The following is a 144,179-nucleotide window of genomic DNA, read 5'->3' as shown; positions in this document are numbered from 1 at the left end:
TAGCATCATCCATCATGCCCACTCTGCAATACCCGGCTATCACAGCTAAATATGTGACTTCATCAGGGTTCACTCCCTGCTTCAACATGTCTTTGAAGAAAAGTATAGCCACATCCATCATTCCACACTTAGCATATGCATTAATCAATATGCTGAAACAATGGAGATTGGGTACAATACCGTCTCTTGCCATCAGCTCACAGAGATCAGTCATTTCAACAAGGGATCCTTCTTTAGCATACCCATAAAGCATAATAGAGTGAGACCATATTAGGTTTATGGCCCTTCTCAGCCATGGAATAAAAAAGTTCTGCAGCTTCTTTCGTTCTTCCATGCTTGCAAAGGTAGTCCATGACTGTGTTGCAAGTAAAAACATTTGGTTTGACACCTTGACCTCTCATTTCTTCCAATAACCTAACTACCTCTTCAAACTGGCCTGAAGTGGAATATCCATGGATCAGGCTACTGTATGTCACAACATTCGGTCGAACACCGCTATCAACCATTTGTCGAAGGACCACCTCTGCCTCATCCAATGCTCTTGCTTTGCACAACCCATCGATAATGGAGTTATAAGTCACCACATTAGGCACGACCCCTGCTGCATCATTTCATGGAATAGAGCGCATGCTTTGCTTAGTTCACCCTCCTTAATTAATCCATCAATGATCATTATGTATGAAACCACATTGGGGGAGTGGTCAGTCCCTTTTTGGTCATCATCCGGAGCAGGTCAAGTGCACGTTGGCTCCTCCCGTTGTCACAAAAGCTCTTGATAATTACTGAGTAGGAGATGACATCAGGCATGTCGCCGGGCATCCTGTGGAGCAGCACACCTAGAGCCTCGTCTATCCGCTTCATGTCACAGAGACACTTCAATAAGCCGTTGAAGGTGAAGACACCTGCCGTGATGCCTGTCTTGAGGAGGAGGCCGAAGAAGGCGGGCCCTATGTCAGGGCGGCGCGAGCGGCAGCAGCAGTCAATTAGTATGTTGTAGGTGTGATTGGTGGGTGCCATCACCTGACAACATCTTGCTCGTGCCATGCGTTTGAAGAGAGCGATGGCGAGGGCAGGGCCATCAATGCAGGCGGCGGATGGCGGGGCGCACGCGAGTGCGGCAAATAAGCCATTGAGTGCGCGTGCAGATACTGGGACGCGTTGTTCCAGCAAATTGTCGAACAGTTGATGCGCAAGCTCCGACCGTAGTGTCCCAGAGCCCAGATGATGGTGTAATTTGTTTAACAGCTGGTTGGCGCGTGAGGAGACGAAGCTGGAGGAAGAGCCGGGTCAAACGTGTGGCATTGCCGCGGATGTGGGAGCGTGTCGGTGACGACAAATCACTGGAGGTCAGACACTCAACCCAACTTGGAACTAGACTGAACTTCCTTTCCAGGCTTAAGCAGATCCTGTAAATCTGTAAGACTGTAACCAAATTCAGATGGGCTGGCAAATCATTTTGCTTTCTATGCTCAACAATCGAACATTGAGCACAGAAATCCAAGCTTGGACTCACCGAATCATGCAGTTTCCACTCCCCTGGTCGCAGGCCATATGGGGGTTCTCTTCTCGCAACAACGCCGGAGACCGGGGTGAGGGTGGGGGGAAGGCAGTCGCGGCGCAGCGCAGGGTCCGTCCTACCGGTGCCCTTCGCGGTGGTGGCCGGCGTCCTCGTCGGTGGATGGTGCGGAGCGAAGCTGGCGCTCGGAAGAAGATGGCGATGGAGGAAGTGGGCAGCGACGGCGTGTTGGCAGGCGGCCAGAGTGGGGGCGGTGGTTCAAGCAACAGAGAAAACACATGACGAAACCAACCATCCTCAGGCAGAAGAGATGCCAAGTGGTCAAAGGTCAGTTATGTCCTGCCCCTGCGTGACTGTGTGTCCTAATCTTTCTGTCATGGGAAAAATATGAGATTCCTGTTTTCTTTTTAGCAAAAAATTCCAGACATATAATAAAAAGTTCACCGAAAGTATAAATTAAGTATAAACACCATAAATATAACTAAAATTATATCAAGATTCTTAGACCATCAAACGACCACTAACAAAACAAGCCGCCATAATTCTTTAACCTTTTGATTGACACATACGATATACCACCGTTCAGTCGAAGATGGGTCAATGCAAGAGGTGCACCGTCAATTTACTATCACTGAGGAGTTGGGCAATCTTCTAGCCTCGAGCTTCATTGACAGTTTCGGCTAAGGCGACTCCTATGGCTGCCCTCGAGCCCTGCCACTACCCTGCCGCTCAATCTTGCAACTCGGGGGGCCACCGCCACAACCCACACGACCGCCGCTGAGCTCGGGCTGCCATCGCCTTGTCCTGCCCAATTTTGGCTGTCCCATTCCACCGCGTTCCACACTGTCGGATCTGCCCCCGATGCGCGCCTCAAGCTCCTGTCACCGTCCCCGAGCACCTCATCGCCATTCCCAAGCTCCCGATGTTTCCCCAAGCGCCATGCCACCGTCGCCGGTCACCTCATCGCCATTCCCATGCTCCCATTGCCATCCCCGAGTACCGGGCAACCATCCCCTCTGAGCTCCTCCCCGCCACCGGATCGTCATATTTCATGTGGTTCTCAAGTTATAGGGCATCGGTTATTGGGTTGCTGAAAATGCAGAAAAATTTCTGGTGACCCAAAACTTTCTCTCTCCACACCTAAAACTAGGGTCACCAAATTATATGGATGTTGTTGGAGATGCTCTGATATGGCTCTCCTCCTTAACATTGTCACAAAGCTCATGGGTAACCATATGTTTGTAGTTAAGGACGACCTAGACAACGGGGTGACCCGTGACAGTATAAAGTATCGGTGAATGCACATCAAACATGTCTAAAGTAGGTTTCTTCTCTCCCGATTGCGCACTAAGGAAGATCTAAGCACACACGGAGCAATCTGATCACACATATTGCCTTCTCCAACATAGTCTTGTCCTTCCTCCCCATTGATTGCATCCAAATTAAGTTGCACAAACATAAGCATTCTGAGCAAGCAATCAACCTGATACTTAGGGATAGTTCACATATATTATTAAATATTTTTTTTGCGAGAAAACTTCCAATCTATTCATCTTCAATCATGGCAATACAACGAATACCAGGAATAATAAAAATTACATCCTGGTCCGTAAACCACCTAGCGGCGACTACACGCACTGAAGCGAGCCGAACGCGCACCGCCGTTATCGCCCCTCCCTCGTCGGATCCGGACAAAACTTGTTGTAGTAGACAGTCGGGAAGTCGTTGTGCTATGGCCCCATAGGACCAGCGCAACAGAACAGCAACCGCCGCTGTTGGGGATGTAACTACTGGTGTAACCCGCCCAGGAGGGGCCGGGTTACGCTATAGCAATTCATTATATGAAGCCCAATATCAAGCTTGAAGATGGCGGTTCAATAAAGGGCTTAAAGCCCGTAGGCAACTTAAGGCCCGTAGTGATAAACCGCCGTAATGGCGTGACTTGTGTTGTAAGGCAAGGTTAACTAGTCACCGAGCCGGATACTGTTTATAAGCCGGCCGGGACTCTGTAGGCCGCGGGGCGTCAACCCGTGTATATAAGGGGATGACCCGCCGGCGGCTTAAGGCAAGTAACATCAAATCGGTAGCCAGGCATAGCGGATTCGCTCCCTGGTCATCGAAACCCTAGTAATTCCATCTCAACTGGAGTAGGCTTTTACCTTCACCGTAAGGGGCCGAACCAGTATAACCCTTGTGTCCTTTGTCCCGCTTTAACCCCTTTAAGCTTCCTAGTTGCGATGGCTCCACGACTAAGTCCTTTCACGAGGGCATCTGCCGTGACTATTCCACGACAGTTGGCGCCCACCGTGGGGCCAGCGGACGGTGGATTTGAGTTCTTGAAGGGCAGCTTCGAAGGGCTCAAGGGATACGCTGTGGGCCGGATGACCAAGAGTCGTCGCGGCAAGCTCTACATCGACGACGCAGGCTGGGGCCCCGACGCCGGCTCAATCGAGTACGGGTACCGGGTCCCCTTCGGCGGAATCCACGTTTTCATTGGCAAGATCGGCGAGCCGGGCCCTGAGCCGGACATCTGCACCGACCTCATCGAGACGGCTCAGCGTGCGAGACTCGCCCGGACTCTGCCTGCCTTGAAGCGTGCTTTCGTGGGATGCATCCACGGAGGACTCTCTGAAGGATCTAGATCTAGCGATGAGACGGTCATCTGCTCTGATGGTGAATCATCCACAGGTGAGACGGACTCGTTGTATCAACTTCGAGACGGCAGGCTCGGGGGCTGTTCCGATGGCGATAGTATTCCGGACCCCTTTGAGCCGCCAAGCCGGGTTGGAATCTTCATGGCCGGCACACAACCTGTTCAAAACTCCGCCGCTGGGGCAGGAGGCCCTGTGCACTCGCCGGCTCAGGTGCTGATGGATCTCACGGATAAGATGACTGCCCTGTTAACCGCCACGGTCGTCCCAGCGGATCAAGCTCAACATGATGCAGAGGTGGCACAGTTAAAGCTGGATATAGCACGAGCCAAGGAAGACCTGGCAGCGGAAGGAATCAGGATGGCTGCAGAACGGGCGGCTCTGGACGCCCAGACTCAGCTGATTCAAGCGCAGTCTTTCCGGCTCACGATGGATCAGAACGCATCCAATGAGGTCATGAGAAGGAGGCATCAGAAGGCTCAATCTCGGCTCCCTCTGGTTTATGATCCTCGAAACCTCTTCAACACGCCCGGTGCAGGGCCTAGTAACCCGCCAGAAATCACGGCACCCGGGGCTGGAACGCTGGTTCAGCCGCAAGTGATGGGGCCTCCCCGTGTGAATACTGCCCCACCTCAATACGTGCCAATACCACCAGGTCATTATTCTAATCCATTGGAAAACATGATCGCTGCAGCGGCGCGACTGGCGGCTCTCCTAGTCGAGGGTGATTCTCCAACGGCGGTCGAAACCCACAGGGTCAGAGAACTTCTTCAGACGGCTTTGGCACAATAGGAGGCATATTCATATAGCCGGGACAGGATTCATTCAACCCCTCGTCCAAGCCGGAGCCCAAGTTATAGCAGACACATGGTTTCAGCGGTCGGCTCAAGCAACGTCCGGTGCCGTGACTTGCCAGCTGGCCATGGCCCGGCGCATAATGGAGCCTTTAACGCGGTAGATCAAGACAGAGCATGTCAAGAGGCTGGGCAGGCGGCTCAGCCGACGGCTTACCAGCCTTTTCCGGTTCACCCAACAGCCTCTATCGAGGCAGGCATAGCTACGAGGACCGGAGGTGTCCCTTGTCTGGTGCCGGCTCCCCGTAACGAACGTCTGCCCAAAGATTTCAAAGGGCCTAGGAAGGTACCTAATTACATGGCTGATTTACAGCCCGGAGCATGGATTGAAAGCTACGAGATGGCTATGGAGTTGCTGGAGGTCAGTGAAGCGGCGATGGCCAAATACTTCACCATGATGTTGGATGGGACTGCCCGCACTTGGTTGAAGGGACTGCCACCTAATTCCATCGGGTCATGGGCAGAGCTGAAAGCCCGGTTCATCCAAAACTTCAAAGATACATGTAGGCAATCTATGTCAATTGTGGATTTGACTAACTGCAAGCAGCAAGAAGGCGAGTCTACAACCCATTGGGTACGCCGGGTCAAGGAAATAATACATTCGTCTGATAAGATGGATGCCGGCTCTGCGGTCTTAATGTTGGAGCAAAATTGTCGTTTTGCGCCCCTGAAGATGAAGCTTGGGCGGCTCAAGCGCGATTGCAATGATATGGGTACGCTGATGGCGGCTCTGGTCAAGTACGCCGACTCTGATAGTACCAAGGATCCCGCGTCTGATGAGGAAAAGACAGGGAAGGGAAAGAAGAATGGCAACGGCAAGGGCCCTCAGCATAACCCGGCGAGTCAAGGAGGTAATAAGCGTAAGGCTGATGATGGTATGGAGTTTGTGGCCAACACCAACGCGCAGGGTAACAATCACTGATGTAAGGGGAGACCGCCTCCCCGGTCTGGCGGGTCAGGCCCGACGCTTGAGCAATTGTTAAATGAGCCCTGTCCAAGGCATGGCTCTAGGGAGAAGCCGACCACTCATCTATGGAAAGACTGCACGATCATGAAAGCTTTCAAGAATTCCAACATGTCCAACGGTAACAATGGGCAGGGCGGCGGCTCAAGTGGCGGCGGCTTTCATGGCCCGGGCGGCGGTTCAAATTCCAATTTTTAGAATTCTCAAGGTAATCAAGGTGGTTTTAACCAGCAATCTGGCCAGGGTAATCAGCAGCAGCAGCAGCAGCAGGGGGGATACCAGACCCATCCAAAGCATCTCAACAGTGGACAGTATCATGTGTTTACTACCAGTTTGTGCAAGCGAGACCAGAAGCTTCATAAGAGGGCTGTGAACGCTGTTGAGCCGGCAGTTCCACGTTACTTGCGATGGTCTGAGCAGCCGATTGTATGGAGTAGGGAGGATCACCCTCCCCGGGTTGATAATCCGGGTCACCTGGCCTTGGTGGTGGCTCCTCAGGTTGGTGGGTATAAATTCACTAAGGTACTCATGGACGGAGGTAGTAGCATCAACATCCTCTATTATGAGACCTTCCGTCGTATGGGATTAACTGATAAAAGCCTCAACCAGTCCAATACTGTTTTCCATGGTGTGGTGCCCGGTAAGTCGGCGTATCCAGTTGGTAAGATCGAGCTGGAAGTAGCCTTTGGAGATGAGTACAACTACAGGGCGGAAAAACTAACTTTTGAGGTGGTCAAAATCAGAAGCCCGTACCATGCTTTATTTGGGCGGCCGGCTTACGCCAAGTTCATGGCACGGCCGTGTTACGTATATTTGCAGCTCAAGATGCCGGGTCACAATGGGACCATTATGGTTCATGGCAGCCGAAAGATAGCTTTAGAGTGCGAGGAAGGTGACGCTGCTTACGCTGAATCTGTTTGTGCGACAGAGGAATTAAAGTTTTACAAAGATAATGTTGACCCGGCAGATATGACGTCTTTGAAAAAGCCGACCACGGAGCATGAGCCGGTAATGAAATTTAAGTCGGCCGATGAGACTAAGCTTATTGACTTTGTGCCAGGCGACTCATCTAAGCAGTTCAGCATCAGTGCCAATCTGGATTCTAAATAGGAAAGCGCGCTCATCGAGTTCATCCGTGAGAACCGGGACATCTTTGCATGGAAACCTTCTGACATGCCGGGTGTACCGAGAGAACTCGCTGAGCACACTCTTAATATTGATCCAAAATTTAAGCCAATCAAGCAATTTCTCCGGCGGTTTAACGAGGAGAGGCGGAAAGCCATTGGTGAGGAGGTAGCCCGGCTCTTGGCGGCCGGGTTCATCGTTGAAGTCTTTCATCCAGAATGGCTAGCTAACCCGGTGCTCGTGCTCAAGAAGAACGGCACCTGGCGTATGTGTGTGGATTATACGGATTTAAACAAGGCTTGTCCGGCTGATCCTTTTGCTCTCCCTCGTATTGATCAAATTATTGATGCTACGGCGGGTTGTGAGCGTTTGAGTTTTTTGGATGCTTACTCTGGTTACCATCAGATCAAAATGGCAGTTAAGGACCAAGAGAAGACGGCGTTCATTACCCCTTTTGGAGCCTTCTGTTATGTGTCTATGCCTTTTGGGATCAAGAGCGCCCAGGCGACTTACCAGCGGTGCGTACAGAATTGTCTTCATAATCAGATTGGGCGCAACGTTCATGCCTATGTGGATGATATTGTGGTAAAATCCAGAGAGAAGGAGACCTTGATAGACGATCTGAGGGAGACCTTTGGTAATCTCCGGGTCTACAAGATGATGCTTAACCCGGCCAAGTGTGTTTTTGGTGTTCCTGCAGGCAAGCTCTTGGGTTTTCTGGTTTCTCATAGAGGCATTGAAGCTAACCCGGAGAAGATCAAGGCAATCACCTCTCTGGCTAAGCCGGCGTGTATAAATGACGTCCAGCGTCTGGCGGGTCGGATCGCTGCTTTAAGTCGATTTATAAGCCGGTTGGGTGAAAAGGCCATACCGCTGTATCAGATGATGAAGAAAACAGATGACTTTGTCTGGAGTGATGCTGCCAACGCCGCCTTTGAGGATTTGAAAAGACAGTTAGCTGAACCGCCAGTTCTTGCTGCTCCTGTTGATAAGGAGCCCTTATTATTGTATGTAGCCGCTAACACACGAGCCGTCAGTGTGGCCATCGTGGTGGAGCGCAAGGAGGCGGGTAAGGAACATCCGGTTCAGCGGCCGGTTTACTACGTCAGCGAAGTACTTATTGAGTCCAAGCAACGGTATCCACATTGGCAGAAGCTTGTTTATGGGGTATTCATGGCAAGCCGGAAGCTTAAGCAATATTTCCAGGGCCACCCTATCACTGTGGTTAGTTCTGCTCCTTTAGGAGATATCATCCAAAACAGAGAAGCCACAGGAAGAGTCGCTAAGTGGGCCATTGAACTTGGGCCTCATGGTCTAAAGTATGTGCCACGCACGGCTATCAAATCACAAGCATTGGTAGATTTCATCAACGATTGGACAGAGCTGCAGATGCCTGAAGAGAAACCGGATAACACATACTGGACTATTCACTTCGACGGGTCCAGGCAATTGGAGGGCTCGGGGGCTGGAGTCGTGTTAGCTTCCCCTCGAGGTGACAAATTTTGTTATGTACTACGGTTGATGTTTCCCTGTACTAACAATGCAGCTGAGTACGAGGCCTTGCTCCATGGTCTTCGGATGGCTAAGGAGATGAGCTTAAGCCGGGTAAGGTGCTTTGGCGACTCAGATTTGGTGGCCCAACAAGTATCAGGCAAGTGGGATTCCAAGGACCCCCTCATGGCGGCTTATCGCCGTGAAGTTGATGCCATTGCCGGACATTTTCAGGGTTACCAAGTAGAGCACATTGACCGCAGAAAGAACGAGGCGGCTGATGCCTTAAGCCGGCTGGGCTCTCAGCGAAAGCCGGTGCCGCCTAATACTTTCTTGGATATTCTGCATAACCCTTCTGTCAAGTTACCTACAGAGGAAGACTTGGCTGTTCCAGACCCTGAAGCACAGTTGGTGGCGGCTCTTCATGTTATCCCAGATTGGACAGTGCCATACTTGGCTTACATGACCCGGGGAGAATTGCCTGAGGATGAAATTTTGGCCAGACAAATAACCCGGCGGTCTAAGTCAATGATAATTGCCAATGGCGAGTTGCATCATCGCAGTGTCACTGGGGCTTTTCAGCGTTGTGTTTCCCCTGAGGAAGGTCAAGAAATTTTACGAGAGATTCACGAGGGGGATTGTGGCCATCATGCCGGCTCAAAATCCCTTGTGGCCAAAGCTTTTCGTCACGGTTTTTATTGGCTGACGGCTCATGCTGATGCAGAGGACTTACTCAGTAAATGTGACGGTTGTCAGAAGTTCTCAAGACGTGCTCACGTGCCGGCTCAAGAGTTGAGGATGATCCCAATCACTTGGCCGTTTGCAGTCTGGGGGCTTGATATGGTTGGACCTTTCAAAAGGTCCAAGGATAAGAAGACCCACCTCTTGGTGGCGGTTGACAAGTTCACAAAGTGGGTTGAGGCAGAGCCAGTTAGTAAGTGTGATGCAGCCACGGCGGTTCAGTTCATGAAAAAGGTGATATTTCGCTTTGGTTTTCCACACAGCATTATAACTGACAATGGTACCAATCTGTCTAAAGGCGCCATGGAAGAATTTTGTCAACGAGAGCATATTCGACTTGATGTTTCATCAGTGGCTCACCCCCAATCCAATGGTCAAGCTGAGAGAGCCAATCAGGAAATCTTGAAGGGCATCAAGCCCCGGCTTTTGGTCCCTTTGCAGCGGACGCCGGGTTGTTGGGTGGAGGAGTTACCCTCTGTGATATGGAGCATCAATACTACTCCTAATAGGTCTACGGGTTAAACGCCTTTCTTCATGGTTTACGGAGCTGAGGCGGTTCTCCCTAGCGACATCCGTCATGACTCGCCTCGTGTGGCGGCTTATGTTGAGGCGGACAATGAACAAGCGCGTCAGGATGCTCTTGACTTGTTGGACGAACAGCGTGACGTAGCAGCAGCTCGCTCGGCGATTTACCAACAAGACCTGCGCCGCTATCACAGCCGCCGGGTTAAGTCCAGAACCTTTCAGGAAGGTGACTTGGTGCTCCGGCTCATCCAGGATCAAACAGATGCACACAAGTTATCCCCACCTTGGGAAGGGCCCTTTGTGGTCAGCAAGAACTTGCACAACGGGTCATACTACCTCATCGATGTTCGAGAACACAAAGATTCACGTAAGTCGGAGGAGGAGACCCGCCGGCCGTGGAATATAGCTCAGCTTCGGCCTTATTACACTTGAGCCACCGGCTCTCATAATGTACATACTTCCGTGACAATGTATATATTATGATAAATAATAAAGCAGGACCTCTGTCCTTTTTCCCCTCAAAGGTAAATGTGTCATTGTTATTTTCATTATGATATCACATGATCACTTGGGGGCTGATCCGGCTTACGATCGTATTCGAATCTAGCCGTTAAAAATTATGATCACTAGGGGGCTTCCTGTTCAAACATAGGTCGTATTCGAACCAAAGAGAACATAGCTGTCGATACCCTTTTGATCGGCACACTGCCGAGCTCATTGGGGAGTTTCTTGGTCATATTTGAACCATAGCTCAACCCCCTTTTGGGAACCGACGTGGATCATATTCGAATCAGCGTCGTTAAACAACTCTCAAGGTCATTTGGGGGCTTCCTGTTCAAACATAGGTCGTATTCGAACCAAAGAGAACATAGCTGTCGGTACCCTCTTGATCGGCAACGCCAAAGCCACTGGGGGCTATATGATCGTATTCGAATCTTAGCTTAACCCCTTTGGGACGGTTTTCTGGTCGTATTCGAATCAGAAGCCTCCAAAATTTTGAAGTCGTTTTTTGCAAACAATTTTTTGGATTTTATTTGAAGTTCTTTTTGATCATGTCTAAAGTGTTCAAGGGTGGTTCCTATTCCACCGGCTTAACCTTGATCAATAAAGATGATCGCATATAATAAACATCGTATTACAGAGTTGGGTTCTCACCCTCATTGTTCGGGTCACATAAACCGGAAGTATAATCGAAGGGTCACAGGTATGCTGTTATGGTTGTCTCAAAGATATAATTGAGAACCGGCTTTTTATGATTTTGATTCATACTCCGGGTTATATGTAAAATATATGACCCTCTATGCGGTAAGCCGCCAAGGGACTTGTAATTTGTTCTCTATGCAGGACAGTTAAAGGCAGCCCTTTAAACATAAGGAAAGAAGAGGATCAGCATAAAACAGGGGAATATAAGATGGCGGCTTAAACAGTGTTGAGCGCCACACAAGTGCGCGATGGCACGACAAAAATAAGTGTTCTCCTACTCTATTACATGACTCCCCGAGTCCAAATAGTGAAGCATTGTTTTTTATCAAGACATAAATATGAGCCGCCTGAGGGATCAAAGGTGTTGTTGGGCCGACGCTTCCGGTTCATCCCTTTCCACTCCGCCGGCTGTTTCCCTGTCCTGGAAAGTTGATGATTTCCAGTCAATGCCACTCAAGGCTTCAAATTCAGCTTCATCATCAATTAACCCGGCCGGATCAACTTCAGGGGCGAAGGTATGCTTACGAGTCGGAGGGATCAGGCTGATTGCTTCATAATGTGGTGTTGGAATTCTCTGATTCTCGGCGTCATAACCCGGTTGGTATTTGGTAAGATCCGTGTCATTACCGATCAGAGTGGCCACAGGGCGTATGTCCTTCACGCAAGTGGCGAAATCCTTCTGGTCAAAGGGAGTGCCGTCCTCCTTCAAACTGGGATACCCAAGGGCGATGTCGGCCGGGTCTAGCTCCGGTAGCCACGCCTTGGCCCGGCTTAAAGCAGCTATGGCTCCGGCTCTTGCAGAAGCTCGTCTCAATTCCTGGAATCTTTGAGGTAGCACGGCAAGCCGCCTTAGCACATCCGCCAGATGAGTGGGAACTTCATTTGACAGAGCCACGACGGCTAAGGCACGTTGTGACCCGGTGTAGAGTTGTTCCACCAGGGTATAAACGGCCTTCAGTTTTGTCAGCATGTTCTGGTTGAGATTGGCACTCCTGGAGCCTGCATTGCAAGGTCAGGTGAGCTGAGGACAATTGAGATGTTTGTTGAAAAAGATTCAAGCTAGCTAACGCTTACAGAATAACTTACCAAAGATTGCTGAGACCATCTGAGATATATGGCGTTTTAAGCCGGATAGCTCGGTGGTTGTTTCTGCAAAAGTGGCCTCCGCTTGTTCAGCTCGGTTGAGTAAAGCGGTCTTTTCATCCGCCCAGGCCTTTCTCTCTGCCTCAAACTTCTTTTTCAATTTCTCTTGTGCGGATACACTGACTTCAAACTTGGAATTCGCCTTTTGGGTTTCACTTTCTTGAGTTTTCAGGCGATTCTTCAAGTCGGAGATCTCCGATTCAAATTGCTTAATGGCGGCCTCTATAAATTCTGGGTTACAATTAGGATTATCATAATGCGACATTAAGTCCCAAGCACTTTGCAAGCAAAGATACTTGGCACTTGGGGGCTAATGTATGCTAAAGAGCTCTAATTACAGTGGCGGTTCATGGAAATAAAGTCCCAAGCATTTTGCAAGCAAAGATACTTGGCACTTGGGGGCTAATGCATATTGCTGTTCAAGTACTTGGTTAAAATACGGTGAAGACCGGTTCAAATATGTTGTCTAAACCGGCCCTTGGGTGCTACCGGATAAGCCGGTTTTCTTGCAGTGATTATTAAGCTGGTGATAAGTCTATAACATATTTCATCATAAGTAATAGACTTGGGGGCTGGCATAGTAAGGATAACTAAGGAACAAGCAACAAGAGTTATACCTCAGATTTTTGGTGTATTTGTTTCACCATATCAACTTCCAGATCCCGGCTGTTGTGCACTTGGTTTACATAACCAGAGACGATTTCTCCAATACTCAGATGAGCATAATCAGTGACATCCAGCCGGGTTTTGCGATGTTCCAGAAGTTCTTCTTTGGCGAAGCACTTGGCCAGTGCGGTGGGTCTCCCCGGTTCAACGAAGTCAGTCCAGATGATTTCGACGTCCGGGTCATTCGCCTTGGCTGGGCTAGGGTTCTCCGGGTTCTCAGAACCTTCCATCGCTTGTTCAACGGACGGATCAGTGGTGAAAGTTGGAGTATCATGGGCTGGTTCAGGCGGCGGCTCATGAGCGGAAGTATCAGGAGCAGCCGTTCTGAGCTCCGGTTCAGCAAGGATTGGCTCTTCGGCCGGCTTACTTCTCTTCGTCCTCTTGCTGGGCTTTACTTGTACACTGAAAATTAAAGGGTTAGCACAAAAACATGAGTAAGATAAGCACAAGATAAACAGATTATCATTACCCTGGAACGGTTTTGAAAGCCGGCATGCTGGACTGCATTGATTCGCCGGAGGAAGGTGAAGTTCCCTGATAGTTTGAGTCAGAGGAATTGAGTGGTTGACGAGTGAAACCCGCCAAAGGATACAAAGAATATAAATCAGAGATAACCTCAGTCCGGCGTTTTCTTGTTGCATCGGGTAAGCCGGAGGAGAGGTCCGCATCTTTACTGGTCCGGGTCTGCCTCCGACTCTCGTGAATCTGTTGCTTCAAAAGAAATTGAGGATCTTGATAAGCTAAAGGATGTGAAAATCTTACTTTCCGGGTTACCCTTCGGACTTTCTGTCTCGGCAAAGGCTCGGAGTCGGAGGAAATTATAGTTACCTCTTCAGTTACTGCATGACTTGCTCCCGTATCCTCCTGCTGATAATCAGTGTCAATAAGATGGTTAAAGAAGGAGCCTAAAGAGTCAAGAGTTACCTCTGACTCGGAGGTATCGTCCAGATGAAACATATCCGAGGCGCTAGGTTTGTTTCCCTTCTTACGGGCAGCGGCTTTCCTGGCGGCTTTCTTGGCCTTTCTGGCTTTCTTTGCAGCCTCATGGTCATACTTGACCTTCCAGAATTTATCACCAGCCTGTAAAATATAGCAAGAGTTTTTGAGTAAAGATGAAATTATCGAAGTGGAAAGTAAGATGCTCAAGTTAATGGTTTACCGCTGGAGCCGGGTTAGCCTTGCAGAAAGGACTTAAGCCCGCTTTCCCGCAATCTGCCAGGCTCTCGTTCAGAAGAGACTTGGTCATGTCATCAACGACATCTTCAGGTAAGTCGTCAGGACTGTGCCGTAGAGGATCATTTTTCTGGCCTGTATAATCGCACATCAAGCCGGGGCGGCGGCTCAAAGGAATCACCCGCCAGGCAATCCAAACCCGGACCAAGTCAATGCCGTTTAGGCCATTCCCCAGAAGAGCTTTGATCTTGTTTATGGTGGGGGCAAGTGTCTGACGTTCAGCCGGAGATAATTTATCTGGTAAGGGATGAGTTGACTCCAAGCGCAGGGCGCGAAAGCCGGGCAAAGGGTTCTCATTAGCCGGAGAAGTGTCTTGACAGTAGAACCACGTCTGGTTCCAATCTTTAGGGTGACTCGGCGGCTCGGCATAAGGGAAGAGACAATCTCTACGTCGCTGGATTGAGATTCCGCCAAGCTCCAAGCTGGGCCCGTGGGCACATTCGTTTTGACGGTTCAGATAAAATAACTCTCTAAAGAGTAGTATGCTGGGTTCTTCTCCAAGCTACACCTCACAGAATACTTGAAAATTGCAGATGTTTGACACGGAATTGGGTCCGATGTCTTGAGGCCGCAGGTCAGAAAAGTGCAAGACGTCTCTGAATTTTTTTGAGCCGGGTGGAGCAAAGCCCCGGCTCATGTGATCAGTAAAAATGACAACTTCCCCATCCTTGGGTTGAGGTTTTTCTTTTGACGGGTCAGGAGCACGATAAGACAATATCTCTTTCTTCGGCAGATGACCAGTCTTCACAAAACCGTCTAAGATGCTATCAGTGACGGTGGATTTAACCCAGTTGCATGTGATGGGTGCTTTGGGAGCCTTGGGCGGCATTATGAAGGATGGAAGCCTATGACAAAATAAAAATTTCCGGTTCAAATTTAAGACGGAGAAAATATTTCAATTCATATTCAAGATGGCGGCTTACGAAGGGGCCTAATGATATATGGCTAATTGTGTCAGATTGTTTAAGCCGCCATGGGAAACAGTAGCAATTAAATTATTTAAATCTACCCTGGGCGTCAGGATTATTCATTGAGCATTGCCTCTTTAAGCCGGCGATAAGAGTCGCCATGGCTAACGGATACAGTTTTTTGCCTAAGTATCGCACAAACAGGTTTCACAGGTTGCAGCTGCTATTTTGGATCAAACGGTGGTTCAGAAAAGAAAATATTCTAGACCTAAAAACTAGTACAGATGAGTTCGTGAGCTCTAATGAGGTCTTTTTACAAGCAAAAGGGATCTGCTAGTATTGAAAATGGATGCGAAGCAACTACCGCATGAGTTCCATACTACTTTTGGATCAAATAAAGCCGCGGTGGAGGAGCTACGAAGAAACTGTGTTGAACCATGAAGAACACGGAAGAACTTGAAAACCCTAAATGCAGATCTGAAGTGCGGGAAGGTGAAGACTTACGGCTGTAGATCTACTGCGGAGGATCGCCGCCGTTCTCTGGTCGATTCAGGTTGATGCAGCGGCCAAGATCGACGAAGATGAGGTGCTCTGCTGCGGCGGCGGCGGCGGAGCTCGAGCAGCAGCGGAGTCGCGAGAGGAAGAAGATGACAGAAAGGGGGAGAATGAAGAAAGACCTAAAGGCCGTGCGTATTTATAAGAGAAGACTGATAAGTGGGCGCGAAAAACGAGAAGGCCGAAAACATGATTATCCAACTACAGCGACGCCTCAATTTTCGGGATGGTCATTAAGATAAAGATCCGTTGTGATATGACAGAATAAAAATGAACTTAATGGAAGATGACGTCATGGCGGGTTATCATGAATCCAGAAAATGACGTCATGGCGGGTTATAACTTTTGCACAGACAGAAGCCAGAAGGTTTTTTTTCTTAAGGTATTGAAGATTGACATGAACCGGTTCAAATCAATCTGGGGCCTAATGTTGGGGATGTAACTACTGGTGTAACCCGCCCAGGAGGGGCCGGGTTACGCTATAGCAATTCATTATATGAAGCCCAATATCAAGCTTGAAGATGGCGGTTCAATAAAGGGCTTAAAGCTCCTAGGCGACTTAAGGCCCGTAGTGATAAACCGCCGTAATGGCGTGACTTGTGTTGTAAGGCAAGGTTAACTAGTCACCGAGCCGGATACTGTTTATAAGCCGGTCGGGACTCTGTAGGCCGCGGGGCGTCAACCCGTGTATATAAGGGGATGACCCGCCGGTGGCTTAAGGCAAGTAACATCAAATCGGTAGCCAGGCATAGCGGATTCGCTCCCTGGTCATCGAAACCCTAGTAATTTCATCTCAACTGGAGTAGGCTTTTACCTTCACCGTAAGGGGCCGAACCAGTATAACCCTTGTGTCCTTTGTCCTGTTTTAACCCCTTTAAGCTTCCTAGTTGCGATGGCTCCACGACTAAGTCCTTTCACGAGGGCATTTGCCGTGACTATTCCACGACAGCCACCGATGAAGAGTAGCGTAGATCGAAAGGATCCAACCTGAAGAAACACAAACGTAGGCGAACTACGACCAGATCCGAGCAAATCCACCATGGATAGATCTGCCGGAGACACACCTCCACACGCCCACCGATGATGCTAGACACACCACCGGAATAGGGTCTAGGCGGGGAAGACCTTATTCCATCTTCAGGGAGCCGCCGGCGTCTCGTCTTCCTGAGTAGGACACAAACCCTAACAAAACTTGAAGAAACATCTAAAAACGGAGCCCTCCCGCCGGCAAGGGCCGGGATCCACCACGCCGCCATGGCCCTAAGAAACCCTAAGCTTTTCTTGAGGAGGAGGTTAGGCTATTATGTCCCGGCATGATTGTTCCGGGTTTTTGGCCCCCGCGGCTACCCGAAGTAACGCTTCATTCTTGATGTTAGCGAGAAGATCCGTCGGCGGGGCGCTCTTGCATTGGAAGGGCCGGGCATTTCTTTCATTCCAAATTGTCCATCTTTTCTATTGGGGATGGTTGTGTCAGATAAGGCAACCCACCACTCTTTAATAGAGCGCATCAAGTGCCAAGTAGAGGTGGCAATAATGCTTGGAAGTTGAAGTCAATTTTTGATCATGTCCCATAGACTAATGAAACCCGACACTTGCAAAGAAGGTGTATTTGGGCTCTCCACAAAGAGCAAAACTTCTGTCAAAAGGCCCATGCCTAAATGCCTTCACTGAATATGGTCACTTGACAGGGATGGACTCATCTGTTGGGGAAAACAAGACTCAATCAAAACATTTCGTGACGGTGAACAGGAGTTCTTGCCTCGCAAACACATGTGCATGGATAGCCGGACATGACACTCACACTGTGATTCACGCGCATACATGTGCGCCGATACGGTAGGCCGGCAGGGTATGGGCCAAAGGAGACGAGCTCAATGAGCCGAGCCTGAAGGCATGTGATTCTTGCATCTTTTCTTGACCATCTTGCTCTCCTCGTCAGCGTGCCATGGACCAAGCTGCGTATCTCGCCACTGTCCAGTCTGCTGAGACGAATGCGCGTGCACATGCTGGCTCCTCATTCGAGACGACTTGTCGTTGGCAAGGAGAGACCTTGGGTGAAGGCCAAGGCCGCTCGACCCCAGATCTTGATGCGTCGGCAACTCCAGAAAGGACGGCAGCCGGCATGGTCATGATCTTGATGCGCTTCATCAAAGCTTCGCGGTTTTTCTGGCGCATCAGTAGGTGGTACACCTCTGAGGGAGGCGGGCTCCTGATCTGCCTCTCCTCGCTACTTCGCTAGCATGATCAATCAAGCTCGTGAAAAACAACATGCTACAGCCATTCAGGTTAAGGACAGCACAACCGATGGGGTCATTCAGAAAGTCTTCACTGACGCCATATCGATCAGACACGTCGAGAGACGAGAGTGGGCTGCTTCTCTCCTGATGCCTTCTATTCCTACACCTTGATATCAATCACTTCGGTTTTGATTCTTTTGAATACTGTCCCACCTCACGTGCTTACGTTATACTACAATGTTATTAGAATGAAAAAAATGCAAAGTTTGAACGAGTACACTAGTATGTGGATGTGATCATGCATATATTATGCACTCGGGCGAAGATGTAAGTGGTTGTATATGTAGAAGAAGAGAAATCATTTTTTACGCATTTAAAGATGGTTGGTGGATTATTCAATAGCAGTATAGCACCAATTTCATGTCCTAACATCTTCTCTATTCTGACACACATCAGACTTACTAAAACTATATATATTTTTCCTGATTCAGTAAAAATTCATGATATCTTCTTTACACAAATGGCATCTACTCCGCTTTATGTAAAGCCAGTCGGGATCACGTGGAATGCCATATGTCATCTTTAAACAAAAAAGTTAAACCCCGGCCTCTGCGCCATTACAACTAAGTCAGCTACTTCCACAGCAACGTCTTAAAAAAAACACCCTTACGCCACGTCCGGCCGACCAAGATAAGGATTTTCATCCTCATTATTGAGACCAACCACTGAAGACTAGCACGTCAACCACGAGTCAGACTTCACAACATGAGCGAGCAGTGAGTCTATGTGGCCTCGACCGGTACAATTGATAAGGGGATCATGTGGACGATTAACGCGATGAATGGTCTTGCATCTGTTCTTGGTTAGCAGATAGTTCATCATCTATTTTTTGAACCAAGGTAGGCGCACCACGCGCCAATATTTCATTCAACTTGTTTCGAAAAAGAAAATTCATTCAACCCACGAGCAGATTACAACGAGTATTAGATAGCCTTGCAAGTCTGAGTTTCCCATAGATTGTAAGATTCTACGTGGGCTATTTCTAGACGAATGCTATCCCTACGTATGCATCTTATGAAATGTTTAGGTACTATTTTTCAATCTGGAGATTGTTAGAGCATCTGTAGTAGACCCCACAAACCAGGCCATCTGGTAAAATAACCGTCAATTTGCGGGGCGGAGCCCGTATACCCGGTCCGAATAGATCCCCAAATCCAGTCGTCCTAAATTTTTCTGTGGGATCCTTCAAACCGCGGCCCATTTCCTTCATATCTACGAGAGGAGCTTCTCTTTTTACAACACCCTCTATCCTTGGCATGAGGGAAATTTCAGCTCCAACCACTTGCCTCGCAGCCGGCGCCACGGCCACCCGAGATCGATTCCGGCCAAATTTCGCCGCCGCCGCCCGTCACTGCTTGCGAGCTGCCGCCCGCCGCTCGCTGTCGTACGCGCTCGCCGCCGGCCACCGACGCAGCAGCAACGGGCTAGCTAGCTAGCCGCGTACGTGTTTTGCTAGCTAGCTAGCGCGAGCGAGGTGGTGCGCGCCAACAACGACGGCAGAAGGAGCCTCCGGCGAGGGCGCCGCAGCAAGAGCTTGGCCAGGGCGATCACGGCCTGTGAATTGAAAGACCCAATTGTAACTTAGATTATGTTTTAATATTCAAAAAAAAAACCTTAGATTATGTTTTTAGGAGGGTGTTGACACCAGATTTTGGCACAGTCAAGAACTTAATTAATATGACTTTAAATGGAGAAGTGATCTACATAAAAAAGTTTCGTATTGTCGATATGAACATCTTTGAAGTTCGGGCCATCACCATCCGATCTCATCTCGAAAGCCGAAGTTGTGTTCGAAATACTGAGATTTTGTATTCAGAACACTATTCGGCTCATTACGCCCCCAAGACTGCCCCGTATGGAAAAATGATCTATATGGATTATCTTCGTCTCGTCGAAACGATTGATTTTGATATAAAGATCGTCCCAATCTGAGGTCGTATGCAAAAGTTAGAGCGCGCACAGTGCGACCCTTCAATGGGCAAAATATGACGCCCGGAACCAGACACATGCGTGGGTATGTCTGATGAGCTGCGTGAGTATTTAGCTGTTTTGCGCGAGCAAGTTGGCCCTGAAGATGACCTCTGATAAAAAAACGTTGAACATGAAAGTTGTTCACCTCGTCGAAACGGTCAAGATTGCTTTTGGGCTCGTTTTCATCCGAGGTCGTTTACCACCACAAAAAAGACCCGCAAGATGCAGCCAGTTTAAACCGAACAGTTTTGAAAAGTTCGGACAAAACCAATCCGAATTTGACTAGGGTTTTGGACGTGAAACCAAGCCTTTTCCTTGCACGGGAAGTCCAGACGCCTCTTATATACCTAAGGGGTGACGGCCGATTAAACAACAACACACAATCACAAAAACCCATCTACAAACTTTCATCTCCTACCCTAGTTTTCTGCTTCTCGTTCATCGGTGTTCTCCGCTTCGGAGAGCTTCGATCTACGAAGCCCTAGGGGCGGGCGAACCGACCTAGGGCAGCCCATCACTGCTGTGCGTCCAGACGGGGTCTCTCCCGGCCGCGTGGGGTTTCGGGTCTTCAAAAGAGCTCGCCGGATTGTCTTGCGTATCGTGCTTCCGGTGAGCCTCCTTCGGCGACGTGTCCTGCGTATCACGCTTGACGCTGAGGGTACATGGCGACGTGTTCATGTGCGAACACACTTTTTGGCGACTCCGCTGGGGATCAAAGATCAATCGTCATCATCATCCATCATGTCTGGCAACGACAAGATTCCCAAGCCCTCGGAAATCAACGCCGATAACATAATCAAGCCCAATTTTGAGGAGTTATCGGAGGAACACCGCCAAGCTTATGAGGAGTATAAGAAGGCGCGTGAAGAGAAGGATATGCAGGAGTTCCTTGCTAAGTTCAAGAAGGATCGCCAAGGCAATATCACTCCGGTTGGAGAAATCAAGTTTCCTCCTCTTCATGATGAACAGGTTAAACCCTCTGTAAGTAATACCTTCTCTCCTGAGGTATGGGCTGAAATTGATAGTCGCATTACTGATAGCAATAATCTTTTATACCAAATTTTCTTGGAAAATAGTAATACTAAAAATAGTATGCCTCAATCATCTAGTGGTAATGTTGGTGTGCCTGTTATCGCAGAAATCCCTAGTCCAACTTTACCTATTTCATCGGTGCCTCCCGTGCCGATGAATTTTTATCCTAACCCCACAAATCAAATTGTTGCTGCACCCATTAATCCTATCATGAGTATGCCAAGTTCGGTGGTGACGCCGAACCAAACCCTACCTACAAGAGCAAACACTGTTAGATCACTGCCGAATTACAATTCGGCATAAATGCCACAATTCACACCTGCAACTACTAACCCTACTCCTCCTATGCTACTGCCACAAGCTTCATCGTCCACTGTGGATGATGGTCTAGCTAATCTTAGAGAGGAGATGGCTAAGATGCTCCGTGAGAATTATGGAGTTGAGTTACCAAGGAACCGTATTTACCAAAAGCCATATCCGGAATACTTTGATGCAATTCAATACCCTCCGGGATATAAAATTCCAGATTTTGTTAAGTTTAATGGAGAGGGCACAAAAACCACATGGGAGCATGTTAGTCAGTACTTGGCACAATTAGGTGAGGCAAGTTCACGAGATGAGTGGAGAGTACGTTATTTTCCTTTATCTTTAACCGGTACTGCTTTCTCGTGGTTTTCTGCGTTACCACCCGGTTCTGTTACTACATGGTTCCACTTGGAACAAAAGTTTCATGATCATTTTTATAGTGGTGATAATGAGCTTAAGTTGTCACATCTTACATCGGTTAGACAAAAGCATGATGAATCGGTCTCCGATTACGTCAAGAGATTTAGAGAGACAAAAAACCGGTGCTATAGTTTGGTGATAACCGAGAGGGATTTGGCTGATCTTGTGCTTAGTGGTTTGAGAACTCACATTAGAGAAAGGCTAGAAGGACGTGAGTTTTTAAATATCAACCAAGTCTTTCAAAGGGCTTTGGCTCAAGAAAGCCGAAGCAAAGATCTTAAAGAGGTGCATAGATATAAAACTGATCATCCTAAGATGAATATGGTTGAGTATGATAGTGACCACTCGGACGGTGAGGGTGATGTTTATGCTGCTGAATTTGTTTGGCCATCTAAGGCCAAACCATTTACTTGCAATGATTTAAAGCCGATTCATAAGAATCGTGATGAAGAGATGAAATTTACTTTCAACATTGCTAAGTGTGATAGAATATTTGATGCTTTATTGCAAGCGAAGATTATTAGAATATCTCATACTTTACCGCCGTTTGAAGAGCTGAAACGGCGTGCTTATTGCAAGTATCATAATTCTTTTTCTCATGCTACTAATGATTGTAATGTTTTTCGACGACAGATACAATCGGCCATTAATGACGGATGATTAAATTTTTCTAAGATGCAAGTTGATAAGAAGCCTTTCCCAATGAACTGTAGCGACTAGACCTCAAATGGCCTGTGCTGCTGTGCACCAGTGTCATCCCTGGATCAGTAATGCTGACATGCACAGTACAAAAGGAGGATTTATAACAGAGTAGCAATCACACACTTATTACATCGAATATCTCCGAAGAGAATAAGTATAATAAACATGGCTTAAGGCCATCTAATAACGATAACAGCGGAAGACTTGGAAGAATAGTGAGTCCATCAACTCCAGCGGCATCACTGAGTATAAGACCACGACCTAAGGCACCTTACTCGTCGTCTGAAAAGTCTGCAACATGATACGTTGCAGCCCGAAAACGGGTCAGCACATAGAATATGCTGGCAAAGCAACACATAGAGAGCAATGAACAATGATAATGCTATACTATATGCATATATGGCTGGTGGAAAGGCTCTATGGTTACATTTTTGCGAAAAGCCAATTTTATCCTACTACAAAGGAATAAATTTTATTTAACTGTCATGGTGGTTGAAACATTGAGAAGGTACCTCCAACTCAATCCCAATTAAGTAACATCATTAACCCAACAAAATTAATTATAAGTATCACGGTGATGAGATTCAAATGATAATCCAGGTACTAGATACTCAAGTTGTCCATAACCGGGGACACGGCTAATCATGATCAGTTTGTACACTCTGCAGAGGTTTGTGCACTTTTCCCACAAGACTCGATCGCCTCCGCTTGATTCTCGCACTGCATGATGTTTGAGAAACGGATGACCGAGACACAGTCTTTCGGAAACAGTCACTCTCTACTCTGGATGGACCGGTACACCTACTTTCCCCTACATCTGCTAGTCCACCTCTTCAAGAGATCCTGTAACCTACTCAGCTATGCTAGAGCCCATAATAGCTTGCGGCTGCACACGGAAGTTTCTAGCATGAATAATCTTATGATCCCTTTGAGCCTGGGTGGCGGACCTTATACATACAGACAACACTGGGTTCTCCAGGTGTCTCAATCCACCCAGATGTGAGTTTTAGTTGCCACCTTAAGTTGAACCATTATTAAACTCTCACATCTGTCATGAATATCTCTCAAACCCAATCCACGTCTACGCATAGCATGGCAATAATAAAAGCAACGTAGAAGTAACTCCCGAGGGTTTGATATATGAAACAGGTAATAGGTACTACCTCAACTACTTCCCAATACCCACAGTTTAATTAGATCCTAATCATGCAATGTGTTTGAGGAAATAGATCTAATGCAATAAAACTGGGTATGAACGGGGTATGATCAAAGTGTTACTTGCCTTGCTGATGATCCGCAAAACCTAGCGAGTCGAAGTAACAAGCGGCACACTCCGGATACTCTATCGCAAACAAACAAGCATACAATCAGTACTCATCTAATGCACAGGTAAAACTCGAGTGAAAGATCCAACCAGAAAGTTCAACTTAAGAACTCCGGTTTGCAAAAAGAATCAACTCGAAAGAAGCAACGAAAGTCAAACGGCGAAAGAAAGAAACTTCATTTGCTAATCTGGATCTAGGTCAAATTTTACTGTAGCAAAAACTTGTTTGAGTAGGTTAAACGGAAAGAGAATTTTGAGACGAAACTCTAGGCGCTTGAATCACCTGATTCCGATAAACGAGCGAAAAGTTAAACAGATTCGAAGTTTCGATCAGAAATCAAATCTGGGAAAAATAACGAGAAAATCCGTCGAAAAAGAAAAACGGACGGACGGTTAAATAACGGACGTTCGTTAACAGAGAAAAACAGATGAACGCGTTCGTTAAAACGAACGGTTCGGTGAACGCTCGTGAAATAAGAAAACCGAAAAAAACCGATCTAGGGTTTTTTTTAAAACAAAAGGTTTTTTTTTAAAAACCGATCAACACGAACGGGCAGTACCTCGTCGGGCTTCTCCGGCGAGGGGCTCCGGCGGGGCTCCGGCTCGGCGCGAGGGGCGGCGGGGGTGCGGGCTCGGGGGCGGGGCGGCTCCGGCGGCGAGGGGCGGGGCTCCGGCGGGCGGGCGGCGAGGCAAAGGCGGCGGCGGCGGCGGCGGGCGATGCGGGCGACGGAGTGGCGAAAAACGGAGGGGGGGGTATATATATATAGAGGGGGGGGCTAGAGGCTTGGGGAAGGGGCAAAGCCCGAGGTGGCAGCGGCTTCGTGCTCCCGGCGGACTCCGGCGACGTCGTGGGGAGGAAGGAGAGCGCGGGCGGCGTGGGCCGTCGGCTGGGCTCGGCCCAGTCGGCGCGGCGCGTTTTTTTTTTAAATATGTTCCGCGGAAAATATTGCATAAAAAAATAAATGAAAATCAGAAAAATATGAAATAAATTTTCCCCGTCTAGTTAGAAAATCTAGAATAGGGTGAACATTTTTAAAATCAAAAATAAATATTTTGAAAACATGCATATTTTTAAATGCAATAAAAATTGCAAATAAAATCCAATAAATTCCAAATAATGATTTAAACATTTTTCCTCCAGTATTTCAATTGTTTTGGAGAAGTCATATTTTCTCCTCTCGCTTATTTATAATTGAAATATTTTTCCGGAGAGAAAAATAATTAAAAATCCCAATCCTCGTTTTAAAAATCAAATAAGAAAATTCGAGAAAATCCCCAACTCTCTCCGAGGGTCCTTGAGTTGCTTAGGATTTATCGAGGATTTGTCAAAATGCAACAAAACATGATATGCAAATGATGATCTATGTATAACATTCCAAATTGAAAATTTGAGATGTTACAAACCTACCCCCCTTAAGATGAATCTCGCCCTCGAGATTCGGGTTGGCTAGAAAACAGGTGGGAGTGGTTTTTCCGTAGATCTTCCTCTCGCTCCCAGGTGGCCTCATCTTCTGTGTGGTGACTCCACTGAACTTTGCAAAACTTGATAACCTTGCTGCGGGTAACTCGGCTGGCATACTCGAGAATCTTCACTGGTTTCTCCTCATAGGTCAAATCACTTTCCAACTGAATCGCTTCCAGTGGCACAGTATCTCTCAGCGGTATCTCAGCCATCTCTGCGTGGCACTTCTTCAACTGCGAAACGTGAAATACATCATGAACTTCAGACAATCCTTCGGGCAATTCCAGCTTGTAGGCAACTTCTCCCATACGTTCCAACACTCTGTATGGTCCGATAAAACGAGGCGCTAACTTTCCCTTAACTCCAAAGCGCTTCACTCCTCGAAGTGGTGATACTCGAAGATACACTCTGTCTCCGATTTCGTGAACTGTCTCCTTGCGTTTAGAATCAGCATAACTCTTCTGCCTGGACTGGGCTACCTTGAGCCTATCGCGAATCAACTTCACTTTCTGTTCAGACTCCTTAATCAAATCTGGTCCAAACAACTGACGGTCTCCAACTTCGTCCCATAACAACGGTGTTCTACACCTCCTTCCGTACAAAGCTTCGAAAGGGGCCATCTTCAAACTGGTTTGATAACTGTTGTTATAAGAAAACTCCGCATATGGCAAATTGTCGTCCCAACTTGATCCATAATCTAGCGCACATGCTCTCAACATGTCCTCCAAAATCTGGTTGACTCTCTCGGTCTGTCCATCTGTCTGCGGGTGAAATGCTGTACTAAATTCCAGCCTGGTTCCCAATGTTTCATGTAACTGCTTCCAAAACTTCGAGGTAAATTGGGTTCCTCTGTCTGATACAATGGTCCTCGGAACTCCATGCAAACATACTATCCTGGTCATGTATATCTTTGCCAACTTAGCACTGGTGTAAGTGGTCTTCACTGGAATGAAATGAGCCACTTTCGTCAAACGGTCGACTACAACCCATATCGAGTCATAGCCTGAACGGGTCCTGGGTAATCCTGTGATAAAATCCATGCCTATTTTATCCCACTTCCATTCGGGTATCGGCAATGGCTGTAGCAATCCTGCTGGCTTCTGATGCTCTGCCTTCACTCTCTGACATACATCACAAACTGCTACAAACTCCGCAATATCCTTCTTCATTCCGGTCCACCAGAAAGTATTCTTCAAATCCAAATACATCTTGGTATTCCCTGGGTGAATCGAGTACGGTGAATCATGGGCTTCTTGCAAAATCAACTTCCTGATCTCCGGATCATTTGGCACATATACGCGGTCCTCGAACCATAAGGTATCGTGCTCATCCTCACGAAATCCCTTGGCTTTTCCTTTGCTCATCTTCTCCTTTATCTCTTCAATCTCCTTGTCTGTCTTCTGAGCTTCTCTGATCCTTTCCATCAAGGTAGACTGAATCTCCAATGTCGCTAAATAGCCTCTAGGGACTATCTCCAAACATAGCTCACGTATGTCCTCGGCTAACTCCTGAGGTAACTCTCCTGTCATGATGGTGTTGACATGACTCTTGCGGCTCAACGCGTCTGCTACTACGTTAGCCTTTCCGGGGTGATAATGCAATCTCATATCATAGTCTTTGATGAGCTCCAACCATCTCCTCTGTCTGAGGTTTAACTCCTTCTGCGTGAAAATGTACTTCAAACTCTTGTGATCCGTGTACACCTCACAATGGTTTCCGATGAGAAAATGTCTCCATGTCTTCAATGCATGCACCACGGCTGCTAATTCCAAATCATGCGTAGCATAATTCTTCTCATGGGGTTTAAGTTGTCGTGAAGCATACGAAACAACTCTTCCTTCCTGCATAAGCACTGCTCCAAGTCCTCGACGAGAAGCGTCGCAATAAACTTCATAGTCCTTGCGTTGATCTGGCAGAATCAACACGGGTGATGTAACCAATCGTTTCTTCAACTCCTGGAAACTAGCTTCACATTCCTCAGTCCAATTGAATTTGGTGTCCTTCTTCAATAGCTCAGTCATGGGCTTAGCAATCCTTGAGAAATTCTCGATAAATCTCCGGTAGTATCCTGCAAGTCCAAGAAAACTCCGGATTTCTCCAACTGTAGTGGGTGATTCCCAACTTGTCACTGTGTCAACCTTGGCAGGGTCTACTGCTATTCCTTCTCCAGAAATAACATGTCCAAGGAATCCAACTTCCTTCAACCAAAACTCACATTTGCTGAACTTGGCATATAACTGATGTTCTCTGAGCTTCTCAAGTACCAATCGTAAATGCTCCTCATGCTCTTCTTCATCCTTGGAAAAGATTAAAATATCATCAATGAACACCACGACGAACTTATCCAAAAACTCCATAAACACTTTGTTCATCAGGTTCATGAAATAGGCCGGTGCGTTAGTCAGTCCAAATGACATAACGGTATACTCATACAATCCATATCTGGTGGTAAATGCCGTCTTGGGTATATCCTGCTCTCGAATCTTTAACTGATGGTATCCCGATCGTAGATCGATCTTGGAAAATACTTTAGCTCCTTGCAGGCGGTCAAACAAATCATTGATCATCGGCAGTGGGTACTTGTTTTTGATGGTCACTTCATTCAATCCTCGGTAATCAACAACCATCCTTAGTGATCCATCTTTCTTCTCTACTAGAAGTACTGGTGATCCCCAAGGTGACGAACTTGGGCGAATATAGCCTTTATCCAGTAACTCCTTGATCTGCTTCTTAATTTCCTCCAAATCCTTTGCGGGCATCCTGTACGGTCTCTTAGATATTGGCCCTGTGCCTGGCAAAAGTTCAATCAAAACTCAATGTCTCTATCTGGTGGCATGCCTGGCAACTCTTCTGGAAATACATCCGGATAATCCTTCACCACTGGTACTTCCTCCTGTACAACTCCTGATAAGGAATTCACTTGAGTCCTCTTCGGCATATGCCTGGATACATACTTGATCCTCTTTCCTTCCGGGGTGGTAAGCAAAATAGTCTTGCTGGCACAATCGATGTTTCCTCCATACAACGATAGCCAATCCATTCCCAAAATCACATCCAAACCTTGCGATTCCAAAACAATGAGGTCTGAGGGGAAAACATGCCTTCCAATGGCCAACGGTATCTTAAAACATCCTTGGGTGGCCATATACTCTGCTCCTGGCGAGGTTACTAACATGGGGCTTTTGAGAACTTGGGTGGACATCTTAAACTTGTTTACGAATCCCCTTGATATGTATGAATGCGATGCACCAGTATCGAAAAGAACAGTTGCAGTAAATGACTTAACCAAAAACTTACCTATTACTGCATCAGGCTGAGCTTCAATCTCCTCCACGCTCACGTGGTTCACATGTCCTTTGTTGAACGGGTTCGGCTTCTTCCCAGAGCTTCCATTGCCATTTCCATTTTGGGCTTCGGGACAATCAGTTGCATAATGTCCCGTCTTCTGGCACTTGAAACAAGTAATGTGACTTAGATCTCTCTTGGTTGGGGTAGATGGGTTGGTGCGGTTCTGTCCGTTTCCTCCTCCATTCCCATTACCATTCTTGGAGCCATTATGGTTGTGCGAACTACCTCCTCCATGGGTATGCTGAAACTGTCCTCCCGGCTTCGGGGTAAATCGTGGCTTCTGCTGGGCTCCAGAATTATACTTCCCTTGTCCATACTTCCTCTTGCGGTTTTCAATCTGCTGTTGCTTCCCTTCTATCATGAGAGCTCTATCTACCAGCTCCTGGTAGTTGTTGAAAGTTGCTACCATCAACTGCATACTCAGCTCATCATTCAATCCTTCCAGAAACTTCTCCTGCTTGGCTGCATCCGTAGCAACGTCATCTGGTGCATAACGTGCTAACTTACTGAAATCTTCCACATACTGGCCTACGGTGCGTCCTCCTTGGCGTAGGTTGCGAAACTCACGCTTCTTCATAGCCATAGCTCCTGCTGAAACATGAGCTGTACGGAAAGCTTGCTGAAACTGGTCCCATGTGACAGTGTCAATAGGGTGCGTGGCTGTATAATTCTCCCACCATGATGCTGCGGGTCCATCAAGCTGATGTGCGGCAAAACGCACTCTTTCCGCATCTGTGCATCCTGCAGTGGTCAACTCCCTTCCAACTTTGCGGAGCCAATCATCTGCTACAATCGGCTCGGTGCTACTGGAAAACACCGGCGGGTTTAGCCTTAAGAAACGGGCTAAGTGGTCAACAGGTGGTGGTGGCGGTGGGTTGTTGTTGTTGTTGTTGCCTTGGTTCTGAACTAACACTTGCATCAGGGCATTCTGTTGCTGAATCAACTGGGTGATCTCTGGCGGGAAAACAAATCCGGTGTCGCGTCTCGGAGGCATCTGATAGGTTTAGAAAAGATGAGAATTAAGAATAGAATGAGGTCTAGAGAGAAAACACTACCCATATGCTCATGAGACAAATTCAATCAATATCACTCAATCAATCCAAACAAGGCAAAACAATCGATCTAACTAGCGTTACAAAGTGCTTGAGCTATACTACTAAATGGGGGAAAACTACTACTGATATGGTAGTCTACTAAAAATTCTGATCCGTTGAAGACTCCATGATGTCTGCTCCAGCTTCATCAATCCATTCGTCTTCACTTGGTTCCGAGTCGGTGTCGTCGATGATGATGTAGTTATCCGGACAAGTGCATTCGTCGACTTCTGCTTTTGGCACTGGATTTCCCACGAATGTTCCAATCTTATTCTCCAGGTCGTCAATCTTCCCGACTAGTGCGTTGATTTCCTCCAAATAATCTTCGCGTGTAGTCTTGAGTTCTTCTTGGAGTTCCTTGATCTTCGTGAATGCCTTCTTCAGTTCTTCCTTGTCCGTGCATATCTGGTTCTCCTGGCGTCGAATATGTTGGTTCTGCTCCTGGATGAAAGCTGCAATTGATCCATCCTTCTTGGTCTTGATCATCTCCCATTGCGCGTCTCGACGTCCACAAATTTGATAAATTGTATCCTTAAGCTCCTGGTGATAGACTTCTCCAATGCGTCCCATGGCGATATGTGCGGCCATGCTCTTCCCTAAACTCCAAGTTGGTGCTTCGAAAACCAATCTCATGGGTTCCGTAATTGGCGCAAACGTCCTTCCTGGAATGATAACTTGAATCTTCCAGCTCTCCTCTTCAGGTAATGTAGCGTTGTAGGTTCCGGTGACGCTTGGTATTCCTATGTTCAAGTACTTGGTGACTTCCTTCAAATGTCGTCCAAATGGCGTGTCTTCATCTGGTTGCATGAACTTGCTCCTTGCATTCGCCATTCCTAAAAGAGTAGAAAGTGGAGAGGGGTCAGAAATGAGAAGAGAGAAGTTTTCTAGGGCTTAAGCTTAGTGGTCGTGTCCTATAGTCAGCGTGTGCTCTGATACCAACTTTGTAGCGACCAGACCTCAAATGGCCTGTGCTGCTGTGCACCAGTGTCATCCCTGGATCAGTAATGCTGACACGCACAGTACAAATGGAGGATTTATAACAGAGTAGAAATCACACACTTATTACATCGAATATCTCCGAAGAGAATAAGTATAATAAACATGGCTTAAGGCCATCTAATAACGATAACAGCGGAAGACTTGGAAGATAAGTGAGTCCATCAACTCCAGCGGCATCACTGAGTATAAGACCACGACCTAAGGCACCTTACTCGTCGTCTGAAAAGTCTGCAACATGAAACGTTGCAGCCCGAAAACGGGTCAGCACATAGAATATGCTGGCAAAGCAACACATAGAGAGCAATGAACAATGATAATGCTATACTATATGCATATATGGCTGGTGGAAAGGCTCTATGGTTACAGTTTTGCGAAAAGCCAATTTTATCCTACTGCAAAGGAATAAATTTTATTTAACTATCATGGTGGTTGAAACATTGAGAAGGTACCTCCAACTCAATCCCAATTAAGTAACATCATTAACCCAACAAAATTAATTATAAGTATCACGGTGATGAGATTCAAATGATAATCCAGGTACTAGATACTCAAGTTGTCCATAACCGGGGACACGGCTAATCATGATCAGTTTGTACACTCTGCAGAGGTTTGTGCACTTTTCCCCACAAGACTCGATCGCCTCCGCTTGATTCTCGCACTGCATGATGTTTGAGAAACGGATGACCGAGACACAGTCTTTCAGAAACAGTCACTCTCTACTCTGGATGGACCGGTACACCTACTTTCCCCTACATCTGCTAGTCCACCTCTTCAAGAGATCCTGTAACCTACTCAGCTATGCTAGAGCCCATAATAGCTTGCGGCTGCACACGGAAGTTTCTAGCATGAATAATCTTATGATCCCTTTGAGCCTGGGTGGCGGACCTTATACATACAGACAACACTGGGTTCTCCAGGTGCCTCAATCCACCCAGATGTGAGTTTTAGTTGCCACCTTAAGTTGAACCATTATTAAACATCTCACATCTGTCATGAATATCTCTCAAACCCAATCCACGTCTACGGCATAGCATGGCAATAATAAAAGCAACGTAGAAGTAACTCCCAAGGGTTTGATAAGAAACAGGTAATAGGTACTACCTCAACTACTTCCCAATACCCACAGTTTAATTAGATCCTAATCATGCAATGTGTTTGAGGAAATAGATCTAATGCAATAAAACTGGGTATGAACGGGGTATGATCAAAGTGTTACTTGCCTTGCTGATGATCCGCAAAACCTAGCGAGTCGAAGTAACAAGCGGCACACTCCGGGTACTCTATCGCAAACAAACAAGCATACAATCAGTACTCATCTAATGCACAGGTAAAACTCGAATGAAAGATCCAACCAGAAAGTTCAACTTAAGAACTCCGGTTTGCAAAAAGAATCAACTCGAAAGAAGCAACGAAAGTCAAACGGCGAAAGAAAGAAACTTCGTTTGCTAATCTGGATCTAGGTCAAATTTTACTGTAGCAAAAACTTGTTTGAGTAGGTTAAACGGAAAGAGAATTTCGAGACGAAACTCTAGGCGCTTGAATCACCTGATTCCGATAAACGAGCGAAAAGTTAAACAGATTCGAAGTTTCGATCAGAAATCGAATCTGAGAAAAATAACGAGAAAATCCGTCGAAAAAGAAAAACGGACGAACGGTTAAATAACGGACGTTCGTTAACAGAGAAAAACCGACGAACGCGTTCGTTAAAACGAACGGTTCGGTGAACGCTCGTGAAATAAGAAAACCGAAAAAAAACCGATCTAGGGTTTTTTTTAAACAAAAGGTTTTTTTTCAGAAAACCGGTCAACACGAACGGGCAGTACCTCGTCGGGCTTCTCCGGCGAGGGGCTCCGGGCTCGGCGGCGAGGGCGGCGGGGTGCGGGCTCGGGGGCGGGGCGGCGAGGGGCGGGGCTCCGGCGGGCGGGCGGCGAGGCAAAGGCGGCGGCGGCAGCGGGATGCGGCGGCGGCGGCGGGCGATGCGGGCGGCGGTGTGGCGAAACACGGAGGGGGGGGGGGTATATATATAGAGGGGGGGGGCTAGAGGCTTGGGGAAGGGGCAAAGCCCGAGGCGGCGGCGGCTTCGTGCTCCCGGCGGACTCCGGCGGCGTCGTGGGGAGGAAGGAGAGCGCGGGCGGCGTGGGCCGTCGGCTGGGCTCGGCCCAGTCGGCGCGGCGCATTTTTTTTAAATATGTTCCGCGGAAAATATTGCGTAGAAAAATAAATAAAAATCAGAAAAATATGAAATAAATTTTCCCCGTCTTGTTAGAAAATCTAGAATAGGGTGAACATTTTTAAAATCAAAAATAAATATTTTGAAAACATGCATATTTTTAAATGCAATAAAAATTGCAAATAAAATCCAATAAATTCCAAATAATGATTTAAACATTTTTCCTCCAGTATTTCAATTGTTTTGGAGAAGTCATATTTTCTCCTCTCGCTTATTTATAATTGAAATATTTTTCCGGAGAGAAAAATAATTAAAAATCCCAATCCTCGTTTGAAAAATCAAATAAGAAAATTCGAGAAAATCCCCAACTCTCTCCGAGGGTCCTTGAGATGCTTAGGATTTATCGAGGATTTGTCAAAATGCAACAAAACATGATATGCAAATGATGATCTATGTATAACATTCCAAATTGAAAATTTGGGATGTTACATGAACACCATGGATTTGGAGGGGAAAAAGATGTTAATTCGGCCCAGCATAGGCGAATCAGCTAATAAGAATAATATTGTCATTGGTTAGCCCAGAAAAAATAACGAGAGCGACAAGGTCTTGGGGAGACAAGTTGTGCTTGACAAGCAACCCGATGGCAAGGAGATAATCAAGATCACCATTAAGAATCCTACACTCGGGGGCAACCACAAGTGCAAGAGAACACTCATGTCAAATTTGTTAAGCCCAAGAGTCCAGAGGTTGGCAAGTGGAAGACAAATGAAGCTAAAGTGCAGCACAAGAAAATCAAGCCAACTTTTGATATGTTGTTGTCCAAGTATGCCAATCAAGCAGCCGGTTCTAGCTCTAACCGGTCAAATTTGAAGCGCTCAAGGTCACCTCCTCGGGAAGAATTTCAGCATCATGCAAGGCCATATGGGTCATGGGCACCGGGTCCATGGATGGCGCCACCCCCCTATGCGCCATACTACATGGGAGACTTCAATGGAGGATGGGGGCAGCCCCCAATGGCACCTTATGCTTTTCATCCGGGTTGGGCAGAACCAAGGAGGCCCGTCCATGAGAGGCTTTCTTATCCTAACGAGGCCGTTTGAACAATGGTGCCAATGGACCAATGCAAGATAATCAAAAAAGGGTCAGCAGGCAAGTGTGGCGTGCCAAATCACGAAGTGTTGAAATTTCAGAGCCTAGCAAGCAAAAGGAGAAGAGTACTAGTGATGAAACTATTATGATAGGAACTAAAGAGTTAATAATCAAAGAGCCGATTACTGTTGATAATTCGGCTGATTCTAATAAGGATGTGGCTGCGGTCCAGCAAGGCCCCATGGCTAATGATCATGAAGCTAGCACAAGCAAGGCCAAGTCGAGGGATCCAAAATATACTCAGCCTAAGTGGTGTCCTTCTGGTCTGACCAAGGCGCCAAAAAGGAGATTTCAGCGCATGAGGAGTCATGAGAAGGAGGAACAAGAAGCAGAAAAGCTAAGGGATAAATTATTCAATGAAAGCCGTCCCATGGTAACCCCAAAACAAGTGTGGAGGCCAAAGCAAAAGGAAAACATAGCAGCTTCTGCATTGAACATAGCAACACCTACACCACCAACGAAGGACGATGCGGCTACTATTACATCGTCCACTTTGCCTACTGCTTCCTCTTCCCTTGAAGATATTTCGGAGTCAGTGGACATGCTTGCGGAAGGAGATGAAATGCTTGATTATGAGTCTACACCGGTTCATGAAGGTATGGATATTAATATGGTGTATTACTTACCCGCTGAATTTCGTGCTATAGATGAAGAAGGGGAAGTAGCTCAGCTAGATTTTGGTCCAAAAATGCTATATTCGAGAAGCCAAAAGAACCGGTGACGCACTTGAAGCCATTGTTTCTTAAAGGTCATATTAATGGATCGCTGGTTTCTAGAATGCTTGTCGATGGTGGTGCTGTGGTGAATCTTATGCCATATTCGGTCTTCAAAAAATTGGGACTACGTGATGAAGAGTTAACAAAGACCAACATGGTGCTTAATGGATTTGAAGGCAAAGAGAAAACTGAAGCCAAAGGTGTAATGTATGTGGAGCTTACGGTGGGAAGCAAAACTTTGGCTACCGCATTCTTTGTCGCCGAGGTGCAAGGTAACTACAATGTGATATTAGGCCGTGATTGGGTTCATGCAAACCAATGTGTGCCATCTACTATGCACCAGTTTTTAATTCAATGGGTTGATGATGAAGTAGAAGTCATTCATGCGGATAATTCGGCTTGTGTTGCTTTGACCGATGCATCAGTGGATTGGCAACATCCCAATGCTACTTGCTTGACGGGGTGCGACTTATCAGAATATGATTTTCTTAGCGCCACAAAAAGTGGTTTCGTGCCCGTTTCTTTAAAGCCAGTTGGCGATAATCGGCTCCAAGGTATGATGTATTTAAATGGATCCTAACTCAGAATGGTTAGAAAAGCGTCTTGTAGAATATCGGTCCAATGAGAACGATATGTATGAGTCCATAGAAGAGTTAGATGATATGGATAAATTAGGACAAGGTTTTACATCGGCCGATCCATTAGAAGAGATAGATATAGGAGATGGTTCAATTCCTAGGCCGACATTTGTAAACAAAAATTTAAGAGCCGATCATAAGGCTAAATTGATCGAGCTATTGAAAGAATATGTTTGTTGCTTTGCATGGGAATATCATGAGATGCCAGGTTTAAGCCGAGAGCTAGTGGAGCATCGGTTACCTATAAAGGCCGGTTTCAGACCATACAAGCAATCGGCCAGAAAGTTTAATCCAAAAACGTATGACCGGATCAAGGAAGAGATCGGCCGTTTTCTTAAAGCTAACTTTATTAGACCTTGTAGGTATGCCGAGTGGATTTCTAACATTGTGCCAGTAGAGAAGAAAGGCTCTGTCAAGTTGAGGGTCTGCATTGATGTCGGTGTGGAACGACACCTATGGGATCACAAGAATCCCTACTACGGTTGCCGGGGCGCAGGGTTGCGAGAATAGCAGGATTAGTAATCAACACAAGGATCGTTTACCCAGGTTCGGGCCGTGAGGATGCGTAAAACCCTAGTCCTGCTTTGGTGGATGTATTTCAGAGAGTTCTTGAGCTCTCGAACTAGCTATGGTGGGTGCGTGGTTCCAAAGAGCCGAATCCTTCTCCAGTACGCCCTGGGCCTCCTTTTATAGTCGAAAGGGGCTGCCACAGTGGCATACAGGAGGTGGAAAGGCGTACAGTGCTGCGAGCTTATCACTCGTATTACAGGACAAGACGCCTTTAATGCGCCGCTGAGGTGTCTCGTAGCTTTATTGGGGATAGGAGCGAGGCCTGTCCCGTCCGTCGCCGCTCCTCCTTGCTTCGACACGCGCCCTGGCCAGCGGTGCATGCGGTGCCATGTAGGCAGGCAGGCAGCTGAGGTGGCGCGGTGGTAGGGTCTTCGCGAAGATCTGCATGCCGCCACACAGGCGTCTGCTGAGTTGGCCTGGAAGCTGCATGTTGCCACGCAGGTCCTGCCCAGCTGGTTGGGCTTGGCAGCTACATGCGAACGGCGGTGGAGACTTGGCTGGTGCGGGCCTGGCAGTGGCCCTGCTGGCGCCCTCGGCGTGGGCCTTGCTGGGTGGCCCGGCAAGGGTCTTGCCGTGGCACGTTGTTGTCCCCGGCAAGGATCTTCCTGGGGATCTTGTGGCTCTCCTCGTCAAGGACCTTGCCGAGGATCGTTGTCTCTTGATCCTCATCTGATCTTGAGTGTTCCTTGTCTTCATAAAGATCTTCCTGCCACCATGGAGGTGCCTCCCGAGCCCTAGTTCCAACGTGGTTGGTTGAGTTGGAACCCGTGGGCTCGAGGGTGGCTCACTCCGCTGGTGTGGGCGAGCTGTCCCGGCAAGGGTCTTGCCGGGGCCGCTGAGGCTTCCCCCGGCAAGGGTCTTGCCGGGGGAACCTGGTTCGCCTCTTTGCTTCTTTGTGTTCTTGGTCTTGGCGTCGTCTTGCTCGTCTTGGGCTTCGGTTTTTACCTCGGTTCACCTCCCCTGTTCTGCTTGGTGCGGCCGTGGGCGCGGCTCCGACTGTCCGTGCACAAGTAAGGGGTACAAAGATGCGCCCCTTCTTTTGTATAGCGACAGAAGCTCCCGGGCCTAGGCGACACATAAGCGCGACACGTTGTTGGGCCAGGCCCAAAATGGTGCGCGGGCAGGCGGGGAGGTTTTTACCGCAGTAAATCTTTTCGCGCGCTACGCTTCCCACGACCCGCGTTGAATGCGCGACGTGGAGGGGTGCACGTAACACGGGCGGCATGCGTGGGGCGATTCCCGCACGCCTTCGTCACATCGCAGTAAATGGGCAGCGCGACCCGCACCTTCCCCATAAAAAGGGATAACCGCGAGCGCACTGTTCCTTTACCCTCTGCGCAACCCCAATCTCGGAAGCCTCCGTTCGCCTTCCTCTTCTTCCCTAAGCTTCGCTCTTGTTCGCCGCCGCCGCGTTCCTGCCGCCCTCTGTTCCTCGCCTCCCTCCCCCACCCGCCATGGCGCCAAAATCCACCAAGGGCAAGGGAGTGGCCAAGGATGCCGGAGCGACGGAGCCGCCGGAGAGTGCGCTGGCGGTGCAGCGGATGCAGTCCGCCTTCTTCCCCTCGACAGTTGATGTATTCGAGCTCCGGGAGGCCTTCAAGCCCCTGTGGGGGGTGAAGACGGGGGGAGAGAAGTCAGGGCACCCAGCCACGCGCGTCATCCCCGCAAACTGCACCGAGGCTGCCCCGAATCAGTACCCTTTCTTTGTCGACTATTTCTCCTGCGGGCTTTGTCCTCCCTTCTCCGTTTTCTTCAGTGACATCATGCACACCTTTGGCTTTCGCCTCTTGGATTTCACCCCGAATGCCGTGGCGTGCATGGCCCTTTTCGCGCACCTCTGCGAAGGTTTCGCTGGGGTGCACCCCAACACGGTGCTCTTCCGCCATTACTTCTTCCCTCGGATCCAAACACGAGGCGCCATTTCTGGTTGCATCACCTGGATCCAAGGTCCAAGGGAGCATACCCGGATAGCACCATGAAGGAGAGGTGGGAAGAATGGCGGGGCCGGTGGTGCTGGATCGAAGAGAAGGACCCGTCGGCATTCTGCGAAGTTCATCGGACGCCGCCGGTCCGCAGAGGCGATTGGAGCGACGTCGATGCCGACGACGAGAAGCTCTCGGCCGCTACCACCAGGATCCTTCGGCTCACCGAGGCCGGACTCACCCTTGAGATGATCGGGGCGGACTTCATCCGCCACCGGATCGCTCCACTGCACAACAAGGGGAGGCCGGCCTGGCTCTTCACGAACCCCGCTGACATCATGCGGCTTCTCCCCGGCCTCGACCACAATTTCATAGTGATGGGGCATGCCCACTTCTGCCAGCGACTCTTCCAGCTCGATGTGGGCTGCGACGGTGAGGTCGAGCGAACCGGCAAGGTCCCGAGGGCCGCCGCAAAGGCTGGCAAGGTCTTCAAGGGGCCCTTGTTGAAGTTGCCGGCGGGAGTGGTCCCGCTGTGCAATAGTTCGCGCCGGAACGAAATCATCACCATGATGCCAGACTGCAACGCGCACGGCCCTGACCCGAGTTGGGTCGAGCCGGAGGACGTCCAGGTGCAGGAGTTCTTCGACACCCTGCACAAGGGATACATCAACGCCGACGCCGAGCGGCTGCTCGTCCAGGACACCACCTAGGCGGAACTGGACTACATCGCCACCAGGGCGAGGGAGGCAGCTTGCCGAGGAGGCCGGCAGCGCTGGTGGTGTGGAGGACAAGGCCGCGACGGGCACGGAGGAGGAGGAGCTCACCCGGTGGGCGGCGGCCGTCGGGGAAGCCAGCAGTGCCGACACCGAGGCTCCTCTGGTTGAGGATGCGGCCGACGAGACATCGGAGGAGGAGGCCGGGGCTGTCGACCCTCCGGCCACAGGGAGAGGGCGAGTCCTGCGTCGGGCCACTTCTGGCCAGCAGCTACGGCCTGTCAGGGCCGCACGGCGGCCAAAGTCTCCGGAGGAGTCCGCGCGTCGGACGAGGGCCGCGGCGGCGAAGAAAGTGATGAAGGCCGCGGCGGCGAAGAAGAGAGCATCTGCCTCCTCCTCGCCCAAGCGCGCCCGGACTCTGCCCTCCTCCCCTCCTCCGGCGGATGCCGACACGGGGGTCACCTTCGACTTCGGATCCCTCAGCCCGAGGAGGAAGAGGAAAACAACAGAGGAGGAGGTGGACGACGAGTAAGTATCTGGCTCTTTCCCGTCATCTATGTCTCCTCAATCTGTGTCGCTCGTCTTGACTTGTTTTCATCTTTGCAGGGACGCGGAGACGCTGGCCCAGTGGGTGAAGAGGGCCAAGACCTCGGCGGGCGGCCAGCCCCCGGCTGGTACTTCGAGGGTGCCACTGGTGGTGTTGAGCAGCCCGGATAGCAGCCCCCGGCACAACCCCTAGCGTAAGTTCATCGCTCACTCCTCGTCGACATGTGTCATGGGTATGATTCCTTGGCGCTGACCTTGCCACGTATGCAGGAGGAGAGTAGCAGTGGGAGGAGCCACAGAGGGCTACTCCCACCACGTCGCCCCCATCGACCACACCGCCTCGAGGGGCGCCCCAGGCAAGGGCGCCAAGCACCGAGCCCACGCACATGGAGGAGGAGAACTTGGGCACCGGTGGCTTGGCCTCGGCGCCAAATATTGGCGGGGAGGGGATTTCTGCTTCCCAGCCCGAGACTGGTAAGTCCCTGGCCTTTTGTCCCTGCTTTTTCTCTTCTTTTTGAATCTTTGACCTTGGCTCTACCCCACCCTCTTCTTGACATCCAGATCCTCTCTCGGCGGACCGGGAGGACCTGGACACCGTCATCGAGGACGTGGCCAAGGATGCCGCGGTGGAGGCCGAGAAGGTCGCCGCCAAGGAAAACGCCAGTGGTGCTGCGGAGGACGCCGCCGAAGGGCCTGCCGGGAGCCCGGCAAGGCTACCGCCGAGGAAGCCGGCAAGGGGCCTGCCGGAGGGAGCGGCGAGGCCACCGCCGAGGAGGAGGAGGTGGTCGATGACCAGTTGTCCTCCTCCGCGGCCTCTGGCTCCGGCAAGTACCTAAAGGTGAGCGACGATCTCTTCGTCCAGCTCCCAGGCGCTTCGAGCACCAGGGCTCCCGTCGAGGGGGAGGTGTTTGACGACGAGGTGCTTGCTGCTGCCGGGCTTGAGATCGTTGACGAGCCGAGCGCTGATGGCGACGGCTCCCAGGAAGAGCGGCTCCTCCACGCCATGGGTGCCAGCTTCCGGAAACTCCAGGTGCTCCACCGCGCCCGCCTGGACAAGGCTAAGTCCAGGATGGCGGTGGCGGAGAAAGCGGAGGCGGACCTCCAGAAGCGCGTCGCCGAGACGCAGGACTGGTTCCGCCAGGCTCACGAGGAGCTGAGGACCGCCCAGGGCGAGCTGGCCAAGCGCGGCGTGGAGCTCACCATGAAGTTGGCCGACGTCGAGAAGGCCCAAGAGACGGCGAAGAACTTGGCCGCCGCCGCCGAAGCCGCTCGGACCCAGCACGAGGCCGCACTGAACTACCAGGAGGAGGACCTTGCCGCGCGCGAGGGGAAGCTTGCCGCCATGCTTCGCGGCAAGGATGAAGAGGTGGGGAAGCTTGTCTTGCAGCAGACCCGTGAGCTGGAGCAGAGGCACAAAGAGGCGCTCGATGCCCAGGCCCTGGATTACGCCGGCAAGGTGAAGGAGCTGGAGGCGGAGCGGGACGAGCTGAAGGAGCAGGCCTTGAAGCTGTCCCAGGAGAAGGACACGCTCAACGGCGCCTTGACGGAGGCGCAGGGCGTGGCCATCAGCAAGGTCGTGGAGCTCTCCGAGGCCAACAAGTCCATCAAGGACCTCACGCTGAAGCTGGAGGGCCTCGAGGTGATGCTCACGGAGGCCAAAGCCCGGGAGGGGACCCTGGACAAGGAGCTGGAGACCGAGAAACAACTACAGAAGAACGAGGCCGCCGAGCATAAGGATTTCAAGGAGGGCGTGAACCACTAGATCGGCCGCCTCGAGGACGTTGTCGGCAGGATCACCGCGCAGCTGGCTACCATGGGGATGCCAAACGTGAGGTACGCCCCAGAGCGCAGCGGGACCACCGACGCCAAGCTGACCTTGTTCTTCGAGTGTGTTCTCGGGGCCCCGGAGCAGCTTCACGCCAACCGGGCGGCCTCGCTGGCCGACGAGGCCCGGAGGCTTTGCCAGGGAGCCATGACCAAGGTTCTCACCAAGGTGGCATACTGGTACCCCGACCTCGACTTCGACGCCGCGCTGGAGAGCTTGCCGGAGGATACTGACCTAGTGCCGGTCAGGGAGCGCATCAAGCCCATCATCAGCCGCGTCGGCGGAATTCTGAGGGTGGAGGGCCAGCGCCGGGATTAGGCACCCAGTTTCTTATCGCCGCTGCAGGTTCACAACCAAGACAATTGCTATCTTTAGTTAGAACCGCAGCAACAATTTGATGTGATATGACTCTGCAGCACTTTTAATATTATGCATGTTATCTTCCTGCTCGATTTTCCCTTGTATGTCCACCCTACGTTAACTGGGTAGGTTTGCCAGCGCGTAAACCCAGGGCAGCGTCTTGGGGACGGATCCCCATTGGCCTGCCGGGTGTGCTTGCTGCCGGGCGAACCACCTTACAGCCCTTAGCGTGGCCGCCCGAACTGTTGAGCTTGACTCGAGTCAGAATCGAGAGCGTTGCCAAGTGTGGAAGGCTACCCCGCCACTCTCGACGCGGCCGCTTGAGCTGTTGAGCGGACTCGAAACAGAACGAGGGCGTTGCCAATCGCGGGAGGGCCCCTTTGCATGCAGGTTTCCCATACATAGGTAGGATCTCCGAGGACGATAACCTTATACATAAAAGGAAATAGCTCAAGGCTCTGAATGACTTAGATTTTCTGTTGCCGCGCTAGCGTCCTTTGCGTTCGCAGGCGGCACCCTTTTCTCCTAGCCGTCTCCTTCTCGGGAGCCATGGCGATGAAGAACTGCTAGGCCAACTACCTGGCGCGCCAAAGATGTCGGTGTGGAACGACACCTATGGGATCACAAGAATCCCTACTACGGTTGCCGGGGCGCAGGGTTGCGAGAAGAGCAGGATTAGTAATCAGCACAAGGATCGTTTACCCAGGTTCGGGCAACGAGGATGCGTAAAACCCTAGTCCTGCTTTGGTGGATGTATTTCAGAGAGTTCTTGAGCTCTCGAACTAGCTATGGTGGGTGCGTGGTTCCAAAGAGCCGAATCCTTATCCAGTACGCCCTGGGCCTCCTTTTATAGTCGAAAGGGTCTGCCACAGTGGCATACAGGAGGTGGAAAGGCGTACAGTCCTGCGAGCTTATCGCTCGTATTACAGGATAAGACGCCTTTAATGCGCCACTGAGGTGTCTCGTAGCTTTATTGGGGATAGGAGCGAGGCCCGTCCCGTCCGTCGCCGCTCCTCCTCGCTTCGACACGCGCCCTGGCCAGCGGTGCATGCAGTGCCATGTAGGCAGACAGGTAGCTGAGGTGGCGCGGTGGTAGGGTCTTCGCGAAGATCTGCATGCCGCCACGCAGGCGTCTGCTGAGTTGGCCTGGAAGCTGCATGTTGCCACGCAGGTGCCTGCCCAGCTGGTTGGGCTTGGCAGCTGCATGCGAACGGTGGTGGAGACTTGGCTGGTGCGGGCCTGGCAGTGGCCCTGCTGGCGCCCTCGGCGTGGGCCTTGTCGGGTGGCCCGACAAGGGTCTTTCTGTGGCGCGCTGTCGTCCCCAGCAAGGATCTTGCCGGGGGTCTTGTGGCTCTCCTCGGCAAGGACCTTGCCGAGGATCGTTGTCTCTTGATCCTCATCTGATCTTGAGTGTTCCTTGTCTTCAAAAAGATCTGCATGACACCATGGAGGTGCCTCCCGAGCCCTAGTTCCAACGTGGTTGGTTGAGTTGGAACCCGTGGGCTCGAGGGTGGCTCACTCCGCTGGTGTGGGCGAGCTGTCCCGGCAATGGTCTTGCCGGGGCCGCAGAGGCTTCCCCCGGCAAGGGTCTTGCCGGGGGAACCTGGTTCGCCTCTCTGCTTCTTTGTGTTCTTGGTCTTGGCGTCGTCTTGGTCGTCTTGGGCTTCGGTTTTTACCTCGGTTCACCTCCCCTGTTCTGCTTGGTGCGGCCGTGGGCGCGGCTCCGACTGTCCATGCACAAGTAAGGGGTACAAAGATGCGCCCCTTCTTTTGTACACCGACAATTGATTTCAGAGATTTGAATAGAGCTACACCTAAAGATGAGTATCCCATGCCAATAGCCGACATGCTTATTAATGATGCTTCTGGACATAAGGTCATTAGCTTTCTTGATGGTAATGCGGGGTATAATCAGATTTTTATGGCCGAAGAGGACATGTCCAAAACAGCTTTTCGATGCCCCGGTTTCCTTGGTTTATTTGAGTGGACGGTGATGACCTTTGGATTAAAGAATGCCGGCACCACGTATCAAAGGGCTATGAATTTAATTTTTCATGATTTACTTGGTGTTATACTTGAGGTCTATATTGATGATATTGTTGTCAAATCGGATGCTTTTGAATCTCACTTAGCTGATTTGCATTTGGCTTTTGAAGGAATGAAGAAATATGGGCTGAAAACGAATCCTTTGAAGTATGCCTTTGGTGTATCGGCTGGGAAGTTTCTGGGTTTCATTATTCATGAAGATGGCGTGGAAATTGATCCCAAAAAGATAGAAGCTATACAGAAAGTAGAGGCTCCAACTTGCAAGAGAGATATGCAAAAATTCCTTGGCAAGGTCAATTATTTGAGGAGGTTCATAGCCAATCTATCAGGTAAGGTTGATGCATTTACTCCTATCCTTCGGTTAAAGAATGATGTTGATTTTACTTGGGGGGCAAAACAGCAAGAGGCATTTGATATGATTAAGAAATATTTGTGCACTCCTCCCGTTATGAAAGCGCCCAGGCACAGGGAGCTATTTAGACTTTACATTGCAGCGGAGGAAGGTGTTATTGGTGATGTTTTGACTCAAGAGACCGAAGGAAAGGAGCATGCTATTACTTATTTGAGCCGACGCTTATTGGGCGCCGAGACAAGGTATACATTATTGAGAAATTATGCTTATGCTTATATTATGCTTGCACAAAATTGAGACATTATCTAGTGCCTAGTACTTCCATTATAGCTTGTCAAACCGATGTCATCAAATACATGTTGCATAGGCCAATTCTTAGTGGTAGAATTGGCAAGTGGGCTTATGCTTTAATTGAATATGATTTGGCTTATGAATCTCTGAAATCCATGAAAGGCAAAATTGTTGCTAATTTTATTGTTGAGCATCGGATTGATGACAAGCATGATATTGATATAAACCTTGTCTCATTAGTACCATGGAGATTATATTTTGATGGTTCAGTTTGTAGCAACGGCCAAGGTGTCGGTATTGTTTACATATCTCCTCACGGTGCTGTTTTTGAAGCCCCGTGCCGCTTAGAATATTTTTGCACAAATAATCAAGCCGAATATGAAGCATTGTTATTCGGCTTAGAGATGTTTCTTGCCATAGGTGTTACACATATTGAGGCTTTTGGTGATTCGTTATTAGTAGTGCAGAAAATATCCAAAGTTTTTCAATGTTTTGACGAATCATTTAATGTTTATCTTGATAAATGTCTAGATATAACTTCTGTTTTGGATTATTTTAGCATTGCTCATATATCAAGACATGACAATTGGAGAGCAAATGAGTTTGCACAACAAGCATCCGGCTATCATGTTGATCGTGGCATGTTTCATATTTCTGAAAGGCCGATGTATGGTCTTGCCAACATACGGGAGGCTGAACCGGAGCCCACCGTTTCGGCCACTAGTAAAATATTTAATGCAGGAGAAAATCAAGACTGGAGGAAACCCATTATTGATTATTTGTGTGATCCTGGAAAAAGGGTGGACAGGACTATTAGGCGTATGGCTTTCAAATACACAATGAGAGATGATGATCTCTATCGTCGAACGGTTGATGATGTTCTTTTAAAGTGCTTGGACGAGGACCAAGCAAGAGTTGCTATGGGAGAGGTCCGTGAAGGTATTTGTGGCACTCATCAGTCGGCTCCCAAGATGAAATGGTTATTACGACGTGCTGGGTTTTATTGGCCGACAATGGTTAATGATTGCTTCCGGTATTATAAAGGATGTGAAGCTTGTCAAAAGTTTGGTCATATTCAGTTGGCTCCCGCTGCTATGTACATCCTATTATCATGCCGTGGCCTTTTAGAGGATGGGGATTAGACTTTATTGGAGAGATTCATCCTTCTTCTTCAAAAGGGCATCGGTTCATGTTGGTGGCAACTGATTATTTCACTAAATGGTCTGAAGCAATACCGCTCAAAAATATGACGCATACAGAGGTAATTCAATTCATAACTGAGCACAATATTCATAGATTTGGCATTCCTCAAACATTAACTACGGACCAAGGTTCATCCCTTTATGTCACATCAAGTTAGAGAATTTGCCGAATCTTATAAGATAAAGTTGCTCAATTCCTCCCCATATTATGCCCAAGCCAATGGACAAGCTGAGTCTAGCAATAAAATATTAATCAAGCTCATCAAGAAGAAGATTTAGGATAAATCAAGGAGATGGCATGAGCTACTGTCTGAAGCTTTGTGGGCACACAGAATCTCAAGGCATGGTGCTACAAAGGTAACTCCATATGAGCTCGTATATGGTCAAGAGGCCGTTTTACCAGTGGAAGTGAATTTGAATGCTTTGAGAATAGCCAAACAAAATGATTTATCGGCGGTAGACTTCTATAACTTGATGATGGACAATCTTGATGAAGTCATCGATAAACGTTTGGCTGCTTTGAAGGTCATAGAGAGAGATAAGTTGAGGGTGGCAAGAGCTTACAATAAGAAGCACTACTAGGAAAAGGCTAATTAGTGGCGCACCTGTTTTGACTTAGTAATGGCACACCTAATAGAAGTGCGCCATTACTAACAATCTTTTTTCAAAAAAAATTCAGATTTTTTTTCAATTTTTTCTTAATCTCGGGTCACTATGGCTTAATCTCGAGTCAATATGCTTAATCTCAAGTCAAATCGCACTCCATGGTTAAACTTCCCGGAAGGTCACCCATCCTCACACTACTGCAGCACGAGCACGCTTAACTTTGCAGCTCTATCCAACCCCAGCACTTGCTCACTTCACAAGCACTTGTTAATATATCTATCATATCAATCCTATTAAACCTTGTTGATGTCTAGGACTTTGTTCATGTTCATGAGTGTGATGAAATTTTGAAAAAATATTTCAAAATTCCCTGTCATATTACGTATCATATTTAAAAAAAAATTCCAAAAAATAATAATTTGAAATCAATTTTTTTCCGTTACTAGTGGCGCACCTAGCAAATGGTGCGCCACTAGTAAGTTTGAAACTTTTTTCATTTCCCCCCTCTAGATCTTAAAAGCCCCGTATCTTTCGTTCAATTCGGATGTAACTTTTCGAGTAGATGATTTTTCATATAAAAAACCTTTTAATCCGAGTTCGTATGCAAAAGTTATGCCCATTTTACTAAATTCCAGAGAGATTTTGCAAATAAAGTCGAAATTCATATTTGTAAATTTTTCCAACAACTAGACCATATATCACATGGGAAACTTATTTTCTTTTATTTTTTTGACATTTCCATTATTTTGTTTTATTTTTTTAAAACTAAAAAGGCGGTCCACCGGGGGGGGGTGCAAAGAAAGTTTGTAGTGACGCACGAGGGGATAGTGCGCCATTACTAGTTGTCATAGTAATGGCGCACCTTCACAAAGTGCGCCATTAGTAATATACACATAGTAATGGCGCACTTTGTGAAGGTGCGCCATTACTATGACAACTAGTAATGGCGCACTATCCCCTGGTGCGCCATTACTAACAATTTTTTTTCTAAACTAGTAATGGCGCACCACACATCAGGTGCGCCATTAGTAATATATCAATAATGGCGCACCTGTATCTGGTGGGCCACTGCTATATAGCAGTGGCGCACCACATACATGGTGCGCCATTAATGTCCATATTAGCTATAGCCCTTTTCCTAGTAGTGAAGGTCAAGTTGAAGAATTTCCAAGTTGGCGATCTCGTGTGGAAGGTGATTCTACCAATTGATTCAAAAGATAGAAAATTCGGGAAATGGTCTCCTAGTTGGGAAGATACTTTTAAGATTACAAGAGTAGTTCCCGGAAACTCATGTTTGGTGGAATCCGTACAAGGCACATTGCTACCTCGAGCTCTCAATGGCAAGTATTTAAAGAAGTATCACCCAAGTGTGTGGCAAGAAGCCTAGATAGGCAACGGCCGATATATAAATATCGCCCTAAGCAAAGACATGGCCGATATATGACTATCGCCCTTAGCATAAATCATGGCCGATATATAATTATCGCCGTAAGCACATTATGGACGATGGAGTGTTGACATTGTCCTTAGAACAAATTCTGGGCAAATTATTTTTCGGCATCCAAGTTGTGCCGAAAAACAGGGGGGCATGTGTTGACACCAGATTTTGGCACAATCAAGAACTTAATTAATATGGACTCAAATGGAGAAGTGATCTACATAAAAAAGTTTCGTATTGTCGATATGAACATCTTTGAAGTTTGTCCATCACCATCCGATCTCATCTCGAAGGCCGAAGTTATGTTCGAAATACTGAGATTTTGTATTCAGAACACTATTCGGCTCATTACACCCCCAAGACTGCCCCGTATGGAAAAATGATCTACACGGATTATCTTCGTCTCGTCGAAACAATTGATTTTGATATAAAGATCGTCCCAATCCAAGGTCCTATGTAAAAGTTAGAGCCCGCACAGCGCGACCCTTCAATGGGCAAAATATGACGCCCGGAACCAGACACATGTGTGGGTATGTTTGATGAGCTGCATGAGTATTTAGTTGTTTTGCGCGAGCAATTTGGCCCTGAAGATGACCTCTGATAAAAAAATGTTCAATAGGAAAGTTGTTCACCAGATTTTGGCACAGTCAAGAACTTAATTAATATGACTTTAAATGGAGAAGTGATCTACATAAAAAACTTTCGTATTGTCGATATGAACATCTTTGAAGTTCGGGCCATCACCATCCGATCTCTTCTCGAAAGCCGAAGTTGTGTTCGAAATACTGAGATTTTGTATTCAGAACACTATTCGGCTCATTACGCCCCCAAGACTGCCCCGTATGGAAAAATGATCTATATGGATTATCTTCGTCTCGTCGAAACAATTGATTTTGATATAAAGATCGTCCCAATCTGAAGTCGTATGCGAAAGTTAGAGCGCGCACAGTGCGACCCTTCAATGGGCAAAATATGACGCCCGGAACCAGACACATGTGTGGGTATGTCTGATGAGCTGCGTGAGTATTTAGCTGTTTTGCACGAGCAAGTTGGCCCTGAAGATGACCTCTGATAAAAAAACGTTCAACATGAAAGTTGTTCACCTCGTCGAAACGGTCAAGATTGCTTTTGGGCTCGTTTTCATCCGAGGTCGTTTACCACCACAAAAAAGACCCGCAAGATGCAGCCAGTTTAAACCGAACAGTTTTGAAAAGTTCGGACAAAACCAATCCGAATTTGACTAGGGTTTTGGACGTGAAACCAAGCCTTTTCCTTGCACGGGAAGTCCAGACGCCTCTTATATACCTAAGGGGTGACGGCCGATTGAACAACAACACACAATCACCAAAACCCATCTACAAACTTTCATCTCCTACCCTAGTTTTCTGCTTCTCGTTCATCGGTGTTCTTCGCTTCGGAGATCTTCGATCTACGAAGCCCTAGGGGCAGGCGAACTGACCTAGGACAGCCCATCACCGCCGTGCGTCCAGACGGGGTCTCTCCCGGCCGTGTGGGGTTTCGGGTCCTCAAAAGAGCTCGCCGGATTGTCTTGCGTATCGCGCTTCCGGTGAGCCTCCTTCGGCGACGTGTCCTGCGTATCGCGCTCGATGCCGAGGGTACACGGTGACGTGTTTGTGTGCGAACAGAGGGTTTATGTAATTTTTCCAGGAGCATAAACTTTTTTTTATCGGATCTGTTTTGGTGAAACAAAAGTCGTACCGTAAAAAACTGAAAAAATGTTGGACGCTGATAACGCCCACACGTGTGATGGGAGCAACACCCGCCCTATAACACACAGATTGTGCCACGTCACCGCATGCATGCATGTGGAATTCTTTTTGGATTTCCAGTTTTTAAAATGTTTTATCTTTTAAATGAAAAATCAAATTGAAAATCCGTTTGCACCATTAAATCCACCGCGATAAGATCTTCGAAACTAGATCTCATATCAATATATTTGGACGACTTTTTTTGACTTAAAAGTTGCCATGTCTATTGCACATAAATTGCCATGGTGTTTACACTGAAGTTGCCATGCTATGATTCAGCTACTTTTTCTTGTACCTTCAAAAGTAAATTTTGACATATTATAAAACGAAGAATTAAGAAACTAGACTTGGCATGAACCATAAACTAAAATTGCCATGTGAATTACTTAAATTTGACATGAGACATGCACTTAAATTTGTGCTTCCATGGTCAAAGTACTAGAATTTCCATGGTCAAAATACTAAAATTCTATAAACTAAAATTGACATAATCTATAAACTAAATTTTTCATGATGAATTAATAAAATTTGTCATGATCCATGCATTAAATTTGCCATGGTTAATAACTATAAATTGCTATGGTCAATTAATAAGAATTACCGTAAAAAGTTGTTGAAAATACAACGGTAACTTTAAATCTAAAAAAATTTGATAAAATATGTCATGGCAACTTTAGTGTAAACACTATGGCAACTACAGTGTAAACATCATGGCAACTTTTGGCCAATTTTTTTCATCAAAACATATCAACATGGGATTTAGTTTTGAAGATCTCGCCGAGACAGATTTAATGGTGAAAACGGATTTTTAATTAGATTTTTTAATTAGGAGATAAAGCATTTTAAGGCGAAAACGAAAAAGATTTATGCTGGTGTCATCTGTTTTGACGTGGCAAAATGGATGGTAATGGAAGCATTTGGGCCATGTTGCTTCGTGCCACACGTGTGGGCGTTAACATTTCCGAAAATGTTTTGTGTTATCTTGTAAACCGATTTTTAGGGGATGAGGTATACCAGATCTGCTAGAGATGCTCTTAGCTAAAATTGTGGAGGTAGTTAGGGCAACTCCAATATGCCTATGCAAATGCACGCGGATTTGGTCCGCTTTTTGTCCGTTTGGGTCGGCCGTAGGGATGGCGTTAAGCCTCATCCGCGTTTTGCTGGTCGGTGCACTCAACCGTCCTACGCATTTCGTCCATGCGGCCATATTTTCACACAATTTTGCATACAAATCTAAACATTGCCTAAAGTTTATATATCACATAGTTTACAACCAAATAAGAATCTTATAGTTTACAAACCAAATAATATTTAAATTGTCACAAATACATGGGAAATGTATCCAGTAGCCGATACATCTATTGGTTGCCAAGGTGAATCCACATATGCTAAATCAAATCATTTTGAAGTTGAATGTGAGTTACCTAATCACGCATTTCATGATGAAATTAGGTGAACTGTGCAAATGTTGTCGGGCCTTCATGCTCAGGCACAACATTTTCACTCTGAAATTGAAACCCTTGGCCGAAGATTTTTTCCTCACGCTCATCCTCTACAATAATGTTGTGCATGATGGCATAAGCAGTCATCTCCTACCGGATTGGAGATTGCCTTCACAAGAGTTTTCCACCGAGGGTAAGTACCATCAACTAGGTTGTATCCCTTGTTGTAGTGGTGGTATTGATCTCAAAGTTGACCTTTGGGTTGTTGCCTTCTGCCAGCCTTCCGAACACCGGAGAGCGTTGAAGCACATTGATGTCATTATGAGAACCAACCATACCGAATAAAGAGTGCCAAATCCATAGATCTTGTGAAGCCACAACTTCAAGTATTACAGTGCAAGCTTTGACATGCCCCTATACTGCCATGCCAAGTAGAGAGACAGTTCTTCCACTTCCAGTGCATACAATCTATGCTACCAAGCATCCTGGAAAGCCCCTATCTACATTGATCAACATCCACTTGGTTGCATCCCAACATTTGGCTCTCTCAGGTACTCCACGACAAACACTACAACCACGGCCTTGCAGAACTTGTACATTGATGCAAGGGATGTGGAATCACTCATGCAGATATACTCATCAACAAAATTACCAGGAATTCCGTATGCAAGCATATGAATAACAACTATCATGGAGCGAGGCTGGCGGGCTTGGAGCTAGGAAGATGGTGGTAGATTCGAGGGGGTCGCGTGGCCATGGAGGTTCTATAACGGCGGAGAAAATAGACCACGAATGCAGGCAAGAGCAGGCCTCTGATGATGTTTGCTAAGACTACGTCGGTGTTTCCCCCAAGAGGAGAGGATGATGTAGCACAACAACGGTAGGTATTTCCCTTAGTAATGAAAACAAGGTATTGAACCAGTAGGAGAACCAAGCAACAAAATGTAAACAACCCCTGCACACAAATAACCACTCGCAACCCGACGTGTTAAAGGGGTTGTCAATCCCTTTCGGGTAACGGCGCCAAAAGGCACGATGACGGGAGAAAATTATAATAGATTGAAATAATAGATCGCAAATAAAATAAAGTGCAGCAAGATATTTTTGTATTTTTGGTTTAATAGATCTGAATAAAAACACAAAGGAAAAATAGATCGCATGGCAAATATATGAGAAAGAAGACCCGGGGGCCGTAGGTTTCACTAGTGGCTTCTCTCGAGAAAAATAGCAAACGGTGGGTAAACAAATTACTGTTGGGAAATTGATAGAACTTCAAGTAATCATGACAATATCGAGGCAATGATCATTACATGGGCATCACGTCCAAGATTAGTAGACCGACTCCTGCCTGCATCTACTACTATTACTCCACACATCGACCGCTATCCAGCATGCATCTAGTGTATTAGGTTCATGGAAAAATGGAGTAATGCAATAAGAACGATGACATGATGTAGACAAGATCCGTTTATCTATATGGCGGTAGATATAGATCTCGTCTTTTTATCCTTAGTAGCAACGATACATACGTGTCGGTTCCCTTTCTGTCACTGGGATCAAGCACCGTAAGATCGAACCCACTACCGGGCACCTCTTCCCATTGCAAGATAAATAGATCAAGTTGGCCAAACAAAACCCAAATATCGGAGAAGAAATACGAGGCTATAAAGATCATGCATATAAGAGATCAAAGAAACTCAAATAACTTTCATGGATATAAAAAGATATAACTGATCATAAACTCGAAGTTCATCAGAACCCAACAAACACACCGCAAAAAGAGTTACATCATATGGATCTCCAAGAGACCATTATATTGAGAGTTTAGCGAGAGAGAGAAAGCCATCTAGCTACTAACTACGGACCCGAAGGTCTACAAAGAACTACTCACGCATCATCGGAGAGGCACCAATTGAAGTGGTGAACCCCTCCGTGATGGTGTCTAGATTGGATCTGGTGGTTCTGGACTCTGCGGCAGCTGGATGAATATTTCTTCGACTCCCCTAGGGTTTGTGGATTTATGGGGTATTTATAGAGCAAAGAGGAGGTTCGGGGGGCACCCAAGGTGGGCACAATTCACCAGGGCGCGCCTGGGCCTCCTGGCGCGCCCCGGTGGGTTGTGCCCCCCTCGGGGCACCCCCCAGGTTCAATCAGGGCCCATTGCCTTCCTTATGGCCCAATAAAAATCATCGTGGAGTTTCGTGGCATTTGGACTCCGTTTGATATTGATTTCCTACGATGTAAAAAACATGGAAAAACAGCAACTGGCACTTGGCACTATGTCAATAGGTTAGTCCCAAAAAATGATATAAAATGACTATAAAATGATTATAAAACATCCAAGATTGATAATAAAACAGCATGGAACAATAAAAAATTATAGATACGTTGGAGACGTATCAGCCTCTGATGCGGCATCAAGGTGGGGAAGTGTGTGTATGCGGGTTTTGGAAATATGCCCTAGAGGCAATAATAAATTGGTTATTATTATATTTCCTTGTTCATGATAATCGTTTATTATCCATGCTAGAATTGTATTGATAGGAAACTCAGATACATGTGTGGATACATAGACAACACCATGTCCCTAGTAAGCCTCTAGTTGACTAGCTTGTTGATCAATAGCTGGTTACGGTTTCCTGACCATGGACATTGGATGTCGTTGATAACGGGATCACATCATTAGGAGAATGATGTGATGGACAAGACCCAATCCTAAGCCTAGCACAAGATCGTGTAGTTCGTTTGCTAAGAGCTTTTCTAATGTCAAGTATCATTTCCTTAGACCATGAGATTGTGCAACTCCCGGATACCGTAGGAATGCTTTGGGTGTACCAAACGTCACAACGTAACTGGGTGGCTATAAAGGTGCACTACAGGTATCTCCGAAAGTGTCTGTTGGGTTGGCACGAATCGAGACTGGGATTTGTCACTCCGTGTAAACGGAGAGGTATCTCTGGGCCCACTCGGTAGGACATCATCATAATGTGCACAATGTGACCAAGGAGTTGATCACGGGATGATGTGTTACGGAACGAGTAAAGAGACTTGCCGGTAACGAGATTGAACAAGGTATCGGGATACCAACGATCGAATCTCGGGCAAGTAACAAACCGATTGACAAAGGGAATTGTATACGGGATTGATTGAATCCCCGACATCGTGGTTCATCCGATGAGATCATCGTGGAACATGTGGGAGCCAACATGGGTATCCAGATCCCGCTGTTGGTTATTGGCCGGAGAACGTCTCGGTCATGTCTGCATGGTTCCCGAACCCGTAGGGTCTACACACTTAAGGTTCGATGACGCAATGGTTATAGGGAATAGATATACGTGGTTACCGAATGTTGTTCGGAGTCCCGGATGAGATCCCGGACGTCACGAGGAGTTCCGGAATGGTCCGAAGGTAAAGATTTATATATGGGAAGTCCTGTTTTGGTCACCGGAAAAGTTTCGGGTGCTATCGGTAACGTACCGGGACCACCGGGAGGGTCCCGGGGGTCCACCAGGTGGGGCCACCGGCCCCAGAGGGCTGCGTGGGCCAAGTGTGGGAAGGGACCAGCCCCTAGGTGGGCTGGTTCGCCGCCCACAAGGGGCCCAGGGCGCGGGAAAGGGGGGAAGGGGGAAACCCTAGGCTCAGATGGGCCTAAGGCCCACCTAGTGGTGCGCCCCCTCTCTCCCCCCTTGGCCGCCCCTCCAAGTCCCATCTAGGGCTGGCCGCACCCCTTGGGGGGGAACCCTAGATGGGGGCGCAGCCCCTCCCCCTCCCCTATATATAGTGGGGTTTTTGGGGCTGCCATATACATGAGAACATCTCTCTCTTGGCGTAGCCCTACCCCTCTCCCTCCTCGTCTCTCGCAGTGCTTGGCGAAGCCCTGCTGGAATGCCACGCTCCTCCATCACCACCATGCCGTTGTGCTGCTGCTGGACGGAGTCTTCCCCAACCTCTCCCTCTCTCCTTGCTGGATCAAGGCGTGGGAGACGTCACCGGGCTGCACGTGTGTTGAACGCGGAGGCGCCGTGGTTCGGTGCTTAGATCGGAATCAACCGTGATCTGAATCGCTACGAGTACGACTCCTTCATCCACGTTCTTGCAACGCTTTCGCATCGCGATCTACAATGGTATGTAGATGCACTCCCCTTCCCCTCGTTGCTAGATTACTCCATAGGTTGATCTTGGTGATGCGTAGAAAATTTTGAATTTCTGCTACGTTCCCCAACAGTGGCATCATGAGCTAGGTCTATGCGTAGTTTTCTATGCATGATTAGAACACAAAGTAGTTGTGGGCGTCGATTTTGTCAATTTACTTGCCGTTACTAGTCTTATCTTGATTCGGCGGCATGGTGAAGCGGCCCGGACCGACCTTACACGTACACTTACATGAGACAGGTTCCACCGACTGACATGCACTAGTTGCATAAGGTGGCTAGCGGGTGTCTGTCTCTCCCACTTTAGTCGGATCGGATTCGATGAAAATGGTCCTTATGAAGGGTAAATAGAAATTGGCATATCACGTTGTGGTTTTGCGTAGGTAAGAAACGTTCTTGCTAGAATCCCATAGCAGCCACGTAAAACATGCAACAACAATTAGAGGACGTCTAAATTGTTTTTGCAGGGTATGCTATGTGATGTGATATGGTCAAAAGGATGTGATGAATGATATATGTGATGTATGAGATTGATTATGTTCTTGTAATAGGAATCACGACTTGCATGTCGATGAGTATGACAACCAGCAGGAGCCATAGGAGTTGTCTTAGTTTATTGTATGACCTGCGTGTCAATGAAAACGCCATGTAATTACTTGACTTTATTGCTAACCATTAGCCATAGTAGTAGAAGTAATAGTTGGCGAGACAACTTCATGAAGACACGATGATGGAGATCATGATGATGGAGATCATGGTGTTATGCCGGTGACGAAGGTGATCATGCCGCGCCTCGAAGATGGAGATCAAAGGCGCAAGATGATATTGGCCATATCACGTCACTTTATGATTTGCATGTGATGTTTGTCATATTTACATCTTATTTTCTTAGAACAACGGTAGCATAAATAAGATGATCCCTCACTGGAATTTCAAGAGACGTGTTCCCCCTAACTGTGCACCGTTGCGAAGGTTCGTTGTTTCGAAGCACCACGTGATGATCGGGTGTGATAGATTCTAACGTTCGCATACAACGGGTGTTGACGAGCCTAGCATGTACAGACATGGCCTCGGAACACATGCGAAACACTTTTTAGGTTGACTTGACGAGCCTAGCATGTACAAACATGGCCTCGGAACACAAGAGACCGAAAGGTCGAACATGAGTCGTATAGTAGATGCGATCAACATGGAGATGTTCACCGATGATGACTAGTCCGTCTCACGTGATGATCGGACACGGCCTAGTTTGACTCGGATCATGTATCACTTAGATGACTAGAGGGATGTCTATCTGAGTGGGAGTTCATTAAATAATTAGATGAACTTCATTATCATGAACATAGTCAAAAGGTCTTTGCAAATTATGTCATAGCTTACGCTTTAGCTCTACTATTTAAGATATGTTCCTAGAGAAAATTTAGTTGAAAGTTGATAGTAGCAATTATGCGGACTGGGTCCGTAAACTGAGGATTGTCCTCATTGCTGCACAGAAGGCTTATGTCCTTAATGCACCGCTCGGTGTGCTGAACCTCAGCGGCGTCTATAGATGTTGCGAAACATCTGACATACACGTTTTGATGACTACGTGATAGTTCAGTTCGTAATGCTAACAGTTTAGAATTGTGGCACCAAAGACGTTTTTGAAACGTCGCAGAACATATGAGATGTTCCGAAGACTGAAATAGGGATTTCAGACTAGTGCCCACGTCAAGAGGTATGAGACCTCTGACAAGTTTCTTAAGCCTGCAAACTAAGGGAGAAAAGCTCAATCGTTGAGCATGTGCTCAGATTATCTGAGTACTACAATCACTTGAATCGAGTGGGAGTTAATCTTCTAGATGAGATAGTGATGGTTCTCCATAGTCACTGCCACCAAGCTATTAGAGCTTCATGATGAACTATAACATATCAGGGATAGACATGATGATCCTTGAGCAACTCGCGATGTTTGACACCGCGAAAGTAGAAATCAAGAAGGAGCATCAATTGTTGATGGTTAGCAAAACCACTAGTTTCTAGAAGGCGAGGGCAAGAAGGGATACTTCATGAAACGGCAAATCAGTTGCTGCTCTAGTGAAGAAACCCAAGGTTGAACCCAAACCCGAGACTAAGTGCTTCTGTAATGAGGGGAACGGTCAATGAAACGGAACTACCCTAGATACTTGGTAGATGAGAAGGCAGGCAATGTCGACAGAAGTATATTGGATATACATTATATGAATGTGTACTTTACTAGTACTCCGAGCAGCACCAGGGTATTAGATCCCGGTTCGGTTGCTAAGTGTTAGTAACTCGAAATAAAAGCTGTGGAATAAACGGAGACTGGCTAAAGGTGAGATGACGATATGTGTTGGAAGTGTTTCCAAGGTTGATGTGATCAAGCATCGCATGCTCCCTCTACCATCGAGATTGGTGTTAAACCTAAATAATTGTTATTTAGTGTTTGCGTTGAGCATAAACATGATTGGATTATGTTTATCGCAATATGGTTATTCATTTAAGGAGAATAATGGTTACTCTGTTTATTTGAATAATACCTTCAATGGTCTTGCACCTAAAATGAATCTCAATCGCCGTGATACATATGTTCGTACCAAAAGATATAAAATAGTAATGATAGTACCACATACTTGTGGCACTGCCATTTGAGTCATATTGGTATAGAACGCATGAAGAAGCTCCATGTAGATGGATCTTTGGACTCACTCGTTTTGAAAAGATTGAGACATGCGAACCATGTCTATTGGTATATATGCATGAAGAAACTCCATGCAGATGGATCGTTTGGACTCACATGATTTTGAATCACTTGAGACATGCAAATCATACCACATGGGCAAGATGACTGAAAGGCCTCGTTTTCAGTAAGATGGAACAAGAAAGCAACTTGTTGGAAGTAATACATTTTGATGTGTGCAGTCCAATGAGTGCTGAGGCACGCAGTGGATATCGTTATGTTCTTACTTCACAGACGATTTCAGTAGATGCTGAGTGTATTTACTTAATGAAACACAAGTCTGAATTATTGAAAGGTTCAAGTAATTTCAGAGTGAAGTTGAAGATCGTCGTGACAAGAGGATAAAATGTCTATGATATGATCATAGAGATATATGAGTTACGAGTTTGGCACACAATTAAGACATTGTGGAAAGTGTTTCACAATTAATACCGCCTGGAACACCACAGTGTGATGGTGTGTCCGAACATCATAACTGCATCCTATTGGATATGGTGCATACCAGGATGTCTCTTATCGAATTACAACTATCGTTTATGGGTTAGGCATTAGAGACAACCGCATTCACTTTAAATAGGGCACCACGCAATTCCGTTGAGACGACACCGTATGAACTATGGTTTAGAGAAACCTAAGCTGCCGTTTCTTAAAAGTTTGGGGCTGCGACGCTTATGTGAAAAAGTTTCAGGCTGATAAGCTCGAACCCAAAGCGGATAAATGCATCTTCATAGAATACCCAAAACAGCTGGGTATACCTCCTATTTCAGATACGGAAGCAAAAGTAATTGCTTCTAGAAACGAGTCCTTTCTTGAGGAAAAGTTTCTCTCGAAAGAATTGAGTGGGAGGATGGTGGAGACTTGATAAGGTTATTGAACCGTCACTTCAACTAGTGTGTAGCAGGGCACAGGAAGTTGTTCCTGTGGCACCTACACCAATTGAAGTGGAAGCTTATGATAGTGATCATGAAACTTCGGATCAAATCACTACCAAACCTCGTAGGTCGACAAGGATATGTACTACTCCTGAGTGGTACGGTAATCCTGTCTTAGGTATCATGTTGTTAGACAATACTGAACCTACGAGCTATGGAGAAGCGATGGCGGGCCCATATTCCGACAAATGGTTAGAAGCCATGAAATCCGAGATAGGATCCATGTATCAGAACAAAGCATGGACTTTGGTGAACTTGCCCGATGATCGGCAAGCCATTGAGATAAATGGATCTTTAAGAAGAAGACGGACATGGACGGTAATGTTACCGTCTATGAAGCTCGACTTGTGGCAAAGAGAATTTTCACAAGTTCAAGGAGTTGACTACGATGAGATTTTCTCATCCGTAGCGATGCTTAAGTCCGTCAGAATCATGTTAGCATTAGCTGCATTTATGAAATCTGGCAGATGGATGTCAAAACAAGTTTCCTTACCAGTTTTTGTAAGGAAAGGTTGTATGTGATACAATCAGAAAGGTTTTGTCCTAAGGATGCTAAAAGGTATGCTAGCTCCAGCGATCCTTCCATGGACTAGAGCAAGCATCTCGGAGTCAGAATATACGCTTTGATGGAGTGATCAAAGTTTTTGGGTTTATACAAAGTTTGTTAGAAACTTGTATTTACAATAAAGTGAGTGGGAGCGCTACAACATTTCTGATAAGTATATGTGAATGACATATTGTTGATCCGAAATGATGTAAAATTTCTGGAAAGCATAAAGGGTTGTTTGAAAGGAGTTTTTCAAAGGAAGACCTGGATAAAGCTGCTTACATATTGGGCATCAAGATCTATAGAGATAGATCAAGACGCCCGATGATAGTTTCAAAGAACGCACACCTTGACATGATTTTGAAAGAGTTCAAAATAGATCAGCAAAGAAGGAGTTCTTGGTTGTGTTACAAGGTGTGAGTATTGAGTAAGACTCAAGACCTGACCACAGCAGAAGAGAGAGAAAGGACGAAGGTCGTCCCCTATGCTTTAGACGTAGGCTCTATAGTATGCTATACTGTGTACCACACATGAAGTGTGCCTTGCCATGAGTTGGTCAAGGGGTACAATAGTGATCCGGAAATGGATCACATGACAGCGGTCGAACTTATCCTTAGTATCTAGTGGACTAAGGAATTTTCTTGATTATGGAGGTGAAAAGGAGTTCGTCGTAAAGGGTTACGTCGATGCGAACTTTGACACTAATCCGGATGACTCTGAGTAGTAAACCGGATTCGTATAGTAGAGCAGTTATTTGAAATGGCTCCAAGTAGCGCGTGGTAGCATCCACAAGATGACATAGATATTCGTAAAGCACACACGGATCTGAAAGGTTCAGACCCGTTGACTAATAACCTCTCTCACAAGCATAACATGATCAAACCAGAACTCATTGAGTGTTAATCACATAGTGATGTGAACTAGATTGTTGACTCTAGTAAACTCTTTAGATGTTGGTCACATGGTGATGTGACCTGTGAGTGTTAATCACATGGTGATGTGAACTAGATTATTGACTCTAGTGCAAGTGGGAGACTGCTGGAAATATGCCCTAGAGGCAATAATAAATTGGTTATTATTATATTTCCTTGTTCATGATAATCGTTTATTATCCATGCTAGAATTGTATTGATAGGAAACTCAAATACATGTGTGGATACATAGACAACACCATGTCCCTTGTAAGCCTCTAGTTGACTAGCTCGTTGATCAGTAGATGGTTACGGTTTCCTGACCATGGACATTGGATGTCGTTGATAACGGGATCACATCATTAGGAGAATGATGTGATGGACAAGACCCAATCCTAAGCCTAGCACAAGATCGTGTAGTTCGTTTGCTAAGAGCTTTTCTAATGTCAAGTATCATTTCCTTAGACCATGAGATTGTGCAACTCCCGGATACCGTAGGAATGCTTTGGGTGTACCAAACGTCACAACGTAACTGGGTGGCTATAAAGGTGCACTACAGGTATCTCTGAAAGTGTCTGTTGGGTTGGCACGAATCGAGACTGGGATTTGTCACTCCGTGTAAACGGAGAGGTATCTCTGGGCCCACTCGGTAGGACATCATCAGAATGTGCACAATGTGACCAAGGAGTTGATCACGGGATGATGTGTTACGGAACGAGTAAAGAGACTTGCCGGTAACAAGATTGAACAAGGTATCGGGATACCGACGATCGAATCTCGGGCAAGTAACATACCAATTGACAAAGGGAATTGTATACGGGATTGATTGAATCCCCGACATCATGGTTCATCCGATGAGATCATCGTGGAACATGTGGGAGCCAACATGGGTATCCAGATCCCGCTGTTGGTTATTGGTCGGAGAACGTCTCGGTCATGTCTGCATGGTTCCCGAACCCGTAGGGTCTACACACTTAAGGTTCGATGACGCTAGGGTTAGGGAATAGATATACGTGATTACCGAATGTTTTTAGGAGTCCCGGATGAGATCCCGGACGTCACGAGGAGTTCCGGAATGGTCCGGAGGTAAAGATTTATATATGGGAAGTCCTGTTTTGGTCACCAGAAAAGTTTCGGGTGCTATCGGTAACGTACCGGGACCACCGGGAGGGTCCCGGGGGTCCACCAGGTGGGGCCACTGGCCCCAGAGGGCTGCGTGGGCCAAGTGTGGGAAGGGACCAGCCCCTAGGTGGGCTGGTGCGCCTCCCACAAGGGGCCCAGGGCGCAGGAAAGGGGGGAAGGGGGAAACCCTAGGCTCAGATGGGCCTAAGGCCCACCTAGTGGTGCGCCCCCTCTCTCCCCCCTTTGCCGCCCCTCCAAGTCCCATCTAGGGCTGGCCGCACCCCTTGGGGGGGAACCCTAGATGGGGGTGCAGCCCCTCCCCCTCCCCTATATATAGTGGTTGTTTTGGGGCTGCCATATACATGAGAACATCTCTCTCTTGGCGCAGCCCTACCCCTCTCCCTCCTCGTCTCTCGCAGTGCTTGGCGAAGCCCTGCTGGAGTGCCACGCTCCTCCATCACCACCATGCCGTTGTGCTGCTGCTGGACAGAGTCTTCCCCAACCTCTCCCTCTCTCCTTGCTGGATCAAGGCGTGGGAGACGTCACCGGGCTGCACGTGTGTTGAACGCGGAGGCGCCGTGGTTCGGTGCTTAGATCGGAATCAACCGCGATCTGAATCGCTACGAGTACGACTCCTTCATCTGCATTCTTGCAACGCTTCCGCATCGCGATCTACAATGGTATGTAGATGCACTCCCCTTCCCCTCGTTGCTAGATTACTCCATAGATTGATCTTGGTGATGCGTAGAAAATTTTGAATTTCTGCCACGTTCCCCAACAGCGGGTGCCGGTCTAGGCATCGTCCAAGCAAGAGGCGGTGGCGACGTGGCCGGGGGTGGCAGTGTGGATGAGGGAGTGGAGAATGGGCATCGTGCCACTGACGGGGGGGGTATTGACCCACAACGGATAGAAATCATGGCCCAACGGGTTGATGCAAATGGACACACACCCGGTTTTCGCCCTAGGCTCAGATGGGCCTAAGGCCCACCTAGTGGTGCGCCCCCCCTCTCCCCCCTTTGCCGCCCCTCCAAGTCCCATCTAGGGCTGGCCGCACCCCTTGGGGGGGAACCCTAGATGGGGGTGCAGCCCCTCCCCCTCCCCTATATATAGTGGTTGTTTTGGGGCTGCCATATACATGAGAACATCTCTCTCTTGGCGCAGCCCTACCCCTCTCCCTCCTCGTCTCTCGCAGTGCTTGGCGAAGCCCTGCTGGAGTGCCACGCTCCTCCATCACCACCATGCCGTTGTGCTGCTGCTGGACAGAGTCTTCCCCAACCTCTCCCTCTCTCCTTGCTGGATCAAGGCGTGGGAGACGTCACCGGGCTGCACGTGTGTTGAACGCGGAGGCGCCGTGGTTCGGTGCTTAGATCGGAATCAACCGCGATCTGAATCGCTACGAGTACGACTCCTTCATCTGCATTCTTGCAACGCTTCCGCATCGCGATCTACAATGGTATGTAGATGCACTCCCCTTCCCCTCGTTGCTAGATTACTCCATAGATTGATCTTGGTGATGCGTAGAAAATTTTGAATTTCTGCCACGTTCCCCAACAGCGGGTGCCGGTCTAGGCATCGTCCAAGCAAGAGGCGGTGGCGACGTGGCCGGGGGTGGCAGTGTGGATGAGGGAGTGGAGAATGGGCATCGTGCCACTGACGGGCGGGCCAGGGGGAGGACAAGATCGAGCATCACAGGCGTCTACGTAGTGTCCACGCCGACGCAAACCGACCCAAATTTGGGTCACGGGCGGGCGAAAACCGGGTGTGTGTCCATTTGCGTCAACCCGTTGGGCCATGATTTCTATCCGTTGTGGGTCAATACCCCCCCCCCCCCAACAAGCAAAGGACCAAAACAAAAGGCGCAGCCCGCGGTAAGTTAACTCCACGTGCACCATCCGGATCCAAAGCAGCGGTCGTGGGACCTTGTCTTCCGCAGAGGCACCAGCCAGGGCATGGAGGTATGCTTTGGCAGCCACCCAACTTCCACCAAGTGCTTCAAATCAGACTTGGAGACGACAATGGCAGGCTTGACGAGCTCTCTCTCTCTCTCTCTCTCTCTCTCATCTGAGTCTTATGGCAGCGGGCGGAAAATGTTTGGAGGAAGAAGAACAGGAAGTCAAGGCACCACCCCTGCTCCATATTGATAAGTCTCCAACGTATCTATAATTTTTGATTGTTCCATGCTATTATATTATCCATCTTGGATGTTTTATATGCACTTATATGCTATTTTATATGATTTTTGGGACTAACCTATTAACCTAGAGCCCAGTGCCAGTTTCTGTTTTTTCCTTGTTTTTGAGTATCGCAGAAAAGGAATACCAAACGGGGTCCAATTGACGTGCCAATTTTTGATGATTTTTATGGACCAAAAGAAGCCCCCGGCGTAAAAGAGTTGGGCCAGAAGAGTCCCGGGCCATCTACGAGGGTGGGGGGCGCGCCCTACCCCCCTGGACGCGTCCCCCTATCTCGTGGATGACTCGGAGATCCCCCTGACATGAGACCTACGCCAAAATTCCTATAAATACAGAAACCTCCAGAAAATAACCTAGATCGGGAGTTCTGCCGCCACAAGCCTCTGTAGCCACCAAAAACAAATCGGGACCCTGTTCCGGCACCCTGCCGGAGGGGAGATCCCTCACCGGTGGCCATCTTCATCATCCCAGCAGTCTCCATGATGAGGAGGGTGTAGTTCACTGTGACGCCCCCGATTCAATTGTACACTAATCATACACACAAATGTGTACGATCAAGATCAGGGACTCACGGGAAGATATCACAACACAACTCGAGACACCAATAGAAATAATACAAGCTTTATATTACAAGCCAGGGGCCTCGAGGCTCGAATAGATAGCTCGATACACAAGAGTTAGCGGAAGCAACAATATCTGAGTACAGACATAAGTTAGACAAGACTACCTTAAGAAGGCTAGCACAAAAGCAACAACGATTGAAGAGGCAAGGCCTCCTGCCTGGGACCTCCTAAGTACTCCTGGTCTTCGGTGGCCTCCATGTAGTGGTATTCGTCGGCGGTGGCATCTGGCTCCAGGGATCCACCATCTGGTTGCAACAATCGGAAAGAAGGAAGAAGGGGAAAAGGGGGGTAGCAAAGCAACCGTGAGTACACATCCAAAGTACTCGCAAGCATCAAATATATGCTAAGTATGTATTGGTATCAAATGGAAGGGTTGTATCTGTGGACTGAACTGCAGAATGCCAGAATAGAGGGGAAAGCCTAGCCTATCGAAGACTAGCATCTTCAAGTAGCTCCAAGCATCTTGCAGCATGTAGAAGAGTAAAGAATAGCAGTTTATATTTAACAAACATGTTGTAGTATCAACGCCCAGAGATCCTTCCTCGACTCCCTGCGAGAAAGCAATCCCGGGGCCACATATCCATCACATATCTCAAGTATCCATTTCTAGTTATATAAGATCCGAATACAAGTCTGAACGTCCATTACCGTGGACACGGTATTCGAATATATATCTTCCCTGCAGGGGTGCACCACGTTACCCAACACGCTCGATCACTCTGGCCGGACACACCTTTCTGGGGTCAATGCCCGGCCTCGGAAGATCAACACGTCGCAGCCCTACCTAGGCTCAGTAGAGAGGTCCTCGCCGGTCTACATCCTAAGTGCCCCGGGGTCTTGGGCCCATTGCCCGTTGCACTCTGGGTCGTTGTGCGCAGGGTGAATACCAGCTCCACCTCGGATGGTCGATGCGATCCGATCGTGCCGCCATGCTGAACTGGACGTCTGACAAAGCTTCGGCTGATACTGCGACGTTGAGGCCCATATCTATTCTCGCGTGGTGGTTAGTGTGTAAAGGCCAGAGGCCAACTCAGAATAAATACCCAAACCTGTTAGTGCATTGGGGGCTCGCGGAGACGAGTAGAGACTCACGATAATGTGACCCCGTCGCCCCGTCTCATGGACTTACGGCAAGGGCCCAGAATGCCCGGCCGTGCCATGTAGAAAACTCGCGGGTGCTCAACGGGCCCACCCGACTTTCACATCAACTCGCGGGTACCCCTCGGGACCGACCCGACTTCAACAATGGTCTGAAGTAATGTCAAGGTAACCGTGTGTCCAAACATCAAGGGGAAAACCCGATGAATCACCCTTGGAGGATTCCACTCGATGTAATCATCAAGGTGAACGTAAGAGGAACCACCCTCGAGGTTCACACTTGAGGTGTTGCACAACATAGCCGTATCGGAAATGGTGAAGGCGGAACCACCCTCGATGACCACGACCGAATAGCTACACTACAGAGATCTCATCAGGAGTGATGTATGAGGTTCCACCCTCGGCACTCGATGGTAACTCTGCAGAGTTGAGCAACAAAAGGGGCGTGATGTGATATGAGGTGTCAGGCTCTGGTCGTCGATCACGTTGATCGAGTCGTCGATGATGAAGCAGGGGCAACAAGGACAAGGTGGGGATCACAGATGGATCACTAACCAACCTATACTAAGCAGTTTAGGATAAGCAGGTAAGGTACAATGAGCAGGTTACAAAAGCAGGCTATGCATCAGAAAAGGAGCAATCAATTACAATAGCAAAATCTAATGCAAGCATGAGAGAATGGAATGGGCGATATCGGGATGATCAAAGGGGGGGCTTGCATGGAAGCTCCGCTGAAAGGTAAGAAGGGTCGTCGTCGACGTAGTCGAGCAGAGGGGCAACATCAGTCTCGGGGTCTACCAGAGAGAAGAGGGGGAAGAAATAGTAAATACAGAGCAAACAAGGGCATGACATGATAATAAGCAGCACTAGGCGTTACTACTGCAGGATGGTCCAAACGCGACACTACGACCAGAGACCCTTTGACGAAACTATGTGCGATGCCATAATCGCAAACGGTGGTGTAAAAAAACTGTCAAAAAAGGTGCAAGACGTTTGCGATGACATATGCATCAAACATGGTTCATAATTTAGACCCTTTGACGAAACTATGTGCGATGCCATAATCGCAAACGGTGGTGTAAAAAAACTGTCAAAAAAGGTGCAAAACGTTTGCGATGACATATGCATCAAACACGGTTCATAATTTAGTTGCGTGTGCGATGCAGGGCATACGGTTCAGCTCAATTAACTGTTTGGGATGAGGAGGCACAAAAGAAACGGGCAGCCAGATGAAGGCGTGTGCGATATATAGCATACAGTTCACTGGGATGAACTGTGTGTGATTAGGCAACACAATGGAAACGGTTCAACTGAACAAGATATGTGTGATATGCGGCAAACAGGTCCGTAATCTAAAATGTGTGCGAATACCAATAATAACACAGACGATTGCTGCTAATAAGCCGTGTGAATTGCTATGTCTACAGTAGAATAACTGAAATAAACATCCAATTACATAAGTGACTATACAGATCATTCGCACACACCTCAATAAACAATTGCATGCATTCTAAAGTAGGAGAAATGATCGTCTAGTCATCTACTTCTTGTGACACTCCTTCCACTGCTATGTGGCTCGATCCCTCATCTGGGTCAGGAAGAAGACAGTTCCTCATGTCAACGATCCGCCTGTACATCTCGTAGCTTGTGTACGCGTCCATGGCCGCGTACTTGGCATGTTGTTCATCCAGTCTCTTATGCCACACACTGTGCCAGGCGTTCTTGTCCTTATTTCTCTCTTGCTTCATCTTCGCGTAGTAGGGGTCGATGATGGCCGAGGCGAGGTCAACCAGGGAGTCCAGTTTGCTTTTTTCGGTGCCCTAGACCTTGTAGTGGTGCTGGATGTTGACAAGATTCGGGCATTTCAAGTCCGATACCTTGAGCGCTTTTAGATCGTTGGTGGTGTCCACCGTAGCGAAACTGTAGTCGGAGCTCTTGATAAACCTGGAGAAACACTCGCAAGGCCTTGTGGCAAGGTGGAAGTGGTAGACGAGGACGTCATGTCGCACGCACAACTGGGCGATGGCAACCTTCTGATCGTGCCCGGCACGACCGATGGTGTACTCGAGGTCGAAGCCGACCACTCGGTACTTGTCCTCGGCAAGGAACTGCTCCATAGTTTGGATGGAGCTCTACACCGAGACTGGATCGTTCGTGTACACCACCGAGAGGGCCTTCCCCCTCACGTGGGTGTCCACTACGTGATGCGTGGTGAACTGCCCGCCGTTGTCGTCGTCGGCCGCTGGGAGTGCCATTGGAGCCACGGGGAGCGCCTTTGGAACCGCTGGATGTCCTCTCTGTATGTGTCCTCGTGGGTGTGCTTATTGTGTTGTGTGAGACGAGAGATGAAGGTAAATGGCCGCAGGAATAAAAGGGGGCCGGGCGGCGTGGATTCTCGGCGCGTACGCATGGCAGTTTTTGAAGCGGGTAACTGCATCATCGCGCCGCGCCCCGCGCAACCGCTTGCACACGAACGTGCGTGATCCTGCGCCGGCCCAAAACACCAGCAGCGCACGTGGAGGGATGAGGGCAGAGCACCCGGAGGGACGCGAGAGCAGAGGGCGTGTGGCGGGATGCGAGAAGAGCGCACCACGGCCGCCTGAACCGCAAGCAACCACACGCATGGAGCAGTTGAACACGCAGGAAATGGTCGCCTACAAGCCGGCCGACAGTTGCGTTGCTGCGTAGAGAGCGCCCGTGTGGTACCACCTCCGTCTAGTCCATAGTCTCCTTTATATTCCATGCCATACTTTGCCCTCAAATTTAACCAACAAAATGTTAATGCATGCTTTTAAAGTTATATAATTGGAAACTATGTTCAAATACAAATCCAACTATATAATCTTTGGCGACATGCATTTGTATTTTATTAGTTAAATCATACTTGTAAACTAGGACATTGGTATAGTACGTAATTAAATCACAAACATTTTTTATTAACCGTATGTGTACGTGGCCTTTCGTCCTCCTCTCGCACGTCTTGTCACCCCGCTGCCGCAAACGGCTTGCAACGCAAGCTTGCGCAGTGCGCGGGGGCGTTCTTTTTGCCAAACGGTGGCGCCAATGAATCGTCGGTGAGCCCGTTTCCGCGTAACCTCGCAGGTTCCCACGCAAGCTTCCCGCCCGACTCGGTGAAATCCCCCTAAATCCCAATGCTTACCGGCCTGCTATAAAAACACTCACGACTGGCGAGTCGTGCGTCGCATTTTCCCCTCCATCCATGTAGCTTATCTCGTCTGCTTCTCCCACATTCGCCAATGGCACCGGTCCGTCGTCGTCGCTCAGCCACTCCGCCGTCATCAGAGGAGAGCTCCAGCTGGGAGGCTAGACCACGGCGGCGGCGCAGTCCCCGGCGTAGTGTAGTGTGCGTGGCGTCCCTGTTGGGTGTGCGCGGAACACCCACCACACGCTCCACCGCCGGTGCCCGTCGGCAGCTGTTGCCGGTCGCCGTTGCCGCCACACCACCATCAAAAGCCAGGGCCATCGCCCGCTCCGCCGCCGCGGCCCGAAGGCGGGAGATGGCCGTCGTGGCCGCCACCCCACTATCGGCCACTGTGGCCATCACCCGCTCCGCCACCGCGGCCCAAAGGCTGGAGGTGGTGGTCGTGGCCGCCACCCCGTCATCGGCCGCCGTGGCCGCCAGCCCACCGTCGACCGCCGGGGTCATCATCCGCTCCGCCACCATCGCCCGAAGGCGGGAGGCGGAGGTGGATGCCCGCACGTGCGACAGCGACCTTGCGCGCTACACCGAGTTCCTGCGGGAGGAGGAGGAGCGCCTCGTCGAGCACGCAAAGAGCCTTACCACCGCAGTGGTAGCGGCACACACCGCTTCAGAGGCGAGGAATCAGGAGATCTACGAGGAGAAGCACCGCTTCGAGAGGGGTCATCTGGAGCGGCAGAGGGCGTTCGAGGCGAGCGTCGCTGAAGCTGCATTAGCGGCAGGCACCGCATTGCGGTTGCCTAGCTCGTCGGTAGGCTCCTCTTCCTCCGCCTCTTACTGAGCGCGCTCGGCAGAAGAGAGGCAGCCGGAAGTAGTACAAAGCCCCTTCGCAATAGTAGTAGTAGTATTTAGGGGCTATTTTGTTCAGTTCATCTGACTATAGATGTGGTGGAACTGTACAACGTACTTAAAATTAGCTAGTATATATAGTTGAACTAGCTATTTCAGTACATGGTTGGCAACAATTGGGGAAAAGTTTGGTCGGTTCAGCTATCAGTTTGAACTGTTTGTATAAATTAAGAACGACTGCTTAATCTATGAATGAAATCTATGCTTAATTGCCGAATTTTAGTTGCAAAATTTAGATACTGCTAGTGATTTTTAGCTTCATATTTTGACAAACCGCAGTGTTACAAGGATTCACAAATCTTACCAAATTATTTGTACGTGGTTCCACACGAGTCATCCAAAACAACCGTTTGCGTTGAAGGGATGCACAAATCCTGCAGTGCTCTCACTTTGCATACGGGTGTTCTATCTAAAACGTTTGCGGTCAAGAGCTGCAGAAATCCTGCTCAGCACATTTTCTCTTGGCTTCCTAGGGAAGCTGTCGGTTTGCATACGGGTGTTCTAACTAAAATGTTTGTGATGAGTGTTTTTATATTAAAAAAGCGAATTAAACTGCGGCTTGGGCGCCATTAATGGAGAGGATGCGAGAAAGGTGGGCGGCCATGGAAGTCAAAGGGCTCGCTTCCCAGTGAGCCTGTGCAGGGTACAGCTCGCATGCTTCCTGGTGAGCCTGCGCACTCAAGGACAGCCTGCACGCCTCTCGGTCAGCCTACGCACCGGACGCCGCTCACACGCCTCCCGTTCAATCAAGGTCAAGCAGCTGTCCGCACGACACCTCCTACAACCATTAAACCAAGACACGTGGCGTCACGTGAATGGTTAACCGAATTTTGGATTTACTAGAATTTAAAAACCAGGCATCTCAATGTTTTGCCGGCAATCAACGGTGCCCCGGTGTTTGAAATTCATTCCCATTTCTTGCATGGGACCTAAGCATGCACCCAAGGACACACATTTGATTTTCAACCAATTTATATGCACTAGAACATGTGCATGTAGTTCAAATTTGAATTATGCACATAAATGCATTGAAAACTCAGTTAATGCATAAAAATGTCCAAACGAACCCTAAAAAATCACAAAAAATCACACAACACTCCTGTTGTTCTATGTTGACACGAGAAAAAAAATCTGAAAGCAATAAGAGGCAATGGATATCATTTCGTCCACAAAGGTGGGACGTTCCCTACCGAAAACCATCATGCTTATTGTGAGAAGCTCCGGTTTGTGAGAAGCCTATACCCAAACCTGCCCCAAATGGGATAAAATTTGTACCACGGCATGTTTATGCCGCCCCAGGATAGCATGCCAAGTTTCATGAATTTCAGACGAGTTTTGGATTTACTAGAATTTAAAAACCAGGCATCTCAATGTTTTGCCAGCAATCAACGGTGCCCCGGTTTTTGAAATTCATTCCCATTTCTTGCATGGGACCTAAGAATGCACCCAAGGACACATATTTGATTTTTCAACCAATTTATATGCACTTGAGCATGTGCATGTAGTTCAAATTTGAATTATGCACATAAAATGCATTGAAAACTCAGTTAATGCATAAAAATGTCCAAACAAACCGCGAAAAATCACATAAAATCACACAACACTCCTGTTGTTCTATGTTGACACGAGAAAAAAAGTTGAAAGCAATAAGAGGCAATGGATATCGTTTCGTCCCCAAAGGTGGGACATTCCCTACCGAAAACCATCATGCTTGTTGTGAGAAGCTCCGGTTTGTGAGAAGCATATACCCAAACCTGCCCCAAATGGGACAAAATTTTTACCACGGCATGTTGATGCTGCTCCATGATAGCATGCCAAGTTTCATGAATTTCAGACGACTTCTGGATTTACTAGAATTTAAAAACCAGGCATCTCAATGTTTTGACGGGAATCAACAATGCCCTGGTGTTTGAAATTCATTCCCATTTCTTGCATGGGACCTAAGCATGCACCCAAGGACACGGATTTGATTTGTCAACCAATTTATATGCACTGGAGCATGTGCATGTAGTTCAAATTTGAATTATGCACATAAATGCATTGAAAACTCAGTTAATGCATAAAAAAGTCCAAACGAACCCCAAAAAAATCACAAAAAATCATACAACACTCCTGTTGTTCTATGTTGACACGAGAGAAAATTTGAAAGCAATAAGAGGCAATGGATATCGTTTCGTCCCCAAAGGTGGGACGTTCCCTACCGAAAACCATCATGCTTGTTATGAGAAGCTCCGGATTGTGAGAAGCATATACCCAAACCTGCCCCAAATGGGACAAAATTTGTACCACGGCATGTTGATGCCGCTACATGATAGCATGCCAAGTTCATGAATTTCAGACGAGTTTTAGATTTACTAGAATTTAAAAACCAGGCATCTCAATGTTTTTCCTGCAATCAACGGTGCCCTGGTGTTCGAAATTCATTCCCATTTCTTGCATGGGACCTAAGCATGCACCCAAGGACACATATTTGATTTTTCAACCAATTTATATGCACTGGAGCATGTACATGTAGTTCAAATTTGAATTATGCACATAAAATGCATTGAAAACTTAGTTAATGCATAAAAATGTCCAAATGAACCGCGAAAAATCACATGAAATCACACAACACTCCTGTTGTTCTATGTTGACACGAGAAAAAAAATTGAAAGCAATAAGAGGCAATGGATATCGTTTAGTCCCCAAAGGTGGGACGTTCCCTACCGAAAACCATCATGATTGTTGTGAGAAGCTCCGGTTTGTGAGAATGATATACCCAAACCTGCCCCAAATGGGACAAAATTTGTACCACGGCATGTTGATGCCGCTCCATGATAGCATGCCAAGTTTCATGAATTTCAAACGACTTTTGGATTTACTAGAATTTAAAAACCAGGCATCTCAATGTTTTGCTGGGAATCAACAGTGCCCTGGTGTTTGAAATTCATTCCCATTTCTTGCATGGGACCTAAGAATGCAGGCAAGGACACAAATTTGTTTTTTCAACCAATTTATATGCACTCGAGCATGTGCGTGTAGTTCAAATTTGAACTGTTCACCTGAAATGGCTAGAAAACCAATTTAATGTATAGACTGTTCAAACGAACCCTGAATAATTCCAATTCTTTTACGACACACATATAGTTGCATGTTCACTCCAGATAAAAGGTCTGGCAATTCAAACACCGTCCATTGCCGTTGTGACCCCATTATGTAATTCAAATCAAGATGAAAAATCCAGTAGATCGCACACAGTTTATTATCAGCAACCGTGTGAGATGTAGTACAAAATATCTTAGAGCACCGACGGTGTATAGTACACCTATGGCTTATGCGAGAAGGTGCGTCGGCTGCAGTCCACGGCCGGCGTCTCAAGCACACTACCTCGCTCCCCAAATATCATTTCACTGTTCAATCGTCGCCGTGAAAGATGGGCACGTGGACCCGCGTCGTGAGGGCAACTTCGGTGGCCCACTACGGCGAGAGCGCGGCCGCAACTGCCATGCGCGTGCTAACAAGGTGCATGAGCGCGGCCGCAATTTGCGACCGGGCGGCAAAGGCAGCCCAAACGGCCACTGTTGCTTCTCAGGTGGCGGCAGCAACATCTGCCTCGAGGATAGCAACTGGCGAGAGCGGCACAGCAGCTGTCCATTCCGTAGCGGCGGCCTTAGCCTTGATGGAGGCCGCCCACGCCCATGTCGAGGCCGCCCACGCCCAGCTCCTGGTGGTCACCGCACAAATCGAACGAAGCTTCTCCGACAACCGTCGGCAACCCACGGCCGAAGAGCTGGCAATCGCCAAGAGCGTTTGATACGTCTCCGTCGTATCTACTTTTCCAAACACTTTTGCCCTTGTTTTGGACTCTAACTTGCATGATTTGAATGGAACTAACCCGGACTGACGCTGTTTTCAGCAGAATTGCCATGGTGTTATCTTTGTGCAGAAACAAAAGTTCTCGGAATGACCTGAAACTTCACGGAGATTATTTTTGGAAATAATAAAATATACTAGCGAAAGAATCAAGGCCAAGGGGCCCACGCCCTTTCCACGAGGGTGGGGCGCGCCCCCCTGCCTCGTGGGCCCCCTGGAGCTCCACCGACCTCAACACCAACTCCATATATTCGTGTTCGGGGAGAAAAAAATCAGAGAGAAAGATTCATCGTGTTTTATGATACGGAGCCGCCGCCAAGCCCTAAACTCTCTCGGGAGGGCTGATCTGGAGTCTGTTCGGGGCTCCAGAGAGGTGAATCCATTGTCGTGGTCATCATCAACCATCCTCCATCACCAATTTCATGATGCTCACCGCCGTGCATGAGTAATTCCATCATAGGCTTGCTGGACGGTGATGGGTTGGATGAGATTTATCATGTAATCGAGTTAGTTTTGTTAGGGTTTGATCCCTAGTATCCACTATGTTCTGAGATTGATGTTGCTATGACTTTGCTATGCTTAATGCTTGTCACTAGGGCCCGAGTGCCATGATTTCAGATCTGAACCTACTATGTTTTCATGAATATATGTGAGTTGTTGATCCTATCTTGCAAGTCTATAGTCACCTACTATGTGTTATGAGCCGGCAACCCCGAAGTGACAATAATCGGGACCACTCCCGATGATGACCGTAGTTTGAGGAGTTCATGTATTCAGTATGTGTTAATGCTTTGGTCCGGTACTCTATTAAAAGGAGGCCTTAATATCCCTTAGTTTCCATTAGGACCCCGCTGCCACGGGAGGGTAGGACAAAAGATGTCATGCAAGTTCTTTTCCATAAGCACGCATGACTATATTCAGAATACATGCCTACATTACATTGATGAATTGGAGCTAGTTCTGTGTCACCCTATGTTATGACTATTACATGATGAACCGCATCCGACATAATTCCCCATCACCGATCCAATGCCTACGAGCTTTTCACATATTATTCTCCGCTTATTTACTTTACCGTTGCTACTGTTACAATCACTACAAAACCCAAAAATATTACTTTTGCTACCGTTACCGTTACTATCATACTACTTTGCTACTAAATACTTTGCTGCAGATACTAAGTTATCCAGGTGTGGTTGAATTGACAACTCAACTACTAATACTTGAGTATATTTTTTGGCTCCCCTTATGTCGAATCAATAAATTTGGGTTGAACACTCTACCCTCAAAAATTGTTGCGATCCCCTATACTTGTGGGTTATCAAGACTATTTTCTGGCGCCGTTGCCGGGGAGCATAGCTCTATTCTTTGAGTCACTTGGGATTTATATATGCTGGTCACTATGAAGAACTTGAAAGACGCTAAGACAACAATTTATCCCTCAACTACGAGGGGAGGTAAGGAACTGCCATCTAGCTCTGCACTTGATTCACCTTCTGTTTTGAGTAAGCTTGCGACACCCAAACCTGCTTCTGCTACTCGTTCTGATATGTCGCATGTTATTGATGATGCCACTTCTGCTATGCATGATACTTATGATGAAACTACTACTATGCTTGATACTACTGTGCCACTTGGTGAATTTCTTGATGAACAACTTGCTAGGGCTAGAGAGAATGAAATTATTGAAACTGATAATATTGATGAAAGTGATGACGAAGACTCTCCCCCTAAATATGAATTGCCTGTTGTGCCTGAGGGCTATGTTATGGATGAAGAAACTGCTAGAGACTTTCTTGCTTGCAATGATAGAAGTGATCTTAAGAAATTATTAGCTAAGCTTAAACAAAAAATTTTGAATGCTAGAATGAAATATGATCCTGCTTATGCTACTTGACCTATCTTTGTTACTAATAAGGATTATGAATTCTCTGTCGACCCTGATATAATTACTTTGGTTGAATCTGATCCTTTTTATGGCTATGAATCTGAAACTGTTGTGGCACATCTTACTAAATTAAATGATATAGCCACCCTATTCACTAATGATGAGAAAACTCGCTACTATTATATCCTTAAAATATTTCCGTTCTCATTAAAGGCTGATGCTAAGATATGGTTTAACTCTCTTGATCCTGGTTGTGTGCGTAGTCCCCAGGATATGATTTATTACTTCTCTGCTAAATATTTCCCTGCTCATAAGAAACAAGCTGCTTTAAGGGAAATATATAAGTTTGTGCAAATTGAAGAAGAGAGTCTCCCACAAGATTGGGGGAGGCTTCTCCAATTACTTAATGCTTTGCCTGATCATCCTCTCAAGAAAAATAAAATACTTGATATCTTTTATAATGGACTAACCGATGCTTCCAAAGACCACTTGGATAGTTGTGTTGGTTGTGTTTTCAGGGAAAGAACACCAGATGAAGCTGAAATTCTATTGAATAATATGTTGACCAATGAAAATAATTGGACACTTCCTGAACCAACTCCTAAGCCAACTCCGAAGAAAAGGGGTGTTCTATTCCTCAGTCCCAAAGATATGCAAGAGGCAAAGAAATCTATGAAAGAAAAAGGTATAAAAGCTGAAGATGTTAAGAATTTACCTCCCGTTGAAGAAATACATGGTCTTAATTTACCGCCTGTTGAAGAAATACATGGTTTTAATCCATCACCTATTGAAGAAACACATGGTCTTGATAACCCGGCACAGGTAGTAAAGGTAAATTCTCTCAATAGATATGATAAAGCTGAAATCCCTCCTACTAAGTTTGCTAGCCAATGCTTAGATGAGTTTGATGATTTTATGGTTAAGCAAGAAGATTTCAATGCTTATTTCGGTAGACAATTAAAACACAATGCTTATATGATTGAACACTCGAGTGATTATATGTCTAGAGTTAAAGGTGAACTTAAACTCATTAGTAAACATGCTTCTATGGTTACCACTCAAGTAGAACAAGTACTTGAAGCTCAGAATGATTTGCTCAATGAATTAAATAGTAAGAATAATGATTTTGCTATTAGAGTGGCTACTAGAACTGGTAAAATGACTCAGGAACCTTTGTATCCTAAAGGCCATCCTAAGAGAATTGAGCAGGATTCTCAGAGAAATAATATTGATGCACCTAGTCCTTCTAAAAAGAAGAAAAAGAAAAATGATAGGACTTTGCATGCCTCTAGTGAACCTGTTGTAGGCACACCTGAGAATCCCAATGATATTTCTATTTCTGATGCTGAAACACAATCTGGTGATGAACATGAACCTAGTGATAATGTTAATGACAATGTTCATGTTGATGCTCAACCTAGCAATGATAATGATGTAGAAATTGAACCTGCTATTGATCTTGATAACCCGCAATCAAAGAATCAACGTTATGATAAGAGAGACTTTGTTGCTAGGAAACACGGTAAAGAAAGGGAGCCATGGGTGCAGAAACCCATGCCTTTTCCTCGCAAACCATCCAAGAAAAAGGATGATGAGGATTTTGAGCGCTTTGCTGAAATGATTAGACCTATCTTTTTGCGTATGCGTTTGACTGATATGCTCAAAATGAATCCTTATGCTAAGTATATGAAAGAAATTGTTACTAATAAAAGGAAGATACCGGAAGCTGAAATTTCCACCATGCTTGCTAATTATACTTTTAAGGGTGGAATGCCTAAGAAACTTGGAGATCCAGGAGTACCTACTATACCATGCTCCATTAAAAGAAATTATGTTAGAACTGCTTTATGTGATCTTGGAGCCGGTGTTAGTGTTATGCCTCTCTCTTTATATTGTAGACTTGATTTGAATATGTTGACACCTACTGAAATATCTTTGCAAATGGCCGATAAATCAACTGCTATACCTGTCGGTATTTGTGAGGATGTGCCTATTGTGGTTGCAAACATTACTATTTGAATGGACTTTGTTATTCTTGATATTCCTGAGGACGATAGTATGTCTATTATACTTGGAAGACCCTTTTTGAATACTGCAGGGGCTGTTATTGACTGCAACAAAGGCAATGTCACTTTTCATGTTAATGGTGATGAAGCTATGTACCTAGGGTAGGGTCATAGGCCTGACCTAGATACCCTTCCCAAGGTCATCACCCTAAAACCAGAAGCATTCGAAGAGGAGTCACCATCTACTCGAGCACGAAGCATTCCACTCGAAGTCACTCGACCATGGAGACAGTCACTCGACCGCCAGAAGATCTAAAGCCACTCCACACTGCAACGGTCGGACATTACACCATAGCTTTAATGATCATTATGTCTCTTTATTACTAGCGTTACCAGTAATGCCCCCCCTCTTGATGTACCTTAAACCCTTTGTAACGTGGGCTGGCCGGGGTCCTGGCGCACTCTATATAAGCCACCCCCCTCCACATGCACAAGGGTTCGCACCCCTGTAAACACACATACGCATAATCCAGTCGACCGCCTCCGGGCTCCGAGACGTAGGGCTGTTACTTCTTCTAAGAAGGGCCCGAACTCATAAAACTCGTGTGTACAACTTCTCCATAGCTAGGATCTTGCCTTTCCATACTACCCCCCTATTCTACTGCCAGTCTTAGTACCACGATAGTTGGCGCCCACCGTGGGGCAGGTGTCTTAGCGACTTATTGGAGAAGTTGCAATTCTTCCGATTCCCATCATCATGGTTTCTAGCGGAGGATTGGCCGAGGGCCGCGAGATCCGTCTCGGCGCGCTCGTGTTCGTCGCTGACGACTCCGCTTGGCTCCAAGAGGCCCCGCTCGACGTCGAGGCGCTCCCCATCCGTGGGGCAACGCACTTTCGCGCGTCCGTCCGTGGCGTCCTTCTACGACAGCCGTCGACTCAGTATCGGTCAGCTCCTGTGGCGTCCTCGCTCCCTGCTGCTCGCCGGTGCAAGCGTTCCGGTCGGTCGCGGCTCCAGCGGTGGGTGAGGCACGCGGTGGCTCGCCAGTCGGCCACTCCGCAAGTCGCGGCAATCAAGCCCGACGAAACTCTTTACGGCCTGTTCGACCTTTCGACTAGCTCCGTCGAGAGCGCATCCGAGTGCGACAACAGCGACCCCGCGGCGGAAGTCCTGATGGTCAACAGACCGCGCAGTCCTCCTGGCTTCCCCCGTGACGACGGAGGCGATGGTGGGGGCGATCCGTCGCACGCTCACGAGGAATACCGCCCCGAGCCCCTCTCTTCGCAGCAGAGGGAGGAACTTCTTCGCCATAACATGGATGCGCTTCACACTCCTATCGTTGGGGAAACCCCTGAGGCCCGGGCCTTGGAGGAGGCGCGCCTGGCCAACTTGGCTGAGCGCACTCGACTGGAGAATCTCCACCACGCACTCGACGAGCGTGCTCGACAGCGGATTCCTGAGTCCAGTCGACGACAACTTTTTCCGCCTCCAACTCAGGTATACCGAACTCCAATTCAGAATCTCACAGTTGCAGCCCGAATAGCAGAATCGATTTAGCCCTCCCAGTTAGAAGCTGGCAGAGGTTTGATGCAGATCAGGGCTTTACTCCGGGCAGCGGGAGAGCAAAACACAGCAGTATCTCAGTCACGGAATAGGATCCATAGCAGATCCGTGGTAGCAGACACACTCCAGTCGGCTCACAGCCCAAGATCGCCCCCAAGGCGTGAAGGACGTGGAGACCGACGAGATCAGTACAAAAACCGTGAGCAGTATGATCACCGACTCGACCACGATGATCGTCGTCGAGTGCCCACGCCTCCCCCAAGGAGTGGGTCATACGTGCCTCGGCAGCATGATGACAGACGCCCTCACATTGGTGGGCGAAGGATTCCAGTCGACCCTCGGGAGCCAGGCTTCGATACAAGATCTATTCTCGTTTAAGGTCTAGTTGACAGGAACAGAGTGCACAGAGAAGGCCATGACAGAGATTACCCGACTGGCAGCAGAGTGCATGTTTCAGGTCCCGAGTGTTTCAGCAGAGCCATCAGGGCTGCAGTGATTCAGCCCAACTTCAGGTTGGCGACTGGAGTCCGCAAGTTCACTGGTGAATCCAAGCCTGACACTTGGCTTGAGGATTACCGAGTGGCTGTTCAGATTGGTGGCGGCAACGATGAAGTGGCCATGAAGCACCTTCCTTTGATGTTGGAAGGCTGGGAGGAACTCGCCCGAGTGTTTGTTAGGACCTTCGAAGGTACATGCAAACGACCAGCAGGGTTAACAGAGTTACAGTCCTGTGTGCAGAAATCAAATGAAACCTTGAGAGACTATACCAGAGATGGATCATGTTGCACCACACGATGGAGAATGTGTCAGATCACCAAGCAGTTTGTGCCTTCAAGGAAGGTGTCAAGTATCGAGAATTGAACCTGAAGTTCGGTCGGACTGGGGATATGTCTCTGAGTTGAATGATGGAAATTGCCACCAAGTATGCTAATGGTGAAGAGGAGGATCGGCTCCGGAGTGGCAAGCACAAAACAGTCGCCCACGAAACCGGAGGAGGGAACTCCTGTCGGAAGCAGAAGTGCAAAGCCGAGCCAGCTGCTCCTGGTGAAGCCTTAGCCTTGACTCAAGGAAAGTTCAAGGGGAAGCCCAAGGGGCCGTGGAATCCCAAGAAAGTCAAAGATCAAGATGGAAATGATGTGTTGGATTTGCCCTGTCACATTCATACCAAGAAAGATGAGGAGGGTAACCTGATTTACCCCAAACACACCATTCGGCAATGCCGGCTCCTGATTCAACAGTTCCAAGAGAAACAACCCAAAGAAAAGGAAAAGGAGTCGGACAAGGGTGAGGATAAAGAGGAAGATGATGATGGTCCCAACGTCAATTCCACTTTGATGATTTTTGCTGATGTTGAAAGGAAAAGTCGATTGAAAGTTATAAACAGAGAGGTGAATATGGTTGCTCCGGTGACACCCAGTTATCTGAAGTGGTCCCAGACTGCCATCACATTCGACCAGTCTGACCACCTAGCGTGTATAGCCACCCCTGGGAGGCAAGCGCTGGTGGTCGACCCAGTTGTTGAAGGCACTCGACTGACTAAAGTGCTGATGGATGGTGGTAGTGGCCTAAATATCCTGTATGCGGAGACCTTGAAGGGAATGGGCATTCCGTTGTCCAAACTCAGTGAAAGCAATATGAGTTTCCATGGCGTTATACCTGGTAAAAAGACTGAATCACTCGGCCAGATCGCCCTCCACGTGGTTTTCGGTGATTCCAAAAATTACCGCAAAGAAAAGTTGACGTTTGAAGTCGTGGATTTCCAAAGTGCTTACCACGCTATTCTGGGTAGGCCTGCTTATGCATGTTTTATGGCTCAACCATGTTACGTGTACCTCAAACTGAAGATGCCTGGTCCCAGAGGGGTGATCACTATACTGGCAGTTGGCAGAAGGTGGAAGAGTGCTTCCAGAAGGGCTCATAGATCGCCGATACCCAAATGGCAGTAGTAGAATTGCAAGAGTATCCGAAAAATGCAGATCCGAGTGATTTGCTACGAGCCAAGAAGCCTGCCACAGACTCTGCATTTCAGTCGTCTGGTGAAACGAAGCCGATTCATATTCACCCGACCGATTCCAATGCTGCTCCGACTCACATTTCGACAACACTTGACTCCAAATCGGAAGAAGCGCTCGTCCAGTTCCTCCGTGGGAACTGGGACATCTTTGCATGGAAACCTTCTGACATGCCAGGTGTTCCCAGGGGGCTGGCTGAGCACCATTTGCGAGTCGACCCAAAAGCTAAACCAGTCAAGGAAAATCTTCGACGGTCCGCGGTACAGAAGAGAAAAGCAATTGGTGAAGAAGTGGCTCGGCTCCTGGCAGCTGAGTTTATCCGAGAGATTTACCACTCCGAGTGGCTCGCCAATGTTGTCATGGTCCCTAAGAAGGATGACTCACTTTGCATGTGCATTGACTTCAAGCATATCAATCGGGCCTGCCCGAAATATCATTTTCCTCTCCCCCGCATCGACCAAATAGTCAACTCGACTGCAGGGTGTGAGCGCTTGTCCTTTTCGGATGCCTATTCCGGGTATCATCAGATCCGACTGTATGGACCCGATGAGATAAAAACGGCTTTCATCACTCCATTCGGGTGCTTCTGTTATGTCACCATGCCATTCGGCCTGAAGAATGCTGGAGCCACATTCATGAGGATGATTCAGAAGTGCTTGCTCACTCAAATCAGTCGGAATGTGGAAGCATACATGGATGACATTGTGGTCAAGTCACGTAAAGGTTCTGACCTGCTGGCTGACCTTGCTGAAACTTTTGCCAACTTCAGAAGGTATGATATCAAACTTAATCCATCAAAGTGCACATTCGGAGTTCCTGGCGGAAAATTACTCGGTTTTCTCGTTTCTAAATGAGGGATCGACGCTAACCCAGAGAAAGTTGGTGTTATACTCTGGATGAAACGCCCTGTGCGTGTGCACGATGTCCAGAAGCTTACTGGTTGTTTGGCCGCCTTAAGTCGATTCATTTCTCGCCTCGGTGAAAAGGCATTGCCTCTTTACCGACTGATGAAGAAGTCTGATAAGTTCGAGTGGACTCCTGAAGCTAATGCATCGTTTGAAGAGCTCAAAGCCCTGCTTTCCACCTAGCCGGTGCTTTCTGCCCCAATCAGCAAAGAGCCTTTATTGCTTTACATTGCAGCCATTGGACAAGTTGTCAGTACAGTACTTACGGTCGAGCGGGAAGAAGAAGGAAAAGCTTATAAAGTTCAGCACCCAGTATATTATGTTTCTGAAGTTCTGACTCCATCCAAGCAAAGATATCCACATTATCAGAAGCTTGTCTATGGGATTTATATGACCACGAAGAAGGTTGCACACTATTTCTCTGACCACTCCATTACAGTCGTCAATGACGCTCCATTATCAGAGATTTTGAACAACAGAGATGCAACTAGTCGAGTGGCAAAGTGGGCGATTGAACTTCTTCCTTTGGATATCAAGTTTGAGGCAAAGAAAGCTATCAAGTCCCAAGCAATAGCAGATTTCCTTGCCGAGTGGATCGAACAGCAGCTGCTGACTCAAGTCCACTCGGAGCACTGGACCATGTTCTTTGATGGCTCCAAGATGCTGAATGGTTCCAGTGCTGGGGTGGTACTGGTATCCCCCCGAGGAGATAAGCTCAGATATGTTCTCCAGATTCACTTTGATTCCTCCAATAACGAAGCTGAATATGAAGCACTCTTATATGGGTTACGTATGGCCATTTCACTCGGTGTCCATCGCCTCATGGTCTATGGTGACTCAGATTTGGTAGTCAATCAAGTGATGAAGGAGTGGGACGTCAGAAGCCCAGCTATGACTGGTTACTGTAATGCAGTGAGGAAGTTGGAAAAGAAATTTGAGGGGTTAGAGCTCCATCATATACCCCGACTGAAAAATCAAGCAGCCGATGATTTGGCAAAAATAGGTTCCAAGAGAGAAGCCATTCCCAGCAATGTGTTTTTGGAACACATTCATACACCTTCAGTTCAAGAAGATCCCTTCATTGAAGAGCCCCCGCAGCCTAAAAGTGCCACGGATCCGATTGAAGTCGAGGTCCCAGTAGTGGTCGACTTGATCATGGAGGTTTTGGTCATAACTCCCGACTGGACAGTGCCATACATTGCGTATATCCTTAAGGAACTCCCAGAGGATGAAGAGGAGGCTCGATCCAAAGCATTTACTGTGATAAGAGGACAGCTGTTCAGAGAAAGTGTGACTGGAGTCAGCCAGAAATGCATAACACCAGAAGAAGGTCGAGTGATCCTCAACGACATCCACTCGGGAACCTGTGGCCACCATGCGTCCTCTCGGACCATTGTGGCCAAAACATACCGAGGTGGATTTTATTGGCCAAGAGCAAATGAAATGGCGAAAGATATATTCGACAAATGTGAAGGCTGCCAGTTTTACTCCAACATGTCCCACAAGCCTGCATCAGCCCTGAAGACCATTCCACTCGTCTGGCCTTTTGCTGTTTGGGGGTTAGATATGGTTGGGGCCCTGAGGACTGGTAGGAGCGGCTTCACTCATGTGCTTGTAGCAGTCGACAAGTTTACCAAATGGATTGAAGCCAAGCCTATCAAGAATCTTGAAGCCGGTACTGCCGTCAGCTTCATCAGAGAGTTGACATTCAGATATGGGGTTCCGCACAACATCATCACTGACAACGGATCGAACTTCGATTCGGATGAGTTCAGAGCTTTTTGTGCTTCCCAAGGCACTCCAGTCGACTATGCTTCAGTCGCCCACCCCCAGTCGAATGGACAAGCTGAAAGAGCAAATGGCTTGATTCTCAAGGGACTGAAACCCCGATTGATGCGTGACCTCAAGCACGCAGTAGGCGCCTGGGTCGACGAACTTCCTTCAGTTCTTTGGGGATTGAGGACAACTCCCAATCGGTCGACTGGCCAAACTCCATTCTTCTTGGTCTATGGAGCTGAAGTTGTTCTACTGAGTGACTTGCTTCACAACACACCCTGTCGGGGATATACCCCGCGGTATGACCCGGCCGAAATTATGACCCGGCCGGACTTGGCGACTCACCAGAGACCCGACTGGAGCTTGGCGACTCACTGGCGATCCGCCCGGACATGGCGGTTTACATGTAACCCACCTGGACATTCTGACTCACTGGAGACCCGATGGGCGGATCAGACGGACGACAAGGCCCAAGGCCCAGCAGGCCAGCTTATACTCTGGTGGGCCGTTTTAAGAGGAAAGACATAAGGAATTTTCCCTTAAGGGGGCAGACTAGGATTACACTTGTAATAGACTAGTCCTAATCCTAATAGGACACCACATGTAACCCGCCCCTTCAACTTATATAAGGAGGGGCAGGGCACCCCAAGAGGGACAGGCAAGAAACAATCTCTAGGGCTAGACACAAAAAGCCGGCTTACCGGCGACTCTCTCATGAGCATAATGAGACCTAGCCACAAAACAGCATGTAGGGCTATTACCGGATGATGTTTCCTGGGGCTCGAAGCTGTCTAAATCCTTGTCTTGTGTTGCGTCTCCCGATTCCGCTCAACCCCTCTCAAGCTACCACATAGATGCGTTGGCCTCGCGACTAAGTCCTGACACTAAGGACATCTGCCGTGACAATTCCACGACAGTTGGCGCCCACCGTGGGGCTGGCGCACGGTGGTGTTGAGTTCTTGAAGGGATCTTTCAGGGATCGAGAAGCTCGCTATTTTCCAGATGAAGAAGAGTAATCATAGAACAATCACGCAAGATAACCCGGGACGGAACAGTTGCCATGCCGGCTCAAGGGAACAGTTGCCGAGCTTTTCAAAAATTTCGCCGCCGGCTGGGTTCCTAATTTTGCTGGTTAATTTTGAAAATTTGGAGGATGATATTGAAGTTCGAAGGGGATTAGGGTTTCATCTATGTGCGTCACGGCGTCGCCATCTCGTCGTCTCAATCTGCCAAGTCCGAGACGAGATCTACATGAGGTGATTTGTCTGCCAGGTTACTACTTCGAGACCGACGGGATTGGATGGATCTGTTGTCCGTGTCTAGATCAAGTTCGGAGTGTTACCTGTACACCTGAAGGACTAGAGCTATACTGCTCATCGGGATTAAATTAGAAAAATACTACTTGTATTAGTAGTGGGCGCATGGACCAGTCAATGGACCTTCACCTCCTCACGTGAGACTAGTACTACTCCTCACCAGGATTAAATATAAGAAGAAAGGCTTTGGAGTTGTTCAAAGATTGAAGATATGGCTGCTGTTAGTCTGACACGGGCTCGGACACGTACAGGAAAAGAAAAGCCAGGTACCTCGTTACAGTGGAAAAAAAAAGCCAAGTCAACGACGACCCAAAGAAGGATTTTTTGTGCTACTACGGCCTGGTTTCGCTCACCTGGTCGCCTCGGGTCGACCCGCCGAGTTGCCCTGCCGCACCAATCTCCTCCCCGCAGCTGGTTCCCACGCCGGCTGGCCAACTCGCTGGTCCCGGCCTGCTCTGAGCTCGGATGCATGCGTCGTCTTCGTCCAGCGCCCGGCCTCTAAACCGCCTGCGATTGACTCACCCATCTGCGCTAGCTTACAACGCCACGACCGTCTCACCCGTGATTAATTTCAGCTTCACCGCGGTGATCATCAACTCCGCGGTGGATAACTACTGGGCTGACGTATCAGGTGAAATCCATCCAATATGTTTTTATATTACATATTGCTTTCTTTAAAAGAACAAATACTTTGGCTTGCAATACTTTTTGATGCAGGACAATTGTTCATTGCGAATGAGGTGTTATATTGTGGGTATGGAGCGAGCGATGGCAATGTTCTGCACCGGGGTTTCGTCCGTGTCATACTGCCCGGTGAATGAACGTGCGCAAAGTCACCATCCTCTGTGGCCCGGTTTACATTAACTCACCCGTCCGTGCCGGCTTACAGCACCGCGGCCGACTCATCTGTTATCCGGGCGAATCAGGTGATATCCATCCAAGTTTGTTTTATCAACACATATTGTTTTTGTTAAAGAACAAGTTTATCTTTGCCTTGGTCTGCAATATTGTTTATGCAGGGCAATTATTTATGACAAAAAGTGACATTGTACCGCGGAGATGGAGGCACGCCAACATCTTTTGGCACAGGTGGTCGTCGTTACTCAACGGACTCCCGCACCGGCTTACAACGCCGTGGCCGTCTCTGCGACCACGCCGGCTTACAACAAGGAGGACGACTTGCCCGTCCGCACTGGCTTACAACGCCACGGCCGGTTCATCTGTCTGTGCCGCCTCAGATGTTGCGGTCGTCTTTACCGTCCGTCTCTCGCGGCCTGGCCTACATCAACACACCGGGCCGCACCTGTCTGCATGAGCTGTTTATTGAGTATGAGCAAGTCGCTGCTTCGGTAGCCCGGTTTTCTTCCAACAAATTGGAGGCAAGTTATCATGTCTTATCAGCCGCCGTCTGCACTGGATGGCTCAATGGGTAGGTGCGCAAGTCGCCGCCACTATGGGTTTGGTTAACTTCAAACAGCCACTTGGAAGGAACCATTGGCCGAGTTGCTGACACGGCTCATACAGGATCATTTATAACCCGCCGCAGTCACCCCAACCTTCTGTGGATTCACATCGCGCTATCAACACCAATGATATACACCTTATGCTATGGTCAATATGGAGAATCTCAAAGCCAACTCCTCGAGTCATCTTGAGACTCGGGGGCTACAATGATATGACTCGGCAGCATTGGTCGGTTTCAATGCATTCAAGAACTCCGGGTCATTGGAGGGAAAAATTGTTGGGAATCGTAGCATAATTTAAAATTTTCCTACGCTCACCAAGATGCATCTATGGAGTCTACTAGCAACGAGGGGAAAGGAGTGCATCTACATACCATTGTAGATCGCGAGAGGAAGCGTTCCAATGAACGTGGATGACGGAGTCGTACTCGCCGTGATCCAAATCACCGATGACCGAGTGCCGAACGGACGGCACCTCCGCGTTCAACACACGTACGGTGCAGCGACGTCTCCTCCTTCTTGATCTAGCAAGGGGGAAGGATAGGTTGACGGAGATCCAGCAGCACGACGGCGTGGTGGTGGATGTAGCGGGTCTCCGGCAGGGCTTCGCAAGCTTCTGCGAGAGAGAGAGAGAGAGAGAGGTGTTGCAGGGGAGGAGGGAGGCGCCCAAGGCTGTGTCTTGCTGCCCTCCCTCCCCCCCTTTATATAGGCCCCCTGGGGGGGGCGCCGGCCCCAAGAGATGGGATCTCAAGGGGGGCGGCGGCCACAAGGGGGGAAGTCCCCCCACCCTAGGGTTCCCAACCCTAGGCGCATGGGGGAGGCCCAAGGGGGGCGCCCCAGCCCACTAAGGGCTGGTTCCCTTCCACTTTCAGCCCATGGGGCCCTCCGGATAGGTGGCCCCACCCGGTGGACCCCCGGGACCCTTCCGGTGGTCCCGGTACAATACCGGCAACCCCCGAAACTTTCCCGGTGGCCGAAACTTGACTTCCTATATATAATTCTTCACCCCCGGACCATTCCGGAACCTCTCGTGATGTCCGGGATCTCATCCGGGACTCCGAACAACTTTCGGGTTTCCGCATACATATATCTCTACAACCCTAGCGTCACCGGACCTTAAGTGTGTAGACCCTACGGGTTCGGGAGACATGCAGACATGACCGAGACGCCTCTCCGGTCAATAACCAACAGCGGGATCTGGATACCCATGTTGGCTCCCACATGTTCCACGATGATCTCATCGGATGAACCACGGTGTCGAGGATTCAATCAATCCGTATGCAATTCCCTTTGTCAATCGGTATGTTACTTGCCCGAGATTCGATCGTCGGTATCCCAATACCTTGTTCAATCTCGTTACCGGCAAGTCTCTTTACTCGTACCGCAATGCATGATCCCATGACTAACGCCTTAGTCACATTGAGCTCATTATGATGATGCATTAGTCACATTGACGTTTGAAGTCGTGGATTTCCAGAGTGCTTACCACGCTATTCTGGGTAGGCCTGCTTATGCATGTTTTATGGCTCGACCATGTTACGTGTACCTCAAACTGAAGATGCCTGGTCCCAGAGGGGTGATCACTATCACTGGTAGTTGGCAGAAGGTGGAAGAGTGCTTCCAGAAGGGCTCATAGATCGCCGATGCCCAAATGGCAGTAGTAGAATTGCAAGAGTATCCGAAAAATGCAGATCCGAGTGATTTGCTACAAGCCAAGAAGCCTGCCACAGACTCTGCATTTCAGTCATCTGGTGAAACGAAGCCGATTCATATTCACCCGACCGATTCCAAAGCTGCTCCGACTCACATTTCGACAACACTTGACTCCAAATCGGAAGAAGCGCTCATCCAGTTCCTCCGTGAGAACTGGGACATCTTTGCATGCAAACCTTCTGACATGCCAGGTGTTCCCAGGGGGCTGGTTGAGCACCATTTGCGAGTCGACCCAAAAGCGAAACCAGTCAAGGAACATCTTCGACGGTCCGCGGTACAGAAGAGGAAAGCAATTGGTGAAGAAGTAGCTCGGCTCCTGGCAGCTGAGTTTATCTGAGAGATTTAGCACTCCGATTGGCTCGCCAATGTTGTCATGGTCCCTAAGAAGGACGACTCACTTCGCATGTGCATTGACTTCAAGCATATCAATCGGGCCTGCCCGAAAGATCACTTTCCTCTCCCCCGCATCGACCAAATAGTCGACTCAACTGCCAGGTGTGAGCGCTTGTCCTTTTTGGACGCCTATTCTGGGTATCATCAGATCCGACTGTATGGACCCGATGAGATAAAAACGGCTTTCATCACTCCATTCGGGTGCTTCTGTTATGTCACCATGCCATTCGGCCAGAAGAACGCTGGAGCCACATTCATGAGGATGATTCAGAAGTGCTTGCTCACTCAGATCAGTCAGAATGTGGAGGCATACATGGATGACATTGTGGTCAAGTCACGTAAAGGTTCTGACCTGCTGGCTGACCTTGCTGAAACTTTTGCCAACCTCGGAAGGTATGATATCAAGCTTAACCCATCAAAGTGCACATTCGGAGTTCCTGGCGGAAAAATACTCAGTTTCCTCGTTTCCGAACAAGGGATCGACGCTAACCCAGAGAAAGTTGGTGCTATACTCCGGATGAAACGCCCTGTGCGTGTGCACGATGTCTAGAAGCTTACTAGTTGTTTGGCCGCCTTAAGTCGATTCATTTCTCGCCTCGGTGAAAAGGCATTGCCTCTTTACAGACTGATGAAGAAGTCTGATAAGTTCGAGTGGACTCCTAAAGCTGATGCAGCGTTTGAAGAGCTCAAAGCCCTGCTTTCCACCCAGCCGGTGCTTGCTGCCCCAATCAGCAAAGAGCCTTTACTGCTTTACATTGCAGCCACTGGACAAGTTGTCAGTACAGTACTTACGGTCGAGCGGGAAGAAGAAGGAAAATCTTATAAAGTTCAGCGCCCCGTATATTATGTTTCTGAAGTTCTGACTCCATCCAAGGAAAGATATCCACATTATCAGAAGCTTGTCTACGGGCTTTATATGACCACGAAGAAGGTTGCACACTATTTCTCTGACCACTCCATTACAGTCGTCAGCGACGCTCCATTATCAGAGATTTTGAATAACAGAGATGCAACTGGTCGAGTGGCAAAGTGGGCGATTGAACTCCTTCCCTTGGATACCAAGTTTGAGGCAAACAAAGCTATCAATTCCCAAGCAATAGTAGATTTCCTTGCCGAGTGGATCGAACAGCAGCTGCCGACTCAAGTCCACTCGGAGCACTGGACCATGTTCTTTGATGGCTCCAAGATGCTGAATGGTTCCGGTGCTGGGGTGGTACTGGTATCCCCCCGAGGAGACAAGCTCAGATATGTTCTCCAGATTCACTTTGATTCCTCCAATAACGAAGCTGAATATGAAGCACTCTTATATGGGTTACTTATGGCCATTTCACTCGGCGTCCGTCGCCTCATGGTCTACGGTGACTCAGATTTGGTAGTCAATCAAGTGATGAAGGAGTGGGACGTCAGAAGCCCAGCTATGACTGGTTACTGTAATGCAGTGAGGAAGTTGGAAAAGAAATTTTAGGGGTTAGAGCTCCATCATATACCCCGACTGAAAAATCAAGCAGCCGATGATTGGGCAGAAATAGGTTCCAAGAGAGAAGCCATTCCCAGCAATGTGTTTTTGGAACACATTCATACACCTTCAGTTCAAGAAGATCCCTTCATTGAAGAGCCCCCGCAGCCTAAAAGTGCCACAGATCCGATTGAAGTCGAGGTCCCAGCAGTGGTCGACTTGATCATGGAGGTTTTGGTCATAACTCCCGACTGGACAGTGCCATACATTGCGTATATCCTTAGGAAGGAACTCCCAGAGGATGAAGAGGAGGCCCGACAAATCGTTCGTCGATCCAAAGCATTTACTGTGATAAGAGGACAGCTGTTCAGAGAAAGTGTGACTGGAGTCAGCCAGAAATGCATAACACCAGAAGAAGGTCGAGTGATCCTCAACGACATCCACTCGGGAACCTGTGGCCACCATGCGTCCTCTCGGACCCTTGTGGCCAAAGCATGCCGAGATGGATTTTATTGGCCAAGAGCAAATGAAATGGCGAAAGATATAGTCAACAAATGTGAAGGCCGCCAGTTTTACTCCAACATGTTCCACAAGCCTGCATCAGCCCTGAAGACCATTCCACTCGTCTGGCCTTTTGCTGTTTGGGGGTTAGATATGGTTGGGCCCCTGAGGACTGGTAGGAGCGGCTTCACTCATGTGCTTGTAGCAGTCAACAAGTTTACAAAATGGATTGAAGCCAAGCCTATCAAGAATCTTGAAGCCGGTACTGCCGTCAGCTTCATCAGAGAGTTGACATTCAGATATGGGGTTCCGCACAGCATCATCACTCACAACGGATCGAACTTCGATTCTGATGAGTTCATAGCTTTTTGTGCTTCCCAAGGCACTCCGGTCGACTATGCTTTAGTCGCCCACCCCCAGTCAAATGGACAAGCTGAAAGAGCAAATGGCTTGATTCTCAAGGGACTGAAACCCCGATTGATGCGTGATCTCAAGCACGCAGCAGTCGCCTGGGTCGACGAACTTCCTTCAGTTCTTTGGGGATTGAGGACAACTCCCAATCGGTCGACTGGCCAAACTCCATTCTTCTTGGTCTATGGAGCTGAAGCTGTTCTACCGAGTGAGTTGCTTCACAACGCACCCCGAGTCGAGCTTTTCTCTAAAGATGAAGCGGAACAGGCCCGGCAAGATGCAGTTGATCTCCTAGAAGAGGAAAGAGAGATGGCTTTAATTCGGTCGACTATTTATCAGCAAGACTTGCGACGATTCCACGCCAGAAACATGAGAGGTCGAGCATTTCAAGAAGGAGACTTGGTTCTTCGAGTGGATCAGCAGAAACCACACAAGATCTCCCCTGCCTGGGAAGGTCCCTTCATCGTCACCAGGGTGCTTCACAATGCAGCGTATCATCTTTACAATTTCGAACATCAGAAAGACGAGCCACGGGCTTGGAATGCGGAGCTGCTCCGCCCCTTTTATACTCAAGAGCTCATTCTGTTGAGTTGTAATAAGAAATACCTTTGTACTTTGTTTATTAGAGACAAGAGTTCTACAGTCTTCTAAGAATGATTGTCACTGCTTATACTTGTGTCTAAACTCCCTAGTGGGTGACTTAGCTGCGAATCTGTTTCGCCTATGTTTATTAGCTGCGAATCTATTTCGCCTAAGTTTATAAAATCCTACTGAGTGGTGAGCAAGCCTCTCACTCGGGGGTTAGCTGCGAATCCGTTTTGCCTAATTTTTAAAAAAATCCTACCGAGTGGTGAGCAAGCCTCTCACTCGGGGGCTTAGCTGCGAATCCGTTTCGCCTAAGTTTAAGAAAATCCTACGGAGTGTTGAGCAAACCTCTCACTCGGGGGCTTAGCTGCAGTCAAGTACTCGCCTAAGTTTAAAAAATCCTACCGAGTGGTGAGAAACCTCTCACTCGAGGGCTTAGCTGCAGTCAAGTACTCGCCTAAGTTTAAAAATATCCTACCGAGTGGAGAGCAACCCTCCCACTCGGGGGCTTAGCTGCAGTCAAGTACTCGCCTAAGTTTAAAAAATCCTACCGAGTAGAGAGCAACCCTCCCACTCGGGGGCGTAGCTGCAGCCAAGTACTCGCCTAAGTTTAAAAAATCCTACCGAGTGGAGAGCAACCCACCCACTCGGCGGCTTAGCTGCAGTCAAGTACTCGCCTAAGTTTAAAAAATCCTACCGAGTGGTGAGCAAGCCTCTCACTCGGGGGCTTAGCTGTAGTCAAGTACTCGCCTAAGTTTAAAAAATCCTACCGAGTGGAGAACAACCCTCCCACTCGGGGGGCTTAGCTGCAGTCAAGTACTCGCCTAAGTTTAAAAAATCCTACCGAGTGGAGAGCAACCCTCCCACTCGGGGGCTTAGCTGCAGTCAAGTACTCACCTAAGTTTAAAAAATCCTACAGAGTGGAGAGCAACCCTCCCACTCGGGGGCTTAGCTGCAGTCAAAGTACTCGCCTTTAAAAAATCCTACCGAGTGGAGAGCAACCCTCCCACTCGGAGGCTTAGCTGCAGTCAAGTACTCGCCTAAGTTTAAAAAATCCTACCGTCCTACCGAGTGAAGAGCAACTTGTTGGGGAACGTAGCAGAAGTTCAAAATTTTCTACGCATCACCAAGATCAATCTATGAAGTTTACTAGCAACGAGAGGGAAGGAGTGCATCTACATACCCTTGTAGATCGCGAGGGGAAGCGTTCAAGAGAACGGGGTTGATGGAGTCGTACTCGTCGTGATCCAAATCACCTATGATCCTAGCGTCGAACGGACGGCACCTCCGCGTTCAAAACACGTACGGATGGGAGAGACGTCTCCTCCTTCTTGATCCAGCAAGGGGGGAGGAGAGGTTGATGGAGATCCAGCAGCACGACGGCGTGGTGGTGGAAGCAGCGGGGATCCAACAGGGCTTCGCCAAGCGCTGCGGGAGGAGGGAGATGTGTCACAGGAGGGAGAGGGAGGCGCCAGGGCTTGGGGTCTCGCTGCCCTCCCCTTCCCACATATATATAGGGGCAAGGGAGAGGGGGGGGGCGCAGCCTTGGCCCTTCCTCCAAGGAAGGGTGCAGCCAGGGAGGAGTCCATCCTCCCCAAGGCACCTAGGAGGTGCCTTCCCCCTTTAGGACTCTCATTCTCCCTTATCTCTTGGCGCATGGGCCTCTTGGGGCTGGTTCCCTTGGCCGATATAGGCCAAGGTGCACACCCCTACAGCCCATGTGCCCCCCGGGGCAGGTGGACCCCCTGGTGGACTCCCGGACCCCTTTCGGCACTCCCGGTACAATACCGATAATGCGCGAAACTTTTCCGGAGACCAAAACAAGACTTCCCATATATAAATCTTTACCTCCGGACCATTCCGGAACTCCTCGTGATGTCCAGGATCTCATCCGGGACTCCGAACAACTTTCGGGTTACCGCATACTAATATCTCTATAACCCTAGCGTCACCGAAGCTTAAGTGTGTAGACCCTACGGGTTCGAGACACGTAGACATGACTGAGACGACTCTCCGGCCAATAACCAACAGCAGGATCTGGATACCCATGTTGGCTCCCACATGCTCCTCGATGATCTCATCGGATGAACCACGATGGCGAGGATTCAATCAATCCCGTATACAATTCCCTTTGTTAATCGGTATGTTACCTGCCCGAGATTCGATCGTCGGTATCCCAATACCTCGTTCAATCTCGTTACCGGCAAGTCTCTTTACTCGTTCCGTAACGCATGATCCCGTGGCTAACTCCTTAGTCACATTGAGCTCATTATGATGATGCATTACCGAGTGGGCCCAGAGATACCTCTCCGTCATACGGAGTGACAAATCCCAGTCTCGATTCGTGCCAACCCAACAGACACTTTCGGAGATACCTGTAGTGCACCTTTATAGCCACCCAGTTACGTTGTGACGTTTGGTACATCCAAAGCATTCCTACGGTATCCAGGAGTTGCACAATCTCATGGTCTAAGGAAACAATACTTGACATTAGAAAAGCTCTTAGCAAACGAACTACACGATCTTGTGCTATGCTTAGGATTGGGTCTTGTCCATCACATCATTCTCCTAATGATGTGATCCTTTTATCAACGACATCCAATGTCCATGGTCAGGAAACCATAACCATCTATTGATCAACGAGCTAGTCAACTAGAGGCTTACTAGGGACATGTTGTGGTCTATGTATTCACACATGTATTACGGTTTCCAGTTAATACAATTATAGCATGAACCATAGACAATTATCATGAACAAGGAAATACAATAATAACCATTTTATTATTGCCTCTAGGGCATATTTCCAACAGTCTCCCACTTGCACTAGAGTCAATAATCTAGTTCACATCACTATGTGATTGTAATGAATCCAACACCCATGGGGTTTGTTCATATCTCGCTTGTGAGAGAGGTTATTAGTCAACGGGTCTGAACCTTTCAGATCCGTGTGTGCTTTACAAATCTCTATGTCATCTTGTAGATGTACCTACCACGCACTACTTGGAGCTATTCCAAATAACTGCTCTACTATATGAATCCGGTTTACTACTCAGAGTCATCCGGATTAGTGTCAAAGTTTGCATCGACGTAACCCTTTACGACGAACTCTTTTACCACCTCCATAATCGAGAAAATTCCTTAGTCCACTAGTTACTAAGGATAAGTTCGACCGCTGTCATGTGATCCATTCCTGGATCACTCTTGTACCCCTTGACTGACTCATGGCAAGGCACACTTCAGGTGCGGTACACAGCATAGTATACTGTAGAGCCTACGTCTAAAGCATAGGGGACGACCTTCGTCCTTTCTCTCTCTTCTGCCGTGGTCAGGTCTTGAGTCTTACTCAATACTCACACCTTGTAACACAGCCAAGAACTCCTTTGCTGATCTATTTTGAACTCCTTCAAAATCTTGTCACGGTATGTATTCGTTTGAAAGTACTATTAAGCGTTTTTTGATCTATCCTTATAGATCTTGATGCTCAATGTTCAAGTAGCTTAATCCAGGTTTTCCATTGAAAAACACTTTTCAAATAACCCTATATGCTTTCTAGAAATTCTACATCATTTCTGATCAACAATATGTTAACAACATATACTCATCAAAAATTCTATAGTGCTCCCACTCACTTCTTTGGAATTACAAGTTTCTCATAAACTTTGTATAAACCCAAAATCTTTGATCATCTCATCAAACCGTACATTCCAACTCTGAGATGCTTACTCCAGTCCTTAGAAGGATTGCTGGAGCTTTGCGTACTTGTTAGCATCTTTCAGGATTGACAAAACCTTCTGGTTGTATCACATACAACCTTTCCTCAAGAAAATCGTCGAGGAAACAATGTTTTGAAATCCTATCTGCAAGATTTCATAAATAATGCAGTAACTGCTAATATAGTTCCAACAGACTCTTAGCATCGCTACGAGTGAGAAAATCTCATCGTAGTCAACTCCTTGAACTTGTCGGAAAACATCTTAACGATAAGTCGAGATTTCTTAATGGTGATACTTACCATCATTGTCTGTCTTCCCTTTTAAAATCCATGTGTACCCAACAGCCTTACGACCATCAAGTAGTTCTTTCAAAGTCTATACTTTGTTTTCATACATGGATCCTCTCGGTTTTATGGCCTCAAGCCATTCGTCGGAATCCGGGCCCATCATCGCTTCTTCATAGCTCGTAGGTTCATTGTTGTCTAGCAACATGACTTCCAAGATAGGATTACGTACCACTCTGAAGTAGCATGCATACTTGTCGTCCTACGAGGTTTGGTAGTGACTTGATCCGAAGTTTCATGATCACTATCATAAGCTTCCGCTTCAATTGGTGTAGGTGCCACAGGAACAACTTCCTGTGTCCTGCTACACACTAGTTGAAGTGACGGTTCAATAACCTCATCAAGTCTCCACCATCCTCCCACTCAATTCTTTCGAGATAAACTTTTCCTCGAGAAAGGACCCGTTTCTAGAAACAATCACTTTTGCTTCCAGATCTGAAATAGGAGGTATACCCAACTGTTTTGGGTATTCTATGAAGATGCATTTATCCGCTTTGGGTTCGAGCTTATCAGCCTGAAAATTTTTCACATAAGCGTCGCAGCCCCAAACTATTAAGAAATGACATCTTAGGTTTCTCTAAACCATAGTTCATACGGTGTCGTCTCAACGTAATTGCGTGGTGCCCTATTTAAAGTGAATGCGGTTGTCTCTAATGCCTAACCCATAAACGATAGTGTAATTCGATAAGAGACATCATGGTATGCACTATATCCAATAGGGTGCAGTTATGATGTTCGGACACACCATCACACTAAAGTGTTCCAGGCAGTATTAGTCGTGAAACAATTTCCACAATTTCTTAATTGTGTGCTAAACTCGTAACTCAGATATTCATCTCTGTGATCATATCAACAGACATTTTATCCTCTTGTCACGACGATCTTCAACTTCACTCTGAAATTACTTGAACCTTTCAATAATTCAGACTTGTGTTTCATCAAGTAAATGTTCTTAGAATCTACTCAAATCATCTGTGAAGTAAGAACATAACGATATCCACTGCGTGCCTCAGCACTCATTGGACTGCACACATCAAATGTATTACTTCCAACAAGTTGCTCTCTTGTTCCATCTTACTGAAAACGAGGCCTTTCGGTCATCTTGCCCATGTGGTATGATTTGCATGTCTCAAGTGATTCAAAATCAAGTGAGTCCAAACGATCCATCTGTATGGAGTTTCTTCATGCATATATACCAATAGACATGGTTCGCATGTCTCAATCTTTTCAAAAACGAGTGAGTCCAAAGATCCATCAACATGGAGCTTCTTCATGCGTTTTATACCAATATGACTCAAATGGCAGTGCCACAAGTATGTGGTACTATCATTACTATTTTATATCTTTTGGCATGAACATGTGTATCACTACGATCGAGATTCAATGAACCATTCATTTTAGGTGCAAGACCATTGAAGGTATTAGTCAAATAAACAGAGTAACCATTATTCTCCTTAAATGAATTACCGTATTGCGATAAACATAATCCAATCATGTCTATGCTCAACGCAAACACCAAATAACGATTATTTAGGTTTAACACCAATCTCGATGGTAGAGGGAGCGTGCGATGTTTGATCACATCAACCTTGGAAACACTTCCAACACATATCGTCATCTCACCTTTAGCTAGTCTCCGTTTATTCCGTAGCCTTTTGTTTCGAGTTACCAACACTTAGCAACCGAACCGGTATCTAATACCCTGGTGCTACTAGGAGTACTAGTAAAGTACACCTTAATATAATGTATATCCAATATACTTCTGTCGACCTTGCCTGCCTTCTCATCTACCAAGTATCTAGGGTAGTTCTGCTTCAGTGACCGTTCCCCTCTTTACAGAAGCACTTAGTCTCGGGTTTGGGTTCAACCTTGGGTTTCTTCACTAGAGTAGCAACTGATTTGCCGTTTCGTGGAGTATACCTTCTTTCCCTTGCCCTTCTTGAAACTAGTGGTTTTACTAACCATCAACAATTGATGCTCCTACTTGATTTCTACTTTCGTGGTGTCAAACATCGCGAGTAGCTCAAGGATCATCATATCTATCCCTGATTTGTTATAGTTCATCACGAAGCTCTAGTAGCTTAGTGGCAGTGACTTTGGAGAACCATCACTATCTCATCTGGAAGATTAACTCCCACTCGATTCAAGCGATTGTAGTACTCAGACAATCTGAGCAGATGCTCAACGGTTGAGCTTTTCTCCCTTAGTTTGCAGGCTTAAGAAACTTATCAGAGGTCTCATACCTCTTGACGTGGGCACGAGCCTAAAGTCCCAATTTCAGCTCTTGGAACATCTCATATGTCCCGCGACGTTTCAAAATGTCTTCGGTGCCTCAATTCTAAACCGTTCAACATTACGCACTAAACTATCACGTAGTCATCAAAACGTGTATGTCAGATGTACGCAACATCCACAAACGACGCTCGAGGTTCAGCACACCGAGCGGTGCATTAAGGATATAAGCCTTCTATGCAGCAATGAGGACAATCCTCTGTTTGCGGACCCAATCCACATAATTGCTACTATCAACTTTCAACTAAATTTTCTCTAGGAACATATGTTAAACAGTAGAAGTAAAGCATAAGCTATGACATAATTTGCAAAGACCTTTTGACTATGTTCATGATAATTAAGTTCATCTAATTATTTAATGAACTCCCACTTAAATAGACATCCCTCTAGTCATCTAAGTGATACATGATCCGAATCGACTAGACCGTGTCCGATCATCACGTGAGACGGACTAGTCATCAACGGTGAACATCTCCATGTTGATCGTATCTACTATATGACTCATGTTCGACCTTTCGGTCTCTTGTGTTCCGAGGCCATGTCTGTACATGCTAGGCTCGTCAAGTCAACCTAAGTGTTTCGCATGTGTAAATCTGGCTTACACCCGTTGTATGCGAACGTTAGAATCTATCACACCCGATCATCACGTGGTGCTTCGAAACAACGAACCTTCGCAACGGTGCACAGTTAGGGCGGACACGTCTCTTGAAATTTTAGTGAGGGATCATCTTATTTATGCTACCGTCGTTCTAAGCAAATAAGATGTAAACATGACAAACATCACATGCAAATCATAAAGTGACATGATATGGCCAATATCATCTTGCGCCTTTTGATCTCCATCTTCGAGGCGCGGCATGATCACCTTCGTCACCGGCATGACACCATGATCTCCATCATCGTGTCTTCATGAAGTTGTCTCGCCAACTATTACTTCTACTACTATGGCTAACGGTTAGCAATAAAGTAAAGTAATTAGATGGCGTTTTCATTGACACGCAGGTCATACAATAAATTAAGACAACTCCTATGGCTCCTGCCGGTTGTCACACTCATCAACATGCAAGTCGTGATTCCTATTACAAGAACATGATCAATCTCATACATCACATATATAATTCATCACATCCTTTTGGCCATATCACATCACATAGCATACCCTACAAAAACAAGTTAGACGTCCTCTAATTGTTGTTGCATGTTTTACGTGGCTGCTATGGGTTTCTAGCAAGAACGTTTCTTACCTATGCAAAAGCCACAACAGTGATATGCCAATTGCTATTTACCCTTCATAAGGACCCTCTTCATTGAATCCGATCCGACTAAAGTGGGAGAGATAGACACCCGCTAGCCACCTTATGCATCAAGTGCATATCAGTCGGTGGAACCTGTCTCACGTAAGTGTACGTGTAAGGTCGGTCCGGGCCGCTTCATCCCACAATGCCGCCGAATCAAGATAAGACTAGTAACGGTAAGCAAATTGAACAAATCATCGCCCACAACTACTTTGTGTTCTACTCGTGCATAGAATCTACGCATAGACCTAGCTCATGATGCCACTGTTGGGGAACGTAGCAGAAATTCAAAATTTTCTACACATCACCAAGATCAATCTATGGAGTTTACTAGCAACGAGAGGGAAGGAGTGCATCTACATACCCTTGTAGATCGCGAGCGGAAGCGTTCAAGAGAACGGGGTTGATGGAGTCGTACTCGTCGTGATCCAAATCACCGATGATCCTAGCGCCGAACGGACGGCACCTCCGCGTTCAACACACGTACGGATGGGAGAGACGTCTCCTCCTTCTTGATCCAGCAAGGGGCGAGGAGAGGTTGATGGACATCCAGCAGCACGACGGCGTGGTGGTGGAAGCAGCGGGGATCCAACAGGGCTTCGCCAAGCGCTGCGGGAGGAGGGAGATGTGTCACGGGAGGGAGAGGGAGGCGCCAGGGCTTGGGGTCTCGCTGCCCTCCCCTTCTCACATATATATAGGGGCAAGGGAGAGGGGGGGTGCAGCCTTGGCCCTTCCTCCAAGGAAGGGTGCGGCCAGGGAGGAGTCCATCCTTCCCAAGGCACCTAGGAGGTGCCTTCCCCCTTTAGGACTCTCCCTTTCCCTTATCTCTTGGCGCATGGGCCTCTTGGGGCTGGTTCCCTTGGCCCATATAGGCCAAGGCGCACACCCCTACAGCCCATGTGCCCCCCCGGGGCAGGTGGACCCCCGGACCCCTTACGGCACTCCCGGTACAATACCGATAATACGCGAAACTTTTCCGGCGACCAAAACAAGACTTCCCATATATAAATCTTTACCTCTGGACCATTCCGGAACTCCTCGTGATGTCCGGGATCTCATCCGGGACTCCGAACAACTTTCGGGTTACCACATACTAATATCTCTATAACCCTAGCGTCACCGAACCTTAAGTGTGTAGACCCTACGGGTTCGGGAGACACGTAGACATGACCGAGACGACTCTCCGGCCAATAACCAACAGCGGGATCTGGAGACCCATGTTGGCTCCCACATGCTCTACGATGATCTCATCAGATGAACCACGATGTCGAGGGTTCAATCAATACCGTATACAATTCCCTTTGTCAATCGGTATGTTACCTGCCCGAGATTCGATCGTCGGTATCCCAATACCTCGTTCAATCTCGTTACCGGCAAGTCTCTTTACTCGTTCCGTAACGCATGATCCCGTGGCTAATTCCTTAGTCACATTGAGCTCATTATGATGATGCATTACCGAGTGGGCCCAGAGATACCTCTCCGTCATACGGAGTGACAAATCCCAGTCTCGATTCGTGCCAACCCAACAGACACTTTCGGAGATACCTGTAGTGCACCTTTATAACCACCCAGTTACGTTGTGACGTTTGGTACACCCAAAGCATTCCTACGGTATCCGGGAGTTTCACAATCTTATTGTCTAAGGAAACGATACTTGACATTAGAAAAGCTCTTAGCAAACGAACTACACGATCTTGTGCTATGCTTAGGATTGGGTCTTGTCCATCACATCATTCTCCTAATGATGTGATCCCGTTATCAACGACATCCAATGTCCATGGTCAGGAAACCATAACCATCTATTGATCAACGAGCTAGTCAACTAGAGGCTTAGTAGGGACATGTTGTGGTCTATGTATTCACACATGTATTACGGTTTCCAGTTAATACAATTATAGCATGAACCATAGACAATTATCATGAACAAGGAAATATAACAATAACCATTTTATTATTGCCTCTAGCGCATATTTCCAACACAACCCTCCCACTCGGAGGCTTAGCTGCAGTCCAGTACTCGCCTAAGTTTGTAACACGCCCATATCCGCAAGGACGACGTGGTGCAGGTCGACTGCAACCTTCTCCTTCGGAGCTGCGCCACAAGTACAACGTGCGCTCCATCCCGATCCGCAAGGATGACGAGGTGCAGATCGACTGCAACCTTCTCCTTCGGAGCTGCGCCACAAGTACAACATGCGCTCCATCCCGATACGCAAGGACGACGAGGTGCAGGTCGACTGCAACCTTCTCCTTCGGAGCTGCGCCACGGGTACAACGTGTGTTCCATCCCGATCCGCAAGGACGACGAGGTGCAGGTTGACTGCAACCTTCTCCTTCGGTGCAGCGCCACAAGTACAACGTGCGCTCCATCCCGATCCGCAAGGACGATGAGGTGCAGGTCGACTGGAACCACCTCCTCAGAGCTGCATCTCAAGTACAAAAATGTTCCGAGTAAAGAATAAATTCTACTTGAAGGCAAGCACAAGCATATTCGAGATAAACCAAATCCAGATGAATCCTAAGGTTCCGACCGCGGATTAAAATACTAGGGCATCAAGCCGGAAGGATTTTAACAGTTACAAAAATCACTCGGCATCCCGAGGCAAATTTAAGGTGGAGCATAAAAGTTTGTTCACTCCGCAGGAGGAGGGCTGGCAGGCTCGATGAATTCGTCCAGGTCAATTCCACCGGCAATCCGAGTGGCGGCAGCAATAAAGGTCTCCATGAAGGATTGGAAGTCGTGCTTCTTGGTGTTGGCAACCTTGATCGCTGCCAGCTTCTCTTCTCGTGCTTCCTTGCAGTGGACACGAACCAAAGACAGGGCCACATCAGCGCCGCACCGGGCAGAAGAGTTCTTCCATTGTAGCACTCGACCGGTAATCTCATTAAGTCGAGTCATCAGAGACTCAAGGTCATTCTGGAGTGTTGCCCCTGGCCAGAGTGCCGTGTCGATCCGCGACATTGCGACCTTCAGTCGAGCAAGATAATCAACAATGCCAGCAACACGAGATTCCAATCGGAGTACATTCATGGCAGCCTCGTCCTTCACCGGAGAATGCATGGGGTCCAAGCTTGTCTCAACTCGCCCAGTCTCTTCCTCGAAGTTCCGGCAAAATTCTACACGTACGATTCAAAGATGAGTCAGCGGTTGTATATCGAGTCGACAAGGACAAGTCAGTCGGTTCAAAGAAAATACCTTCAAGCATGACGAACAGCTTCTTGGCAAGACCTCCCAGATAATTCTCCAGATCATCCCTCTTGCGAGCAATGCCTTCCATTTTATCGTTCAGATTGTTCTTATCCTTGTTCAGACGGGTCGCCTCCTTATTGGCTTCATCAAGGGCAGTTTTCAGCTTGGCGTTTTCTTCCTCCAGCTTGCCGATTGAAGCTAGCTTCTGTTCGGCGAGTACGGTTTTCTCGTCAGCTGCTTTCTAGGCGGCCGCAAGATCTTGGTCCTTTTTCGCCAAAGCTTGGTTCATTTTCTCTGAAGGAAACAACGCTCGGTTCAGAAAAAGTAGAATAGAGCCTGGTACAAAGACAAACCAGTCGACAAGCTTTCTCTTACTAGCAGCTTCATCCTTGGCCTTCTGCAGATTTGTCTTGGCCAGTTCCAGATTGAGGTTGAGCTGAATCTGTTTTTTCTCCAATTCAGCAAAACGAACTCCGAGTTCACAGGATTTCTGTAATCAAGGGACAGTCAATCGATAGATGGAAAGATCAGTTACTTCAGAACAATAGTTCGACAAATTCAAGTTGTTTTCAGACCGTAGTCGACTGCCTACAGTCAACCACGATCTCGGGGACTACACCCAGTGGGTGCACTTAGCGTGCCCCCACTGATCCAGTTTCCACTCGACGTGGAATATCCAGGCAAAAAAAAGAGAGAGAAGAAAATCTAAGACCATAGTCGACTGCCCGCAGTCGACCATCGTCTCGGGGACTACACCCAATGGGTGCACTTAGCGTGCCCCCACTGATTCAGTCAAAGTGAGAGTTTGCTCAGTGGAAAATCAAAACACCCAGTGGGTGTACAGATGCAAAGCGCAGACAGATGAAAAGATTCTTGGAAAGAAAGTTTTCAGGTACCATATCCTAACAGAACAAGCCAGAAGAGTCAGTCGACAGCTTACTAACCTGGACGTTGCTCTGGAGAGCGGAGCTGGCATCATAAGCAGCTTGGCTGGCTTCCTGCACCATCTTCATTTTATCCATCATAATGTCCGCCTGGCTTATAGCCTCTTTTGCAGCACCCACCTGGTCCTCTGGGACGTAATGTGCAGCAAAAAGTATTGGTGAATCGGTAGGAGCCTGCGCGGCTGACGCTGAAGGCTGAGCACTCAACAGCGGTATAGCGAAGGAGACAGAAGTCCGATTGGCATCGCCGGCGTCCTGAATTATCGGTTCCGCCACCGGCGTCGACCGAGGCATCTTGCCAGCGGACGTTTTCTTGTTTCTTCTCCCCATGGGCCTCTGTGGCTCGTCCTCGTCGTCATCGGCGAGGTCAATGACGTTGAGAGGAGCTGTAAAAAGATCAGTCGTCGAAATTTCATCCCCAATTGATTATATCGCAGTTTAATCGACAAAGCTAAAACAAGATCACAAAGATTATACCTGGGTTGGAGGTGGCCGCATCTTCCATGTCCTCATCCTCGTTTTTATAAGCAGAGGTCCCAGAGGTAGCGGCACTGGTAGTTTCAAGATTCATTTGGTCAAATCAAGGAAAAATGGACAGCACAAAACTTCGGGTAAAATGAAGACAGGACACTCATGCAGAGGCAACAGGGATGTCAATTTTGATTCTGGGCAGCGCTTCCGGGTCTTCTGCACTACAACCTTGGACTGCTTCGGGGCCTTTTCATTCGGCGCCGGAGATGATGTCCGAGGACGCTTTGACGACTGCCCGGTCTGAACGGTCGCCTTGTCACGGGCGCTTGCCGGATCGTGGGTGAGTTTGGACAGCCTTTCCCTGCGGGGACGTGAGTCGACCTCTTCTTCATCACTCGTGTCGTTGCTCTCCTCGTCCCCTTCACCGCCAGAATGCCACTCACCGCTTTCACCTTCGCTTGCCTCCCCTTCCGGGTCCTGCTCCTGCTCTCCGTTGGGCATCGAATACATCTCAGTAAGGGCCTGGAAGAAAACAAGCAAGACAAAATCAGTCAGTGGACCATAGACAATGGCATGATAAATCAAGATAACACTCAGGAATTCGGAGTTGGACCTTGTCTGGTTCATAGGATTGGTCGATTGGAAGGATTCTCCTGGCCCCCCTGGGATTATCTTTGTTGCCAGTGATACCCCTCAACCACTTCTCCACCATGTCCTCGTCGACTTCTTCTGGATGTATCCGAGTGGAATCTTCAATGCCCGAATACATCCACATCGGATGGTCACGGGCCTGAAGTGGCTGAATACATCGTCTGAGGAAGACTTCTAGCAGATCCATGCCGGTCACGCCCTCCCGGATGAGGTAGACCACTCGCTCGACCAGCACCTTCACCTCCGCTTTCTCCCCCGGGCTCACTTTCAAGGCGGAGGGCTTCTCCAGGCGAGCCATGGAAAAGGGGGGAAGTCCAGTCGACTGTCCTCGAGTCGGCTGGTATTTGCAGTAAAACCAGGTCGACTGCCACCCTCGGACTGCCTTGAGAAGAATTATGGATGGGAAAGAGCTCTTACCCCTCATTTGAATTCCAAGACCCCCACACATCTGAATTACTTTTGTCTACTCATCACTCGAATTGGCCTTTTTAACCGACTAGGAACGACACGTGAAAATGTGCTTGAAGAGGCCCCCGTGTGGTCGACAACCCAAGAAATTTTCGCACAGAGACACGAAAGCAGCAAGGTACACGATGGTGTTGGGGGAAAAGTGATGAAGTTGTGCCCCAAAGAAGTTCAAGAAAGCTCGGAAAAAGGGGTGCGGAGGCAAAGAAAACCCACGGTCGATGTGAGTGGCGAGGAGGACGCACTCACCCTCCTGCGGTCGAGGCTCGGTCTCATTCCCCGGGAGCCGCGCAGATCCGTGGGGAATCAGCCCCTCCTCCGCCAGATCGTCGATGTCGTCCTGGCAGATCGTCGACCGGATCCAGTCGCCCTGGATCCAGCCGCGCGGCAGACCGGACCTCGACGAGGATCCGCCCCGGCTGGTCTTCTTCCCCTTCGCCTTCGCCGTCGTCTTCTTCGCGCATTCCAGGGCCTCCGTCTTCTCTTTCCCCATCGCGGTGGACAGAGCTCGAACGGAGCGGCGGCGCTGGAGCAGGAGCGGACGCAGTGGGGAAAACTGAGAGGAAGGAAGAAGAATGGGGGCGCACTGTTCGAAAAACCCCGGTCCGACGCCTTATATGAGGTTGCTTCCGAGTGACTGACCTGTAGGCCCGGACGATCATATCAAATCCCGCAACAGCCGCGCGCCCATACGTGGCGAAAAAGGTGGCGCAGAAATCGAGGCGACCCTGCCTTATCCAGCTCGATTACTGCGGCCTCCTCCACCCCACGCGCTTCCCAAAATTCGAATCCCGCAAGATCCATGGATAGCAGAACAAACTGTCAGACGGAAGATCTTCTCCATATTAACACTCGAAGCTCTTTCAGCAAAAGTTCACTCGACAAAACCAGGAATGGACCAAGGCGACTGAAAAAGAAGTTGGTGTCATCATGCTGGTCCGTCGATCCAAACAAGACACATCCAAAGCGCGAAAAGTGAATCGGAAGTATTTCCATCTCCTTCTCCACTCAAACCCTGATCCATTCGGGGGCTAATGATGAAGCTATGTACCTAGGGTAGGGTCATAGGCTTGACCTAGATACCCTTCCCAAGGTCATCACCCTAAAACCAGAAGCATTCGAAGAGGAGTCAGCATCCACTAGAGCACGAAGCATTCCACTCGAAGTCACTCGACCATGGAGATAGTCACTCGACCGCCAGAAGATCTAAAGCCACTCCGCACTGCAACGGTCGGACATTACACCATAGCTTTAATGATCATTATGTCTCTTTATTACTAGCATTACCAGTAACGCCCCCCTCTTGATGTACCTTAAACCCTTTGTAACGTGGGCTGGCCGGGGTCCTGGCGCACTCTATATAAGCCACCCCCTCCACATGCACAAGGGTTCGCACCCCTATAAACACACATACGCATAATCCAGTCGACCGCCTCCGGGCTCCGAGACGTAGGGCTGTTACTTCTTCTGAGAAGGGCCCGAACTCGTAAAAATCATGTGTACAACTTCGCCATAGCTAGGATCTTGCCTCTCCATACTACCCCCCTATTCTACTGTCAGTCTTAGTACCACGACAAATGGTAATGAGCATACGGTACACTTTCCGAGGAAACAACCTCATGTTCATAGTATCAACTCTATTGAAAAAATACCATCGATTATTTTTGGAGGTTTTGGGTTTCCTCTTCCTACTGTCAAAAAGAGATATGATATTCTTATTATTGGGGATGTGCATATCCCCGTTGAGGTAACATAGTGTTATTCAAAATTTCTCCAGTTCCATGTTATTCGGAATGAGTTTGTTAACAAGACTTGATCAACCTTGTTAGTGGATTCCTTTTGATGAGCATGAGATGGATGAAGTTAGAAAGCACAACCTTGTATACCCTCCTTTTACTTTCTGTTGTTTAGTTGATATAAAGTAAAAATAATATTTCCTGTCTGTTTTCTGATTTATCCGTGCAATAAAAAAATACCCCGAAAATAAAAGTTCTCCAAATGCCCCAAAATTTTAATATGATTTTTTCTGGAATATTTGAGAATATCTGGCATTGAGAACACAGCAGGGGGAGCAAGCACCTGGCCATGAGGGTCCAGGGCGCGCCCCCTGCCTCGTGGGCCCATTGTGGCTCCCCTCCACTTATTCCTGCACCCACACACTCCTTCTTCCTCCCAAAAAATCACCAACCAGCTCAAGCACGAGTTCTAGCTCATTTTGCTGCGATTTTCGATCTCCTTGCTCAAAGCACCTCTCAAAAAACTGCTTTGGGGGATTGTTCCTTGGTATGTGACTCCTCCAATGGTCCAATTAGTTTTTGCTCTAGTGCTTTATTCATTGCAAATTTGTGCTGCCTAGGTGACCATGTTCTTGAGCTTGCATGTCAAATTTATATGGTTGCAAGTAGTTCTAATGCATGATATAGTCTCTAGGCACTTGTGGGAGTAGTTGCTATCAATTTTGTTGAGCTTGGTTCACTTTTATTTGAAGTTACTAAAATTTTCAGAAATTTTTCAGAGGAAGAAATATGTTTAGGAAAATGTACCAAGGTGGCCCTTCAAGGAAGCAAGGACCCAGGCTCGCAATGAGCGATGCCGACAATGAACCACCCAGGGACGCTCAAGTGTGGGCTTGTGAATGGCCTTCAGAGGACTTCATGGATCGAGCAGTCAAGGAAGAATTTAACGCATATGTGCGTAACGCTGATCTTGTGAGCTTCGAGGCAGATAAGTGCCGTCAGTACCACTATCTCACTGATTCCTTTGTGAGGAGGTTTGAATTTTCATCGTCACGCAATTCTCAAACTGTCCTGTTTGATCTTTATGAAAATTCTTATACTATGGATTTAGAGGATTTTAATACTGCTTGCAAACTTCCACAATGGGGTAGTCCTAGTGAACCTTGCAAATCTGAATTTAGAGATTTTCTTGCTAGTATAACTGTGGGGGAATCTAGAGACATAGCACAAGCTACCATAGGGAGCATTCATTTCCCGCTATACATTATTTTGCTCTCTTCATAGGTAGGTGTAAATGGTAAGGATGAAGCATGTCACATGTGTGTCCCGGACCTCAGTGTTCTCAGGAGTGCTGTATTAGGAGATAAACATTATAATTTGGGAGCCATTATTGCACGTAGGTTGCACAATAATAGATTTAATGGAGATTTCTTTGGTGGAATTTATGCAGCCTGTTTAGCTAATTTTCTTGATATACCCATAAGTGAGTATGATATTGAGTTGCCTCCTATTCATTTAGATTATGAGGCTATGGTTCGTCATCGTTTTGTTGAGAGGAACGACCAGCTCCTCCAGTACCGACTAATCTTTGATAGACGACGCACCTATCACGTCGCTCTCCCTGCTCCTACTTTCTTTGACTTTCTGGCGAAGGGCAGATATTTCATAACCAGGGAGGAGGCGAATGAGTACGAGAGGAGGGCTGAGATAGCTCACCTCCAAGCTGCAGCCCACGATGCAATAACTGCTGCATCTCAGTACGACCCCAACTATAACTTTGGATATCTGCCAGGCCAGCCGTGGCAATAGACCAACTTAGGCCAAAAGCCTAAGCTTGGGGGAGTATGTATCTCTCACCGACATTACATTCATGCTCACACACTCATTGCTACTTATCGGTGCTCATACTTTTTCACTGTAATATCCATGCTAGTTTATTTTCCTTTTTATGCTTTCTTCTTGTGTGTTTGAAAAACCTTAAGAAAACCCAAACAAATAAGTAGTAGCTTTTATCTAGTTTACTTTCTTGCTGTAGTAGTAATAATTAAAAGAAAACCCAAAAATATTTCATGTTCTTCTTTTGCTTGTTGGGAGCTTTTCGGTGTATATAGTTTTATTTATTTTCTTTTCTTTGGGGGTCGATAGGAGAAGACCATGATAAAATTGTTGAAGTGCCTCTTATATGCATTATTGTTGATTTAACCAAGAGCCCATATTGCCTTGTCTTCTCCTGTTTATTGAATGCTCGCAGATTCCAGCTTAGTCCAATGCACGTGCACTATTATTGTTATTCACATCATTCGGTCGTGCAAGTGAAAGGCAATTATGACGATATATGATGGACTGATTGAGATGAGAGAAGCTGGTATGAACTCGACCTCTCTTGTTTTTGTAAATATGATTAGTTCATCATTCCTGATTCAGCCTATTATGAATAAACAAGTTTGCAATGAAAATTAGAGATTATAGTTGCTTATGCCATGCTTAATTAGACAAGTTTTCCATAAGCACGCATGACTATATTCGGAATACATGCCTACATTACATTGATGAATTGGAGCTAGTTCTGTGTCACCCTATGTTATGACTATTACATGATGTACCGCATCCCACATAATTCTCCATCACCGATCCAATGCCTACGAGCTTTTCACATATTATTCTCCGCTTATTTACTTTACCGTTGCTATTGTTACAATCACTACAAAACCCAAAAATATTATTTTGCTATCGTTGCCGTTACTTCATATTACTTTGCTACTAAATACTTTGCTGCAGATACTAAGTTATCCAGGTGTGGCTGAATTGACAACTCAACTGCTAATACTTGAGAATATTCTTTGGCTCCCCTTGTGTCGAATCAACAAATTTGGGTTGAATACTCTACCCTCGAAAACGGTTGCGATCCCCTATACTTGTGGGTTATCAAGACTATTTTCTGGCGCCGTTGCCGGGGAGCATAGCTCTATTCTTTGGGTCACTTGGGATTTATATCTGCTGGTCACTATGAAGAACATGAAAGACGCGAAAACAAAAATTTATCCCTCGACTACGAGGGGAGGTAAGGAACTGCCATCTAGCTCTGCACTTGATTCACCTTCTGTTTTGAGTAAGCTTGCGACACCTAAACCTGCTTCTGCTATTAATTCTAATATGTCGCATGTTATTGATGATGCCACTTCTGCTATGCGTGATACTTATGATGAAACTACTTCTATGCTTGATACTACTGTGCCACTTGGTGAATTTCTCGATGAACAACTTGTTAGGGCTAGAGAGAATGAAATTATTGAAATTGATAATATTGATGATAGTGATGATGAAGGCTCTCCCAATAAATATGAGTTGCATGTTGTGCCTGAGGGCTATGTTATGGATGAAGAAACTAAAGAGACTTTCTTCTTGCAATGATAGATGTGATCTTAAGAAATTATTAGCTAAGCTTAAACAAAAAAATTCTGAATGCTAGAATGAAATATGACCCTGCTTATGCTACTTCACCTATCTTTGTTACTGATAAGGATTATGAATTCTCTGTTGGTCCTGATATAATTACTTTGGTTGAATCTGATCCTTTTTATGGCTATGAATCTGAAACTGTTGTGGCACATCTTACTAAATTAAATGATATAGCCACCCTGTTCACTAATGATGAGAGAACTCGCTACTTTTACATCCTTAAAATATTTCCGTTCTCATTAAAGGGTGATGCTAAGATATGGTTTAATTCTCTTGATCCTGGTTGTGTGCGTAGTCCCCAGGATATGATTTATTACTTCTCTGCTAAATATTTCCCCGCTCATAAGAAACAAGCTGCTTTAAGGGAATATATAATTTTTTGCAAATTGAAGAAGAGAGTCTCCCACAAGCTTGGGGGAGGCTTCTCCAATTACTTAATGCTTTGCCTGATCATCCTCTTAAGAAAAATGAAATACTTGATATCTTTTATAATGGACTAACCGATGCTTCCACAATTACCCTTGGATAGTTGTGTTGGTTCTGTTTTCAGGGAAAGAACACCGGATGACGCTGAAATTCTATTGAAAAATATGTTGACCAATGAAAATAATTGGACACTTCCTGAACCAACTCCTAAGCCAACTCCGAAGAAAAGGGGTGTTCTATTCCTCAGTCCCGAAGATATGCAAGAGGCAAAGAAATCTATGAAAGAAAAAGGTATAAAAGCTGAAGATGTTAAGAATTTACCTCCCGTTGAAGAAATACATGGTCTTAATTTACCGCCTGTTGAAGAAATACATGGTTTTAATCCATCACCTATTGAAGAAACACATGGTCTTGATAACCCGGCACAGGTAGTAAAGGTAAATTCTCTCTATAGATATGATAAAGCTGAAATCCCTCCTACTAAGTTTGCTAGCCAATGCTTAGATGAGTTTGATGATTTTATGGTTAAGCAAGAAGATTTCAATGCTTATTTCGGTAGACAATTAAAACACAATGCTTATATGATTGAACACTTGAGTGATTATATGTCTAGAGTTAAAGGTGAACTTAAACTCATTAGTAAACATGCTTCTATGGTTACCACTCAAGTAGAACAAGTACTTAAAGCTCAGAATGATTTGCTCAATGAATTAAATAGTAAGAATAATGATTTTGCTATTAGAGTGGCTACTAGAACTGGTAAAATGACTCAGGAACCTTTGTATCCTAAAGGCCATCCTAAGAGAATTGAGCAGGATTCTCAGAGAAATAATATTGATGCACCTAGTCCTTCTAAAAAGAAGAAAAAGAAAAATGATAGGACTTTGCATGCCTCTAGTGAACCTGTTGTAGGCACACTTGAGAATCCCAATGATATTTCTATTTCTGATGCTGAAACACAATCTGGTGATGAACATGAACCTAGTGATAATGTTAATGACAATGTTCATGTTGATGCTCAACCTAGCAATGATAATGATGTAGAAATTGAACCTTCTATTGATCTTGATAACCCACAATCAAAGAATAAATGTTATGATAAGAGAGACTTTGTTGCTAGGAAACACGGTAAAGAAAGGGAGCCATGGGTTCAGAAACCCATGCCTTTTCCTCGCAAACCATCCAAGAAAAAGGATGATGAGGATTTTGAGCGCTTTGCTGAAATGATTAGACATATCTTTTTGCGTATGCGTTTGACTGATATGCTCAAAATGAATCCTTATGCGAAGTATATGAAGGAAATTGTTACTAATAAAAGGAAGATACCGGAAGCTGAAATTTCCACCATGCTTGCTAATTATACTTTTAAGGGTGGAATACCTAAGAAACTTGGAGATCCAGGAGTACCTACTATACCATGCTCCATTAAAAGAAATTATGTTAGAACTGCTTTATGTGATCTTGGAGCCGGTGTTAGTGTTATGCCTCTCTCTTTATATTGTAGACTTGATTTGAATATGTTGACACCTACTGAAATATCTTTGCAAATGGCCGATAAATCAACTGCTATACCTGTCGGTATTTGTGAGGATGTGTCTATTGTGGTTGCAAACATTACTATTTGAACGGACTTTGTTATTCTTGATATTCCTGAGGACGATAGTATGTCTATTATACTTGGAAGACCCTTTTTGAATACTGCAGGGGCTGTTATTGACTGCAACAAAGGCAATGTCACTTTTCATGTTAATGGTGATGAAGCTATGTACCTAGGGTAGGGTCATAGGCCTGACCTAGATACCCATCCCAAGGTCATCACCCTAAAACCAGAAGCATTCGAAGAGGAGTCACCATCTACTCGACCACGAAGCATTCCACTCGAAGTCACTCGACCATGGAGACAGTCACTCGACCGCCAGAAGATCTAAAGCCACTCCACACTGCAACGGTCGGACATTACACCATAGCTTTAATGATCATTATGTCTCTTTATTACTAGCGTTACCAGTAACGCCCCCCCTCTTGATGTACCTTAAACCCTTTGTAACGTGGGCTGGCCGGGGTCCTGGCGCACTCTATATAAGCCACCCCCCTCCACATGCACAAGGGTTCGCACCCCTGTAAACACACATACGCATAATCCAGTCGACCGCCTCCGGGCTCCAAGACGTAGGGCTGCTACTTCTTCTGAGAAGGGTCTGAACTCGTAAAACTCGTCTGTACAACTTCTCCATAGCTAGGCTCTTGCCTCTCCATACTACCCCCCCCCCCTATTCTATTGCCAGTCTTAGTACCACGATAGTTGGCGCCCACCGTGGGGCAGGTGTCTTAGCGACTTATTGGAGAAGTTGCAATTTTTCCGATTCCCATCATCATGGTTTCTGGCGGAGGATTGGCCGAGGGCCGCGAGATCCGTCTCGGCGCGCTCGTGTTCGTCGCCGACAACTCCGCTTGGCTCCAAGAGGCCCCACTCGATGTCGAGGCGCTCCCCATCCGTGGGGCAACGCACTTTCGCGCGTCCGTCCGCGGCGTCCTTCTACGACAGCCGTCGACTCAGTATCGGTCAGCTCCTGTGGCGTCCTCGCTCCCTGCTGCTCGCCGGTGCAAGCGTTCCTGTCGGTCGCGGCTCCAGCGGTGGGTGAGGCACGCGGTGGCTCGCCAGTCAGCCACTCCGCAAGTCGCGGCAGTCAAGCCCGACGAAACTCTTTACGGCCTGTTCGACCTTTCGACTAGCTCCGTCGAGAGTGCATCCGAGTGCGACAACAGCGACCCTGCGGCGGAAGTCCTGATGGTCAACAGAGCGTGCAGTCCTCCTGGCTTCCCCCGTGACGACGGAGGCGATGGCGGGGGGGGGGGGATCCGTCGCACGCTCACGAGGAATACCGCCCCGAGCCCCTCTCTTCGCAGCGAAGGGAGGAACTTCGTCGCCATAACATGGATGCGCTTCACACTCCTATCGTTGGGGAAACCCTCGAGGCCCGGGCCTTGGAGGAGGCGCGCCTGGCCAACTTTGCTGAGCGCACTCGACTGGAGAATCTCCAGCACGCACTCGACGAGCGTGCTCGGCAGCGGATTCCTGAGTCCAGTCGACGACAAATTTTTCCGCCTCCAACTCAGGTATACCGAACTCCGATTCAGAATCTCACAGTTGTAGCCCGAATAGCAGAATCGATTTAGCCCTCCCAGTTAGAAGATGGCAGAGGTTTGATGCAGATCAGGGCTTTACTCCGGGCAGCGGGAGAGCAAAACACAGCAGTATCTCAGTCACGGAATAGGATCCATAGCAGATCCGTGGTAGCAGACACACTCCAGTCGGCTCACAGCCCAAGATCGCCCTAAGGCGTGAAGGACGTGGAGACCGATGAGATCAGTACAGAAACCGTGAGCAGTATGATCACCGACTAGACCACGTTGATCATCGTCGAGTGCCCACGCCTTCCCCAAGGAGTGGGTCATACGTGCCTCGGCAGCATGATGACAGACGCCCTCACAGTGGTGGGCGAAGGATTCCAGTCGACCCCAGGGAGCCAGGCTTCGATACAAGATCTATTCTCGTTTAAGGTCTAGTTGACAGGAACAGAGCGCACAGAGAAGGCCATGACAGAGATTACCCGACTGGCAGCAGAGTGCATGTTTCAGGTCCCGAGTGTTTTAGCAGAGCCATCAGGGCTGCAGTGATTCCTCCCAACTTCAGGTTGGCGACTAGAGTCAGCAAGTTCACTGGTGAATCCAAGCCTGACACTTGGCTTGAGGATTACCGAGTGGCTGTTCAGATTGGTGGCGGCAACGATGAAGTGGCCATGAAGCACCTTCCTTTGATGTTGGAAGGCTGGGCCAGCAGCATATATAGTTGGGAGGAACTCGCCCGAGTGTTTGTTAGGACCTTCGAAGGTACATGCAAACGACCAGCAGGGTTAACAGAGTTACAGTCCTGTGTGCAGAAATCAAATGAAACCTTGAGAGACTATATCCAGAGATGGATCACGGTTCACCACACGATGGAGAATGTGTCAGATCACCAAGCAGTTTGTGCCTTCAAGGAAGGTGTCAAGTATCGAGAATTGAACCTGAAGTTCGGTCGTACTGGGGATATGTCTCTGAGTCGAATGATGGAAATTTCCACCAAGTATGCTAATGGTGAAGAGGAGGATCGGCTCCGGAGTGGCAAGCACAAAACAGTCGCCCACGAAACCGGAGGAGGGAACTCCAGTCGGAAGCAGAAGCGCAAAGCCGAGCCAGCTGCTCCTTGTGAAGCCTTAGCCTTGACTCAAGGAAAGTTCAAGGGGAAGCCCAAGGGGCCGTGGAATCCCAAGAAAGTCAAAGATCAAGATGGAAATGATGTGTTGGATTTGCCCTGTCACATTCATACCAAGAAAGATGAGGAGGGTAACCTGATTTACCCCAAACACACCACTCGGCAATGCCGGCTCCTGATTCAACAGTTCCGAGAGAAACAACCCAAGGAAAAGGAAAAGGAGTCGGACAAGGGTGACGATAAAGAGGAAGATGATGATGGTCCCAACGTCAATTCCACTTTGATGATTTTTGCTGATGTTGAAAGCAAAAGTCGATTGAAAGTTATAAACAGAGAGGTGAATATGGTTGCTCCGGCGACACCCAGTTATCTGAAGTGGTCCCAGACTGCCATCACATTCGACCAGTCTGACCACCTAGCGTGTATAGCCACCCCTGGGAGGCAAGCACTGGTGGTCGACCCAGTTGTTGAAGGCACTCGACTGACTAAAGTGCTGATGGATGGTGGTAGTGGCCTAAATATCCTGTATGTGGAGACCTTGAACGGAATGGGCATTCCGTTGTCCAAACTCAGTGAAAGCAATATGAGTTTCCATGGCGTTATACCTGGTAAAAAGGCTGAATCACTCGGCCAGATCGCCCTCGACGTGGTTTTCGGTGATTCCAAAAATTACCGCAAAGAAAAGTTGACGTTTGAAGTCGTGGATTTCCAGAGTGCTTACCACGCTATTCTGGGTAGGCCTGCTTATGCATGTTTTATGGCTCGACCATGTTACGTGTACCTCAAACTGAAGATGCCTGGTCCCAGAGGGGTGATCACTATCACTGGTAGTTGGCAGAAGGTGGAAGAGTGCTTCCAGAAGGGCTCATAGATCGCCGATGCCCAAATGGCAGTAGTAGAATTGCAAGAGTATCCGAAAAATGCAGATCCGAGTGATTTGCTACGAGCCAAGAAGCCTGCCACAGACTCTGCATTTCAGTCGTCTGGTGAAACGAAGCCGATTCATATTCACCCGACCGATTCCAATGCTGCTCCGACTCACATTTCGACAACACTTGACTCCAAATCGGAAGAAGCGCTCATCCAGTTCCTCCATGAGAACTGGGACATCTTTGCATGGAAACCTTCTGACATGCCAGGTGTTCCCAGGGGGCTGGCTGAGCACCATTTGCGAGTCGACCCAAAAGCGAAACCAGTCAAGGAACATCTTCGACGGTCCGCGGTATAGAAGAGGAAAGCAATTGGTGAAGAAGTAGCTCGGCTCCTGGCAGCTGAGTTTATCCGAGAGATTTAGCACTCCGATTGGCTCGCCAATGTTGTCATGGTCCCTAAGAAGGACGACTCACTTCGCATGTGCATTGACTTCAAGCATATCAATCGGGCCTGCCCGAAAGATCACTTTCCTCTCCCCCGCATCGACCAAATAGTCGACTCAACTGCCAGGTGTGAGCGCTTGTCCTTTTTGGACGCCTATTCTGGGTATCATCAGATTCGACTGTATGGACCCGATGAGATAAAAACGGCTTTCATCACTCCATTCGGGTGCTTCTGTTATGTCACCATGCCATTCGGCCTGAAGAACGCTGGAGCCACATTCATGAGGATGATTCAGAAGTGCTTGCTCACTCAGATCAGTCAGAATGTGGAGGCATACATGGATGACATTGTGGTCAAGTCACGTAAAGGTTCTGACCTGCTGGCTGACCTTGCTGAAACTTTTGCCAACCTCGGAAGGTATGATATCAAGCTTAACCCATCAAAGTGCACATTCGGAGTTCCTGGCAAGTTTCCTCGTTTCCGAACGAGGGATCGACGCTAACCCAGAGAAAGTTGGTGCTATACTCCGGATGAAACGCCCTGTGCGTGTGCACGATGTCCAGAAGCTTACTAGTTGTTTGGCCGCCTTAAGTCGATTCATTTCTCGCCTCGGTGAAAAGGCATTGCCTCTTTACAGACTGATGAAGAAGTCTGATAAGTTCGAGTGGACTCCTGAAGCTGATGCAGCGTTTGAAGAGCTCAAAGCCCTGCTTTCCACCCAGCCGGTGCTTGCTGCCCCAATCAGCAAAGAGCCTTTACTGCTTTACATTGCAGCCACTGGACAAGTTGTCAGTACAGTACTTACGGTCGAGCGGGAAGAAGAAGGAAAATCTTATAAAGTTCAGCGCCCCGTATATTATGTTTCTGAAGTTCTGACTCCATCCAAGGAAAGATATCCACATTATCAGAAGCTTGTCTATGGGATTTATATGACCACGAAGAAGGTTGCACACTATTTCTCTGACCACTCCATTACAGTCGTCAGCGACACTCCATTATCAGAGATTTTGAATAACAGAGATGCAACTGGTCGAGTGGCAAAGTGGGCGATTGAACTCCTTCCCTTGGATACCAAGTTTGAGGCTAAGAAAGCTATCAAGTCCCAAGCAATAGTAGATTTCCTTGCCGAGTGGATCGAACTGCAGCTGCCGACTCAAGTCCACTTGGAGCACTGGACCATGTTCTTTGATGGCTCCAAGATGCTGAATGGTTCCGGTGCTGGGGTGGTACTGGTATCCCCCCGAGGAGACAAGCTCAGATATGTTCTCCAGATTCACTTTGATTCCTCCAATAACGAAGCTGAATATGAAGCACTCTTATATGGGTTACTTATGGCCATTTCACTCGGTGTCCGTCGCCTCATGGTCTACGGTGACTCAGATTTGGTAGTCAATCAAGTGATGAAGGAGTGGGACGTCAGAAGCCCAGCTATGACTGGTTACTGTAATGCAGTGAGGAAGTTGGAAAAGAAATTTGAGGGGTTAGAGCTCCATCATATACCCCGACTGAAAAATCAAGCAGCCGATGATTTGGCAAAAATAGGTTCCAAGAGAGAAGCCATTCCCAGCAATGTGTTTTTGGAACACATTCATACACCTTCAGTTCAAGAAGATCCCTTCATTGAAGAGCCCCCGCAGCCTAAAAGTGCCATAATTCCGATTGAAGTCGAGGTCCCAGTAGTGGTCGACTTGATCATGGAGGTTTTGGTCATAACTCCCGACTGGACAGTGCCATACATTGCGTATATCCTTAAGGAACTCCCAGAGGATGAAGAGGAGGCCCGACAGATCATTCGTCGATCCAAAGCATTTACTGTGATAAGAGGACAGCTGTTCAGAGAAAGTGTGACTGGAGTCAGCCAGAAATGCATAACACCAGAAGAAGGTCGAGTGATTCTGAACGACATCCACTCGGGAACCTGTGGCCACCATGCGTCCTCTCGGACCATTGTGGCCAAAGCATACCGAGCTGGATTTTATTGGCCAAGAGCAAATGAAATGGCGAAAGATATAGTCGACAAATGTGAAGGCTGCCAGTTTTACTCCAACATGTCCCACAAGCCTGCATCAGCCCTGAAGACCATTCCACTCGTCTGGCCTTTTGCTGTTTGGGGGTTAGATATGGTTGGGCCCCTGAGGACTGGTAGGAGCGGCTTCACTCATGTGCTTGTAGCAGTCGACAAGTTTACCAAATGGATTGAAGCCAAGCCTATCAAGAATCTTGAAGCCGGTACTGCCGTCAGCTTCATCAGAGAGTTGACATTCAGATATGGGGTTCCGCACAACATCATCACTGACAACGGATCGAACTTCGATTCTGATGAGTTCAGAGCTTTTTGTGCTTCCCAAGGCACTCCAGTCGACTATGCTTCAGTCGCCCACCCCCAGTCGAATGGACAAGCTGAAAGAGCAAATGGCTTGATTCTCAAGGGACTGAAACCCCGATTGATGCGTGATCTCAAGCACGCAGTAGGCGCCTGGGTCGACGAACTTCCTTCAGTTCTTTGGGGATTGAGGACAACTCCCAATCGGTCGACTGGCCGAACTCCATTCTTCTTGGTCTATGGAGCTGAAGCTGTTCTACTGAGTGACTTGCTTCACAACGCACCCTGTCGGGGATATACCCCGCGGTATGACCCGGCCGAAATTATGACCCGGCCGGACTTGGCGACTCACCAGAGACCCGACTGGAGCTTGGCGACTCACTGGCGATCCGCCCGGACATGGCGGTTTACATGTAACCCACCTGGACATTCTGACTCACTGGAGACCCGATGGGCGGATCAGACAGACGACAAGGCCCAAGGCCCAGCAGGCCAGCTTATACTCTGGTGGGCCGGTTTAAGAGGAAAGACATAAGGAATTTTCCCTTAAGGGGGCAGACTAGGATTACACTTGTAATAGACTAGTCCTAACCCTAATAGGACACCACATGTAACCCGCCCCTTCAACTTATATAAGGAGGGGCAGGGCACCCCAAGAGGGACAGGCAAGAAACAATCTCTAGGGCTAGACACAAAAAGCCGGCTTACCGGCGACTCTCTCATGAGCATAATGAGACCTAGCCACAAAACAGCATGTAGGGCTATTACCGGATGATGTTTCCTGGGGCCCGAAGCTGTCTAAATCCTTGTCTTGTGTTGCGTCTCCCGATTCCGCTCAACCCCTCTCAAGCTACCACATAGATGCGTTGGCCTCGCGACTAAGTCCTGACACTAAGGACATCTGCCGTGACAATTCCACGACAGTTGGCGCCCACCGTGGGGCTGGCGCACGGTGGTGTTGAGTTCTTGAAGGGATCTTTCAGGGATCGAGAAGCTCGCTATTTTCCAGATGAAGAAGAGTAATCATAGAACAATCACGCAAGATAACCCGGGACGGAACAGTTGCCATGCCGGCTCAAGGGAACAGATGCCGAGCTTTTCAGAAATTTCGCCGCCGGCTGGGTTCCTAAATTTGCTGGTTAATTTTGAAAATTTGGAGGATGAGATTGAAGTTCGAAGGGGATTAGGGTTTCATCTATGTGCGTCGCGGCGTCGCCATCTCGTCGTCTCAATCTGCCAAGTCCGAGACGAGATCTACATGAGGTGATTTGTCTACCAGGTTAGTACTTCGAGACCGACGGGATTGTATGGATCTGTTGTCCATGTCTAGATCAAGTTCGGAGTGTTACCTGTACACCTGAAGGACTAGAGCTATACTGCTCATCGGGATTAAATTAGCAAAATACTACTTGTATTAGTAGTGGGCGCATGGACCAGTCAATGGACCTTCACCTCCTCACGTGAGACTAGTACTACTCCTCACCAGGATTAAATAGAAGAAGAAAGGCTTTGGAGTTGTTCAAAGATTGAAGATATGGCTGCTGTTAGTCTGACACGGGCTCGGACACGTACAGGAAAAGAAAAGCCAGGTACCTCGTTACAGTGGAAAAAAAAGCCAAGTCAACGACGACCCAAAGAAGGATTTTTGGTGCTACTACGGCCTGGTTTCGCTCACCTGGTCGCCTCGGGTCGACCCGCCGAGTTGCCCTGCCGCACCAATCTCCTCCCCGCAGCTGGTTCCCACGCCGGCTGGCCAACTCGCTGGTCCCGGCCTGCTCTGAGCTCGGATGCATGCGTCGTCTTCGTCCAGCGCCCGGCCTCTAAACCGCTGCCATGACCCGCCCGCGCCTTGCCGGTTTTGCCTCCGCGGTCAAGTCACCCCGCTCCGGCTCACCACTCGTCTGCCACTATAAGCCGCGCCGTCTCTGAAACCTCCCCGTGCCCTGGGCCGCCGCACCTAGGGCCACCGGGCCTCGAGTCGCCGGCCGGATTTGCCTCACCGTGCTTCAAGTCGCCAGCCAGTTCTGCCGCCCCCAACGTCCCTGCTCGGTTTCGCTTCTGAGTTGCTGCGCCCTGTGTGTTCTTCTGTTAGCCTGTCCTCAAGACAAACAAGGGGAAGTGGAGAGCAGGTTGGAAGATTGAAAAAGTACTTGCACGCACACAATTTCCACGGACATCATATATGTATTCCTATGGATCCGTGCCCCGCTCGCGTTGAACCGCCTCTGCAATGGTGGGCTTTGAGCTGCCACGTTGCCGGTGCATCCCCACCCTAGTCTCGTGCAGCCTCTGCCGCGTAGAACGGATCATCTCCCATCTGGACGAATCAGGACAAAGTCCACTACAAAAGTGTCGTCATGCTGTCGACATAAGGCTCGCACTGGTTTAAACGTCATGGCCAACTCAAGCGCCTGCACCGGCTACCACGATGTGGCTGACTCATCCGTCTGCGCCCACGCGCGCTGGCCTCCCACGCCGCGCCCGCTCTCATAAGTCGCCCGACGGACGCGCTCAAGCCGCCGCCCCTGTGGTCCACTCTACATCAACACAATTCGGCTGACTTACCCGTCCACGCGGTTTACAGCGCCTGCGATTGACCCACCCATCTGCGCTAGCTTACAACGCCACGATCGTCTCACCCGTGATTAATTTCAGCTTCACCGCGGTGACCATCAACTCCGCGGTGGATAACTACTGGCCTGACGTATCAGGTGAAATCCATCCAATATGCTTTTATATTACATATTGCTTTCTTTAAAAGAACAAATACTTTGGCTTGCAATACTTTTTGATGCAGGACAATTGTTCATTGCGAATGAGGTGTTATATTGTGGGTATGGAGCGAGCGATGGCAATGTTCTGCACCGGGGTTTCGTCCGTGTCATACTGCCCGGTGAATGAACGTGCGCAAAGTCACCATCCTCTGTGGCCCGGTTTACATTAACTCGCCCGTCCGCGCCGGCTTACAGCACCGCGGCCGACTCATCTGTTATCCGGGCGAATCAGGTGATATTCATCCAAGTTTGTTTTATCAACACATATTGTTTTTGTTAAAGAACAAGTTTATCTTTGCCTTGGTCTGCAATATTGTTTATGCAGGGCAATTATTTATGACAAAAAGTGACATTGTACCACGGAGATGGAGGCACGCCAACATCTTTTGGCACAGGTGGTCGTCGTTACTCAACGGACTCCCGCACCGGCTTACAACGCCGTGGCCGACTCTGCGACCACGCCGGCTTACAACAAGGAGGACGACTTGCCCGTCCGCACTGGCTTACAACGCCACGGCCGGTTCATCTGTCTGTGCCGCCTCAGATGTTGCGGTCGTCTTTACCGTCCGTCTCTCGCGGCCTGGCCTACATCAACACACCGGGCCGCACCTGTCTGCATGAGCTGTTTATTGAGTATGAGCAAGTCGCTGCTTCGGTAGCCCGGTTTTCTTCCAACATATTGGAGGCAAGTTATCATGTCTTATCAGCCGCCATCTGCACTGGATGGCTCAATGGGTAGGTGCGCAAGTCGCCGCCACTACGGGTTTGGTTAAATTCAAAGAGCCACTTGGAAGGAACCATTGGCCGAGTTGCTGACACGGCTCATACAGGATCATTTATAACCCGCCGCAGTCACCTCAACCTTCTGTGGATTCACATCGCGCTATCAACACCAATGATATACACCTTATGCTATGGTCAATATGGAGAATCTCAAAGCCAACTCCTCGAGTCGTCTTGAGACTCGGGGGCTACAATGATATGACTCGGCAGCATTGGTCGGTTTCAATGCATTCAAGAACTCCGGGTCATTGGAGGGAAAAATTGTTGGGAATCGTAGCATAATTTAAAATTTTCCTACGCTCACGAAGATGCATCTATGGAGTCTACTAGCAACGAGGGGAAAGGAGTGCATCTACATACCATTGTAGATCGCGAGAGGAAGCGTTCCAATGAACGTGGATGACGGAGTCGTACTCGCCGTGATCCAAATCACCGATGACCGAGTGCCGAACGGACGGCACCTCCGCGTTCAACACACGTACGGTGCAGCGACGTCTCCTCCTTCTTGATCTAGCAAGGGGGAAGGATAGGTTGATGGAGATCCAGCAGCACGACGGTGTGGTGGTGGATGTAGCGGGTCTCCGGCAGGGCTTCGCAAGCTTCTGCGAGAGAGAGAGAGGTGTTGCAGGGGAGGAGGGAGGCGCCCAAGGCTGTGTCTTGCTGCCCTCCCTCCCCCCCTTTATATAGGCCCCCTGGGGGGGCGCCGGCCCCAAGAGATGGGATCTCAAGGGGGGGCGGCGGCCACAAGGGGGGAAGGGGTTGCCTTGCCCCCCAAGGCAAGGGGGAAGTCCCCCCACCCTAGGGTTCCCAACCCTAGGCGCATGGGGGGAGGCCCAAGGGGGGCGCCCCAGCCCACTAAGGGCTGGTTCCCTTCCACTTTCAGCCCATGGGGCCCTCCGGGATAGGTGGCCCCACCCGGTGGACCCCCGGGACCCTTCCGGTGGTCCCGGTACAATACCGGTAACCCCCGAAACTTTCCCGGTTGCCGAAACATGACTTCCTATATATAATTCTTCACCTCCGGACCATTCCGAAACCTCTCGTGACGTCCGGGATCTCATCCGGGACTCCGAACAACTTTCGGGTTTCCGCATACATATAGCTCTACAACCCTAGCGTCACCGGACCTTAAGTGTGTAGACCCTACGGGTTCGGGAGACATGCAGACATGACCGAGACGCCTCTCCGGTCAATAACCTACAGCGGGATCTGGATACCCATGTTGGCTCCCACATGTTCCACGATGATCTCATCAGATGAACCACGGTGTCGAGGATTCAATCAATCCGTATGCAATTCCCATTGTCAATCGGTATGTTACTTGCCCGAGATTCGATCGTCGGTATCCCAATACCTTGTTCAATCTCGTTACCGGCAAGTCTCCTTACTCGTACCGCAATGCATGATCCCGTGACTAACGCCTTAGTCACATTGAGCTCATTTTGATGATGCATTACCGAGTGGGCCCAGAGATACCTCTCCGTCACACGGAGTGACAAATCCCAGTCTCGATCCGTGCCAACCCAACAGACACTTTCGGAGATACCCGTAGTGCACCTTTATAGTCACCCAGTTACGTTGTGACGTTTGGCACACCCAAAGCACTCCTACGGTATCCGGGAGTTGCACGATCTCATGGTCTAAGGAAAAGATACTTGACATTGGAAAAGCTCTAGCAAACGAAACTACACGAACTTTTATGCTATGCTTAGGATTGGGTCTTGTCCATCACATCATTCTCCTAATGATGTGATCCCGTTATCAATGACATCCAATGTCCATAGTCAGGAAACCATGACTATCTGTTGATCAACGAGCTAGTCAACTAGAGGCTTACTAGGGACAGGTTGTGGTCTATGTATTCACACATGTATTATGATTTCCGGACAATACAATTATAGCATGAATAATAGACAATTACCATGAACAAAGAAATATAATAATAACCATTTATTATTGCCTCTAGGGCATATTTCCAACAAAAATAACCCGGTCCCGGAGGCTACCGCCATATTGGTAAAAAGTTTAAAGGCCGTCAGAAAATTTTTGGCTTAAAAAGAAGGATTCCGTTTTAGACCCGGCTCAAGAGACTTGACATCTCCCACAAAGCACTGAAGCTCTTAAATATCTGGTTTAAAATCCGGTTCAAGGGAAATTTATCTGCCACAAAGTTTTGAAGCTCTCAAATCCGGTTCAAGGTAAATTTGTTTATCACAAAGCTTTGAAACTCTCAATATCCGGTTTTTCCGGTTCAAAAAGAATTTATCTCTCGCAAAAGTTCGAGTTCTCAGGAAAAATTAAAGGGACCAAAAAGAGTCTGTTACAAAGCACAACCCAAACATAGGTACCCTGCTTTAATGACCATTGGGAGCTGATCGTATGCGAATTTAGCTTAACCCTTTAGGTATGACCCTGATCGTATTCGAATCAGAGTCGTTAAATATTCTCATGATCACTAGGGGCTTCCTGTTCAAACATAGGTCGTATTCGAACCAAAGAGAACATAGCTGTCGGTACCCTCTTGATCGGCACACTGCCGAGCTCACTAGGGGGCTTCTTGATCGTATTCGAATCATAGCTCGACCCCTTTTGGGAACCGACGTGGATCGTATTCGAATCAGCGTCGTTAAACAACTCTCAAGGTCATTTGGGGGCTTCCTGTTCAAACATAGGTCGTATTCGAACCAAAGAGAACATAGCTGTCGGTACCCTCTTGATCGGCAACGCCAAAGCCACTGGGGGCTATATGATCGTATTCGAATCTTAGCTTAACCCCTTTGGGACGGTTTTCTGATCGTATTCGAATCAGAAGCCTCAAATTTTTTGAAGTCTCTTTTTGCAAACAATTTTTGGATTTTATTTGAAGCTCTTTTGATCATATCTAAAGTGTATATGAGTGGTTGCTATTTAACCCGGTTTGACTTTGGATGATAAGTCGCCATCATATGACAATCATAAACATTTGGAAGTCTTGATTTCTAAAGATTGGGTTATCACCCTTACTGGACAGGTCACATAAACCGGCAGTGAAAATTCAATATCACAGGTATGATATTATTATTATAGTTATGTTTCAAAGTTATGATTCATAACAGGCTTATTTGTGACTCCTTGTTACACATCAATCGTTATATATGAGATATTATGACCCGCCCTGCGGTAAACCGCCAAGGGTTCTTGTGATCTACTTGCGTGCAGGATAAGACTATATTTGGATGGTTACCCACCCTGGCTTTTGAAGTTAAGTCGCCAGGGCATATGTTGTTTAAGCTCTGTGCAGGATTTACAGAGCTATGACTTACATAAATGATTAAGTTCAAGCCCATCATCAAAGATTGAAATTGGTGTCTCAAAAGGGTTATCAATTCTTGATTTTCTCAAAGGCTATAAGCCGCCGGGTTATGAAATTCTGGCTTACAATGAATGCGCATTAAGTCGCCATCGGCCAAGAGCCGCCGAGTATTTGAACTTCGCATCTACTTGTCAACCGATAAGATTATATTATTCAAATCTTGAATAGCCAACATGGCTGGATTTTTATTATGATTATCAATATTATGATGGAGGTCTTTAAAGTCGCTTCAGCGTAATGGCTATTATTTTATCAAGGTATATGATTTATTTTACAATGGAGGGAATAGTCCCGAGTCGCTGCAGGCTTACGACCCGACACTTGGGGGCTATATTATTCAAGTTGAGGTTACATCAAATAGGCAAGTCCCATGTCACTGCCAGCATGCACCATGGCACTTGGGGGCTAATGCAAAGTCATTTTTTGCTCAACTTATTGAAGACCCGACTCATCACATTGTAATGAGCCGGCCCTTGGGGGCTACCAATTGCTCCTGTCAAAAATTCAAGGTACACAAGCATTAATCATTATATTGAACGATCCACTACTCAGTTGGTAGAGTACAAAGCTCTTAACCTTGTGGACGTGGGTTCAAGCCCCATGGTGAAGATTATATTATATGATGTTATTATCAATAAATTATATACAAAGTCCCAGCTTAGTATTATCTTACTAAGCCGGCCCTTGGGGGCTACACGTTGTTGTTCAAGTTTACATGGTTATATCTACAAAGTCCCATGCTCATTATTGCATAATGACCCGGCCCTTGGGGGCTACACTGGTTGAAGTTTTCATGAGCATAAGGCAATTACAAGTCCCAGGTTGCTGCAAGCATGATAACCCGGCACTTGGGGGCTATAGGTGATATGCATAGAAGGGAGAAAAAATCTTCAAATTCTTAGTTTGGAGCAGACCAGATTAACCCGATGTCTGCAACAATCATGACCCGGCATCATTTATTTATAACCCGGCAATTTTGGCAATCAAAAATCGGCAAGATCTACATCTTTAAGCCGGCTGAATATCAGTTGAATATTTCAAGACCAATATTTTTGTCAAGTCAGAGCTTTGAAGGCTGACTCAAATGGATTATTTCTTATAAGTATCTCTCTCCAAGAGCCAATGTCAGCAAATTGATTATGAAGCTCGCCTATTGACCCGGATTTTTCAAAGGACGTATCTGGATTTTTTGCATTGACAAAGTTGAAACATATCTGTTGAGGAGATTTGTTATGAATTCATGGGCGTGTATCAAGAAGGAAATGACAAGGACTTAAAGATGATCAGGGGCCGACTTACAAGAATTTTTAACCCAGAGCACAACTTGTCAAAGTTGTTCTGGTGTTTATTTTGCAGGATCAGTTTAACATGGATAAATCCAAATTAAACTAGGGGCTAATGTCGGGGATATACCCCGCGGTATGACCCGGCCGAAATTATGACCCGGCCGGACTTGGCGACTCACTAGAGACCCGACTGGAGCTTGGCGACTCACTGGCGATCCGCCCGGACATGGCGGTTTACATGTAACCCACCTGGACATTCTGACTCACTGGAGACCCGATGGGCAGATCAGACGGACGACAAGGCCCAAGGCCCAGTAGGCCAGCTTATACTCTGGTGGGCCGGTTTAAGAGGAAAGACATAAGGAATTTTCCCTTAAGGGGGCAGACTAGGATTACACTTGTAATAGACTAGTCCTAATCCTAATAGGACACCACATGTAACCCACCCCTTCAACTTATATAAGGAGGGGCAGGGCACCCCAAGAGGGACAGGCAAGAAACAATCTCTAGGGCTAGACACAAAAAGCCGGCTTACCGGCGACTCTCTCATGAGCATAATGAGACCTAGCCACAAAACAGCATGTAGGGCTATTACCGGATGATGTTTCCTGGGGCCCGAAGCTGTCTAAATCCTTGTCTTGTGTTGCGTCTCCCGATTCCGCTCAACCCCTCTCAAGCTACCACATAGATGCATTGGCCTCGCGACTAAGTCCTGACACTAAGGACATCTGCCGTGACAATTCCACGACACACCCCGAGTCGAGCTTTTCTCTGAAGATGAAGCGGAACAGGCCCGACAAGACGCAGTTGATCTCCTATTAGAGGAAAGAGAGATGGCTTTAATCCAGTCGACCATTTATCAGCAAGACTTGCGACGATTCCACGCCAGAAACGTGAGAGGTCGAGCATTTCAAGGAGGAGACTTGGTTCTTCGAGTGGATCAGCAGAAACCACACAAGCTCACCCCTGCCTGGGAAGGTCCCTTCATCGTCACCAGGGTGCTTCACAATGCAGCGTATCATCTTTACAATTTCGAACATCAGAAAGACGAGCCACAGGCTTGGAATGCGGAGCTGCTCCGCCCCTTTTATACTTGAGAGCTCATTCTGTTGAGTTGTAATAAGAAATACCTTTGTACTTTGTTTATTAGAGACAAGAGTTCTACAGTCTTCTAAGAATGATTGTCACTGCTTATACTTGTGTCTAAAATCCCCAGTGGGTGACTTAGCTGCGAATCTGTTTCGCCTACGTTTATTAGCTGCGAATCTCTTTCGCCTAAGTTTATAAAATCCTACTGAGTGGTGAGCAAGCCTCTCACTCGGGGGCTTAGCTGCGAATCCGTTTTGCCTAAGTTTAAAAAAAATCCTACCGAGTGGTGAGCAAGCCTCTCACTCGGGGGCTTAGCTGCGAATCCGTTTCGCCTAAGTTTAAGAAAATCCTACCGAGTGGTGAGCAAACCTCTCGCTCGGGGGCTTAGCTGCAGTCAAGTACTCGCCTAAGTTTAAAAAATCCTACCGAGTGGTGAGAAACCTCCCACTCGAGGACTTAGCTGCAGTCAAGTACTCGCCTAAGTTTAAAAAAATCCTATCGAGTGCAGAGCAACCCTCCCACTCGGGGGCTTAGCTGCAGTCAAGTACTCGCCTAAGTTTAAAAATCCTACCGAGTAGAGAGCAACCCTCCCACTCGGGGGCGTAGCTGCAGTCAAGTACTCGCCTAAGTTTAAAAAATCCTACCGAGTGGAGAGCAACCCACCCACTCGGGGGCTTAGCTGCAGTCAAGTACTCGCCTAAGTTTAAAAAATCCTACCGAGTGGTGAGCAAGCCTCTCACTCGGGGGCTTAGCTGTAGTCAAGTACTCGCCTAAGTTTAAAAAATCCTACCGAGTGGAGAACAACCCTCCCACTCGGGGGGCTTAGCTGCAGTCAAGTACTCGCCTAAGTTTAAAAAATCCTACCGAGTGGAGAGCAACCCTCCCACTCGGGGGCTTAGCTGCAATCAAGTACTCGCCTAAGTTTAAAAAATCCTACAGAGTGGAGAGCAACCCTCCCACTCGGGGGCTTAGCTGCAGTCAAAGTACTCGCCTTTAAAAAATCCTACCGAGTGGAGAGCAACCCTCCCACTCGGAGGCTTAGCTGCAGTCAAGTACTCGCCTAAGTTTAAAAAATCCTACCGAGTGAAGAGCAACCTGTTGGGGAACGTAGCAGAAATTCAAAATTTTCTACGCATCACCAAGATCAATCTATGGAGTTTACTAGCAACGAGAGGGAAGGAGTGCATCTACATACCCTTGTAGATCGCGAGCGGAAGCATTCAAGAAAACGGGGTTGATGGAGTCGTACTCGTCTTGATCCAAATCACCGATGATCCTAGTGCCGAACGGACGGCACCTCCGCATTCAACACACGTACGGATGGGAGAGACGTCTCCTCCTTCTTGATCCAGCAAGGCGGGAGGAGAGGTTGATGGAGATCCAGTAGCACGACGGCGTGGTGGTGGAAGCAGCGGGGATCCAACAGGGCTTCGCCAAGCGCTGCGGGAGGAGGGAGATGTGTCACGGGAGGGAGAGGGAGGCACCAGGGCTTGGGGTCTCGCTGCCCTCCCCTTCCCACATATATATAGGGGCAAGGGAGAGGGGGGGCGCAGCCTTGGCCCTTCCTCCAAGAAAGGGTGCGGCCAGGGAGGAGTCCATCCTCCCCAAGGCACCTAGGAGGTGCCTTCCCCCTTTAGGACTCTCCCTTTCCCTTATCTCTTGGCGCATGGGCCTCTTGGGGCTGGTTCCCTTGGCCCATATAGGCCAAGGCGCACACCCCTACAGCCCATGTGCCCCCCCTCAGGGCAGGTGGACCCCCTGGTGGACCCCTGGAGCCCTTTCGGCACTCCCGGTACAATACCGATAATGCGCGAAACTTTTCCGGCGACCAAAACAAGACTTCCCATATACAAATCTTTACCTCCGGACCATTCCGGAACTCCTCCTGATGTCCGGGATCTCATCCCGGACTCCGAACAACTTGCGGGTTACCGCATACTAATATCTCTATAACCCTAGCGTCACCGAAGCTTAAGTGTGTAGACCCTACGGGTTCGGGAGACACGTAGACATGACCGAGACGACTCTCCGGCCAATAACCAACAGCGGGATCTGGATACCCATGTTGGCTCCCACATGCTCCTCAATGATCTCATCGGATGGACCACGATGTCGAGGATTCAATCAATCCCGTATACAATTCCCTTTGTCAATCGGTATGTTACCTGCCTGAGATTCGATCGTCGGTATCCCAATACCTCGTTCAATCTCGTTACCGGCAAGTCTCTTTACTCATTCCGTAACGCATGATCCCGTGGCTAACTCCTTAGTCACATTGAGCTCATTACCATGATGCATTACCGAGTGGGCCCAGAGATACCTCTCCATCATACGGAGTGACAAATCCTAGTCTCGATTCGTGCCAACCCAACAGACACTTTCGGAGATACCTGTAGTGCACCTTTGTAGCCACCCAATTACGTTGTGACATTTGGTACACCCAAAGCATTCCTACGGTATCCAGGAGTTGCACAATCTCATGGTCTAAGGAAACGATACTTGACATTAGAAAAGCTCTTAGCAAACGAACTACACGATCTTGTGCTATGCTTACGATTGGGTCTTGTCCATCACATCATTCTCCTAATGATGTGATCCCGTTATCAACGACATCCAATGTCCATGGTCAGGAAACCATAACCATCTATTGATCAACGAGCTAGTCAACTAGAGGCTTACGAGGGACATGTTGTGGTCTATGTATTCACACATGTATTACGGTTTCCAGTTAATACAATTATAGCATGAACCATAGACAATTATCATGAACAAGGAAATACAATAATAACCATTTTATTATTGCCTCTAGGGCATATTTCCAACAGTCTCCCACTTGCACTAGAGTCAATAATCTAGTTCACATCACTATGTGATTGTAATGAATCCAACACCCATGGGGTTTGTTCATATCTCGCTTGTGAGAGAGGTTATTAGTCAATGGGTCTGAACCTTTCAGATCCGTGTGTGCTTTACAAATCTCTATGTCATCTTGTAGATGTACCTACCACGCGCTACTTGGAGCTATTCCAAATAACTGCTCTACTATACGAATCCAGTTTACTACTCAGAGTCATCCGGATTAGTGTCAAAGTTTGCATCGACGTAACCCTTTACGACGAACTCTTTTACCACCTCCATAATCGAGAAAATTCCTTAGTCCACTAGTTACTAAGGATAAGTTCGACCGCTGTCATGTGATCCATTCCTGGATCACTCTTGTACCCTTGACTGACTCATGGCAAGGAACACTTCAGGTGCGGTACACAGCATAGCATACCATAGAGCCTACGTCTAAAGCATAGGGGACGACCTTCGTCCTTTCTCTCTCTTCTGCCGTGGTCAGGTCTTGAGTCTTACTCAATACTCACACCTTGTAACACAGCCAAGAACTCCTTCTTTGCTGATCTATTTTGAACTCCTTCAGAATCTTGTCACGGTATGTATTCATTTGAAAGTACTATTAAGCGTTTTTTGATCTATCCTTATAGATCTTGATGCTCAATGTTCAAGTAGCTTAATCCAGGTTTTCCATTGAAAAACACTTTTCAAATAACCCTGTATGCTTTCTAGAAATTCTACATCATTTCTGATCAACAATATGTTAACAACATATACTCATCAAAAATTCTATAGTGCTCCCACTCACTTCTTTGGAATTACAAGTTTCTCATAAACTTTGTATAAACCCAAAATCTTTGATCATCTCATCAAAGCGTACATTCCAACTCTGTGATGCTTACCCCAAACCTTAGAAGGATTCCTGGAGCTTTGCGTACTTGTTAGCATCTTTCAGGATTGACAAAACCTTCTGGTTGTATCACATACAACCTTTCCTAAAGAAAATCGTCGAGGAAACAATGTTTTGACATCCTATCTGCAAGATTTCATAAATAATGCAGTAACTGCTAATATAGATCCAACAAACTCTTAGCATCGCTACGAGTGAGAAAATCTCATCGTAGTCAACTCCTTGAACTTGTCGGAAAACATCTTAACGACAAGTCGAGCTTTCTTAATGGTGATACTTACCCTCATTGTCTGTCTTCCCTTTTAAAATCCATGTGTACCCAACAGCCTTACGACCATCAAGTAGTTCTTTCAAAGTCTATACTTTGTTTTCATACATGGATCCTCTCGGTTTTATGGCCTCAAGCCATTCGTCGGAATCCGGGCCCATCATCGCTTCTTCATAGCTCGTAGGTTCATTGTTGTCTAGCAACATGACTTCCAAGACAGGATTACGTACCACTCTGAAGTAGCATTCATCCTTGTCGTCCTACGAGGTTTGGTAGTGACTTGATCCGAAGTTTCATGATCACTATCATAAGCTTCCACTTCAATTGGTGTAGGTGCCACAGGAACAACTTCATGTGTCCTGCTACACACTAATTGAAGTGACGGTTCAATAACCTCATCAAGTCTCCACCATCCTCCCACTCAATTCTTTCGAGATAAACTTTTCCTCGAGAAAGGACCCGTTTCTAGAAACCATCACTTTTGCTTCCAGATCTGAAATAGGAGGTATACCCAACTGTTTTGGGTATTCTATGAAGATGCATTTATCCGCTTTGGGTTCGAGCTTATCAGCCTGAAACTTTTTCACATAAGCGTCGCAGCCCCAAACATTTAAGAAACGACAGCTTAGGTTTCTCTAAACCATAGTTCATACGGTGTCGTCTCAACGGAATTGCGTGGTGCCCTATTTAAAGTGAATGCGGTTGTCTCTAATGCCTAACCCATAAACGATAGTGTAATTCGATAAGAGACATCATGGTATGCACTATATCCAATAGGGTGCAGTTATGATGTTCGGACACACCATCACACTATAGTGTTCCAGCCGGTATTAGTCGTGAAACAATTTCCACAATTTCTTAATTGTGTGCCAAACTCGTAACTCAGATATTCATCTCTGTGATCATATCACAGACATTTTATCCTCTAGTCACGACGATCTTCAACTTCACTCTGAAATTACTTGAACCTTTCAATAATTCATACTTGTGTTTCATCAAGTAAATATTCTTAGCATCTACTCAAATCATCTGTGAAGTATGAACATAACGATATCCACTGCGTGCCTCAGCACTCATTGGACTGCACACATCAAATGTATTACTTCCAACAAGTTGCTCTCTTGTTCCATCTTACTGAAAACGAGGCCTTTCAGTCATCTTGCCCATGTGGTATGATTTGCATGTCTCAAGTGATTCAAAATCAAGTGAGTCCAAACGATCCATCTGTATGGAGTTTCTTCATGCATATATACCAATAGACATGGTTCGCATGTCTCAATCTTTTCAAAAATGAGTGAGTCCAAAGATCCATCAACATGGAGCTTCTTCATGCGTTTTATACCAATATGACTCAAATGGCAGTGCCACAAGTATGTGGTACTATCATTACTATTTTATATCTTTTGGCATGAACATGTGTATCACTATGATCGAGATTCAATGAACCATTCATTTTAGGTGCAAGACCATTGAAGGTATTACTCAAATAAACAGAGTAACCATTATTCTCCTTAAATGAATTACCGTATTGCGATAAACATAATCCAATCATGTCTATGCTTAACGCAAACACCAAATAACAATTATTTAGGTTTAACACCAATCTCGATGGTAGAGGGAGCGTGCGATGTTTGATCACATCAACCTTGGAAACACTTCCAACACATATCGTCATCTCACCTTTAGCTAGTCTCCGTTTATTCCGTAGCCTTTTGTTTCGAGTTACCAACACTTAGCAACCGAACCGGTATCTAATACCCTGGTGCTACTAGGAGTACTAGTAAAGTACACATTAATATAATGTATATCCAATATACTTCTGTCGACCTTGCCTACCTTCTCATCTACCAAGTATCTAGGGTAGTTCAGCTTCAGTGACCGTTCCCCTCTTTACAGAAGCACTTAGTCTCGGGTTTGGGTTCAACCTTGGGTTTCTTCACTAGAGCAGCAACTGATTTGCCGTTTCATGAAGTATCCCTTCTTTCCCTTGCCCTTCTTCAAACTAGTGGTTTTACTAACCATCAACAATTGATGCTCCTACTTGATTTCTACTTTCGTGGTGTCAAACATCGCGAATAGCTCAAGGATCATCATATCTATCCCTGATTTGTTATAGTTCATCACGAAGCTCTAGTAGCTTGGTGGCAGTGACTTTGGAGAACCATCACTATCTCATCTGGAAGATTAACTCGCACTCGATTCATGCGATCGTAGTACTCAGACAATCTGAGCAGATGCTCAACGGTTGAGCTTTTCTCCCTTAGTTTGCAGGCTTAAGAAACTTATCAGAGGTCTCATACCTCTTGACGTGGGCACGAGCCTAAAATCCCAATTTCAGCTCATGGAACATATGCGACGTTTCAAAATGTCTTCGGTGCCTCAATTCTAAATCGCTCAACATTACGCACTGAACTATCACGTAGTCATCAAAACGTGTATTAAGGACACCGAGGTTCAGCACACCGAGCGGTGCATTAAGGACATAAGCCTTCTGTGCAGCAATGAGGACAATCCTCTGTTTACGGACCTAGTCCGCATAATTGCTACTATCAACTTTCAACTAAATTTTCTCTAGGAATATATGTTAAATAGTAGAACTAAAGCGTAAGATATGACATAATTTGCAAAGACCTTTTGACTATGTTCATGATAATTAAGTTCATCTAATTATTTAATGAACTCCCACTTAAATGGACATCCCTCTAGTCATCTAAGTGATACATGATCCGAATCGACTAGACCGTGTCCGATCATCACGTGAGACGGACTAGTCATCAACGGTGAACATCTCCATGTTGATCGTATCTACTATATGACTCATGTTCGACCTTTCGGTCTCTTGTGTTCCGAGGCCATGTCTGTACATGCTAGGCTCGTCAAGTCAACCTAAGTGTTTCGCATGTGTAAATCTGGCTTACACCCATTGTATGCGAACGTTAGAATCTATCACACCCGATCATCACGTGGTGCTTCGAAACAACGAACCTTCGCAATGGTGCACAGTTAGGGCGGACACGTCTCTTGAAATTTTAGTGAGGGATCATCTTATTTATGCTACCGTCGTTCTAAGCAAATAAGATGTAAACATGACAAACATCACATGCAAATCATAAAGTGACATGATATGGCCAATATCATCTTGCGCCTTTTGATCTCCATTTTCGAGGCGCGGCATGATCACCTTCGTCACCGGCATTACACCACGATCTCCATCATCATGATCTCCATCATCGTGTCTTCATGAAGTTGTCTTGCCAACTATTACTTCTACTACTATGGCTAACGGTTAGCAATAAAGTAAAGTAATTACATGGCGTTTTTATTGACACGCAGGTCATACAATAAATTAAGACAACTCCTATGGCTCCTGCCAGTTGTCACACTCATCAACATGCAAGTCGTGATTCCTATTACAAGAACATGATCAATCTCATACATCACATATATAATTCATCACATCTGTTTGGCCATATCACATCACATAGCATACCCTGCAAAAACAAGTTAGACGTCCTCTAATTGTTGTTGCATGTTTTACGTGGTTGCTATGGGTTTCTAGCAAGAACGTTTCTTTCCTACGCAAAATCCACAACGGTGATATGCCAATTGTTATTTACCCTTCATAAGGACCCTCTTCATTGAATCCGATCCGACTAAAGTGGGGAAGACAGACACCCGCTAGCCACCTTATGCATCAAGTGCATATCAGTCGGTGGAACCTGTCTGACGTAAGTGTACGTGTAAGGTCGGTCCGGGCTGCTTCATCCCACAATGCCGCCGAATCAAGATAAGACTAGTAACGGTAAGCAAATTGAACAAATCATCGCCCACAACTACTTTGTGTTCTACTCGTGCATAGAATCTACGCATAGACCTAGCTCATGATGCCACTGTTGGGGAACGTAGCAGAAATTCAAAATTTTCTATGCATCACCAAGATCAATCTATGGAGTTTACTAGCAATGAGAGGGAAGGAGTGCATCTACATACCCTTGTAGATCGCGAGCGGAAGCATTCAAGAGAACGGGGTTGATGGAGTCGTACTCGTCGTGATCCAAATCACCGATGATCCTAGCGCCGAACGGACGGCACCTCCGCGTTCAACACACGTATGGATGGGAGAGACGTCTCGTCCTTCTTGATCCAGCAAGGCGGGAGGAGAGGTTGATGGAGATCCAGCAGCACGACGGCGTGGTGGTGGAAGCAGCGGGGATCCAACAGGGCTTCGCCAAGCGCTGCGGGAGGAGGGAGATGTGTCACGGGAGGGAGAGGGAGGCGCCAGGGCTTGGGGTCTCGCTGCCCTCCCCTTCCCACATATATATAGGGGCAAGGGAGGGGGGTGCAGCCTTGGCCCTTCCTCCAAGGAAGGATGCGGCCAGGGAGGAGTCCATCCTCCCCAAGGCACCTAGGAGGTGCCTTCCCCCTTTAGGACTCTCCCTTTCCCTTATCTCTTGGCGCATGGGCCTCTTGGGGCTGGTTCCCTTGGCCCATATAGGCCAAGGCGCACACCCCTACAGCCCATGTGCCCCCCCCCCCCGGGGCAGGTGGACCCCCTGGTGGACCCCCGGACCCCTTTCGGCACTCCCGGTACAATACCGATAATGCGTGAAACTTTTCCGGCGACCAAAACAAGACTTCCCATATATAAATCTTTACCTCCGGACCATTCCGGAACTCGTCGTGATGTCCAGGATCTCATCCGGGACTCCGAACAACTTTCGGGTTACCGCATACTAATATCTCTATAACCCTAGCGTGACCGAACCTTAAGTGTGTAGACCTTGCGGGTTCGGGAGACACGTAGACATGACCGAGACGACTCTCCGGCCAATAACCAACAGCGGGATCTGGATACCCATGTTGGCTCCCACATGCTCCTCGATGATCTCATCGGATGAACCACGATGTCGAGGATTCAATCAATCCCGTATACAATTCCCTTTGTCAATCGGTATGTTACCTGCCCGAGATTCGATCGTCGGTATCCCAATACCTCGTTCAATCTCATTACCGGCAAGTCTCTTTACTCATTCCGTAACGCATGATCCCGTGGCTAACTCCTTAGTCACATTGAGCTCATTATGATGATGCATTACCGAGTGGTCAAGAGATACCTCTTCGTCATACGGAGTGACAAATCCCAGTCTCGATTCGTGCCAACCCAACAGACACTTTCGGAGATACCTGTAGTGCACCTTTATTGCCACCCAGTTACGTTGTGACGTTTGGTACACCCAAAGCATTCCTACGGTATCCGGGACTTGCACAATCTCATGTCCTAAGGAAACGATACTTGACATTAGAAAAGCTCTTAGCAAACGAACTACACGATCATGTGCTATGCTTAGGATTGGGTCTTGTCCATCACATCATTCTCCTAATGATGTGATCCCGTTATCAACGACATCCAATGTCCATGGTTAGGAAACCATAACCATCTATTGATCAACGAGCTAGTCAACTAGACGCTTACTAGGGACATGTTGTGGTCTATGTATTCACACATGTATTACGGTTTCCAGTTAATACAATTATAGCATGAACCATAGACAATTATCATGAACAAGGAAATACAATAATAACCATTTTATTATTGCCTCTAGGGCATATTTCCAACACAACCCTCCCACTCGGAGGCTTAGCTGCAGTCCAGTACTCTCCTAAGTTTGTAACACGCCCATATCCGCAAGGACGACGTGGTGCAGGTCGACTGCAACCTTCTCCTTCGGAGCTGCGCCACAAGTACAACGTGCGCTCCATCCCGATCCGCAAGGACGACGAGGTGCAGATCGACTGCAACCTTCTCCTTCGGAGCTGCGCCACAAGTACAACATGCGCTCCATCCCGATCCGCAAGGACGACGAGGTGCAGGTCGACTGCAACCTTCTCCTTCGGAGCTGCGCCACGGGTACAACGTGTGTTCCATCCCGATCCGCAAGGACGACGAGGTGCAGGTTGACTGCAACCTTCTCCTTCGGTGCAGCGCCACAAGTACAACATGCACTCCATCCCGATCCGCAAGGACGACGAGGTGCAGGTCGACTGGAACCACCTCCTCAGAGCTGCATATCAAGTACAAAAATGTTCCGAGTAAAGAATAAATTCGACTTGAAGGCAAGCACAAGCATATTCGAGAAAAACCAAATCCAGATGAATCCTAAGGTTCCGACTGCGGATGAAAATACTCGGGCATCAAGCCTGAAGGAGTTTAACGGTTACAAAAATCACTCGGCATCCCGAGGCAAATTTAAGGTGGAGCATAAAAGTTTGTTCACTTCGCAGGAGGAGGGCTGGCAGGCTCGACGAATTCGTCCAGGTCAATTCCATCGGCAATCCGAGTGGCGGCAGCAATAAAGGTCCCCATGAAGGATTGGAAGTCGTGCTTCTTGGTGTTGGCAACCTTGATCGCTGCCAGCTTCTCTTCTCGCGCTTCCTTGCAGTGGACACGAACCAAAGACAGGGCCATATCAGCGCCACACCGGGCAGAAGAGTTCTTCCATTGTTGCACTCGACCGGGAATCTCATTAAGTCGAGTCATCAGAGACTCGAGGTCATTCTGGAGTGTTGCCCCTGGCCAGAGTGCCGTGTCGATCCGCGACATCGCGACCTTCAGTCGAGCAAGATAATCAACAATGCCAGCAACACGAGATTCCAATCGGAGTACATCCATGGCAGCCTCGTCCTTCACCGGAGAATGAATGGGGTCCAAGCTTGTCTCAACTCGCCCAGTCTCTTCCTCGAAGTTCCGGCAAAATTCTACACGTACGATTCAAAGATGAGTCAGCGGTTGTATATCGAGTCAACAAGGACAAGTCAGTCGGTTCAAAGAAAATACCTTCAAGCATGACGAACAGCTTCTTGGCAAGACCTCCCAGATAATTCTCCAGATCGTCCCTCTTGCGAGCAATGCCTTCCATTTTATCGTTCAGATTGTTCTTATCCTTCTTCAGACGGGTCGCCTCCTTATTGGCTTCATCAAGGGCAGTTTTCAGCTTGGCGTTTTCTTCCTCCAGCTTGCCGATTGAAGCTAGCTTCTGTTCGGCGAGTACGGTTTTCTCGTCAGCTGCTTTCTAGGCGGCCGCAAGATCTTGGTCCTTTTTCGCCGAAACTTGGTTCATTTTCTTTGAAGGAAACAACGCTCGGTTCAGAAAAAGTAGAATAGAGCCTGGTACAAAGACAAACCAGTCGGCAAGCTTTCTCTTACCAGCAGCTTCATCCTTGGCCTTCTGCAGATTTGTCTTGGCCAGTTCCAGATTGAGGTTGAGCTGAATCTATTTTTTCTCCAATTCAGCAAAATGAACTCCGAGTTCACAGGATTTCTGTAATCAAGGGACAGTCAATCGATAGATGGAAAGATCAGTTACTTCAGAACAATAGTTCGACAAATTCAAGTTGTTTTCAGACCGTAGTCGACTACCTGCAGTCAACCACGATCTCGGGGACTACACCCAGTGGGTGCACTTAGCGTGCCCCCACTGATCCAGTTTCCACTCGACATGGAATATCCAGGCAAAAAAAGAGAGAGAAGAAAATCTAATACCATAGTCGACTGCCCGCAGTCGACCACGGTCTCGGGGACTACACCCAGTGGGTGCACTTAGCGTGCCCCCACTGATTCAGTCAAAGTGAGAGTTTGCTCAGTGGCAAATCAAAACACCCAGTGGGTGTACAGATGCAAAGCGCAGACAGATGAAAAGATTCTTGGAAAGAAAGTTTTCAGGTACCATATCCTAACAGAACAAGCCAGAAGAGTCAGTCGACAGCCTACTAACCTGGACGTTGCTCTGGAGAGCGGAGCTGGCATCATAAGCAGCTTGGCTGGCTTCCTGCACCATCTTCATTTTATCCATCATAATGCCCGCCTGGCATATAGCCTCTTTTGCAGCACCCACCTGGTCCTCTAGGACGTAATGTGCAGCAAAAAGTGATGGTGGATCGACGGGAGCCTGCGCGGCTGACGCTGAAGGCTGAGCACTCAACAGCGGTATAGCGAAGGAGACAAAAGTCCAATTGGCATCGCCGGCATCCTGAATTACCGGTTCCGCCACCAGCGTCGACCGAGGCATCTTGCCAGCGGACGTTTTCCTATTTCTTCTCCCCAAGGGCCTCTGTGGCTCGTCCTCGTCGTCATCGGCAAGGTCAATGACGTTGAGAGGAGCTGTAAAAAGATCAGTCGTCGAAATTTCATCCCCGATTGATTATATCGCAGTTCAATCGACAAAGCTAAAACAAGATCACAAAGATTATACCTGGGTTGGAGGTGACCGCATCTTCCATGTCCTCATCCTCGTTTTTATAAGCAGAGGTCCCAGAGGTAGCGGCACTGGTAGTTTCAAGATTCATTCGGTCAAATCAAGGAAAAATGGACAGCACAAAACTTCGGGTAAAATGAAGACAGGACACTCATGCAGAGGCAACAGGGATGTCAATTTTGATTCTGGGCAGCGCTTCCGGGTCTTCTGCACTACAACCTTGGACTGCTTCGGGGCCTTTTCAGTCGGCGCCGGAGATGACGTCCGAGGACGCTTTGATGACTGCCCGGTCTGAACGGTTGCCTTGTCGCGGGCGCTTGCCGGATCGTGGGTGAGTTTGGACCGCCTTTCCCTGCGGGGACGTGAGTCGACCTCTTCTTCATCACTCGTGTCGTCGCTCTCCTCGTCCCCTTCACCGCCAGAATGCCACTCACCGCTTTCACCTCCGCTTGCCTCCCCTTCCGGGTCCTGCTCCTGCTCTCCGTTGGGCATCGAATACATCTCAGTAAGGGCCTGGAAGAAAACAAGCAAGACAAAATCAGTCAGTGGACCATAGACAATGGAATGATAAATCAAGATAACACTCGGGAATTCGGAGTTGGACCTTGTCTGGTTCATAGGATTGGTCGATTGGAAGGATTCTCCTGGCCCCCCTGGGATTATATTTGTTGCCAGTGATACCCCTCAACCACTTCTCCACCGTGTCCTCGTCGACTTCTTCTGGATGTATCCGAGTGGACTCTTCAATGCCCGAATACATCCACATCGGATGGTCACGGGCCTGAAGTGGCTGAATACGTCGTCTGAGGAAGACTTCTAGCAGATCCATGCCGGTCACGCCCTCACAGATGAGGTAGACCACTCGCTCGACCAGCACCTTCACCTCCGCTTTCTCCCCCGGGGTCACTTTCAAGGCGGAGGGCTTCTCCAGGCGAGCCATGGAAAAGGGGGGAAGTCCAGTCGACTGTCCTGGAGTCGGCTGGTCTTTGCAGTAAAACCAGGTCGACTGCCACCCTCGGACTGCCTCGAGAAGAATTATGGCTGGGAAAGAGCTCTTACCCCTCATTTGAATTCCAAGATCCCCACACATCTGAATTACTTTTGTCTTCTCATCACTCGAATTGGCCTTTTTAACCGACTAGGAACGACACGTGAAAATGTGCTTGAAGAGGCCCCCGTGTGGTCGACAACCCAAGAAATTTTCGCACAGAGACACGAAAGCAGCAAGGTACACGATGGTGTTGGGGGAAAAGTGATGAAGTTGTGCCCCAAAGAAGTTCAAGAAAGCTCGGAAAAAGGGGTGCGGAGGCAAAGAAAACCCACGGTCGATGTGAGTGGTGAGGAGGACGCACTCACCCTCCTGCGGTCGAGGCTCGGTCCCATTCCCCGGGAGCTGCGCAGATCCGTGGGGAATCAGCCCCTCCTCTGCCAGATCGTCGATGTCGTCCTGGCGGACCGTCGACCGGATCCAGTCGCCCTGGATCCAGCCGCGCGGCAGACCGGACCTCGACGAGGATCCGCCCCGGCTGGTCTTCTTCCCCTTCGCCTTCGCCGTCGTCTTCTTCGCGCATTCCAGGGCCTCCGTCTTCTCTTTCCCCATCGCGGTGGAAAGAGCTCGAACGGAGCGGCGGTGCTGGAGCAGGAGCGGACGCAGTGGGGAAAACTGAGAGGAAGGAAGAAGAATGGGGGCGCATTGTTCGAAAAACCCCGGTCCGACGCCTTATATGAGGTTACTTCCGAGTGACTGACCTGTAGGCCCGGACGATCTTATCAAATCCCGCAACAGTCGCGCGCGCGATACGTGGCGAAAAAGGTGGCGCAGAAATCGAGGCGACCCTGCCTTATCCAGCTCGATTACTGCGGCCTCCTCCGCCCCGCGCGCTTCCCAAAATTTGAATCCCGCAAGATCCGCGGATAGCAGAACAACCTGTCAGACGGAAGATCTTCTCCATGTTAACACTCGAAGCTCTTTCAGCAAAAGTTCACTCGACAAAACCAGGAAAGGCGACTGAAAAAGAAGTTGGTGTCATCATGCTGGTCCGTCGATCCAAACAAGACACATCCGAAGCGCGAAAAGTGAATCGGAAGTATTTCCAACTCCTTCTCCACTCAAACCCTAATCCATTCGGGGGCTAATGATGAAGCTATGTACCTAGGGTAGGGTCATAGGCCTGACCTAGATACCCTTCCCAAGGTCATCACCCTAAAACCAGAAGCATTCGAAGAGGAGCCAGCATCCACTCGAGCACGAAGCATTCCACTCGAAGTCACTCGACCATGGAGACAGTCACTCGACCGCCAGAAGATCTAATGCCACTCCGCACTGCAACGGTCGGACATTACACCATAGCTTTAATGATCATTATGTCTCTTTATTACTAGCGTTACCAGTAACGCCCCCCTCTTGATGTACCTTAAACCCTTTGTAACGTGGGCTGGCCGGGGTCCTGGCGCACTCTATATAAGCCACCCCCTCCACATGCACAAGGGTTCGCACCCCTGTAAACACACATACGCATAATCCAGTCGACCGCCTCCGGGCTCCGAGACGTAGGGATGTTACTTCTTCTGAGAAGGGCCCGAACTCGTAAAAATCATGTGTACAACTTCGCCATAGCTAGGATCTTGCCTCTCCATACTACCCCCCTATTCTACTGTCAGTCTTAGTACCACGACAAATGGTAATGAGCATACGGTACACTTTCCGAGGAAACAACCTCATGTTCATAGTATCAACTCTATTGGAAAAATACCATCGATTATTTTTGGAGGTTTTGAGTTTCCTCTTCCTACTGTCATAAAGAGATATGATATTCTTATTATTGGGGATGTGCATATCCCCGTTGAGGTAACATAGTGTTATTCAAAATTTCTCCGGTTCCATGTTATTCGGAATGAGTTTGTTAACAAGACTTGATCAATCTTGTTAGTGGATTACTTTTGATGAGCATGAGATGGATGAAGTTAGAAAGCACAACCTTCTGTACCCTCCTTTTACTTTCTGTTGTTTAGTTGAAATAAAGTAAAAATAATATTTCCTGTCTGTTTTCTGATTTATCCGTGCAATAAAAAAATACCCCGAAAATAAAAGTTCTCCAAATGCCCCGAAATTTTAATATGATTTTTTCTGGAATATTTGAGAATATCTGGCATTGAGAACACAGCAGGGGAGCAAGCACCTGGCCATGACGGTCCAGGGCGCGCCCCCTGCCTCGTGGGCCCATTGTGGCTCCCCTCCACTTATTCCTGCACCCACACACTCCTTCTTCCTCCCAAAAAATCACCAACCAGCTCAAGCACGAGTTCTAGCTCATTTTGCTGCGATTTTCGATCTCCTTGCTCAAAGTACCTCTCAAAAAACTGCTTTGGGGGATTGTTCCTTGGTATGTGACTCCTCCAATGGTCCAATTAGTTTTTGCTCTAGTGCTTTATTCATTGCAAATTTGTGCTGCCTAGGTGACCATGTTCTTGAGCTTGCATGTCAAATTTATATGGTTGCAAGTAGTTCTAATGCATGATATAGTCTCTAGGCACTTGTGGGAGTAGTTGCTATCAATTTTGTTGAGCTTGGTTCACTTTTATTTGAAGTTACTAAAATTTTCAGAAATTTTTCAGAGGAAGAAATATGTTTAGGAAAATGTACTAAGGTGGCCCTTCAAGGAAGCAAGGACCCAGGCTCGCAATGAGCGATGCCGACAATGAACCACCCAGGGACGCTCAAGTGTGGGCTTGTGAATGGCCTTCAGAGGACTTCATGGATCGAGCAGTCAAGGAAGAATTTAACGCATATGTGCGTAACACTGATCTTGTGAGCTTCGAGGCAGATAAGTGCCGTCAGTACCACTATCTCACTGATTCCTTTGTGAGGAGGTTTGAATTTTCATCGTCACGCAATTCTCAAACTGTCCTGTTTGATCTTTATGAAAATTCTTATACTAAGGATTTAGAGGATTTTAATACTGCTTGCAAACTTCCACAATGGGGTAGTCCTAGTGAACCTTGCAAATCTGAATTTAGAGATTTTCTTGCTAGTATAACTGTGGGGGAATCTAGAGACATAGCACACACTACTAGAAAAAGGGCTATAGATGAGATTGACACTAATGGCGCACCCCACAAGCAGTGCGCCATTAGTATATACTAATGGCGCACCACCTTCTGATACGCCATTAGAGATGAAACTACTAATGGCGCACCTGGCCCAGGGTGCGCCATTAGTATAAAAAAAATTTAACTAGTGCGCCTGTCCAAACATACTAATGGCGCATCTAGACACTGTGCGTCATTAGTAGTTGAAACTACTAATGACGCACCAGGCCCAGGGTGCGCCATTAGTATCAAAAAAAATTAACTAGTGCGCCTGTCCAAACATACTAATGGCGCATCCAGAGACAGTGCGCCATTAGTAGTTGAAACTACTAATGGCGCACGTGGACCAGGGTGCGCCATTAGTATCTAAATTTTTTTTAACTAGTGCGCCTGTCCAAACATACTAATGGCGCATCCTGCACATGGTGCGCCATTACTAGTTGTAACTAGTAATGGCGCACCAGGCCCAGGGTGCGCCATTAGTATAAAATGTTTTTTAACTAGTAATGGCGCACCGGTAAAAGATGCGCCATTGCTATCTATAGGTATGGCGCACCCCTACCAGTGCGCCATTGCTATCACCCCTTATCCCCTCCCTCTAGTCACGTTCTCTCCCCTCCCCTTCCTCCTGACACACCAACCCACCTCCCTCGACTTCGATCTAGATCGGGAAGCCCCGGCCGCCCGCCTCTTCCTCTCCCTCCCAACCACGGCGAGCCCCCTTCCCCTTCCCTCACACCAGATCCAGGGCATGGAGCCGTGGTGAGCTCCTTCCCCAACCCTCCTCACCGGATCTAGAGGAGAGCTGGTGACCACGTCCTTCGGCGTGGGCGTTGCTCCGGGGTGTGGAGGCCGCCGAGCTGCAGGAGGAGGAGCTCCCCGCCACCCCAAGGCCCCAGATCCAGACGCCACGTTCATAGCCGGGCTTCCAGATCCTCGTCATCGTTGAGCTGGCCCATGATCGATGAACGGCGGCGGATCCGGCGGCAAGGCCAAGGTGCCGCAGGCGATGGCGCCGGTGGAGGGTGGTTTCTTCTCCACGTCCACACGCCGGGAGAGGAAGCAGCCTCCGCGTTGTTCTGCACCAAGTTCGGCAACGGGGGACGCGCGGCCGTCCTCCTCCTCCTCTGCATCCATGGCGCTCAT

The 144,179-nt window shown here is 47.8% G+C and overlaps 1 pseudogene; it reads right to left on the bottom strand.

Moving 5' to 3' along the window:
* The window catches only part of LOC123142451 (protein Rf1, mitochondrial-like), a 1,902-nt pseudogene extending 621 nt beyond the window's left edge, over nucleotides 1–1,281 (bottom strand).
* Between the last annotated feature and the right edge of the window lie 142,898 nt (nucleotides 1,282–144,179).

This window comes from Triticum aestivum, chromosome 6D, assembly GCF_018294505.1.
Source record: "Triticum aestivum cultivar Chinese Spring chromosome 6D, IWGSC CS RefSeq v2.1, whole genome shotgun sequence".
Lineage (NCBI taxonomy): Eukaryota > Viridiplantae > Streptophyta > Magnoliopsida > Poales > Poaceae > Triticum > Triticum aestivum.
The sequence above is the reverse complement of the archived record's forward strand: the minus strand, read 5'-3'. Positions and strand labels throughout refer to the sequence as shown.